Here is a 144179-nt window from a genome sequence, read left to right on the forward strand (position 1 = left end):
TTCTGTAATGTAAATGAATGTGATTCTTTATTGATCCCACAAGGAATTTCTCTTCATTTGCACTCCTTAAGGCAGCTGATAGGGTTTCAGTGTCTACTTTTTGCAGATGAGAAGCCACTTTTTATGTCATTCAACTAATGTTGATGTTTGCATGTTTCTCCATGCTGCAATGAAAACAACAGGCTTATTTCAGTGAGATGCAACAATGACTGCCAGTAGCCGGCAGGCAGTTTAGACTTTGTTCTTTGCAGTAAAAAGTGGTCACACGGTAGGCTACATCTTGCAGAGTGGCATTTCTCCTCCACAGGTGTTGCCTTCACTGCGCCTCCTGTAGGGAAACCTTTCAGCATCAAGCCGTAAACATGGCTGCTTCTGTTAGGAGGACGTACAACTGTCCGACCACAATAGTTTTCTGTCCATGGGTAATTCAGATCCTGTCAGCAGTTTTATTAAGCAACATGAATGTGGTTATAGCAGCACCGGAGACGGGGATGTGGAGCATTACAATTGTAAATGTGAGTAACGTACTGAAAACACTTGATATTTAACAGCAGCTCGGCTTAGCCCGGCACGTTAGCTAGCTAACCTAGTTATGCAAGCTGGCTATCAGCTATGTTGTTGTTAAGGATCTGACTCTGTCCTGTAATGTTAGCCCTATCTGGCAACAATTGTAGGAATGCGCCAACTGCCTGTAAGAGACCTGGCTAACAAAAGGTGTGCCCTACGATAGAGCAGTATGTTGTTGGTTAGCCCTTACAGGTTAGCCGTGCTATGCCTGATGCGCTAATTCAGACAAGGTTAGCAGTTGGCTAACTAGCTAAAGTTAGCCAGAAAGCCTTTGCCAGGTTATATTAGCTTGATACGTTGCTATGCAGCTGGAACCTCAGTGTGCACCCATGTCCCTAATAACCTTAAGATCAGCTCTCTACATTGAAGACCCCCCATCCCGTTTACAAGATTAATGCAGGTCTACTTCATCTCCTTGATAAACGTTAGGTTACGTGTCACCAAGCTCGGAAGGTGGGAATTCCAACACATCATCACTGTTCAGTTCATGAATACATTACATAGCTGAAGCAGGAAAGTTGGCCCACAGTCAGTAAATACGATGAAGCCCCTCCACTGTGTGTTGTTCATCGTTATTAACATTAGGCATACACCTGGACTTGGTTAAAGGAGAAGTAGGTAACATTTATCAATAATTTAAGAAAAGGTTCAGTTTCCTACTGTGATTGTCCCCTCCTCCATATCCAGTTGCAGTGTAAGGTGAGCTGCCTGGGTCTAAGGGTTTGGTTTTCATGTCCCCCCCTCCCTTTACTCACATACATGATTTGTTTTGACTCTTCCACAGACCTCAAGACCATTGCTTTTAAGGAAATCGATGTATAAAGACACTGACATTAAATTGGAAGGTAGGACATGGAAAACTTCACAGTGTGTGGACTGGTTTGAAGTGAGATCCAAGCCAGGCCTATCATATGAAATGCGCCCATTTTTCTCATGTTTATCATCACTTTCATCTTCATCTTTCAGTCAGCTCCTTTAAATGTCCTGAAGAGATTGCGTTCACCATTCACTGGTATTTAAAATTCTACCCCTGTCACAACGAATTCAATAACATTGAGGTAAGTACAGCAGCACACATTCATACTAGTAATCATAAGGCCTGTCTGTCTAGGCTTGGTTCTATATGAATCAAAGCCTGTTGACATGGAGAGATGGTCTGAATCGTGGCTGTTATTGTCCTTAGGAAATGTATGAGAGAACACCTTTGAGTCGTGGGGAGAGCCTGGATCCCAACCCACTCGGACACGGAGAGTACATTGAACACAAGCACAAGCCCTTACTTTGTCACAGTGACATGAGCACGTTTGCCATGCTCAATGTAAGAGTTTATTTTGTTACATTACTCTCTTCAACATTGTCACCCATTCAGCTTCATGGTATTTTATACCTGTCTGCGTTTGACAACTGTGCGTGTTTTTCAGAAAGCCAAGGCAGATCCACGTCCAGTTACTCCACCTGTGGAGGGCGCAGTGCCAGTAAGAAAAGATAAATGGCCTTCGATTTTGATAGCTTGGTTTGAAGTGGTAGTGAGTTAAGAGAAAGCCTCCAGAGAAATAACAGAACAGCCATAATCAGCCAGTACTGGATGTCTTTAACTTGCTTGCAAAATAGGGTTAATCTTCTGAAATAGACTTATCTGCAATGTGTAGGTGTATATGTGCCCATGATTAATCCTGAACTGTGTGCTATAACCGATAACTGCACTTCAAGGCATTTACTTTTACAATATTACAATTGCAGCTTGATATCAGTAGTGGCAGGTTCTCACTACGTGATTTTAACTTGATTTTTAGGTCTGATTTTGCCACCCCGATTTCAAATTTAGGCTGAGTCTTTGCTGACTCAGCAGATATGAGAGAGTTGACACAGTCGGCATAGCTTAGGGGGTTAAAGGGTTAATTGGGTTAATTTCCCAGTCTCTTGTAGTGTAAGAGGGGTTAAGGACTTTTCACCTCCCAATCAAGTTGCAGACCAGTCAGCATTGCTAAAATTCTTTCAAACTCACTTCATTTCCAAGACTTGAATCTAGACAAATCTGGATGAGGTCCTATAGTGTGAGATGGACGGCACAAATCTCTGACAAACTGGAGATAGCCAATGACATTTGAGCTCGAGACAAAAAATAAATACAAACACGAACTAAGCAAGTTTCTTTCTGTCCTTGTTTGGTGTTATGCAATCTTGAAACGCAAGTGCTTGTGTTTCTGTGAGGTGTCAGTGTTTTGGGCTCTGTCTGAACCCCATCACAGACAGTTTGTGTACGCTCCTCATTGTCAAGTGTGTGATCCAGTCCCTAACTCATTTTCAAGTTTGTGTACCTGTACGACAGAAAGACTAGTAATGTGCTAAAGTGTGTTGTTAACATTAAATGCTTTCTGTTTTCGTAGTCCTTCAAGGAATTTAAAAGTCTGTAGATGGCATTAGATAGAATGCAAGTTTGTAAACACTATATTTTTGTGATACTGCAGGATGAAAATTTTACCAGATGGATTTCCGAGGAGTATAAGAGTGACAGCGGTGCCATAAAGAACAGTAGTGTGAAGCTCAAAGACCATGTTATAGCCACCACATGGAAGGACGGGCCTTACCTGCTCGTTGTTAAGATCGTGTCCAATAAACAAGAGGCCAACTGGAATTTAACAGGTGGGGTCGTTATAACTAATGTTATAACTGACATGGAGGGACATTTACAGCCTTTATTATTTTGCTCCGTTCATATTGTTAATATTTGGCTAATCTCTGATTTTTTTTTTCAGTTGATGTCATAATGAAAGGCAGCCATGGCTTCATTTCTGTCACAGAATGGCCTCTCATGATTGTAAGTAGATTCATTAATGTTTTATCCACTGTATTTTGCTGTGCTGAAAAAGAAAACAGTCATTTGCATGCTATAGCTTTAAAAAGAAGGTTAAGTCATCTAGGCGAACAAGGCTAGAATCCGTCTTTCTGATTTATGTCAGAAACAATCAGCCATTTGTTTTGTGAAATATTTATTCATCAACCGTATGCCCCCATGATTCCTTATTATTCCTTTATTATTCCTTATTCCTTTATGCAGTATTTAATCCCTTATTCCCTGTCTCCAGTTCTACATGGTGATGTGCATAGTGTACATCCTGTATGCCCTGCTGTGGTTTATCTGGGCCGCCTGCTACTGGAAAGATCTGCTGAGGATCCAGTTCTGGATAGCAGGAGTCATCTTCCTGGGTATGGTGGAGAAGGCCGTCTTCTGCGCCGAGTATGAAAACACCAATAGTGTTGGCTCTGCCTGTGAGTGTTTCTACGCCTACCCATTAGCCCTCAGCGTCATAAAAATGCTTTTTGTCCGCCTCATGTGAGATGGGAAGATATTTGTGGTTTTTAAGTGTAATTTTCCTCCTGTTTCTGTTGTCTTTAGCTCCTGGCTTGTTGATCTTTGCTGAGCTGGTCTCTGCCCTCAAGAGAACCTTGGCTCGATTGCTTGTCATCATCGTCAGCCTGGGCTACGGCATTGTAAAGTACGTCAACACGCCTCATCTGTATATACGCCTACTTGTTTGTTAATGGCATTATGAAAAGCCTTCAAATAGACTATAATCTCAAGATCAGGCAATCGACGGTTTCATTTTCTTTGCGTCCATCTTTCCTTCCAGGCCTCGACTAGGGACAGTGATGCACAGAGTGGTGGGGCTTGGTGTCCTCTACTTTGCCTTCGCTAGTATTGAAGGTGTCCTGAGGATTACTGGGGTGAGAAGTGGTTTACATCTCCTATTAAATGCATTATTGTCAGTCAAAAACGTCATATAGTTTATTTTAACCTTTTAAAGATTCATCATAACCTGATATGTGATATAATCCAGAGTTTGAGTATGGAAAAAGTCCTGCGGTTTGGAGTGACCTTTTTTTTATGTTTTTTATTTGAAATCAAGCTGAGCGGCAATGTACTTCCAGATTATGATTTGTATGTTTTCTTGATGTGGGTGTCCGTTCACTGAAGGGTCGGGACAATGGCCCGGCTCTCATTACAGCCATTGCTCTGGCTGTGATTGACTCCTGTTCCATCTGGTTCATATCCTTCCAGTATACTTTTCAACGTCACACCAAAAGCCAAAAGAAATTTCCCACTGTCTGTGATTATTCTAATTTCATAATAACAAATCAGACACGTTTGTTATTTAACTGAGCTCAGTGATTGTAAGAACTGGAGCTGTGTTCTTGCCTTTTGCTTTGGGTGATCTTTTTTTAGTTTCCTCTTTGCTCTCTGGTGAAAGGTTCTGTATCTCTCTCACTCCTGACCTTTTTCTCTCTCTTTCTCTTTGTGATTTCTCTACATCTCATCTTGTCCTGTTTGTTGTATCCTCCGGTCCTGCTCTGTCCTCACTTCTCAGGCGAAAGACTCTGACTTGGCCCTGCTAGCCAACATTCCCCTGGCTCTGCTTGACTCCTCTCTATGCTGGTGGATATCCTTTGGTGTACCTGTTACCTTTCCCTGTGTGGGTCTCCTCTGCCCCTCACCTCCTTCAGTCACGCCCAAAGTAGACCAAGAGAAGCCGTTTGCTTTTCTCCCCAAAACATTAGCAGTCATAGGGCGCTTAAAATGCAGGTTGGCAGATAAGACATGAGGAACTACCATGTATGAAACAGTAATCTGACAAATACATTTCATGTAGCATTCAAAAACCATCACTAAGTTTGTCACATAGTGGTGGTTTTTAAATCTTGTTACTTTGTCGCTGATGAGCGCTCTTGGTCTGAATTGGGTGTAGTGGATTGATTCCTATAGAGGCTGTGCAGTGTGCATGCCAACCCACCACCTTTTACAGGTGCTCCTGCTAAAAGGCTTAAAGTAGAGCGATTTTATACCTAATGATTTTTAACCTTTTTTGATTTGATACATGTACAAATGCAGTTATCCACTTTATTAGGTACACCTAGCTAGGGCTGGGTAGATCTTTTTCAGCAGCATGTTCTTTCTGTGAACATCCCGTTCCACCTCATCCCAGAGGTGTGCTGACGGATTGTGATCTGGGGACTGTGCAGGTCATCGGAGTAAACTGAAGCCACTGTCCTCACTGTCTCTCCATCTTGAGACGACGGTGCGTTATCCTGCTGGAAATATCTCTTTGACAATAGTTAGACTGGACATGAAGGGATGCACCTGCTCAGCAGCAATGTTTAGATACACCGTGTTCAAGTGATGCTCAATTGGTAAGCGACCTAATGTCCGGCAAGAAAACGTTCCCTACACCATTACACTACCATCACCAGCCTGTATTGTTACGCCAAATTCTGACCCTGACATCAGCATGTCAGAAACCGGGATACGTTGAACCAGGCTACATTTTTCCACTCGTTTCCACAGATTATGTGGCCACTTTAGCTTCATGCCCTTCTTTTCTGACTTCTCTCATCAACAAGGTGTTTTCACCCATAGGACTGCCAGTGTTTTTTGTGAACCACACCTTTTTCAGTAAACTTAGTAGCCACTGTAGTACCATTTGGAATCGGCACACCAGACACCAATATTCATACCACGTTCAAAATCTAAATTAGATCAGGCATCTTACCCATTCAAATGTTTAGTTGAACAATAACTGAATGGATTGCTTTATATGTATGCCTCATTTATTTGAGACTCTGAGAGGTGTACCTAATAAAGTGGATTGTGTAGAATTGTATGATTGTAAAGAAATAATGTAATATATTGATATTATGTATACACACACGTATACACACTGTATGTTATAAGGGCTGTTTGTTACGTTGTATAATGGTTATTATGTATTGCCTGCCATGTGTTTACCTTGACTGCTACTAACATATTTGTCAGCCTGGCACAAACCATTAAGACACTGAAGCTGAGGAGAAACCCTGTCAAGTTATCTCTCTACAGGCATTTCACCAACACACTAATATTTGCTGTCCTGGGTGAGTGGTATGACTACTCTTGCAATTAGATTAGAATTTAAGAGCTGTGCCGATGGTCGAGATTTGTCATTATTTCTATTTAAAACCAGTAAGAAGAGAAGGACCAGTTATGTTTGACATCCTTAAGACAAGAACACTTTTGTTTGTCTTCCTCAGCTTCCATCATTTTCATGGGGTGGACGGCAAAAAAATTCCGGCTAGCAGATTGCCAGTCTGTGAGTATCGATTGGCACAATCACTGGTCTTAGATGTTTTTAAAAATACGAATTAGGTCTGCATTTCCAAGGTCATTATTGTTGAGTCTTAATTTCGGACCTTTTTGTCGCTCCCTGTGGAAAGGATTGGATTGAGCTGTGGGTGGACGATGCTTTCTGGAGGTTCTTGTTCTCCATCATACTGTTTGTCATAATGTTTTTATGGCGACCATCTGCAAACAACCAAAGGCAAGTACAGACCCAGGCTTATCAATTTCCCAAACTAATAAGTACTGGACTCAATGCTCTTTACTTTTTTCTAGCAGTGGTTTGTGGCTCACTCACTGTTGCTGTCCCCAGGTATGCTTTCACACCGCTCATGGATGACTCCGATGATGAGGAGATTGAGGAATTCCTTGCCTCTGCAAATCTAGGTATGGCAACATCATGGAAATGTTACACCGTTATCCAAAATGTAACAAGTGCTTTTGAGGGTTTTGAGGGTTTAATAGTTTTTGCTTCATTTATTCACAGCTGACGGCATAAAGTTGAGAGCAGCTAAAAATGAGACAAATGGCACCGTGAAGCCTGCAGCAAACCCAGTCAGTGTCCAACTGCATCACAGTTCTACTGTAGCTTTACATCACATACTTGTGCTCTATTTGCTTTCTTAACTCTTTTGCATTTATAATATAGTAGTCCAAGTTGAGGAAATGCAACTATACACAAGTTGACATATTTCAACAGATGGCAGTATTTAGTCATTTTTCTCTTTTTCCACCTGTCCAGGATGAAGACTTGAAGTGGGTGGAGGATAACATTCCTAGCTCTCTTACAGATGTGTAAGCATCACATATTTATTGATCCAGCAAAGTGTTTCCTTACACGGCATGAGACACTGTAATGTTCTAATATCCCACTCCTTTTGGTCCTGTCTGTCACTGCAGAGCTCTACCAGTCCTGCTAGACTCAGATGAGGTATGGATTGTGTTACTTATGTATAATACTATTACTTAATCTACAAAACAGGATTTACCTATGTTGTTCGTTTGACCTTAGACGGGTCAGTTTAGATTTGTGGACATGAGTAAGTCTCTCCCAAAGCTAGAAACAAAATAATTATGACTGGCTTAATGATGCCAAGGGACAAATCCTAGAGCTGCACCATTGACAGTGACATGAGAACCTGGTAAATAATATACTATATATTATGCCTATCATTTTCCAGGAAATCATGACTACAAAGTATGAGATGTCAAAGATGGAGTGACACAGAAACGTTTCCAGCCATGGGTGGGCACAGAGGGAGATTCCAGCGGCTATCCCCGACTCCGCTGTGCTCAGCGGGGTTTTCTCCAGGGTTTTCCGGCAAGGTGGTGCTGGGGTGCCATTCAGTTTTTCAGGGGATCCTCCTGTTGTGCTGCAAATTCACATGTTTAATGCAGGCAAGTGTCAAACCATTTTGGGAGACCCGCTGCTCATCTCCCCGACCCGTCAAGAATGCTGGACTGTGCAAACATAGTCAGCTTGCCTCTTGTTCTCCACAAGAGGAAGGCGATATGTCTTGTCACCAACCAAACATTTCCCTGATATTATCAGTTTTGAGCCTTCCTTTCCAAAGAGATTGTTTCATTTTGTATTCAATGCTGTATTTATTTGTTTTGGGGTTTTTTTTCATGTGAAATTATTTTATCTAAGCATTAAGAACAGTGGGCCTCATGGATGAACATGGATGTTAAATTTATTTTAAGTGTCTTTCGGCATCCAGTAATTATTTTACAGTGCGCTACTTTATGAAGTGATAATGAAACGCTGATCAGCAGCATCAGTTGCAAACTGCACACATTGGTTGGTTGTAATAAAATAAGGAGATGATTATGAGAGAGGGATGAGTTGGGAATTGAGAATTGAAATAACCTTTTTCAGCATTAATGAATAATGATTTATCCAAGCCAACATTGCATTTTGTGCAGAGGTAAGACAGAGAATTTGACACCATTGAGGTCAGTGGTTAATGATTTACTTCAAACAGGATCTTTTTTTCATACTAAGCGATGTTCATTAAAGACGTTGTGCACCTGGGAAAGCAACTGCATTAAGTGATGCATGTCCATGTGGCTGTGAGTGGTCTGAAGCACACTTTTTTATGTTTTGTTTTTGATACCAGCGCACAAATCTGAAACTTAAATAAAAAAATGCTCTTATGCACCTTCCAAGATCAAAGCTGTGCCTGGCTCTGGTATGAGGCCTAATCTGTTACCGTAATTGGGTACAACATGTATGAAAGTGTTGTTTAGCCTCTTCAGAGGTGAAATAGTATTAAGTCTCAGAGTGAAACTACTCAGCATCCTCATTATTGGTGTGTGAGTGAGTGGGGAGAGAGAGAGACTATGCAGTTTAGTGTTTAGTGTTTGCAGTAGTGTCGAATTGGGGGTTTGCAGTCAGTTGAGGCAGTCATGCTCATGTTGTGAATCTACTGTATGTGTGTGGGTGGGTGAGGGAGGGGGACTTCTGACATAAAGAGCAATATATATCTGTTGATATTGAGGGTTGCCCTCCCACCCTCTTCTACCTGTTCTTTCATTATTTATTTGTGTTCAAAGTGTACTTACAAATTGTAAAAGTCTTTGTTCACTCATGTTTACTCTGAGTATGTGTATAATAATGTATGCTTCCTTTTTACTCTGACTTGGACCCTCAACAGACTCTCAATGTTTTAAGCAAATTCTGGCTTGTTTGTTATTTTCATGCAGGTTTTACTTTCTTTGCCGATGAAATCATTGTGATGGTTTCACAAACACTTTTATAGCAGTTATGTTAGCTCATATTAGTCTTAATATATTTATTTTTTTTGAATTGTCTTTGAAGATAGCTGGCCTGGTGCTGGTGCCAGCCTGTATGGAGTTTGAAAACTGTTGTCTTCAGGTGTGTTGTCTTCAGTTCATGTGGTGGCAGGACTTGTAATCTCATCTGTCTGGCCCATCCTGCACTTTGAAGCACTAGAGAATCAAAGTTATGAGTTGCAGCACAAGCTCCTCACCTGAATGGGTTTATAATGTCATTATTAAGATTTTCCCCCAGTTTTGTATAGGTCTAGATACTCTGTGTGTCAGAGAAACCTGGAAATCTTTGTGCTTATGATGGCAAGTCATTTTTCTGTTATGTAAAACTATTGCCACCTGCCTTGGACCTTGATTATTTGTACAGATGGGCTTTGGCTGACTCCTGTTATTTCATAATTCCACAGGTGGAGAGGTGGCTGGATAATATGACTTGCCTTTTTTTTCAGGGGTTCAACTTCGGAAGTGGGCTTGAACTTTTCATACCAGCAATTTTTCTGTCTCTCTTCCTTCTGATGAAGTGTGTACACCCAGATTAAACATAAATTGGACACAGAGGTATTTGTTCTCTGATCTATGATTTCAGTATTAAGTGGAAATAAAAAAATATATTTTACCAAGATACTTTTAGTGATCTTGCCACATCAGTTAAAATCTGTTTCTTTATAAAGCTGACTTGCAAGCAGGTTCCAATAGGAAAGTTACCATAAGAAACCACAGAATGAGTTGTGGATCGGCTACTCTGTTAAAAAATATAAGGATGAATTTTAATGAAACACAGCAAATTGGGTTGGAATAATGAGTGGAAAACTTGAAGGAAGCATGTTTTTTCAGCCAGTGACTGAATGAAAATATAAACCTCAGGTCTCAGTCAGGCCATTAGCTGTTAATAGGCTTTTAACTAAGGGCTGAAACATGTGAAATCTAAAAACTCCACATATTTGTCATGTCACGATTACAAGTTATTTTACAAATATCAGTTATTACACACTGCTTTCTCTTTTAATTATACCATTTAAAAACCAAGGGCAAGTGTACATTTACATTTTTGCTCAGTGTTGACATCACTTCATGCCAGGTGCAGGGCTAAAACAGACCAGCTTGAGAGTCTGTACCCTTCTCCTTTATTGAAGATTGTGCTGCAGCCTCTGCTGCAGTCTTATGGGCTTCAAAGACCTACGTTAACTGTGTTTTGGAAAGCCTGCATACTTCAATTCCAAGTACAGGGTTATGAAGTCACCATAAAACCAACAGGATCTCTCTGTGGACACAAACAGGAAAACAAGCCCTCATTAGGAGAAAAGCATTGTGGGGACCAGAGCCAGAGAGCCCGATGCAGCCCAGGTTCCCCTTAACTGAGATTTTTACATGAGAAATTTCTCAGATGTAGAGAAAATTCTGAGATCATACCAGTCAGCCCCCGACGAACGGTCAGAGTTTTGGTCCCATTTATCTATCATGCAAATGCTTTCTTTCCCAGCTTGTCAGTAAGGTTGAGCCTGGTCTTGTGTTTCAAGCATGAGGTTTCATTGTGTGACCTGTTATGCCAGACAAAAGGCCACTTTGACGCAAGCAGAGATCTTCATTCTCCTCTCCTTCACTCTCACACACTTCTGGATTCTTTCCAAACATTTATCCCACATGAAAGATGATCCACAGGCGACCTCTCCCCTTTCCTGCATAATAAAAGTAGAGGAAAATGCCTCTACTATGCCTTTCATTCTGAACGGACCCACTGACAACACGTGCCTCTTTTCTGTTTTCCTAGGGATTCATAGAGTGAGAGAGAGTATCTACTGTTTCATTTCAAAATGACTTATGGTTTTATGTATGGCATTGTTTGAATGGGCAAAGCGGAGAGATGTTGTTTCAGGAGGATACAGTATATAGCTCATGGTTTAGCAATTCCCTTGGAATCTCAGGAATTTGAAATTATTGTTTTTTCTCCCTGTTTTTTGTGAAAAGCTACAGTATGTGCATTTTATAGGTGTCATATGACCAAGAATATTTCTTTGTCAAACTATGGACTCTGAGCCCCAAAATCACCATCTTTCTTACACTTGGAAATAAAATATAGGCTTACATCAGTGGAAAAAAAACAACTTTGTGCTTTTGCCTCGAGGCCCTTAGTGTGAGGAATGTATTTTTATCATTACTCCCAAGCAAATGGCTTGTGTTATGTCGCTGAGCGCTCTCCAATTGTCCCCAGCAATATCCTTCTGCCTCAGAAATGGCTGAAACATGTGAACATCAAACAGCCTGAGCACGAGCTTGGAACAAAAGCTGCAGTGTGAGCTAGTGGCATGATTACTGAAGGAAGTGAGGCAGCACACATTGTCACACATTTTCATTGTCATGTGTTTCGCTCCTCACCACCCGCTCCCTCCTAGTAGCATGCAGCTCTTTTGATCTTTTATTACAATCTAAACCCCTGGATGGAGACGTGAGAGGAGCAGGACAGAGCAGAGGATGACAGGAGAGCACATGTGGTGAACATTAACCATCCTTTAACCACTCATCTGAATGTGCTCCAGTGTTTGATTATAATTTCAAATGGGAGCTATTAATTAGTTTGCCATTCAGTCATTAAAATGCATTCGTAATGGATGTATAATGTAGAATGAAAACAACTATTATCACAAAGATATTTGATAGCACACTGTTTAACATCAAGTAAGACAGTTCTAACAAACACTGAAATATTAGACTGACTTTATTTCACTTAAGGAAAAGCAGTTATGCAGAGACTAATTAAAATACCAGATATATTGTGTAGTGCATTGGCTTGCTTGCCAAATCATTTTTGATTCGAGTATAATTACACAATGTATTGATAACATACAGAATATGAGTAATAGAAGAAAAATGCCCAGGTGCAGTACTGCATCTACTGTTACAAAACCCTCCCTTAGCTGGTATGATAAATGGTTCCTTTAACAAAGCAAGCCAGTAAAAAACAAATATACAGTATATAAAGGAAGATAAACACACTGCATATATTACAATGTAAAAACCAGCCACAATACTTCCAATAAATTAGAGCCACAGAAGCACTAATGTCTTATAGGGATTCATGACTCTCATCATTAAAGCTAGGGCAGTGCATCAGCCCCAGGGCCCATTCCTGAGCTACACAGAGAATCTAAGATGGGACCAAAAAACAGACATACAAGCAACAACAAAACAAAATGGTATCAATCCCAACTCGCTGTTTTGCTTTCGTTTGGCTAGTAAATCTTATTCACACATTCAATCACTCACTCAATCAAACTCTCAGTCACATCATCAGCTCGTACTGTCTCAGCTTCAAACACCATGTATAACTGCTCTTGTTTTATTGCCATATCTTGTTATATTCATAATATAACTGTTACAGATTGGCTCCTCCCTCCCTCACTCTTTTACTGATTTTCAGACCTCAAAGCATGTTTGGCCATTGGGGAAACGCACGCCAGCGACTGGCTGCCCAGACGAATGTATTTGTGATAGGGGAAGATGTTACAGTATCATTAAACTCAGTGCCCATTATACACTCTTCCTCATTCCTCGTTGTCCTTCTGTCTCAAGTCTTCCTCCTTCGGAAGAGCGTCCTCAGAAGTTATGAGGTGAAACCAGAACGCGGACCTTGGCCACGTGCTTGGCCTGAAAGGTGCGGTCGGCGTACTCGGACATGTCCACGTCGACGCTGATGTCCTGCGGCCCGCGCAGCTGCTGAACCAGTATCAGCTCACCGGTCTGTCTGTCCGAACGCTGCATGACGAACATGCCCCGCGAGTTGCCCCCCACGATGCCGAAGCGCAGGCTGTCTGGCCCGGTGCGTCCGGGGGCGGAGGCGGTAGCCATGCGGAAAAGGGTGGCCGGAGTCTGCAGGTTGGAGGGCAGAGACAGGTAGTGGAAGGACACGGTCTTAGGGGCCAGGTGGCAGGAGCGGCTGTCCATGGGGCAGGGGTTTCTCTCACATTGACTGCGGGACAGAAAAACAGCAAACATGAGAGCCGCAATGCAGACCAAAGTGGGAAAATGTTTGCCATTCTTGGTGTATTTGTCCAGACAGCTAGTCATCACACAGCGTGGCCATTTTGTTACAGAGAAACCTGGTACATGAATCGGTTACATAATTATCCCCGTGGGAAAATAAATACAGAGCTAAAGTATTCAGAATTCTTTCCTTGTGACTTGCACACACATGCATACACACACCAATCAGTCAAGTGCCCTACATTCTTGCATCATAGCAGGCTGTGAACTTTTTTCTGCTTTGCAGGACGGCACACTTCAGGACAGGAAACATGGGGCAAACAGAGAGAGAAGATGACATTTGTGCCAACATGTTGTGAACTTGCCCTCCGTCTCCTCTGCATACTCTCAGACCCTGCAGCTCACTATCTTGCTTCCCCTCTCACATAAACTGTCTAACTCGATTCCCCGCTTTATTTCCTCTTTCAAGTTTTCGCCATAACATTTGTTCATCCACTGCTGGCAGCGGAGCAGTATTTTACCACATTGATGGTTCAGTAGGGGCAGACAGAGCTACATTTCATGCCCTTAAATGAGGCAGTTTGCCGATGACTGGCAAATATACTGTTAGAATGAGGCCAAGAGTGCTTGGAAGTTGTAATGTCTCTGATCGTTTGGCAGGGACAGAAAGGCTGTAGAAAGTCCAGTTTTAAAAGAGAAAAACATCATCCAGGGAGGTTTTGTTGAGCGTGCATGCTCGTAGTCAGGAACGCCTTGCTTCACTACAGTTACACACAGTTGTACTATTAGCCATTAAGTTGCTCCACTGGAGAAATTGGGGCTTTAGTGCCTTGCTCAAGGGCATCTCTCCAATGATACGTCTGTCCAGCCCTTAGGCTCCGCCACCGTCAAAGTTGTGTCTATGATTTGCAATGCAAAGGGAAACTTAAAGCTGATGACAATGAAGATATGATCCTGATTTATTTTTACAGAGAGATGAACCCAGGTACGCACAGACAGACAAACGGGACAAACTGGGGTATATCCACTCACAAGGGAGACGTCTTGACGTAGCTAATGTTGCCGTGAGAACGGGGGCACTCCGGGTTGACACACTGGAAGCCTCCCCCCATGTTGATACAAGTTGTCCCTCGACTGCAGTTGTGCTGCTGGCTTAAACATTCATCCACATCTGGAAGACAAAACAGCGAAGGCATGTAAGAATAAGCAGAGAGAGAGAGAGAGAGTGGAAAGGAGAAAAGACAGTTTTCTACCCGCCTGGCTGTCTCCCTGCTTCCTGGTTACCACAGTCTGAGCAGGGGGTGCTATGCTGTGATTGTTTATTTGGTTCTTCAGTTTAGTCTCCCCCAAACGCCTCATGTCCTAGAGATCCCTTCTGCTGGGAAAGGGTGAGCTCATTCATTCCACTGGCAAGCATTGTAAGCTTCAGGGGTGCAAATGAAAGCAGGAGCGATGTCTGGGGCTGACAGACACCTCTGCAGGAACTAAGGACTCCATTGCTCCAAGCCTCTCCCCATCCTCCTAAATGTGGTGACCTAATGGATCGTGCAGAGTAAACCGTAGGTATTCCTCTCTGGAGCTACAGACCCAGCCTGATCCGTGGCCAGGGCCCTGTGAATGAGCCTTTGTCCTCAGCTCCCTGCTGCCACTCACCCTCGCAGCTCCGCCCATCTGGGAGCAACTTGTAGCCGCTGGGGCAAGAGCAGTGGTAGGAGCCCGGGATGTTCACACACTCATGGACACACAGCTTCCCTCCTTGGTCCAGCCGGTAAACTTCACACTCATTCACATCTGTCAAGGGAGAGAAAAAGAAGTGTACATGTCCATGTGTGCCTTACACACTCATCACATGACCATGCACGTGGCAAACACTGGATGTGCATAAAAAAGTAAGAGGGAGGGAGGAAATGTGTAGGATACAGGAAACAATAGAGATATATGTCTCTATCTGGTTTTCTTTGCAGTTTTATGGACAATCCAAAGGTGTCCAGTGTCATGGACATCTTTGGAACAGTTCTGGTGTCAAAATGTTACTGAACCAATTGTCTCTTAAAAGCAACTTAACTGTGACCTAAATGGATACTAATCAGCTTGTGAGCTCTCGAGAGGATTAATTTGTTTGTGACAGATTGCTTCACAGATTACCCTCATTTGAAACCTCAGATCTTGTAATTCACTAGACGAGGGAGAGATTCATGTATTTAGGCCCACGTCATTTCAGCAGCAGGTGGTGTAGTGAGTAGGGAGGCCACCCATCAACCAGAGAACCCCTGTGCGAACCCCCATAACAGCAGGTATCTGCCCTGATGAAATGTCTTTGAACAAGAAACTGAATCTCTGCCAGCTCCAGGTCCGCTGATCTGTAGCTGAGCCTGACCTCCCAGTGGAGGGGAGCAAGCAAAAGGAGAATTTCCCTACTGGGATCAATTAAGTATCACATGATTATGGCTCACCCTGGCAGATGCTGTTGTCGGAGGTGCCACTCATGTGAAAGCCTGCGTCACAGCTACAGTGTTGGGCTCGGTCCACTTTGGCACAGCGGGGCCTGCGGCTGAATGCGGGGTCATTCATTACACTCCACTCAGGTGGTGCTGTACACAAGAGGAAATGTGAAAGATAGAGCTTAGCCTTCAACTTGTGATAACCTAATGAGGACATGTGCAACACGTGCACAGCTGCAAACTTAACAATGATAACAAGACAAAAGGCAACAGTGAACACGTTGTCCCCCAATAACCACGAATGATGTGGTCCCCCTTCACTTCCAATCAGTAACAAATACATCACCTTCTAGTCTAATTTTGTGGTACTGACCTGTCTGGGTTTGGTGCTGGCAGTGAGAGCCGCTCCAGTTCTGGGGGCAGGTGCATTTGTACTGGTTAACGCCTTCCACACAGGTACCTCCATTTTGGCAGGGGTTACTGGCACACTCACTCACATCTGTGGGTATGGGAGAGAGTTCCCATAACAACTGTGGTGTACTGGTTGAGAACTTGAAGCATAACTCCATTTTCAATCTGGATCCTATTTTCCCATCATTTTCCATCATACCGATTGATTCTGACCAAAATCGCATCAGTTGCTTCACTATCAAGCTGCTTACATCTTGCTTGCCTGGGTGTGCGGCTCTCCAATACAGTCCTATAGGGACAACAGACACTCCAAAAATCAACCCCTCTCTGTAATCTCTGTAATCAACACCTCTGTAATGAGACATCTTGGTAAAAAAAATGAAATTGAAAATGATAGTCCTGCCTTTCTCAGACAGTTTTGATGCTACTTTGGCCATTACTTTACTTAAGCACTTCCTTGTGTACTCTTTACCGGCCAGCTGCAGCTGCCGATCTACATGCACTGCTGTGTAAAGTCCTGCAAAAGAAATAGTGAATGTTGGACAGCTAATAATATGATGAACCCAGTGTGCTTCTGCCAAGCTTGAAAAATAAAGAGGTCCAGGTGCTCAACTCTAGACTGAGAATGTAGAATATTTCTTAGCCAGAACAATTCAAAATTGACTCATAGGCTCTGAGGAAAGCTTACCGCCAAAACATCAGTCTGTCTGTGGTCCCAAAGTGCAGACTTACGAGTGCTCTTGTGTTTTCTTTTTTCACGGACAGTGAATATTGAAATGTCCTGGCTAAGAAGTATTCTAAATAGTGAAAGTTGCCATGGAGAAACTGAAGATTGAATGTATACATGTCTCTTTACAGTGTGAGTGTCAATATGTTGACAAAGACATGCTTTGAGCCTTGGCCTTATAGGACTGTGTTGGAGAGCTGTGCACCCAGGCAAGAAAGACATAAGTAGCTCTATAGTGAAGCACTTGATGAGATTTTGGTCAGAATCAATCAGTATAATGGAAAATGATGGGAAGGTAGGGTCATCGGCGAAAATGTCCGATTGAGAGACTATTCAGAGAGTCTCATTTGGCTCTCCAAACAGAGTTCAGGACCATCAGACAGACTGGTATGTGTGAAGGTCCTTTAGATTCCACTGAAAAACATTGGAGGACAGTGTGTCACTTGTAATAAAATACAGAAATAGTGAATCAGCCTCTGTAAGCCCTTCCTGTCTCCTATCCACCTGGGGCTGCGATGACAGTTGGTCTGCCCAGGCTTGATAACTGATACTTCAGAATGAGAGACTGCTACTGTCATTTATGGACACAGTTAGTCAACAGTAAGTCAATATTTCCCTTTTATTTGTACTGTATTGACATTTGTGGACCCCAGGAAGATGGTCACCTTGATGGCAGCTAATGGGGATCTTAATAAAAGTATAATAAAATAAAATCCATCACCCTGTTGACAGTGAAATGAAATCCAAATGTTTTAATCAGTGTTGTTACAGTATATGGATGCAGACGCTGTTTTTTATTCACACACTTCTAGCAATGTAACGCCACCTGGGGCAGTGGCACAGAGGAAAGAGAATACAACCATACAAACATCTTTATTGGAAGATCACTGTGAGCGCTGTTTTCCATTAGCAGAATAGGCAAAGTGGTTTGCTGTCAACACCTTCACCATCCTTTCCTTTTAAAATGGCTCAGGTTTATAGCGATTCCACTCAGGTTCTCACACTAACTTCACTCGTACTACTTTACAAGAGCTGTTATGGCCTCCACCCTCAACCCGTGGAAATTCATTGGTATTACTGTAAATGCCTTTGATTGTGAGAGCAATAAGAGGAGAGCAGTATGGGGCAAAAGGAGCTGGGTAAAATATTTCCCACATGGCAGAACAGAGACATCTCAGCATGCTTAGAGCACAGATCCATTCATTCATCTGCAAATGTTTAGCTTTTAATCATAAACATTACCCTGTTCTGCACCATTTAAACCTTGAACATTTTCCATTAATTGTGGTCAAACAGTGGCTGTAAAGAAAGATGTGATGTAATTATGGACTCTAACCCCGTACGAAACCTACTCATTAAAAAGAGATGCAGAACTATTGCAAACTGTTGACCAACAACAGAAAGCAAGACGGTACTACAGATTTGGGAGACAATCCTTTCACTGCTCTAAACCTGTTCTGTCTGCTGAGTTTAGGGAAAAAATGGACAAATAGCACAACATGCCCTGTCATCATTGTTTGTGTAGTCAGCTCTCCGAGGTCGGCAGATGTGCAAAAAGTTATGAAGCACCCACCACTGCCTGAGCTTCAGGTCTGAGGCCACTGTATATTGCATGACCACCAATCCCACTGCTGTTTATTTGGCTTCCCCGGGGGCCGCCACAGGAGTATAACATGTAAAGGCCCACTTCACTCTCCTGGATATTTTTAAACTCTATTTGACATCAAAGTTTTTCACACTCTATCAATAGTGCTTTTTAAGCAAGACTAAATTTAGACCTTTTGGCTTAAAAAGAAGCACAGAGATAATACTGTGCAGGGTTGAGCCTTTTCGTGTTGTTTTTACCCGTGAACATCAACAAACTTATGCACATTTGAGGCACAACTGAGTGTGCCGCTTGGAATTTCTGGAAGAGTGCCACTGGTGAAGGCTGAAGGAGCTATCAATAGCATGCTTAGCATACTTGTGTGCTATCGGACCATGGTCTCGGTATAATGTGTGGACCTAACCCCGTCCAGCGGGACCCCTGTCAAAGAACCAGGGAAACATGAGCAAGGGGGGGGATTATCTTACAGTAGCCCAACCACCTCTGTTCATGAGCAGCAGAAACACAGAGGGGAAGGCACCCCACAGTGGAATGCAGTACAGGTGTTTTTCTGTGTTCCAAGACATTTAATGCCATTTTAACGAGGGCTTCATTCAGTGTGGCTAGGAGCTCCAGCCACCCTAAAGAATGGCCCTTTTCTTTGCCTGTCTTATCTGTTTGTGCGAGGAGCCCCTCTGGGCTCACGGGCTGCTGTCTCTTTCAGCCTGGCATTCAGGGGCTGCTGAGCCAAGGTCATCCTGAATGGCTGTGGGGATTTTTCCTCAACAGGCTGAATAATGCGCAGACATAGCAGTCCTGGCCCGAGGCATTCCACCAATTCATAGAGAGGTGGCAATGGATACAAGCTGAGTGGATGAGCGTGTGTGTGTATTGGGGGGGGGTAAACAGTTCTTAATCCTATGATAGAAACACAACTGAAGTGAGACTGCATTCCTCTCCTTATTCAGTTGTTACTAATACTAACAAGTCCCTCCTCTCGCACAATAGTTAAAAGTGAGGGTTTGTGGCATGTTGTTTTTCAACTATAGCTGGTAAATTGCACAAAACTTTAATGACCATCAATCATCGCCTGTCTTTAATGTGCATGACATTGCTCCATTTTGCTATACAAACTTTGAAGTGAATTAGAGACAAACACAGTAGGGCCTACCTTTACAGATGACACTGACGCCACTCCAGCTGCCATTGTCCTGGCAAACACGTGTCCCAGGACCGACAAGGTGGTAGCCCTGGGAACAAGTGAAATGGACCTCATGTCCCACAAAATACTTAGAGCCAAACTTCCTTCCATGGGTAGGGGCTTCCAGGGAGGGGCAGGTGGTAGGAGCTGTGGGAGAGAGAAAAGGGAGGGAGGTCGGTCACATGCGGAGTAAGCCTCCCTACATCCTCTGGCATTCTCTGCCTGGGGATATACACGTGTCACTGGGCAATGGAGAGCCTTCATGGGAAATGACGGTCCAAATGCTTCATTTAATCCAGCAGAGAACTGGCCATTTTCATGAGGCAGAATAATACCCGCACGGAGCAGTCAAATGTTATGCTATGGTTAATCCAAGACATCATATTGCATGCTTTGGAATTCCATTCTTATATTATAATGTTGTTTGTCTTTGAGGAAAGCGAATGCCTTAGCCAACTAGGAGGATGTTAAAAAACCCTTTCCTGCCTCTTTGACTACAAGTGAATACAACCATCAGTACACTTGACATGCTGGTTGATAAGTCAACATGCCAACTTGTCATTATGTGTAATATGTCATTATGTCATTATGCACAATATCTCAGTATAGTGTAAGCAGTGTTAACCGGGGCAATATCCTAACTGAACAATCAACATACGGTATGTCAATATGTGGATATGGATTTGTGCAATATCTTTCTTGTATATATTGTATATGGGGGAGGACATAGAATTTATATTTATTGGTTATGCTAAATTGTTAATTTGCATGGGGATGGGGTAATGGGACAAAATGCTTTTTTGAGAATGAACAATGCATCATTTAGATAATATTCGCCTCGTGCAAATACTGACCATTTAAATGGGTGGGTGGAATATTTTCACTCTTGTCTATTTCATTTTGTTGAGCCTTTATTGCTGTGGATGAAGAATATCAGCTTCTTCCTTTCCTGCCAAGAACTGTCCACAGAGCTATGGACTGCACTGGTCCATCCCCAACAAATGTCCATTGGCCTCGGTGCCTGCTGCCAAACGACACATTTCCACTTCCTCTTAAGTTGCCTGTCAAGTGCTGAGCTCTGTAACTGAGAGGGCCCTGCTCTGTTGGATGAGCATATGATCCCATAATAGCAGAAGCCTCTGGCTTTCCAAATCTAAATACTGCTGTCATTGAGCAAAAACCATAAGATCAAACAACTGAATGTTCTAAACATGCTATAAATTTGATATTTTGGAATCTTCTATAACTTCAACTTTGCAGTCATTCACTGAACTAAACACCACCCACCTCAAAGAATCATGGTGTCATATCATGCATGAACGTGTAAGGAACCTGTTCTACCATGAAGATCAGCAAAGTACGGGATGCTATAATATCAGTCAACATTGAGATTTATTTACATACTAAATAAATGCTACACGAAGATGTTGATGGCTTGATCAGATGAACAATTCATCGCCTATAATTGAAAAGTTAATTTCGTAATGCTATACAGTACAGTATATCCACTTTGGACATAAATCAAGTTTAACACACCATATCTCTAAAACATACTGGATCCAGACTGTCACAATGCCATACTGTAATTTGTGTCAGTTTTGTGCCATCAGTCATTTTGCGAGAATATGTGTCACTTTTTTAAAATGGAGGATATCTTAACATATCGTGGGCTGGGAATTATAAGCTTCTATCTGGGTGGAGTGCAGTTCTGAGATACTGAGCATCAAAGATTTGGTACACTGTACCATCTGGCAAAACTGACATGTACTTTCTATCTTTTTAAATATTTAACCCCACACCGCACAGCCATAAAATAACATTCAAAGATCATGAATACGTCAATAACTCAATTTTATTAAAAATATGTCAGATAGAAGCTTACAGTTCCAAGCTCACGATATATCATATTTTGACAAGAAGAAGAGAAGCTGATGATGATGATGATAATGGTGATGGTGGTGCATCATATGTGTCGTCCTTTTATTACTCACCAGCTGATTGGTCTGCTTGTGGCAGCTTTGAGACGGAGTTCTGAAGAGCCGCCAGCTTGGACTTCATGATGCGGATACCTTCTGTGAATCGCATCTCTTGGCCCTTCAGAAATTTCTCCATTTGACGGAGCACCCCAACCACCTGGTGCTTATCCATGCAGTTCTGTGAATATAAGCAGTATATTATGCAAACAGTTAAAAAGACTCTTGGCAAAACCATTTAAAATGCAGCGATTTGCCAGCATGAAAACGAGCATAGGACCAAAAATTACCTCAGTTCAACAGTCATAAAATATGGAACATGGGAGGTGAAATACATTAAAGTGCAGCTGCGGAGTCTGATGTAATCAAAGCTAAATCCAGCTTACTGGTGGGTACATGGTGGTTATGGTTACAAAGCTGACATTCCTTCAGCTTTCCTCCACATTAAAGTAGTTTCATTCCCAACCCGGACAACATTTCTATACCTTCATTATACAATGATCCACCCTGATTTCTTTCACAACCCAATTATCCTTTGCATTGCTTTCTACCACTCCCCCCTAGACCTCGTGGCATTCACATGTGAGACGTTACACCATGCACCTCTCTCTTTCTGCTGTCCCCACTCCCACTCCCACCCACACCTCCCCTTCACTTACTACCCCAACTCCAGTGGCAGACACAGCTGGACAAAAGCTGTCTGGCAGATGTCAGTGGGACCTAAGTCCAAAATGCTGGTCCTCTGTATATTTTGCATGGCAGTAGGAAGGCACAGGCTCATTGGATAACAAATCCTGAATGGACAGGCTTTGTATTCAAAATAGCATGGGTGCCGTGAGCAGTTACTTGAGCGCAAAGGCTCGATAAGCCATTACAAAGTTCCTCAGAGAAAGAGCCTCTAATCCCTTCAGAAAAGTTTATTAATCACATGCTCATTGGAAAAAATATCTCAAAAGCAGCATACCTTAAATTCTTGCCCTGGCGTTAAGGGGGATTTGTACAATAACAACTAGCTTCAAGATGTGAGAAATGAAAATTCATTGTGCACATAGTTGAGACCTGTCCACTAGTCAGAACAGTGCTCTGCTCCCTCTACACGCCCCAGGCAAAGGGGAAATGCCACCAGCTGACAAGACAAGAGGAGACTCATATCCAGATGCTACAATAAAACTTTTTTTGCAAATGCCAAAAGGTATCCTATAATTTCTACAGTGGAAAGTGTACAGGCTGCTGTGTTCATCACACACCTTTCAAAGTTTACAGTTACAGTTTACGCTGACAACTTTTTCATACAGATTATTCATACAGCCAGTAGGCTATTAGATGAAGTCTGCATAATGAGCTATATCTGCCAAAAATAATTCACAATGTGTGTGTGTGTGTGTGTGTGTGTGTGTGTGTGTGTGTGTGTGGCATTCTTTATATCAGTGTATCATTTGGCTATTAACTTTGCACAGAATATGTGAATAACTCCAAATCATAGGCTACAATATATTCAGCTTGGCCAGATTTTTCAGTCTGGCAGAGTGACATATAAACACTTCAGTGGGCCTGTTTTCCACATGTTATTGCGGACGTCGGACAAGTCAATTGTTAGTCAAACTGATGTAAAGGCTACTTACCTGAACAACAGCCTGACTATTGTGGATTGTTGCCACACACAGCAAAAGCAAACAGCTGCGTTGAAGAGACAGTGCCATCTCTGAAAGTCCAGTGATAATAATGTAATAGTGTTCCTTATTAGTTTTCTTTCCTCCAAGATTTAGTTCTTCTTCTGTTTCGATGACAATCCAAGAGAACTGCAGATCTCGTGTGAGTTTCCGTCCGCTGGATCCCGGAGGGAGAGGATGCTCATCAGGTGCCTGTGATACAGAGATGCGGCCCCTTATCTGTATCTGACTGCGCCGTTGGATGGTCTAGCCTTCAAGGTCTGCACGCCACCTAGGCTTCCTAAAGCAATAATCCCTCCCACCGACTCAGCGATACTCCCAAAAAGTTAAATTATTCATTCCTCTGTAACAGTTGCCTATCCCAGGCTGCTACGAGTTAGTCACAATATAAAGTCGGCTCTTTGGAAAAATAACCTAGGCTATAATTTCAGTGCAGATTACTTTTTAGAATGTATTTAGACTATTTATGTGTTTGTTTATACTGACACACAGCCATACCCCGGACATAGCGCTTAGTCTATACTATTGTGTCCTTTTATAGTTCCCTCACCTTACAGTCTAACATGTCCGGGTCTCTTTAGGATATGGTATCTTTCTCAAATGTATTTAATAATGACGTAGGATGATGTATTATGAAATGGGTAGCTCCAGTGACTTGTTCTGATTGGCTGAAGCCGATAAACTCACACCTGGGACGCAATTGCCTTGTAGCCTATACAATAAATTAAAATAAAAAATGAAATTAACTACTACTCATACCTAGGCCTATACTATGTCGCTTAGCAACCACGTTGTTTAGCTACTGTTCAATACCTACATTGCTTGGCAGAAGAGGAAAAAATAACACTTTTTTAAAATGATAATCTATGAAAACAAAAACAAGAAAGATAGCCTGTATAAAATGTTTTAGGCTATAAAACATGTTGCCTATTTGCATTCTTACTTTTTTAATCCTTTTTTCCAAGCAATGTATTGCTCAAATAAACAATAGTCTTTTGAAAGTGAGGCTTTCATTTTTAGAGTCGGGGCTACATCTGGTGGTGAATAGCAGAACTGACTTGAAAACTAAACGAGCGCGCGATCCCTAGATGGTCTGGCGGCAGTCCGTGCGCGCGGATGCGCGCGTACATGCGTATGTACGTTTGAGAGGAAAAATCAGAAAAATACTGTACTGCAGGGGAAGCGAATCACGAATGTCTTCTCTTTTATTATATTGTAAATATAGGGCCTTAATAACGGTGTTATGTACGTGGCCATAAATAATAATAATGTAATAACGTTCACAAAGGACACATTGAGCGTCTCATACACTTCATTGTTGCAGATGTTGAAAATAACTGACAGTACTTTTAGCCAATAGGCTTTGCCGTTTGCTTCCATGGGAGAAACCCGATACGATGTTCGACCAATTGCTGGCGAGGTTTTGTTGTATCCATGTTAGATAGATCCTGATAGGGCAATATATACGAGGACGAATACATTAGCAAGGAATGTTCTACAGACCTCAGAAGCCATTTTGAGATGATGTCCCTGTTGAGAAAGCCTAGGAAGATGCTGAAATCAACGAAAATGGTTACATTTCTGTCTGTTTCTCCCTCCGTATCCTCTATTTCACCATGGCAGCTGTCAACCGACGGGACATTAGCAAAGCGGGGTATCAAGCTGTGCTCACTGAGTTAAAACGTCATTGAAATGAAAGAGGAGAATGTCTGTTTACTGTCTCTGTCGAGACATGTAACACCGTGAGTTTTTTCCAGTCTGAAATCTTCCAGCATCTCTCACAACCCAACGTCTCCTTGAGTGATTGAGTAATTCACTCTTGTACCGGAGAAGGGAGGCAGATCCGTTTTCCAATGGCTTCTGTGAGCCTTGTTTCCAGTCCCCCAGCCCCTGTTCTTGACAAAAACATGACAGACTCTGAGCTTGCAGGGGATGAAAGGTCGAGTAACTATCTTATGCAATTCTTAATACGCTCATCTGTGCGTTTCAGTGCTGTGGGTCTACATGCTTGTGTTATTGTTTTCTTTTTTAATCATGAATTGTAGGGCAGAAACATTTCCAGAGTTTTTTCCCCCCTCACAAAATCTTTGCATGCCTTTTGGTGCAATGGATTAACGCTGTCCAAAATAGCCTAGATTTCACATCACCGTGTTGATAAGAGTCATTCATGATCATTTCCATGCGACATAGGAGACCTCATCGTTTGTGTTGTTGTCATACTGGGACGAATTCACGGCTTCATTGTTGCCATCTGCAGGAGGCTATGCAAATGACTAAAATGTAGTATGCCACGCCCATCCTTTGCTCTTTACTCCCCCTATCGGGCACCTCGTGGTACTGAGGCTTGTGATAATGTGCTGCTGCTGCTGGGTTTTAGCTGAGCTGCAAGTAAAGGCCATGCCTGTGCCCTTGTGATTGGTTTACACAGGGGTCTCAAACCATGGGCCATGGAGGACCGAGGGTCTGCAGGTTTTCATTCCAACCAAACACTACACCAGGTAATTTCAGTGATTAGCATGCCTTCAACCAGAGAGGAGGAACTATCAGTGAAATCACCTGTTGATGTCTTAGGTTGGAACAAAAACCTGCATACTCTTGGCCTTCCATTGCACATGGTTGCCAGTCCCTGGTCTACACCTTCCATGGCACATTCTGGTCATGCTAACACTATTTTCTACCTCTTACAGGGGTACAGCACTGATTGAAGTGTTAAAAATGATTCAGCGTATCCCTAACGAAAGGTCACTTCAATACTGGGATTTATAGTGTGACAGTGGTTACTCAATAGTGAGTTTATTGTGACCGCATTGTAGTTTATGCTATTTTTGTTTATCTCTTATGGCATCACTGGACAGCGACTTACAGTTTTGTGATATTATCATCCCTATAAAAATAGTATACGTTTACTGTAATTGTTTTTCCAAAGGGATTTGCTTTTGTGTATCATTAAGCTTCAGTTTGGTCCATGATTATCACACAGAGGCCAGAGTTTCTTAATGTAAATGCAATATATTGGAGTTGGCAAACTTTTTGTATTTAATCTTGATATGTCTGTTGCTTAACTGAACTAACAGTGCAGTGAGCCAGGTCTCAGGTTGATCTGCACTGGGTACTGCTGTGGTGTCAGGATCCTAACGGATAGCCAGTATCTGTGAGACAGACATGTGGGTCTGTTGGAGGACATACTTTCCCATTTCATGGTGTTTCTATTTCACTTTGCTACCTGCCCCATATTTTTTTTAAAGCAGCTGTCATTACTTTTTATAAAGAAAATGCCAACACTGAAAGCGTAATTTATTATACTGTCATATTGACGGGAAGTGATTTTACATGGAGTGTTGTTTCTTTGGATAAAATTTCAAGCGTATACTTTTGCATGAAATACTTAATTTTAATTTATCTTACAGCTGTTCTGAATTGACCATCTGCTATGATCTATGTTGATCCCAGTTTTAGATAATCACACCCATTCTATGCATGATTTGGACCAACTGCTATAAAAGCATGCCTTTACATGCCTTTAACCACCAAGCTTTGCTGTTATAATCAACACTTAACCACCTGCTAAATAATTTCATGGATATACCACCCCATCCCTGTTTTAAATATGACAGTTTTTAAAAGCAGCATGTGTTTAAAGTACTCACTCCACCTGCTCAGTTATATTTTGACTCCTCAGCAGACATTGTGGCATAGAACAGTTATGGCAGCTTCAGTAAGCAATTTAAAAGAAAGTCCCAGTTCTTCCAGATTATGATTGCTGTGTCCCAGACTGTAATGATCCCCTAATTATCTCAATAACAGATGCTTGTGTCTATTACCTATAATTGCACTGTACCCTAGCCTCCAGTAGGCTACTGGACAATCCAACAAAGATTTTCTGGTCACCAAATCAAACACTTATTCTCATTTTGTGTTATAATTTCTTTGGCCAGGTCCTTCAGGAACTGTAGTACTGAGGCCTTGAGCCAGATGGCTGTAAGTAGGTTTGACTAACTTTAAAGGAGAGCCAAAATATGCCCTTCTTATTGAAATTAATTTAAAACGTATTTTGCTACTTTACTCATAATAGTCCTGATAGTAACTATGATCTTTTGGCACATTGTAGAGCCTATTAAAACCTTTGACTTGGCAACATGTATTTGCCTAAATCACACCTAAGCCCCCTCTGACTCCAATCCATCATTATGTAAAGTAACTGGATAGCCTGGAAATATTTTTGCTTTTCCAATAAATTTTCATAGATTTTAGTCAACTTGAGGGTGAATCTAATTTGATTTCCATAAAATAACCACATTGGTTCACAGGAAATAAAAACTTAGCCTTGAATAATTGACAGTGGTTTTAGCACAGGAAAGGCCTCCGGTGTTTAGGAAACTGCCTGGCATGATTTTCTCTATTTTGTTCCAAATGAAGAGAAGGAAATTATGAAAGTTAATTTTAGTATAATTTGATATGTTGGTTCTTATCTTAGCGTGGCAGCAAGTAATTCTGGGTTATTTTGACCACTAGCTGTTTTGCTTATGTAGTGAGAAACCATTTTAATTGCAACTGAAGCAGACAAAATATATATTCCTCTAGACTGATACTCACCATTTCCCTCTTTTTATAGAGAGGATGGCGAATTGGAAGATGGAGAAATAGATGATGAAGGGATTGGAATTGAAGAAGAAAACAAAGAAGCTAAGGAGGTGAATGAAGACAAAGAAAAGGAGAAAGAGAAGGAAAAGGAGAGGGAAAAGGATAAAGGCAAAGAGAAAGAGGACAAGGCCCACAGGCACTCCAGAAAAAGATACAAAAAGACAAGAGAGAAGAGGAGGTCCAAAAGGAGGAGACGTGACAGACAGAAAGTAAGCCTGGTTCCATCATTCAGCTTGTTATTACAAATTAATATCACTGTGACTGTAATGAGGGTATGCATGTGAACTATTTAGACTAATAGTAAATTCACTTCAATGTTTTGATGAAGCCGTTTTACAGCCCTCTGTTCCCTCTGTCCTCCTGTCAGCACCACTCCCCCTCCAGCAGCTCCAGCTCTGACAGCTACGACTCCGACTACGACCGCCCAGAAAGGCCCAAAAACAGGAAGCAGGGATCCAGCCGAGAGTCCGATGGCCAGTCTTCTCAGGTGAGTTCCTCTCCACCGACATGTTGGATCTTAATACTCACGCACGTAAATGAGACATTATTGTGTGACATTACTCTCTCTTTTGGATTGACTGTCGACTTGCCAGCATGGACGGGATTCAAAGGGGGGCCACAGCAATTCGCAGAAGTCCCCGCAGCACAAGAGTGGCGACTTTGACAAGTACAGCGACTACAGCGATGACAAGTACGACTATGAAGGAGAGGAGGACGACTACACAGATGAGATGTCAGAGTATCAGCAGTCGAAAGACTCAAGCTCCATGGGTCAGGGAAAGGGACGCCATGCAAAGGACCAGATGAAGAGAGGCAATATGAGGGGGCTGCAGAAACAACACCAGTGTATGAATGCATTTTCAAATTATTTGTTTTTCACATAACTAATCGATTGAAATGATCAACCTTTGTGTTTTATGTGATAAGAAGAGCCATAACCAATGCCTTAATACATTTAGTAAACAAAATGTTCTGTAATACAAAGACAAAAGCTACACTGAAATTGATCACTTCCACCAAAATGTTTTCTTCAGTTGGACAGAGGGGGAGGGGCAGAGGGGGCGGACCAGGCAGAGGACGCGGGATGCTCAACAAGAACAAGAAGCTAAAGGGCAAGAGCTGGGGCGGACGTGGACGAGGCCGAGGAGGAGACCAGTGCATGGAGGACATAACAACAGTAAGAAGCACTACTGCCTCCCCATATATAGTCAAAAGTGTTAGTAATGGGACAGTTAGCTAGTGTGTCTTTTTAGTTGCTGACTCAACCACAATGTAATAAGGGTTTCATATCACACATTTTCACTGCTGCAGTGCTTAAGCTTTTGACTGGACTGTTTAGTTTTAGACTACTGTGTATTAATCCATCAGTTAGGTGAAAAGACATAAGAATAAAACCTATTTTTTCTTTGGTGTCCATAGGAAGGAAAAAATTCTTCTGGTTTTCAGAAGAAACGGCCAATCATGAGCAAGGAGTTTATCAATCAACACACGGTTGAACACAATGGTAGATACATCTGCAAATATTTCCTCGAGGGTCGATGCATCAAGGTACAATAGCACTAATGCAGTTGAGCTTGGTATAATAACATAAGCCTATTTATGCTAAAATAATACAAAAAATGATTCATTTCTTTACTGAAAATGACTAATTGACTTAATTTTGTCTCTATTCAGGGGGAACAGTGTAAGTTTGAACATGAGCTTGTCGTACCAGATAAGAAAAAGGAGCTTTGTAAATTCTACCTCCAAGGATACTGCAGTAAAGGAGACAATTGCATTTACATGCACAATATCCTTCATTAATGGCAAGCAAGTGATTGTGAGTTGTCTAATCGCATCATAGAAAAACATCATAATTAACTGAAATGGCTAAATGCCATTTTGATCTCATTATACCTGAATTCATTCTGTTCCTTAACCTGTGATTGCACATGAATATCCGTGCAAGTTCTTTCATACAGGAGCCAAATGTTATCAGGGGGACAACTGCAAGTTCTCGCACGAGGCTTTGACTGATGTGACCAAAGAGTTGCTTGATAAGGTAAGACAAAATGTTTCATAGAGTTGGATTAGGATCTTTAACACCTCTATGCCAAGAAACCCTTGGCTCTAAGATCAACAGTTGTCATATTTTGCTTTCTGACACCTTTCAGATAATTAACACTGAGGAGGAGAATGCCCATGAGGATGAGTTGGAGCTGGAGGACCTGAGGAAGCAGGGCATCGCCCCGCTTCCAAAGCCTCCTCCTGGGGTGGGTTTGCTGCCTACCCCGGGACACAGCAGCCCTCCGGATGCAGCCTCTGGCCAAGCGGGGAAGAAGATCCCCTCTCTGTTTGAAATCAAGGTTCAACCTACTGTAGATCTGGCACAAAAAATTGCTCTGAGGTAACTGAAATAATTTGTGATCAAACTCTAATCAAAGTCTTAAAGAATGCTTGGAGCTTAGCTTCATCTCTACATTATCTGATTGGGTACTGTATTTTTCCAGTGGAACCAACTTCTCTTCTGGAGCCCAGAGTCAGGGGGAAGGCCCCAACCAATTTAGTGGAGGCACAGAGGACACACAGAGCGGAGCTGTGATGCCTTCAGGCACCAGTGCTCCTCCTGTTCCTCCACCTGGGTCACCTGGTCCTATGGGTCACCCTACAGGGCCACCCATGCCACAGAGTCCCCCGGGACAGCACCCACCTCATGGATTTCCAATGCAGCCCCCACCCCCCCCTGGACAACCCCCCCCCTTCCATGGGAACCGACCCAATATCAACCCTCAGATGAGTATGCAGAGGCCCCCATTCCCACCTATGCCAGATCTGCAGATGCTACAGAGCCTCTTCCCATTTCCATCTTTAGGCCAGAACCCAGTAGAGTTTTTCAGCAATTTCCTCCGAAACCAGGCCATGGGTCAAGGAGGTTAGTATCACATTAATATGGTGTAGAAGTTAAAATTAATAATATCCATTAGTCTTATTTCCTAGGATTCTTTTTGTTTATTAAAATTGCTATAGATTAATGTGTAATTTGTTTTCGTACCTCTCCATGTCTTCTCAATGTAGTAGACCCCAGTCTGGCCTTCATACAGAACCTCCAGCAGCAGATGGGTGCTGAGTCGCAGGTGCAGTCTTTACCACCTGCAGTACAGAAAGCCCTCTTTTTACACCTGACCCAGCAGCAGCAGCAGCAACAGTCACAACCGCAGGGGACTGAGCCGCAGAGGGTGGAGGGCCAGGATGATAACAGTGCAAACAGAGGTGAGTGTCCAAGTGTGACAAGGCACTGACACACAGATGATACCTTGCAAAAGTGCTCCGATAGGACATTTACATATGATTAACCTTTTTTTACAGATGAAACTACAAACTGGTACTCAAGCGATGAGGAGGATGGGAGCTGTGTTTCATCTATTCTTAAATCTCTGAAGAAACAGAATGAGATGCACCAGGGACAACAGTCCCAGCCCAAGCCCCTGCAGCCTGCCCATGCAGCTCCAGCAATGGGTGACCCTCGGCTACTGAAGGAGAGGGCCCCACCCAGTGACCCGCGTATGAAGACAGACCCACGCCAGCAACTCCCAGACATGAAAAAGGAGCCAGATGGAGCTGTGGACCCACGTCTCGCTAGGGACCCCAGGAAGGTGAGACCTGTGGAACCAAGCTCCTATCGCCAGCAAAACCACCCAGTTTCTCATAAGCCCCCTACTGGAGAGGAGGATGAGGAAGGAGAGAGGGAGCTAAGGGACAGAGCTGCCCTCATCCCGTTAGATGCCAGCCCCGGGGTGGTGCTGCGGGACCCCCGTTGCCAGCTAAAGCAGTTCAGTCACATTCGGGTGGACATTATACTCCAACGGCCAGCCTTTGCTCAAACAGTGGTATGGGCCCCCGAGGATCTCATCCCCTCCTTGGTGCCCAAACAAGAGCACTCCATCAACTTGCCCCTCCCCCCCCTAATTGCTGATGCTCAGATGAACCGCACAAGTCTGCCTGACCATCCCCCTGTCACCACCCCTCCACCCATCGACCCCAGAATGGCAGCTGCCCGTTTGAAGGAAGGCGTGTGTCGAATGCCCTCCAGGACCCTGGAGTCTCGATCCTCCACAGAGAGACCTGTAGATCCACGCCAGCATAAGGCTCTAGACCCTAGAATCAAACGCACGGGAAGTCTGGACTCCAAGCTGCCGGTGCAGAAGGAGGCCTCCTCTGGAGGAGGAGGAGGAGTTGTTGACCCCAGGCTGCAGAGAACCAGCGCTGGCTCCTCCCCTCATACTGCTCGAACCAAGCCTGAACCTGAGAAGCTGCCTCCATATGCCCCTCGCCTGGCTTCCTCTGGTGGAGGGCTGGAGAGTCCCACTACAATATTGGGGGGCATCAGTCTGTACGATCCCCGTAATCAGACTGAGCAGGCTCAGAAGAACCAGACAGAGCCTCCTAAAAAGACAGGGATTCTGAAACACCCTGCTAAGAAAGATAATTCTCCTCCATCATCGCTCTCGCCAACTCAACGAAGAGGCTCATTAGAAGAGGCTAAAAGTGCAGACAATGCCTCAGATGGCTCCCCCCATCAGCCTCCACTCACCAGTACACCCACAGTGCCTCCTGCCTCACCAGTCAAACCCCCTGCAGTACATAACCTTCCCATCCAGGCACTGGCAGGGCTGATCCGACCCCAGTACACTGACCCTAGGCAGGCCAAACTAGGAGGACAGGGCTCTGCTGGGCTACAGGAAGAGGCAGAGGAGAAGAAGGAGCAGGAGAAGAAGGAGCAGGAGAAGGAGGAAGCCATGGAGGAGGAACCAAAACAGGAGGAACCTGAGGAGGAGGCAGATGACAGGACATTGAAGGATGTGTTCAAGACTTTTGATCCCACTGCCTCCCCTTTCTGTCAGTAAACACTCCAGTGTGGAAATATAGAAAGGTTGTATATGATGTGTATATTAATAAGACATGTCTACAAATCTTTAGTTAGGTTTACATACATCTATTTATTTCTGTATATAAAACTGTATATAAAATTACCTTCAGTAGAATCACATACTATCCAGCACATGACACATTTGTAACATTGCATACTGCAGTTAGTTTCACAGTATGGAGATGCTGGATATATGCACAGACACAATGTATAGTTCCTTTCAACATTATGATATTAATGCGGAAATACATGTTTTGAAACTGTGCTAAGGCCTTGTTGTTAATTTCCATAAATGTATGGTATGTACTAAATATTCAGAAAATTTGAATGATCAGATTAACTTGTACAGTTTTCAGTATGGACTGACCCAGATGTTATTTACTAAACTCTGGGTTAATTCCAGGCATTAAAACTAAACTCTGTAGAATAGATCATTCATTCATTTGACATGCAGAGAGATACTGCTTAGTAATAGATCAGAAACATGTAAGAATTCCCTTGAAAATTTTGTATTTGAATATTTATTTGAAGACACTTTTTATATTATGAGGTCTTTTATGTTTATGCTCACTTTTATGATAAGGGATTTCACAATGGGTTAAAGGAAGTTTTGAACATTTACATTTTCTACCACACACACCCTGATATGAGTTTGTGATTTTCAACCTCTGACATGAACTGCCCAGAGAAACAAAAGAGAATCACTACAGGTGTTATTTATGCTTGCCAGAAGGGCAACCAGCTACATGTGCTGATGTTACTAAGAGACTGTAGTGTTTTCATTAGGTCCTTGTCTGAAAAGCCTGTAGCACTGGGTACAAGATTGCTTTTTCCGTTTCACAATTCAAATTGCTTGTGTAAGTGTTTCACTAGCTATTTAGAAGGTTCATTTCAAGTTTCCTGCTTACCTGAGATGGTATGTTGTCTCATTTTACATCATGACTGTTTGAGTTTTGTACTGTTTGTTGGACCTCTTTGTTCTAAGTGGGCTTAATTCTTTGTTGAGGATGTAAAGTTACTATAGTAGGCCTTGCTAACTGAAGTTGTAGTTATGGGTTATTGGTGATTTGATTTATTTTTCATTGTTATATTTTCATTTACCAAGACGCCCACTGCATGTAACTAGCACTAAGCTAACTTAAACTTTTTTTTTCCACTTAATAATTACAAACAAGCAAATAACCTTTTGAAAAAGTCCAGCGTCTTACACGAAGAAAGGTAATATTATCTGATTCACATTGCCATAGTTGGTATACATATGTGTGACTATGTTTTCAGTGATTTGTTGGAGCAGCTTATATTGACAGTTGACTGTTGAAGAACTCATATGGGTTAATGTGTGCTACAAAGGGTAAATGTTCTAGGTCTACTAAGAAGAAATATTGCTTCATTTGGCCATTTCTGTATCTATCAATGTGTGGTGCTACCCTTGTTTAAGAGAGACTAAGCTATATACTTTTTTATTGTGCTCATAAGTCACATTTTAAATGCTTATTTTGTATCATGTATGCAGTGTTTTTGAATGTTGTATTGGATTATTGCTTTCTTTTGTCTGTCAGTATGGTGGTTATGGTTGTCAAATACTGTATAAGAACATTTTAAGAACACTAATATGCCCATCACATCTTAAATAAAAAGATGAAATATCAACCATTTTGTCAAAGAAGAAGAAATGAATGAACTCTAAAACTAAATTTTACATGTCATCCACCCTACTGAAGTGTCCTTGAGCAAGACATTCAGCTCCAGGGCTGCTGTTGTGTTGCTGACCCTGCACTCTGATCTCCCTGTGGTGGGGTGGGGAGCAAATTAAAAGAATTGCCTTACGAGGGCCAATGAAGTACCACATTAATACTATTATGTCAGATGAAAAAACAGAAAATTAGGCTACTTGTTTCTTGAGACATGGATAATAGTGCTTGTGTCCAAGGGGGAAGCGATCACTTGTAGCCCTCTTGTATGTGGATTGGTGGGGCGAGGCTGGGTGCTACAGGGTGGGATGAGGTCTTCCTCAGACCCAGGTCGTCAGTCTCTTGGTTGGAGTTCTGCTGGGCTCGATGGATCTGGAGGTTCCTCTTCCATTGGAAACACAGGGCTGCAGCCTCTGCGCCATCTGAATTTGGCTCAGGCTGCCTTAAACCCTGGCACAAGAGAAGAATTATGCCCTTAAAATGGCTGAGGAGGCACTCCACAGAACATCAAATAACAGATTATTTGAATGCCCATAAGCTTTGTACACACAGTAGATGGGGAAGATCTCATAATATTATAGATTTGTTAGGTTTGTTGTGTTAGATTTACCGTAATGCAGGCAGTCTCTGCAGCGTGGACTCCACGCAGAACTGTCTGGAGTAGATTCTGTGCATTCTTCACTAGGATCTCATCAGATGATTTGCACCCAGGCGTCACAGCATTGACACTGAATACACAGTAACAAAAAATGTCTTATTTTCTTCCTTAAAACTGTCTAGTTTGTACTAATTTAAGCATATTATTGTTCATAAAGCCTTGCAGACCTGGAGATAATGTTGAGCTGGTTGGTGACAGTGAGAATCTGCTCCACTATGAGGGAGAGTTCCACTGTACACTGTTTATCCAGGCAATGGTTGGCAATGCCTCTGATGAAGTGAGTTACTGACTGGCAGTTTGAGATCACATCTTTGGCTGTGTTGACAAATGCCTCTTTATTCTGAAAAAGAAGAAGAAATGATTGTGTTTAGAGGTAGCTTACACTGACTGCAAATAAAAAGATGATCCTTTGGGAAGGCACAGGTCATACAGCACAATGACATCTGGTGGTCATCACCGGTATTGGGCCTTTCTTCCTCAAGTACTGAGTCATGTAATATATCTTGTCAGCCATCGTCCTGGTCACCTGGACAATCCGGTTGTCCTTGGGGTCCCAGCAATCAGTTTCTTGCTTTAGAAACAGGGAGGTGTAGGTGAGGGAAGAGGCTTCTTTGCATGCAGCAGAAGTGGCACCACCCTACAGAGAAAGATGTGGAAATGATTTGTTAGGAAGTTCAAATAATGCAAAGAATTGAACTATAAAACTTCATCAACTGTGAGGTACCTACATGTTTTCCCAGGGCAGGTTCATATTTGGCCACTGCTGACATGTTCACATTTGTCACTGCAGCATCTACATTTTCTGTATGGCTTTTCTGCCAGGATATCAATGTTGTGTCAGGAGGAAATTCCACTTCTTTCAGATTAGTGGGGATTGTAGTCAGCACTTCTTGGATATCTTCAGGTGTTCTGCCCTGTAAACCAATCTTGATGTGCTCTTTAGCTTCTTGGTGAATCCCATCTAGTTTATTGATCTCTTCTACCAAATAGTGAGCTTTTGCTGACCAGCACTGAATCTGAACATCCAGACTGAGGGTGTCACAAATGCAGCGTGTCTCCACCATAAGCCTAGCTCTGCTTACTATATCAGAGATCTGAAAGGACAGGTGGTCGTTAATAGACCTCAGGTTAGAACGGGCACGTGGGTCGCGGATGTAGTTTAAGCAGTCTTCAACACATTTGGTAGTAGCTTTGACATTTTCAAAAAGTAACTGTGCTGCATTTTGAAATGTTTGCTCTGCATCTTCTGTCTTGTCCTCCCGGAAGTGTTCAGCTGACAAATAGGCAATGTTGACAATATTTTCAATTGCAGTAACATAGTCCTTATTTGCTTTGCTTAAATGTCCAGATAGCACTCTTATTTTGATCAAAAGTTTTCTTTGTAAGAATTCTGACTTTGCGAGCTGCAGAACACTTGCCGATATGCTAAGATCCTCTGCAACCTGAAGGTAGGCCTCAGTGAGTGTTTTTAGTTCATCCCGGAATTCTGTTAATTGTTTTACCTTGTAAGCACTTTTACAATTTAGACTGGTTAGCCTTGCTGCCTCTTGGATTCGCAGTGAGTTTTCAGACAATGCTGATAGCCGTTTTTGAGGGCTCAACAGGCTCACTTCAGTTGATGTGCCCAAAATCTTATCCAGAGAATTTAACAAAATCTGAATAGACAGAGCCCACAGAATACATGGCCCCTCTAGTTGATCTACCTGACCCTCCAGCGTGTTGGAGATCTCTGCCAGATGCCTCGTACTGTTCTGGGCTTTGTTCAACTTGTTGTGTAAAACAGTAAAACTTTCTTGATTGTCACTTTGTGTGGTTAAATCAGACAATGTCAAGAGCTGGACCACGTCAGCACACAAAGTCATTATTTCGCCAAGTTGCTGTGCAACAGTGGCTGTCGTATTTGGTGGATTGCCTTGAAGCATTGTACAAACAGCATGGTACCAGGTTCCAGCCACTGGCAGCAGAACTTTCCGTATGTTGTTGATTAGGTCAGAAAACAGTGCACTGTGCTTGTAGATGCTCTCTGTGCTCATCCCTGAGCTCATAGCAGTCTCTTGAGCTGTCTGGACAAGCAGTGGAGTCAGTGACACTAGTTCTGCCCTAAAGTTATCCAGTGTCTGACAATCAACAGCATCAACAATAGTCGAGGCTTCCTTCGCAGCTTGAGCGTAACAGTTTGACAGCTCAAGAACACCAGTACAAGCTTGGTTGAGGACTGTCACATCTTTCCCTTTAGTCACAGTCACAACTTCATATAAGAGGGGTAAAAGGTCAAAGTCAAGAGGCTTGTGGATCGGATTGGGCTGTTCAAAGACAGCTGGTATCTCTAAATCATCACTGTCATATTTATGAGCCAGCTCCGCTTCTACAGTTTCTCCATCTGTGTGCTCCTCCTCATGTTCTGTTTGGAAATATCTCTCTGTAACCTCCAGACAAAGATAATCAGTGCCTCTAACTCTATGATCCAGGTCCAGTTCGTCAGTGTCACTGACTGGTAAAGGTGAATGTGAGTCCACAGGCTGGCGTGCGTCCTCTCGCAGCGGGCTGAGGAGATGTGGATGCTGTTGGCCATCCAGTCCCTCTCTAAGCACTTTAAAGTGTTGGATTGCCATGGAAACACTGTCAGAAAAGGTAGAATATACCTCCACATTTAGACTGGAACCAAACAGCATGTCTCTGACTGACCCGACCACTGTGGTTAGAGATGATTGAACCTGTTTCATCAGAACCAGGAGGCCATTCCTGTAGATGGGGTTATCACTCTTGTCCAAGTGTCTCCTCACTGAATGAATCACTAGTCTCATGTGACAAATAAGGTAATTTGCATGCTCATTAAACAGTTTATTGCTCTGCTCTCTGTATGCTGCATCACATCCATGGCGGTCATTGACCATCTCATGAATAGCAATACTGGTGAACTCCCTAACATCCATGACATCACTCAAAGCATCCTGTAGCTGACTAGTCTCCTCCTCCCATCTCTGACATGCCTCATGGAGTTTTTGAACAGTTTGCAATGAATTATCACCCAGCTCCAGTGATAGAGGTGCAATCCCAGCCCTGAGTCTTGTGAGGCACGTTCGTGAGTTTTCCACATTCTCCAGACTCTTTGCATCAATAGCCACAGCTGAGATAAAATTTGCAACTTGTATAATTCTGTCAGTACAAAATATGAAATCCTCGAGCAGTGGCTGAACAAAGTCCAGATCAAACTTTGTAGAGGATTCCACGTCTAGGATCTGTCTCGTCACACTCACCAGTTCTTCAAATGTGGACGATGCTATAAGAAATGTGTCCAAGACTTGATAGAGAACAGTGGTCATCAAAGCTCTGTCAAGCATTTGTATTTGCTGCACTAATGAAGTACAGATATTCTCTAGATACTGCTTGGGACTATCAGGATCCTCTGAGGACTTTAAAATCCTCGTTATGTCTGACCAGAACTGTAGGATATGTCGACAATGACCCACCACTCTTTGCTGAAACTCTCTGCGGGAAGAGTTCGCCACCACCATGCAGTGGAACACAAGATCTCTCACCATGCTGTCAAAGCCACTGCCTCTGATTGAGGTGATTGAAGAACTAGTAAGAAGTTGTAATAGACTATTCCGCCTCCCGGTATAATACCCACAAGGACCCAGGGATCCTCTGTGGCTTTCACTCTTGAGGGTATCGATGATGTCATTCACTGTGCTCTCCACCTTGTCCAGAATGTACCTCTTGGCTTCTTGGGCCTGCTTGCTAGCAGGGTGTTTGATGGTTGTGCACATAGAAGTGTGCAGCATGGAGATGCACTTCTTCAGGGTCTCCAGAGAGTCAAGTAGACGTTTTGTTTGTCTGGGATCTTGTAAGGAATTTGCTCTCTCCACTGTCAGGTTGTTGAGGAGAAGCAGAGCATCAGAAAACACCTGGAAGGACTTGAGCAGGGACTTGATGTCCAGGGAGGAACCCAGCTCAGAGAGGCACTCCAAAACCCAGTCAGCAGCAGATAATATCTTCCTAACAGTAGCATCATCATCCACTAATAGGACCTATGGGGCATAGAGACAGAGAAGATCACCATGCTACTGTTGCCAGACATTTTCTTGTGCTTTTTCCACATTGTTGTGTACTGAATATTGCATAGTTATTGAACCAATTATATAACTGGATGCAGAACTTAAAAATCTAGGTGTGTATGCATATTAAATGGTTATCTATGTATTAAAACATATTCATGCAGTAGTTATTTATTTATTTACATTACTAGTTATATAATTTCTATTGCAATATAAGCACATAATATAATACAAATACATAATCATAATCATAATCTTTATGGGTTTAAACTGAGGTCACAAGCTTCTCCCCAAAGCTGGAACAGCGATGGGAAAGAAAGCTTTGATGCAATCTGTCTGCTCTGAATGGAATAGCTATTGCCTGCAGAAAGATTTAAATGAGAATTACACTAGATTACAGTATTCAAATATGATACTTCTATGCCTTAAGACAGTTTTGGCAGATTTAGTGAATATTTTCCATAACCAGAAGCAAGAAAGAAGAGTTTGTCACACATCTGTGATGTTGTACCACTGTAGAGCTCCTTGTAAAAGTTGTAAAAGAAATGACTGTGTCAGTACCTAAGGTAATTTTCTGGGTCCTATTTCTAGTTTAGAACTGATAATTGATGTAATCCCCCATCATGAATTACAGATATGTTGCATGTAATAGTTCAGACATATATTCTGCATGTCCACAGTCTCATTTGTTGTCAATGGTGCAACTCCAGGCTGTACATGATCATGTCACATATATATATATATCATTAAATCATGACATTACAGATTTGAGTTCTACTTAGCTAGCATTGGAGAGAAATGTTCATCTTCACAAATACTTATTGAATCCTAGACCACAGGGATAACATACTGTATGTGAACTCATTAAGTGCTATTCCCATTTAAGGAAATCATTCCTTTCTTTAAGTAAAAAGGAGTTGTTACAGCTGTGGATGATGAATATATTGGAATTTTTCAGTGCTTTAAATCAGTTACTACCTGGACAGCAACACTATTTCTCCCTGTCTTTGTTTATCTTTTTTTCATGTATAATATTTTATATTGTATGACACTGTTTGTAACACATTTGCAGCTACCTCTTTGACCAGGAGAAAAAAAAAATCATACTGTACTTTGACTACTCCCAGCAAGACGTTTTGTGTAGCAGTGAAAAGTTCCTCTCTGTGCTCAGTCAGACTGGGCTGGATGCTTAGCTTCTGGGCTGCCAGCAACACATGCTGTCCAGACACAGTCACTGACTCTAACAGGGAGGACATCTCCATGAGCATAACTTCATCCTCTGTCTCGCTTACTTGCCTGGAAATAAATAAGAGTCTGGTGTTCATCTGATAATGTATTACACGTCATTCGGTTAAATAAATTAAATCAGCACATTGAAACGTGAGGTAGCAACCTTTATATACAGTTTTGTGCAGTACGTGATAAATGTTAATTCTGCTTTCCCTCAGCAAACCCCACAGCACATACCTGGAGGCCACTGCTGCCATGTTCCTGGTTGCTTTAGCCACAGCCTGTGCTGCCCCCTCCAGCTGGGCAAACTGCTCAGGCTCCTCTGCATTCTCACACAGCAGAACCAAGTGGCATAAATGACCTGCAATTGGCGCTACCACCTGCTCCACTGCCGCAGTCCTTATCAAACCATGATCCAGTAGAGAAGACATTATTGGCAGAGTAATTCTCTGCTGTCAACAGAACAGCTCTCTGTATTGTAGTGGTCTTGCTGTATTCACTGTGGTAGTTTGTCTATTTGTATTAATAATTCATTGTACTCTAGGGAGAAGCCACATGCTTGATGTCAGTGTTTCATGGCAACCGGTGTCAGATGACCCACACACATAATCCACATTGTTGTACAGAGTCATTAGCTGGCTTTCTCCTCCTAGTCATATTCATGTGCATGCAAACCTACAGTGGCAGTGTCCCTGCAGAGAGAATATATGTAAAGAATGGAAAGATGCAGCCTTAAAATTAAAGTGTTTGTGCATTGATGTCAGGTACACTACCCATCAGTATATAGATTTGTGCAATTATGCCCTAAAGAGTGATGCAGGATCTTTGAATATGTAGTTTTGAGTTTTCCATGTCCTTCCACGTGTTTTTGCCTGTACCGACAGCAAGAGGAGAGCAAGCCAACCAGCAGAGTGCGCCGCACACCTCAAAAAGACGAGGAAGACAGCCACACTGGAAGTTTCTTGATAAAAACAGCATACAACACCAGAAATTTCATTCTAAAATTTATCAACAGATAAATATACAGCTTGAACATGAGTTTAAACATCAAACATATAGCACACTCTAATGCAAATGATATTCAGTGACAGTAGTATATTCAGAACAAATCCCCAAATACCTAAGTGTGATACCGGTGATGACATACATACAAACAAAAATATAACCATCACAGTTAAAATTTACCAAAAATGTCAAGTGTTGGTTTCTCTGCATACATCTATAGCATAACGTTTACAGGTGCAGAGGGAAGATGTGAATGTGTACAGTATATGCCATGCCAGTGAAATTAATTGGTGAAATAAAGTGTGTCTGATCAATAAAAGATTCATACAGCATGATAGAGAGCCAAGCAATCATAGTGAGCCATAAAGTGTCTTAGCACTGAAGTCTTACATCTTTTTGTTGTTCCAAGAGAAACTGAGAAACACATTAAGAACACTTAAAATATACTGTAGTTCTTGTTCTTTGGCATTGCACATTCAAATCTGACGCCGGTCCATTTCAAAAGAAAGTAAGTGAAGGGTTTCATCCCAAAATGCTCTATATCCATTTTTCAAAATTTTTGAAACTGAACTGTCAGCTGATGGTCATTGCTAAATGCTTCAAAAACTATACCTCATCTAAATTTTTTACTATTGACACACAGTCTTTAGTTAGCATATAATTTCAACAATAAGTTCTATTGAGTTTTATTTCCATGTTAGCAATCATCTCATTGGATATCTCATTTTGGAATGAAACTCTTCAAATGCATATAACAGCTTCAGGGGCATTTTATATGAAATTTCATACACTGCATTTAAAAGTCTAATCAAAGCGAGCATTTGAAAAGAAACATAAGAACATTTAGGGTCAAAACTGATTGAGTTCTTTGCTGAGGAGCTTGCATGTACTTTAATGGTGGCAGATTTTCAGGGCGCAAAACATTCCTACATGTTGACTTAAAATGGGCTTTTCCCATGAGCCCCAAAGAGCTAGTTTATGTGTAGTGATTGAGTGCAGCACATTCCCACCTATTTTTAGGGCATTACTCATGCCATGGGCCCCTGTAAATGGCTGTAGGTAGACTCCCATCGCAGACTTTCATCTGGCCGTGGAGAGTAAAGCTCATATTTCCTTCTAAAACTTACTGCCTAATAACATAATAAAATTAAAGATGGATGATTTAGGTGAAGGCTATGGAAAAGAAATAGATCATGATCAGATATTAGAATGATTACGGATAGAAAATCATGTCCCATATCACGAGGATTAACACCAAAGTCCACTAAAACATCTAGACTGCTGTGGAACCTGGTAAGTTTCTGGAGCCCATCTAAAAAAAACAACAGGTTTGTCACTGAAGTCAGCTGTATACCTGAGCAATAGCTCCTCGCAAAAGCAGCTTTTGACAATTTGATCCACCTGCACATTGCACTTTTAAATCATTTCTTGATTCAAAGCATTTTAAGATACTGGGAAAACTAAAATTCAAATTCGTCCAATCCGATGATGTTATATCCACTTACGTCACCTACAAACAACTAGGGTAAAAGCTAAACCATAACAAATGGAATGCTTATGTTGGAAAGTCACAAAGCTTAGAAGAGTGAATGGTGGCTTACAGACCAATTTACTACCTGCCCTCTGCATAAGTTTCAGGCGTGGATAATAAAGGAAACACGGCACATAAAGTGTAAATAGATTACTCTGCAGCGCTGTTGACAACCACATCCTGAACTAAGTCCTCATGACCTCGCAGAGCGCTTTTGCTGGGTCCTGAGACCATTTTGACAATACTAGTGGATGACATAAGGGCACAGCTTTTAATTCAGTGTGTGTGTGGGTGTCAAAGAATTTTCTCTGGCCTATTATCTGTGAGAGGGAGGGGCAGATGTGTAAAAGAGATATTCATAAGCCGGAAATAGGACAGAAAAGATATAATCTTTCACTCCCAGGAAGAACTGAATATACAAACTGACTCCAATCATATACTATACATGACATATCTTTGGACTAAAAGTAAAGCAACGGAGCCAAGGCATTCATTCTTATCAAACATCAGTGCTTTTAGGAAAACATACTGTAGATACAGTATTTTTATAATGGCCTTCAATAACCCAACTCCTCTCGAAGCCCAGATTTATACAATATGGCTTATACTGTATGTATAAAAATAAATTTGCTATCTAACACAGCCCTGAGGGTTTTGTTGTCCGCTAGTATTCATGCCGTTTCCACATCCCCATACGGATGTCAGTCTCCATCAACAGTTCCACTCCGCTGGCTGGGAGTTACCTCCGTTGAGATTGATTGAATTCCACAGCAAGTGTCCTCTGGCAAGCCACGTTGTCACCTCAGAAGTCTGTTTCCTAGACCCCCACCCACAAAAAAATATCAAGTCTCCAAAAAATATGGAGAATATTCTTCTCTTCCACATATGGAAGACCGAAGGGCCCGGTCCCGCTGGGGTGGCTGGGCCGCGAGACCCCGCGCCATTGGATCCTTCCTGACCCAATCCCTAATCTCACCGGCTCCTCTGGGGCCCCGCCGCAAACTCTCAGTGGTTCTTTTCCACCCAATCCCAGCTTTCATCGCTGTCCTTCCTGTTCTTCTCAGCCTCAATGATCTCTCTGTAGCGCCGACGGAAGAAACCCATCTGTAAAGGAGAGAGAGGAACAACGCTTGTACTCAGGGTCAGGGGTTTGTAAACTATACCTGGGGTCAGCAGTATGAGCTGCATTCAGTAAGGGATGGATGAACAACAGCAGTTTTACCCTAAAGAAATGTGTTGTTTCTTTTTGGAGTAAAGAGTAGGTAATCTTGTGTTAAAGATTTACATTTCACTGAGTTATGACGTGTATTTAGAGGGGATCATAGGTGAAATAAATAGAGAAGGAGACAGATGGAGAGGGCAGAAGATCCATGGTGTGTATCTAAACAAAGAGCGCACTACTGTGAGAAAGCAGCGAGTGTCAGCAAAACTGAGATGATACCTCTCTCCCTGTGACTCCATTCATTTATCTGCATTTGACTACTATAGTTTATTGATACAGACCTCTGCTCTCCTCAGGCATTTCCTGAAAAGAGCAATACAGGACATGTGCTGCTCTTGTAAGTGGGGTTTATTTTGGCAAGATCCAAGGACTTGGGGAAAGGGGGGAAACGTATCCCAGGACCAACATTCCAAGGTTTAGTTGTGGTATTCCCAGTGGAAAATGAAGTGAGTGAAAAAGAAAAGGAGTTCTGTGCGAACAGGGCCTCTGGACATCAGCATAATTGCCGTTTCCCTTAATGATTCTGCTTTCATGTGAGTGGTATGGTGTGAATTATTGTCCAGTCTTTGATTTGTCCTTTGCATGGGCTGTTAAAGGCTGGTCTAAAGTACTGAGGTCTAACCAGAGCTTGATCTTGGTGATTCTGGCAACGACATGAGTCCATGAGAATTGCCCAATGGCATTTGTTTACTGCCATTGCTTCAGCATAACAGCATTTTTCTAACAAAACTCTATTGCGACAAACCATGAAATAAGCTTTGTGAGCCAGTGAGGGGAGGGGATGTTGGCTAACATTAATAGAGACTGACATGACCACAGGGTTCACAATAGATTACAGTGTATAAATGTGTCTGTATGCTTGCACACAGGTGTACATGTGCAGGTTTACCTTCCAGAGTAGCACAGCTAACAGCAGAAAGATGAGGATTCCCACCAGTAGACTGATGGCGATGATCCAGCCAACTACGTAACCCCTCGGCTCCTGACTGTGGAGAGCCTCGAAGACCAGCTGAAACACAGAAACACTCTGTCAGTCAGACAGTCACACTCAAAGATACACACAGACACACACACACGTCATATCCAAGGCTACTGACGCAGTGCAATGAAACTGAAACAACACAGGCTCATACTATTGAAGTCTACTTTAGCTATTATCAAAACACTCAAGATTTGATACAAGGTGTGTTGCATCAGACCCTTAAACACCACCAGGCTTTACCCACTGCCAGAAGAATATGTTTTTTGATAATAATGATGCAAAATGTATATCTTTAATAGTCTTAGGCTAATTTTCCAAACAAAATGACTAGGCTTCTAGGCAAAAAGTCATTGAATGAATTAACTCCTGTTTTTCAGTTACAAAGATAAATTTTTTCTCATCACTGCATCAGACTGTTTGACAAGAACAGCTATTTATTTGCTAAAGCTGTCTTATGATGTTTCCATCATTCCTATCAATAACTTCATAGAACTACAGTCAGTAAGTTTGAACACTAGTTTCTGATGCATTGCTCTTTAAATCTATGGTTTAGGTGTATAACAACAGCAGGTATTTATTTATTATAGATCAGTGCAGTTTAAATATATCATCCACTCCCTTTTTGAGTTTGGAGACATATCTCTTGGAATTGATGTCTTGCAGCTCGGCAAAGAGGCTGATTCAGAGAGTATCTCGCCCAGCCTGGGAGGCTTGGCGAGAGGCTCTGACAATAAATAACCGCTTTAGACTCTTCCCATGACATGGGTGAACAGTGACCTGCTGAATAATTTGTCACTGACAGCAAACTAAGTTGACTTAACCCAAAACATACTGGAAAGCAAAACTACAGAGGTGGGTAGTAGTATACTTTTACAAATATACTATTTATTGTACTTCGGTAAACAACACTATTGTGTTGATTAATTTCCAGCATCAGTACTTTGATTTTTTTTGGAGTTTTTGCTGTTCACAATTACTTTTATTTGACATTGAGTACAGCATCAGTCATTCACAGTGAAACAGTGGCTTTGACCTTCCACATTTGATACTAACACTGCTAACATGAGCCAAATGGCCCTGGCTGCGTTGATAATGTGTTAATAATGATCAATCAGAGGGGCGTACTTAGAAATAGTTATTTGAAGTTCTTTGATTCTTCTACATGAGTAATTTCCAAAACTACTTTCATCTCTTCACTGAATCAACAGTGGTTTTACTTGAGCTGCACCACAGCTCAACCGGCTTAAATGTCAGCATTCAGGCCTTAAATGGAGAACAAATACTGCATTATGAAAAGTTCAGCCCCAGTTGTCTATTTGTTCATATTTAACAACGGGATGGTGGAGAGGTTGTATCTTTTCCCCTTCTTTTTACCTATATGTAATGTTCAATTGAAAGGATGCCTTTCACAGTTTGTGTTTGTTGTAACACAACCTCTCCATGCAGCTAGATGGGCATGTTTGTGTACACAATCAAATAAGAATTATATGATGAATAAGTAATGTGTTTGATCTTTAAATCCTGACGAGCAATAAGCCAAATAATGCACAAATAATGTATTCTCCCAAATAACACATGCACATACATACTCCTCATACTAGATAATCCTGAATAATGCATTATTGCAAACAGGAGTGCTAACCTTTGACAAAGGCAGAATTGAATCAAGAATTTAACTGCTTCATTGTACAACAGCTCATGGGCCTTGAATACAAAGCTGTGGCATGAGACACCAACTGCAAACCAAGACAAAACCAAGGGGACAACTGAAGATTAATCTCTCTCAAATACTTTCCCACATTTACACCTCCTCCCTACCCCCAAGCCCTGGAATCTAACTGTTGTTATGCATGCCAAGCCGCTGACGTGTACAGTAAAGATGAAAGCTCTGCTGGTCCTTGCTCTCTGAGCTCAGTTTATGTTGTGTTAATTAATTATTATGGGTTATAGAATTGAAAGCTTCATTCAACTTAGCCCTACATTGCTGAACTTGTAACTTGCATACTTATAACACAGTCCTACAGATTTATGTGGGTTTGTTTACATGACACGGGTAATAAACTGAGCTTGATGTTCGTCTGACAGCCAGTAGGCTTGCTGTGAGGAATACAACCGGGGACCACAAATTATATTTCCCAATGTGTACTCTAGTCAGTCGGGGTCCTGAGGGACAAGGTAACTGTGTTTACTAAAACCTAGGGGGTATAGCTGTTGGAATCAGCACACTCGCTAAGTGCTGAGAGAGCGGCATGGGATGGACATATTCATGGCGGCTCTGAATTTTTCAGAGTTCTTCTGGAGCCCGGGGTCAGGAGGCTGTGGCCTGGTCAGCAACCTCATCAGTTGAGAGATCCCTGAGCGGGGATGCTGGGTGCTCAGTGTAATCATCGCCACCCATCTGGTGGTCCATTCAATCAGTCAGCGCTAAGGGGGGGACTTGCCGTCTCAGAGGAGAGCCTGTCCTTGAGCACAGCTGAGGACCCCAAAAAACAGCCAATAGAACTGCCGCCATACAGCCACAGCTCCCAGCTGTTCCCTGGGCTTACATCCCCCTACACACTCCACACTGCAGCACATCAATGGGCTCCAAGAATGTCTAACCAGATCATGGTGATATGACTTTCAGTCGTGCTGCACTGTACATCTAAAGATAGAAATATATATTTTTATTGGTATGTTTTTTTGCAGCAGGGTGATATAGTGAGTAGGTAGACCATCTTTCAGCCGGAACGCCTGGGTTCAAGCCTCAGCAAGCATCTGCCTTGCTGAAGTGTCCTTGAGCAAGACACTGAAGCCTTACCAGCTCCAGCTCCTATGTTTCCCAGAATTCCCTTTAACAACCCTCAGAGAAGGAGTGTGAAGTTGTTGCACTCAATCAAAAGTGGGCTGATGAGCATATCTAGCTAGCTCGCCAACTAGTTCGTGAACAATGGGGTGTGTCTATGATCATGGCTGCGCCCCTTACTCAACATGCAACGTGTCTTGTGGCTGCATTGCATTCTGGTCTACTGAGGCTACTGTTGGTGGAGAAATTGGTCTATCTGCCTCTTCTATGATTAATTTCTCCCTGTATGATTGTTGAACATTGGTGCAAAATGGTGAGTCTAGAAAGATTGGTTTTCGCTCTTGGTTTTTGATTTTGAGGGATTGACACTAAAACCTGACATGACGTGACATTGTCTGCCACTTATTCATGAGAGTGACAAAAATACACAATCAAACAAAATCAATCAAAATGGGTCCAGAAATGCCATGAATGCGGTGCATAAACTGTGTGCATATGGTGTACTCACAGAAATGTCCTCTGGCAGGCCATTTGGCACCTCCATGGCCCTGTCATCTACTTGCATGTTGCCCCTCGTCACAAACTGGATCACAGAGGAACTATCCTGTGGGCAGATAGTTGTTTTTAAGAGAGGGGGCTATTGTTACTCTTGGGATCATAATAACCTGTAAGCGACTTCAGTGATCAAAGTTATGAGATGTTTCTTACCCTTTTCAGAATTTCAGTGTTGAGGAGAAGTTTTATATCTATACTCAAAGCTTCCTCTTTTAACTGTGGGCCCAGACTGCAGGTGATCATTAGGCATGCTCTCCCTGGCCGGTCACAGTCCTGTTGAAAAAGACAGGAAGAAGAAAGAGAGAGTGAGAAAGAGTGAGAGGGAAAGAGCAAGAGAGGGAGAGAGTGCGAGACGTGTGATAAACAGATGTTGCTCTGACTAAAAAAGAAAAGAATCTCCACAGGGAGCGACTGTCGGTGACCCCTGACATGCCACAGTGTATTTACCAAGACTCTGCGTCCTGATTTGGTGAAGAAGGCAAATATGGTGTGGAAGATGCTCTCTCTGTCCTGGGGGATGGTGCAGGGTGTCGGGTTCCTGTGGGGGGTGCAGTTCCCTCGGCCGTCGGCCACCTGAAGCAGGACAGAGTTGGAGCGTGTTGACTTGCGTTGACTCAAAAAATCCTATCTACCAAACACAAATGGTGTCATCACAGAAATAGAGTTGAGAACACTGGGTTATGTGGCGTGAGTGATGAGGGAAATAGGAGTTTAGTCTGTAACTTTGGCGTGTTTATATAGTAGGATCTGTGGCGTTTGGGTTTGACAGTGTAAATGTGGAGACAATCAGGCCTACTGTCACCAAAAACCAGCCCCACTATTGTTCTGTGTCTCCAGGGTTGACAGGAAGCTCTCCCCCAGCAAGAGGCTGGTGCCCCTCCCAGACAGATTTCCCATATGGAGTGATTTAGAGGTGGCTGGTTTACTGCCCTGCCCCCAGGGAACACTTCCCCTTTTCCCCTCTCTTCAGCCAGACCTGCGGCTCTGGAGGTGGAAATATCCTATGGCCGTCCTCATTGTCTGTTCTCCCACCACCCAGCATGTCTGGCCGCACAGAGCTTTTATCACCTGGCTTTCTCGCGTCCTGTTGTTTTTGCTGCAGTTGCTGCTACGAAGATTCATAGGCCGCGCTAACTTTAACCTGGCGAAATCCCCCACGAGAACCCAATTTTCACAGTAAATAAAGAAGATTGAGGGATTTTGCGCAGCAAAATTAGAACATATGGAGCTACAGCGAGGAACTTGTATATCATGTGTGAACAAATGGAGGTCTGTATAAAATGTAAGAATATCTCGCTATAAAATATATATGTGCAACTGTCCACTGTGGCACAGGCTACAGACGGTGTTAACAGCAGTTATGATATGTGGTTACAGGATGGGGATGGTACGGGGCAGTAGCCAGCTCTGCAGGTGTCCCATTCCCGTTTCGTGCAAACTGTCTGATCCCCTGAAAGTGATTCCAGATGGGCTCTAGGAGGGTGGGATACAGTCAGCCCAGGCCCACCATTCACAGTAAATACAATTAACAGGTTGAGCTCCCCCATGATCTACCTATGAAAGGAGCAATGCAAGGGTTAAGAAAACATTTTACCCCAGTGGGAGTATTGTGTTTCTTTATCTAAATGCAAAATGTTGTGAAACAAAATGGTTGGCTAGCTTTGGTAGCTATATCATCACTTTCGCTTTGACTTTTCTTGGCTTAATGGTGCCTCACACTATGCTAATTGCCTATGCCAATACCACAGTTTAAGTTAAGTACCATTATAGTTGCTTAAAAAGGTATCTTACTAGGTGGATACAGGCAGCTGTGCCATGAAGACAAACAAGACCCACAGGCGTGGGCTGGATAAATGAACAAAGAATGTGGACTGCCTGCAGGTGAATAAACTAATAAATAATGATGCTGGGCAGATAAATGATGTGGATAGACTGCTGCTGGCATCCACCTGTGTGTCAATGATGTGGAACATATCAGCCCCGTTGCCAGCCAGGCGGTTGGGTATCCTGATGTCCACTGTGGAGCCAGGAAGACTGCTGGGCCCGTTGTTTATTGCCTGGAACCACATCACACACAGACAGAGAGAGATGGAGAGAGAGAAAGACAGAAGTGAATACACAGGGAAACTTATATAAATACTGAAAGTCCTATATACTCTGTGCTAATAGTACCTGGAAAGTGAGATTAAGAGGCTGGAAGTTGCATTCCATGTCTTCCAGCTGGATGAAGCGGGAGGCGTCAATGGAGTTTCCATACACAAAGGAGGTAGGTGTCACCACACTGTGGACAGAGGCCACAGCATATGGGTCAAATGATGACAGATCCAAACAGTTTATTTACACTTCAAAAGACTGTTTAATTTAAATGCACGCAGAAATAATATTAAACAAGCTACATAAAAGAATCTGGCCCAAGTCATGTTGTTAGTTAGTCTGAGGAGTTTTCCTTAGTAGTTGTGATATGAGTCAGATCTGTCCAGCTTTGCCCTAAAGCCTCCCTTCAGATTAAAGACACCAGACATAGCAGCTTTATCAGATGTCAGAGTTCTGGCAGAACTGGGCTGTTTTACATTGCTCTCCCTTCTCTCTGAACTGGTGCTATGATAAAGTGTTGGGAGATAAGGCTTTTCAAGCTGATATGTTCCAAACAGCCCTCCCTCTCCTCCAAAAGGCAAACAGCTGGCGAACAAATCCAAGTCTCTCTATATGAGACATAAACACATGAATGCAGCATTAAGTTTGTGTAATAGTAAACCTATACCGCTGTAGATGTTCATGTATGTCTTGTTCTTTGTCTTACCCAGTGATGGTCGTGTCAATCTCATGGACCAGAGGGATGGAGAGATCCAAACTGTTGTCCATGAGTTTGTGTTCAGGGTTGGCACTATAACCAAGGAACAAGAACATCATTCAATAACAACAACGTCAAGAATAGAGGATTCCATTCTACAAAAAAAATCATAAGAAAGACACGTCATGTTTTTTTCAAAATTGGCAAAATCCTCATGGAGATGTTTTGCCAGACGGTTATATACTCTATGGGGCATTAAGAATGGTTAGACAATGATGTCATTAGTATACATACTGAGACAGTCTAAGGGAAATATAACTACAGTCATGACAAGTGCCAAACATGCACTGCAAGAGTTCCTGCATGCATGCTGTTCTTTGACATTGGCTACTTGGTGTGTAACAGCACACTACATCAGTAAAATGTAGGATCTTTGGCATTATTGTGGGGCTGTAACAATTACTGCATTACCACAGTAGAGTAATTGGAGGCATACCATGACGTTGAGCACATTTATGGGGATAATCCTCTTTTACCATTATACTTAAACTCCCTTTATAGGCATCCTTTCACTACAAACAAATGGCTGTTGGCTGTTGTTTGCACTAAAATATGGGACTTTTCATGCTTACCTTTTTGCTTGAATTAAGAACTGCAACGTGTCATTTTCCCCAGAGAGTCGACTCGTGTCAAAAATCACTGCAAAATGATACTGGAGAGAAAGAGAGAGGTTGCAGCAGGGTGTCATTCAGAGTATTATGAACATGAAATAGCTGTCAACATTATTTGTTTGATTTTAGATTAAGGTGCTGCATAATTCATACCATTCAAAAATGCAGTCAGCAGGAGGGTTCTGCACCCCAATGAGCTGTGCTTGCATAGGATTACAACAACTATAAATACTCTGTGGCCTGAATGGACATACCACAGTGTGAAGTATGGTCCATGTACAGTAAGCCTCCTACATTGTGCATTTAGTTCTACTTTGGTCTGAGCTACCTTGGTCTGTGCTCTCATGAACGGAAATCCCACGCTGCATTTGAGGAAGTCCAAATCAACAAGTCCACAGGAAATGCCCTTTTCTTCCTGGAGAAGAAAGACAGACAGAGAGTAAAGAGGGGGCGATGCAGACAGGCAGGCTGGAGACAGAGAGGGAGACACTCATGGAGACAGAAGATACACAGATAGGGAAAACAGGAGACGTATGGTTGGGAAGGACACAGGCGGCGACAAGGAGCTCTCATTTGAGAAGTTAACTTTCAAAAAGAGGAGGAAAAATTAATCCAAATATCAGATGCATATATTATTTTACAGTATATGTATGGCAAGGAAGGAACAATTTATTATAATATGGTGAGAAAACAGCGAAAAAAACTGCAGCAGGATACTCCCTGGTGGATGACAATTTCTCTTACAGCTTATAACACACACACATGGACACACACACATGCGTGCACACACACACGCACGCATTTACAGTATGATCAAAGTATAATGATTATAAACGGGTTCTTATTTATTAAATGAAGCTCTAAATTAAGTTAAAAGAAGAATGGAAAAAGCAGTGATGGCACACACAGATCTCAGCGGGTGGGTAATTGGACAACCTCCAGGCTGTGTGTTTGGAAGCTTGTCTAAACAATATGGAGCTTCACCGGCTGCGCTGTGTAAACATTCGGGCCTTGACCCTATGAGGAGTAAGAATTCTTTTCGAGCGAGTTCACCGAAAGGCTGTCTTCTGAGCGTGTGTGCTGGGAAGCATGAAAGAGGGCAGATACTTCACCGACCTCGACAACTTCTGTGATAAAGGAGACAGACTAGTGCTTCTGGAACATTCAGCAGAGGCTTAAGGTAATGCGTGCAACATTTTTGCACGCATGGACAGCTTCCCAGGTTTAACTCGCGTTTTAATACACTTGTGCACCTCCAAAAACGATAAGAAAAGAGCTGCGCAGGTTGAGTCCGCTGACATATTTAAGAGGCACACATCCATCCACAGTTATCATCCACACTCCTGATCTCCTTATTCAGCAGTTTCCCAGCTTCAGCCCGGGGTGGAGCCATGCCCTCCATCTTCATTAAGTCAGCTTAAATAAGCAGCGCTGCCCTTTGCATGGATACTATGGTGAGCCCAGTCGGGGGGTGGGGACCCCAGCACAACTGGCAATGATGGAATTTCCTCTATTTCCTGTATTCCTCAGCGCTGCTGTGCAAACACCGCCTGTCCCATGGGACTGGGCAGGATTGGGGAAGTCAGCCTGTTTACCCATCACCCACCTGGCAGCCCTTGAGAGAGAACAGAGCGCTCAGACATATGGCGTGTCGTGCCTCCATGGGGAGAAAAGCGACCTTAGTCTGTTTGTTCAGCACTCCTTCACTTTCTCGCTCTCGCTTGCTTTCTCTGGTCTTTCTCCATCAGGAACAAATACATGTTGGGATTTGCACAAATGGCAGGCCCATTAAATATCACCGGGTTTGTTTACCCTGCTTTAGTGTCAGCAGAAGCCTCCAGTGGAGAAGCACAGTGGGAATGACAATACACAGGAGGTTTTCTACATGTGCTGTGTGTCTCTTAACGTCTCTATCTACTCCAGTGTTTGTACATTTGGCTTGACTTTAGTCTACCTTTTCAAACCAGCGTCAGCCTCTACTTTCAACTGCCTCCAAAAGTATGAAGGAGGAGATCTAGCTCTGACTTTTCACAGCATGTGCAAGGACGTACTTCACGGCCATGAAAATCAGTGATTCATAGATTCTTAGGTTTAAGTACCACAGAAATTCACAGGTTCACACTTTTCTCTCTCACATTCCAAATTTTTGGACTTTTCACCACAACACTCAGCTGTTCCAACTGCTGAACCATCACAAATGCAATGGGGAAAAAAATAATGTCTGCCATAGCTCTGGCCCCTCAGGAGAAGTAACTACAACTGACTCCTTCAATGTTTCATAGGGGTAAAAAAACACGAAACAAAAAAAAAACAGAAGCCAGTGCAGCGGTCTCTGACTCCCATGGGAGTGCAGAGGGAGCTCCTGAAACCAATTCACCTCCACAGCTTTCAGACAGCTTGTGTTGCAAGAACAACAAGGAGATAACAGACCTCGCTCTTAAACACGCGGGGAGCACAAGTTCAAGCTTCCTTCGCTGGAGAAAGAGCCTCGGGGGAGGATTAGGAGCTGACCTTAACTTTGCAAAAAAGCGGGTCATATCAACACCTTGGGCTTCTCTAGGAGTAAAGGTAATTAGAAACGTCTCGCACAGCATCCAGTAGCAAGGCCGCTCGGTGGCTCCTTTGTCACGTTTTAATATTGCTCGCTTCCGGTTCCCTTTGTGCAGCTGGCCACCCTGACTCATCTGGTTACCAAACAATAGGAGGCTCTGTGGCTACCGGTAAACCGATACTTAATGTCAACCTAGCTCATTAGATTAGTCGTGAAACTGAAACTGAAACACTATTTTTGTAATATTTGCCCAAAACACAGATTCTATTTAAATTCAATATCACATATGTTGGGACCCTAACCCTAAACCTAACCCTTTTAAATCAAGCCATAGGGTGTGTGCTTCACAGAGATGGTCTTATCAACCACAGAGGCACAAAACACTGTGGAAGGATAAACATAAAGGTCCATTATGAGGGAAAAAGTCTTCCTGATACATGCTGTCCCTTCTACTTTATTTGTCAGGGTGCTGTGTCTGACGTGGCGTCTCTCTCTCTCTCTCTCTCTCTCCCTCTCTCTTTCTCTCTCTCTCTCTCTGTCAGGTATGACTGGATCTGCTGGTCTCTTCACTACTACAATTGAGCGAGCAGACACAGAGCAGAGGCAGAGCTGGCCACTTCACTCCCAGCCAACGTAACCATCCTCTGTGAAATCCATCCACGCACAGCCTCAAGGAAAATCTCTGATGTTCAATGTGGGCCGGCAGTAGGAAGATACTGTATTTCCTTAACAGTAAGAGTAGGGGGAAATCATTTTCTGTTAGAGACTGTGATTAGGTGAGGAGTAGGTGCAAGCCGTGCCTGAGCCAAGCTCAGTCAATATCCTCACTTCACAAACCTGTATTCCCGCTTTTAAGTGTGGCCCTGTACGTTTTTTATTTTATTACCCAGCGTATAATGGGGATTTGAATGGTATATAGGTCAAGGGGTGTGGGAATATGAGATATGTGCGATTTGATTTATTCTCATGCATGCACACTTTGCACACAGTTCCTATCCTGACGCTGACATGTGGGTCTGTGTTGAATGAGTCAGAAAAGCATGTGACAGGTCAGCCAGAGGAGCGCTCCTCTGAGACGGGACAGCTGTTGCCGCCGCTGCTAGGGCTCTCCTCCTCTTCCTCGCCTTTAACCTTTCATCTGTTGAGCTGCCTACACAGCGCAGGGAAAGTTAAGTCTATCTGTCTGTAAGCAGGTCTGCCTTTTCCGATGCTTCATTGTTTAGACTGCTCTCCTGACACGCTGTTAGAAGCTATTTCACCAGTCTGTCTTTTCAGTGATTGACTTGTACGCGATCCACATCTTTACTGCATCAAAACAACAACAACTGAACTGACTTTAGAAATAAACATGAGCACCAGAGTAAATAAACAGATACTTGAACAGACCTTCTGCCAGAAGTTGATGTAGAACACTTCCCTGGAGAAGTTAAAGTAGATGTTGGTGTCATAGGCGTCATCTCCAGCGTTAGAGATAGTCAGGTTCAAAGAGATGTTCTTCACCCCTCCAAGGGCCAAGTGGGGCTTACTGTACAATCTGATGGGAACATGCAGCACACAATGTATTTCAGTGAATGAACACACTGCTTAGAACATCTGTATGCTGCCACAGGAGAAGCAGTAAGCAAGGATTTACAGTAAAGACACATCAGAGTTTGTTTTATTTTGAAATTTAAAGTTAACATTTGGGACCTATACAGGAGTGGCCACTCAAAAAATTATTTGTTTCTTTTCATAGAAAAAAATATATAATAGATGACTGCTGCTTATCGTGACAGACATAAACTGTATACTTTTGTTAGCAAATGTAGACAGCCAAAGATATACAACAAAAAGAGAAGGAACTCCCTAAATATGGAAAATATATGGACATCCTCCAGGTCTTTGGAGCCAAACATGCGTCATGGTTCCACTGTCCACACCCACATGGCCTAATGCCTATGACGTCAGCTTACTTCCTCAGAGTGGGGAGCAATGGCCAAGACAGAGAAGTAATGGCAATATAAACGAATGAACTAGCCAAACTGTGAAGGAGAGAGATTTACCCAGAAAGCAACAGCTTCCCATGAAGCCGCAGGTCTGCAGCACAGTCGTCTGACAGGCAGTTCTTCTCAAACCATGTCTGGGAGAGGAAACAGTACAGCACACAGTTCATACGACCTCATGGTGTCCATGGACCTGAACACAATACTCAGCCTAGGGGGCAGCGTTGTGTCGTTGTTGGAATGATGGACTGGATCCAGTAGACATTTATCCAGGAAGGCCGGGGTCTTTACTATATCTGATCTCTTTCTGATCTCTCTTTTAATCAGACCAAGGATGGTCTTTGGTTTGAGGCTAAATCATGAAAGGAAGCTTAAGTCTAGTGGTCAAGTCGCAAGTAACGTTGTTGAATTTCAGATAAATGGATTCGGGAAGTGCTGAAAGATGCTAATCCCCCACTTCTCAAGAAGCGCATGCATTGGGGAAACACATGTGGGGCAGGTTAGAGGTGGGTGCAAAGAAAACAAATGAATCAGTCTTCTGGATTCCACTCAAGAAAAGCTAACACAGCCAATACCAAGCTGGTAACCAACACCAAATCATTATAACCTCAATTTGGGCTATTTCCTACATTCCTTCCCTGGTACAGGGGAAGACATGACTTTGCTTACATATATCAGGTCTGTGGTGAATTTCATTTTCACCCCAATCAATTCAGGAAATGAACTATATGAAGACCTGAATTTGTTGAAAATGGCCAATTGTTATGTTAGACTAGTCATCTTCAAACTATGGGGCACGATCCATTAGTGGGTCCTGGGAGGATAGGAGGAGTGTGAGATTAATGTGAAAGAAAAAATGTTGAAGCTTGCCAACACGGGAGTACTTCCTAATACAAGTGCAGGATGATATGTGTATAATTCAGACAGGTAATGACAGATTATTTTTCAATAAACATAAATAATGAACTAAATGAACTCAAGGCATATGGGAGTAGATTTGAGCAAGTTGATATTGAGAATGTCAATCACTGTGCTTTTGCAATCAATGACACTGTATCGCCTGAACAGTGACTGATCCTCTCTGTCAATGTCTTGCTCAAAACAGAGTAGACTGCTTAATTTTGGGGGCTAGAATAATATTTTTTTTCAGTGGCTAAAAGCGTGAATCATCTATTTTGTATAAAGGTCCAACCACTGGAAAGTAAATTTCTAAGTGAAAATGTAATCAGATAAGATTAACTTCAACAATAAATACTGGAAATGGTGAAAGGTTATTCGTGGGCTTACATTTACTTGGCTGCCAAATCCAACTACTGTGAAATAATTCTCCAAGTAATGATTTTATTAAATTTCACCAAATGTTTGAGATAGCGATAGGAATATGGGCATTGGCAATGGGCCTTTCATGGTACATTTGAAATAATCTCTCAGTACAATATTCTTTCACCGCACAAAATCAGCCAATGTGAAGCCCTGAAAATATTACAAAGCCCTGCCTTTGAGGATTTCACATCCATCAGCCTTATTAATCCCTTTCATCACATACTTTCATCACATCAGGGCTGGTAGCGTGTCTTACCTCATTCCTCGCTGCAACCTTGTTTCCTTTCTTCCATCGTAACACCGGGGAGAGGGCAGGCAGGTCTCGGTCCTGGTGTCCACTCAGCACATGCTTCCCCAAGCTGTAAGCCACCTCAAATGTGATGGGTGTGAACACCTCCTTCACATCCTTCTGCAGAGAGCACAAACAACAGGGCCATTGCTATACCATGGACACATATCTATTAAAATTCAGGATAAAAAACACTGTTTACATTGCCGGTTGATCAGTGAAACATCATACAGCCTTGATATTTTCACTGTAACCTGCTGGCAAAGAGCCTAATGTTGAAACAGAAGGCTGTATACAGATGTAAGTATTGTCTGTGTTGTGGCAGCTTGGCTTCGCTGGACAGGTGAAATAAAACTCTCTCATCTGTCATAAACATCTTTTTTTTTTCTTTTCATTTTGTTTGTTGAAAGAATTAAAAGCCTAGGCCACCACTGGAAGTTTTCAGTAAACTGGACCTCCAAAAGACTTGGTAATCAGTTTTGTAATAACCTGCTGGCATTGCCTCTAAGAGATATATTTTTGTTTCTGGCTATACAATCTAAAACCGCAAAAGAACTGTTTCATTTGGCACCAGACTTGGAAACAATGAAGACTGAATGAAAACAGAGAGCTAAATGTGATCAAATCCCATGTCTTCATTAGAGGATAGTGCTGGAAGGCGTACATGGGAAAAGCAGATATTAATGTTGCTTTTTCATCTCTCCTGTCCATTAAAGTACATTCAGCTCTTTGAAGGCGGCTTGGTCGGTCTGATCTCAGTGTCTCCAAACCCGCAGCAAAAACACGCACAAGCTCCAGAGGCAACTAGTGTCTCTCTCCCCAACTGATTTCTGCCAACATGGAGCCAAACCCATAATGTAAACACAGGGGCTTCTCTGTGTTTTCCGGTGGTCACTTAGGCCACTCTTTCTTTTGCACTTTCTCTCTTTGCCCATTATCACAAAGTTTTCCGACGTCCACCCACCCATCCCCTTCCCTCCAGCAGGCGTATAGAGCCGGTCTGGGGTTTGAACACATCAGGCCTCTCCCTACCTAGCAGCAGTGAGAGAGTTATAGCAGGAAAGGGGAAAAGTTAGGTTATGTGCAGGACATGAATAGACAAAAACACAGACGGTTTGCGACTCCTTTGGGAAACAGTGCCGCACACCCATAAACAAATGGGTTTACTGGCCAGATCAGTAGATTTTCAGTGATTTTCCGTCATTATTTTAAGAAGACCTTTACTCCTGTCCATTGGAGCTACCACAATTGAAAATGACAAAGTTAAAGTGCAAGTTCCCACACTACAATTGGCCAATGATAAGGCTCAGTAGCACAGACACAGCAGAGGTCAACCTCCCATCCATCATTGGACTGCAATCCATGCCTCATTGGTCTTATAGAGACTGTGTTGTTCTAGTAATGCGTCTGTTCAGCTGGGAGGTAACATGAACAATGTTGTGCTCAGTGCGTGACAAGTGGTGGTATACCATGTAAGGGGCTGGCAAAATCCTCAGTTGCCATTAAAGCAGAATGCTTCAAATGGCCCCTGTCCAGCGCCCTCTGAGTGAACCGACCCCCTGGGACCCCTCACTGCTGGGGTCTGCACAGCGAGCCTCGGCCCCGCACTCCCTCTATTTATCTCACATTTTCCACATGAGCCACGTGAGAATTTGGGGACACAATGACCTGTTCTTAAAATGAAATGTTGTTTTTGCAGAATTTCATGCTTAAAAACAACCTTTAAGTAAAAGTGAATAGGCATAGTCATGAGAATTTCCATTAAACTAGTGTGTGGAGGAAGTATTTCCAAATCCTCTTAAACAGTGCCTGTATTATTGTGCAGACACAGGATCACTTCCCGTTTGAAACACAGGACTACAGACAGGCTAACTAACTGGAGGACTCCCAAGACTCACACAGCCAGCTCAGAAGTGCCGGAGGTCATTGGTAACACTTGGCCTAATCTTTTATTAGCCTGTTATTAATGCTCCCAATCGCCCCACCCCAGTCCCAGTCCCCGCCCCTGGCCCAGTCACCTACTCCCTCCCCAGGCCTGTTATTAATTCCTGTATTTATGGAACAGAAGAGTTCCTGAGCTCCAGCTGAGTTGGACACCCGCTAGTGTTAATTGCCTGTTACCTATAACTTTGCGAGTGGAATGAACCCTGACAACTGTTCCTTACATGCCGGTCAAACTCACAAGAGAGAGCTTGTGACAGGTCACTCTCTCCACTCAAAGGCTGCCATTGTGTTAATCCTCATTTGAACACAAAAGCCTCAGGGTGGGTCTGTGCTCTCAGATCACACAGGACATTTCTGGGAATGGAATTTATGTTATTTAAAACTCATTATAATGAAAGCTGTGGACGCAACACATGTTTATGTCATGCAAATAGTTTTAAAACAGAACAACTTAATGGCATAGGTTCTTTCTTTCTTCTTCATGGGTACTTACCCATAGAGAGGAGAATACTGCCAATAAAGAAAGGTCTATTTCCCTCACCAAACATATGAAGTTGAAGGAGGATGCCTGGTACCTCACAAGTGCTCTAAACCCTCTCATCATCCCATGGACAGATTTAGCTATTAATGGTTGGAGTCATACTGTAAAGCCTAAAAACCCTGTGGAGAGCAGCCGTCTTCCAGCAGCTCCCACCATACCTTATAAATTGTGAATTGTCAAATATCTGACTAACAGTTCTGCATTTAACAGCAGTTGCAAACTTTAATGGTACACTCAATATAAGCACTTCCTCCCTATAAACATATTGAAACGGGCAACTTACAGAATGCAGGACAGCTTGTCATTCTCCGTATTTTGAGAGAAAACAGCTGGGAACCGAGCCTTCACCTACAACACCTCCTCCCATTGGAACAAGGCTACTGCCAACATATTATCTCAGTGTTTATGTCCAGATTCAAGACCCATTTATTTAGTGCGGCTTACGATCGACCGCAACTCCCACCTTACCAGCCATTCTTTCCCCTTCTTTTCCTTCTCTGCAGTCATTTACTGTCTGCTCTGGTGGACTATCTTGCTGTTTCTCACACACATCCACCCAAACCACACCATGCATGCACAAACTAAAATGTATGCATACACACACCCACAAGCTCTGTGATGTGTTTGTTATCTTGTGTTCTTTGTTGCTCTGTGAAACAAGTAGTAACAAACCTAAAGTACTCTATGGGTGAATTAGATTTGACAAGGCATGCTTGCATACTGTAATTTAGTTTAACTTTATTTTATAGATTGCACCCTGAACTATGCCTAAGAGCTCAACTACAGTGCAAGCTCTGATCTCACATGCTCACATGTTAATCTGTTCAACAAGATGGCAACGCACCAAGCTGCCCCTCCGTGCTCCATCATAGTGGGTGCGGGGAGGATGATGTCAGCTCCACAGGCTCTGATCCTGACTTTAAATGCCTCATGCTTGGCTGAGATGCACAAGCAGCTCACCAGAGCTCCTCTCTCCATCTTCCCAGCCAAACCACTCCCTCAAATGTAAAATGCACATGCATATGGCTTATGACTGGTCATGGGAAATCTTTATTAACTACAGTGAGGGCAACACACACACTCCTCCTTTTTAGGACAATGGCTGTTTGGATGACTTGCAGGTTGAGGCTATTTCACTCAATGGCTAAACGCCAGGGAATCTTAGGTTAAATGGAAAAAGGCTTTTTAGTTGAGTGATGGATGGATTTAACCTGTGAAGTGCCAGGGTTCGGGTTAAGGCTATGTGTGTACAGTGTGACATACACAGAGACTACTTGAAATATCCTGAAAGTATTTACACTAATGTCTCCAGCATATGGGATCCATGCACTTAAGCAGCTTATCTCGCCTTCTCGTTGAATCCTAACAGAGAAGGGGATAGTGAGACCATTTCTGAAATTTTTAGCGCTGAACTCTTTGCCAGATAGACTACTAGTCAGGGCAAACTATAGCTGCTGCTTTCCTCAAATGGAACCAGTCACGGCCCTTCAGAAGAGGGGAGGAGAAACACCAGATGTTGAGAAGCCAATAGACTAAGCTTGAGTGACAGACTGTGTAGTGGGAGTCGGAGATGGTAGCAGATAGTATCTTCCAACCATTTTGGCTGGAAAACCTTTTTAACAATCAAAGTATAAACAGCTCTTTCTTCATTCCATCTGACTGATCCTCATTCTCCTACATCATCCTCACCGCAGTGACATGATAGACAGATCAAAGGAGATAAGGGTGCCTGTGAGCGTCAGATGCTCCGCACCGCCGACATCCAGTTTGTCAACACAGCTTCTTACAAGACACCACTGCAATCTCTATTCTTAAACTAGAAAAGATTACATAGCTGCTGACAAATCCATTGGCTCATACTCATTCACAGGATTCCTCTTGGTTTGACTCCCCTTTACTCCCCTTTACTTATCTGCTACGAGCCTCATCCATAACTTACAACGTCCCATATACCCATTGCATCCTGTTAAAATCCCTAAAGGACCTCTTCATATCAGTTTGCTGTTGCCAGTGACAGTATTTTATCTAGATAACATCTGTCAAGGTCTTTGTCAAGGATCGCTGAGTGAGAATGAGTGCAGTTGCTTCCGGACGCAGCAATATCCCTCATTTGTGTGCCTCCATCCCTCTTGTTCTGTCATTTTAACTATGTGTTGATTGCTCTTTACCTGTGCATGTGTGTTTATACCTGTAAATAATAGTCTATACCTATGTTGTGTCCTTGTTGTCTTATGGCTTGTCATGCCAAATGAGAAGTGGTTCTGCCTTTTGTCAAGTCTGTTGTTTCATAATTTTTGCTTTGTTGCAGTTATCTGTTGTTGTCTCTACTGTAAGTTCTTAAATGTATTGTATGTAATTACAATTCTCTTGTCTGCCTGCAAAAGGGCTTCAGGCTTTATTCAGACCACCACTCTAAATAAAACATGTGCTTAATTGGCTTGTCTGGGTAAAAGAAAAAGTTACAAAAAGTCAAGAAAACAATGAAGTTGGGCTTTGATACTTTCAGCCTGTTCGAAACCACATCATTCTTAGTAATGTGAAGATGCCAGACAACCAATCATACCAAATGTATGAAGCATGCCTTTGAAAGCCTTTCCCATTCAACATGAGCCATGTTTACTCCGGGCAGTGGAGAAGAGTTGAGTCTGCCTGATGTTAGTAATAGAGGTAGAGATTCTCAGATGTCTGTCCAGGTTCAGGCACCAACCTGAATGCTTAATAAATCACAGTCTTCAACTCCAGAACCTGTTGTGCATCAAAACACATTGTTTCCAGAAACAAATCAAACTGACAAAGCTTTCTAAAAAAAAAAAAGATGCAGCTGGCAGGCAATTTACTGTACATTGTGTGACAGTGCAAAAGGTAAAAATTATTTCTGAGAGCTTACAGTTCCAGGAATAGTTTTGTAGTCAAGCTAATTTAGTTAGATATGTATCTAGTGGTCAGTCAGGTCCAGTGAGAGTTTACAGGGTTCTGAACTGATTGTAACTGGGAGTAATTGGCAGACTAATTGATAGACCTTGCTGTGGGACAAGGAGAAAGAACGAGGAGAGGACAATATTGTCACAGCCCATCAGAATTGCAAGTACAATGTGTGAGTCTGTCACATTTCACCCATGACAGACTGTACATTCCCCAAGCACTGTGCATGTGTCTTACCCCCAATTCTGACTTGCCAAAAAGCGCTAAAGTCAACATCACATCCTGTAAAATATTAATAGACTCCGACACTGCAAAAAGTCATTTAGTCTATTATTGAGTCATAAAATCCAAATTTTCTTAAAATAAGTGAAAAAATCTGCCAATGGGGTTAGATTTTCAAGAAGAATTTGACTTCTTGCCAATGCAAATCAAGTTGTTTCAAGGATTTTGTACAATCAAGTGTCATTTTCTTGATACTAGTGCAGTGATCTGCCTTATTCTGACTTTCAAGATATTGACACTCATTTCTAGAAAATTCCTGAAACAAGTGAAACTGCACTGGAAACTATATCACCTCATTGGCAGAATTTTTCTCTTAAGATTTGAAGGCTGAATCTGAGACTAAATGACTTGTTTTTGCAGTGAATGACTATGATGTTTCTCTATAAGTTTCAAAAACTGCCTGAAACAAAACTGTGATCTAACCCTGTAAAAAGCTGTGACTAATGCCTGATCAGAATGAGCCATTCATTAAGAATCCCCCTGAACTGAACTCAAAAAACCAATAGAACACAATAGAATGTACTGCTGTACTTTACTCAAAGACAGAACATTGTGAACCATATAAATCCTGTGTACTATCTGGGTTGATGTTTCCTTTAAACAGATAAATCAAACAAACCCTAACCTTCAGCAGTACTGAGTGCTGCTGCATGTGGCAGAGTGTTGTAATGTCTCCCATGAGCAAACACGCGCTGCATATTTCCCCCTGGTGAAAAGAGAAAATCTGTCCTTTAGGGGAAAGAGCACTTTATAGCGGACTATCACTTAACTGACAGGAAACGTAAACCATCTGTACTGTCATGCATGAGGCTATTTCATGAATAAACACCAATAAATACCCTGTTGCCCTGTTGACAAAAACACATATCACACTCTCATCAAAATATTAACTTCCTGAAGTAGGTCTCTCTCTCTCTCTCACACACACACACACACACACACACACACACACACCTCTTTACTTTAGACATACAATAAGCTTGCAGCCAATAAAGAGCCCAGGGGTGCAGATAAGGAGATACACATCGCTTATGCCTATGAGAATCCGAGCAGAATGAATTTATTGCTTTCTGAAACAATGTTCACGTAAACACAAATTACAGGAAACTTTTATGGTCGCGCATGCATCATGAAGAAGGCATTCAACATTTGACCCTTGAACAGTTAAAACCACAGCTGGGATTTATAAAGGAGGAGAGAAAGGCACCTCGCTTCCCTGCTGGAAACTGGCAGATAGGATAGGTTTTCTGCTAAAAACATACCAAAATCATCAACCTGTTATTAATAGGACATTCTATCAACAACTACTTGATTTCATGCCAGTGCTGACATGTAACTGTGCTATAATACTGAGCTGAAATCCAACTGTCCACCTAAATATACACAGCTGTATTCCCTCACATCCCAGTTTCTCACATAACCCCCTCGCATTTTGAAATTCTCAACACATCTCTGGCTTCGGAGCTATTTTCGGAATCATTATGTCATCTAATTTGAGAGCGTTACTTCCTACAAGCTTTGAATCTCTTGAAACGGGCCTAGCGTGTGTGTGCACAGCGATAGAGCTGACCTCTGGACACTCCACAGCGCCACAGCAGAACCCGGAGGGAAAATAAGTGCGCAAAGTCCTCTATTACTGCCGCTTCATTCCCAGAATTCCAGACCTGCAGGACTCCCATCATCATGTCTGTCTACCTTCACTCCCTCGCTGATCTCTACTGTAACTGAACCAGGCTGAGGAGTGTGGAGTCACCACAAGGACACAAGGCCCTCCAACAAAGCAAAACAAACCTAGTGCTGAAAAAAAAAAAAAAGAAAACCTTGCAGAATCCAGATGAGATCCTTTTAAGGAAGCAGCTTTGGGTCTTGAGAACTGAGAAGCATATAGAGGTTAAAACAGTGTGATTTCAGTCACTACATTAGCCTCTATTATTGTTGTTGTTGTTGTTTTTACCTGTGGTGGTGGTGTTAATAATAATAACAACAACTCAACAATAACAGCAACAACAACGACAATAATATGAATACTAGTAATAATAGTAATACTAGTAATACTACTACTACTACTACTACTACTACTACTACTACTACTACTAATAATAATAATAATAATAATACTAAATAGGATATTGTGTCCAAACTGTCCAGTTCATGCATCTAGTGAACTGAGGTAATGTTTCACTGGGTGCGGTTTGGTTGCATACTTACAAACTAACTTACATCATCAGAATTCTATTACAGAGGCTGTTGCTGTTTTGACCCGACAACAACAACAACAAGCGTCTGAGGACTTCCTCTCTTTGAGAGATGAAGTTCCTTCAGCATCTTGATAATCTTTCTGGCTGCATAAACAGGAAGCTTTTTTATTTGCACTCTTATGCATTTAATTTGAGAAATGCAATGTTTCCAAAAAACATAATTACATAAAATGGAATTATTACATTTACAATTGCAGATTCTGTGCCATGACAGTTCAGATGGACCTGTATTCACATGCTTTTGTAGAAAACTTCTGGTGTGATCTCAGGAGAAAACAACGCTCTGATAGATTAGATACCAGCAGGGAAGATCTGCTCTAAACTGTGCAGTTTTATCTGTGTGTTTGAGGTTGTTCCATCCTGGTGATAGAGGAGGCCTCCAGATGCTTCCTGTAGCTGATTTGGTCACTATGCACGAAATCTGGGGCACTTTTTTGCCTCATTGTTATTCTTGGGGCCATTGTTTTTAGACGACGCCCAGATAAAACTGCAGCACACAAATACAAATCTGTCAAATTCACCTTATGAAGCCAGGTTACAGGCTCAGCTGCACATAAACAAATGTCTCAGATGTGTATATATGCCTCACTTCCACTGTGGCAGACCCAGCCCGTACACAGGAAGCTGAATAATGATGCTGACGCCACAATAGCAGAAATACACGCTTTCATTAACAAATGGGTCAAGTAGTGGGAGGAGATAAGAGGGGTCATCGACAGGTTCTCAAAAGGAAGCATCATGAGGAAGAACGAGTGATGAAGTAACTGCAGCCCAGGACCTGCGCTTCTTATTCAACATCTATCCTTTCTTCAACACACACACACACACACACGCATATACATTTCCTCTGCAGTGGAAGTGGGAAACATGGCTTGGGAAACTCTTTCATTTTGGTCAGAGTTGGCCACCCATTGCGGTGCTTTGTGGTGGCATCGTGTGGCAGTAACGTGGCCAGCAGACTGAGGAAACATTTTGCCCAGCGTGCTGAGCTGCCAAAATCAACAAATCATAAAAAACAGCTCAACATTTGGTTGGTCTTGATATGAGTAACAACAATGGATTTACTATAGCAACAACACCAAGTCACTCTAATGAGAAGCCACACCAAAAATATTGCGGCAATTACATCTTTAATGTACAGGAGTGAGAAGCAACTTCATGTGAAATATGCCTCATTTTGAACAGTAAAACAAGTCTATTAGCTGTTTCTCCCAAAACAAGCCTGGAAAAGAACTGAGTAATGTTCACTCTGGCACAACCATCTAGGGAAATCCTGACCAGAATACAACCCTGTGCTAAAATTAGTATGAATAATCTATTTTTTTCTGGATCCAGCTATTGCCATTAAGACTAATACTTACAGACAAAGCATTTAACTGACATTATTTATATGACAGCGTCTATGCCATTTTTCCACTCGATTTATTCTTGTACCTACTCTAGTATATTTTAATTTTTTTCCGTCCTATTCTTTATAAATAGGTGCTTGACTTGCTGCCGTGTGTAATAGAAGACAGCTGGATATGATTACCTTCCTGCTATATACTTTCATTGTATCAGCTTTCTTGGCCTGGGGTAAATGAAACCAGTGGAATGGCATCAAGGGAATTGCACATTTCTGTCGAACTGTAAAGAGGCAAACAAAGCAGGCAGTGTGGCAGCCAGGCTCCAAGTTTCCACGTGCCAGTGCTGCGTCTCTGGGACTCTCTGGGATGCAGCTAACTCCTGGTTTACTCTCCAAGTTTCCCTGTGTCTCTTTATGGAGAGCAGACCTCGGTCAAACAGTAACTGTAAGTCATTTTTGATATATGTTTTGACCCACTTGGAGTAGCTGATTGGTGGGTTTCACCGCTTCACGCAATTCAAATACTGACAGGTAACTTGTCAATCACAGAAATGTGTTCTACATTGACTTTCAAATACTTTCATGTGATTGTCTAGACTTTCTGGCACTGGTTACTGTGTCCTATGTGGCATACTCTATCTGGCACCAAGGTAAGCTGAAATAAACTACAAAAAGTATTTGATCCAAGTCTTGTGGAGATTGGAAATTCAATGGCCAGTCTCAGTGTCAATATTGTTCATGTAGTGTCAGTGATAACTGTCCAGAGGATGCTGATCTGGTTCCATCGATCAAAACTGTACATCAGAATCACTTTATCAAAATACAGTATCATAATGTATCTGTCATGCCGGTGTCTATTCTATTTCTGTTACGTTTCTTTTACACTGTTGTTGCTCCTTTTGTTTTGTGAGGTGCTTTGCAGCCCTGGTTTTGAAAAGTACAAAAAAATAAAGATTTACATACGTACATATAACAGGGACAACTACCAAAGTAACACAAAAAGATTGAAGCACACATGGTACCAGGATTTCACACTCAGTGCAAGCGGACAGTGCAAGATATAAACAGTCAACTATGCATATCACTCCATACAGTATATATACATTCAGCATTCTGCCACTTTTGTATACATTCACTCAGCATGTCCTACATTGCAGGAGTCGACCTGAAGCTGTATATTAATGAACTAGAAGGCACTCAGTAGAGTACAAACGTCCGCCAATGCTGAATAACACTCCAACTCGCAAAGCTCCATGAAGGTTTATGTGTGGTTATCGTTTTTCTTCCGCGTTTGACTTTCAACCAAAATAGCATGTGTATGCAATGCTGTTTAGCAGCCGACTTGGAAGTCCTGGATGTTGGACTTTCCTACCAGCACCTGAATGCAGCATAATAGTTATGGCTTAAAAAACAAAAATTGTCTAATGGTGGAAATCCCAGATCGGGATCACCACCAAAATCTAATCAACTGACCCTCGGGCCAAGGGCTTTCTGTCCACCAAATTTCAGCCAAATCTGATTTTGAGATAGCTTGCTATAAAAAGACAAACAGACAAACAACTTTGTTGGCAGAGGTAGTGAGAAAAGTTCTTTCTGTGACTTAATAGACCATAATCAGCTCATCTATCCAGTATGAACAGCTTCTCTCATGAAAAAGCAGATCTCATAAGTTGTGTCATAAAAGCCCAACATGTCGGCCTCATCTAGTTCTCTCTAATCAGACATATGAGACTGGAGATGGCTCCAGTACATTTAGCTCCGACAGATTGATGTCCACCCTGGAGATGCCCCACTAGCAGCAGCAGCCATCAGAATAGGGTTTGATGGACCTTTAAATACCCCCATGGTGCCAGGGAAATGTTATGGGGACATGAGATATAGGGCACACACCGAGTGGAATATAGGTTAGAGAACAGGGGCACCAAGAGGAGTATACTTTACGAGCTAAATTAAACAGACAACTGTTACAGGCAGGGCTTCAGCTGCCTATTTTAGCTCTTCCTTGGAGACTGTGATGCATCTACAGAGCCACACAATACCACTCACCACCACAAATGCACTGGCCCTTGGCACGATTTCAAGGCTCACGTGCATGACACAGTGATGGCACTGCTGAAATATAAACACATATACGACGCCGAATAAATTGCCAAGGCTGTAAACACGCCATGTGATGTGATCACAGAAATAGTTTGGAAGCAGTGCTGAACATATCACAAAGCAATACTTAAAATGTCATGTTTACTAAGACGTACAATAAGTCAAAACTAAGGGAACACTAAAAGATACTCTATAGCCAAATGGTACTTCACGCATTGAATAATGAATGCACTGTATCTTGCAGCAAGACATATATTGCACGGTAATTTTATCATTACACCCGCTGCATCATATAGCTATGGGCACTGAGGTAATCCATTCAGCATATAGCTGCACACTAGGGCTGGGCGATATATCAATATTATATCGATATCGTGATATGAGACTAGATATCGTCTTAGATTTTGGATATCGTAATATCGTGATATGGCATAAGTGTTGTCTTTTCCTGGTTTTAAAGGCTGCATTACAATAAAGTGATGTAATTTTCTGAACTTACCAGACTGTTCTAAAACAGGGAAGGAAACCCTGTTTTTGCATTTTATTTTGATCAAAGTCTTGTTTTAATGAAAGTGCTTGTGACATCTCACATGTGGCTTTGACTTACAACTGAACATTTAGCCCACTTCGTAGAAAATACTGAGATATATATCGTGTATCGCCATTCAGCCTAAAAATACCGAGATATGATTTTTGGTCCATATCGCCCAGCCCTACTGCACACATAGCTAAACCACTGAATACAGAATCTGATGTGAATATTTATCTGGTATGGAGAACTGAACTGCCTTCATGGCAGCCTTGGTGACCCTTCTTTGACTTGGGGTTCCTGTAACTAGTGTGTTCCTCATCACACTCCATTTTACATACAGTGTGGCACATGTTCAACACACTATAGGAATTAAGTATGTGTGTTTATTAAAAGTTGGCTGCCAAGGTCAGAGGTGTTTGCACAGTTCTGTCCTTGGGGGTGTTACAAAAATCAAACTGGTGAGGCATCCAGCGGCAGATGAATAATGCTCCAAACCTGCAAGCTATTCCACTGGAAGCGGTCTGTCTGGCACAGTAAGTTGAGAAACAACAAATAAAAAGATAATGTGCCAATTGCACAAAATTACTTAACATAATACATCCAACTGAAGAATTTACCAATAAGTAGGTGTTGTGCTTTTGTTAAATTACTCCTTCCCGTCTCACGCACAGCCCTCCTGGTCATCTGAGCCCTAATCATGCAGCAGTCATCATCGCGGGGAACTGTTTTCCCTCCCTAAATGTGAGGTACAACTGAAGTAAAAGGCTGTGTGTAGTTTATTTAGCTAAAAATAACCAAACAAAGACCATCTGGAGGTCTGGTATGCGGTTAGTTCTTGCCAATGAAAACATGTTTAAAATGATCAACATGAAAGACTTGCATAATTTCAGGAGGAATTACTTTCGAAAAAAATGTTATGATTGAACTATTAACTTCTGTACTCTGTGCTCTCTGTGTTGTGATGTGCCCTAGTGTTCTGTAAAACTATGTGATTTACTGAGTGGCCATTCCAGCTTTTTACTAGATTTCAGCCAGTGAAAATTGAGCCTGTCTTTTCCAGTGCTGTTGCTAAATTTACATTATGCAGAACAAATCGAACTTTAACCGCATGCGATTAAGTTCTGCTGCTAACATTAATGGCAAGTCAAAGGTCTTTTAAACGTGTTTAAATTATATGGTCGGCAAGTGGGGTCGACAAATGGTCAGTGTATGAGCAGTTACGAACGTGAGAGCGGCTCAGAATAGCTCCTGGACTGCTTCCACCGGCCCTCATGCATCAGGGGCTGAGCAATCAACCCTGACGCGCGGGTTTTCCATCACCAGTGCCAGCGTGGAGCTCCAGTTGACACAACACCAGCCCGGCACCCTGCTGTGACGCTAGCCTCTATCCTGTGTTTTCACTGTATGTTTTAGAAGGGGGTGGGGTGGGGGGGGTGCCGGCTCCCCCTGACGATGCAGTCGGGCAACCAGCTGGTTTCCATTAGCATACCTCTTCTAGGGAATGGGAGGACTGGCTCATGTGGGCAGACACATGAGCAAGATAAATGATGAGATCGGCCAAACAGACTAGACCCTCTCCCAGAGTGGAGCCAGATCACTTCTGATTATGGTGATTCTCCGGCTCTTCCCTGAGGCTCTGGACAAACACATATGATGATAAACCCAAAGAGTCAACGGCAGACCGTTATCAAGCCGGGCCATAATCTTTGTTCCCTTTACTTTTCCTCTATCATACATATCTAAGGTCCTTCGGCTCATAAACAGTGTGGTAAGGCTGTGGTCAACTGGATTTTGGGCTCTATGCCTTTACCTTGCTGTGTGGCTTGCCATTGTTAGTCTTTGGTAACCGTGAACCTCTCATCTCTGCTTTTTGCTGTTGAGCAGGTGGACTTCATGGCCACATAGATTGATAGGATAATAATCCACACAATGAACAGGGGAAAATATATCAATCAACAAACTATGGCTGCTTGGCTAGACTAAACAGCTACGGTGGCAGACATGCCACGCTCACTCCATACAAACCAGCCAATCCAAATTCAAATTTACGGACAACAGATGTAATGGTGTATGCTTGAAGTAGGCATCTGTATAGTACAACCGTTACTCATCTCATAACAACATTGCCAAAGTGTGATTACACCCAGTAACATTAGTGATTGAACTAACTACCAGAACTGCAAAATACAGCTCGTCTCTACAGTAATATGTAGTTCTGGTCTGATGGATGGCTGTCATAGTATTACTTAAAATGAAGTGTGTTTATCTCACAGCTAGAGAGATGCCACATATACAGTATGTGGCAGCTAGGGACCATGTCTAAGTGGTAATTCACTTGCCCACCCACAAACCTGAAGATGTTTGGTTAAAGTGTTGAAATGTCAGATTTACTTTAGGCAGAAACACTACTTACATGGCTTATCCTGCTGTTAATGTCAGGTGTAGTGAAACGTAGGCGAGCAGAAAATTAAATGTGAAATGTTAGATTTACAAACGAGTTAAGCTCGGCAAAATGATCCAGGTTTATTGAAGAGACTGGATAAACACATGCCAGGCTTCACGGCGGACGCCTCTATAACTATGATGTGTGTATTGTGACGAATGAAGGAGTTTATTGCTACAACTGTTCTGTGTGATATACACTTATCGCAGTCCGCACGGTCGAACGAGGAGAGGCAGGCGCGGTAATGACAGCCCCCCTCACTCCACAGCTCTGCCTCCCACGGAGAAAGTGCCTGGAGTGCACAGTTACGAATGCCAGTGAAATTTACAGGCCTAATGCGGGCCTCCGTATTAGAGGAGGTGAAACATGGACGGTGCCCTCAGGACGCGGACCCTCTGTGTGGCTGCACGGTTAAATGGCTGCCGAACACAATAGAGTGACTATGGGGCGACAAAGGAGACTCTGTTTCCTGTTTCTGTCAATTTCTGCAGGGACACACTTGAGGCTGGTAACACACACTCCCAGTGTAACGTGCTTTCACGAACCATCAAGCGCCTGACTGTTACCTTTGCCCTAACCCAGCAGGGTGACACAAATAGCTTTCCAGCAGATGCCTGTTGATCTGCTGCGAGGCAAACCAACAGTGTTCAGTTACGGCAGTCAACGCTCTTACAGCACTATAGCCTATATGATGACCCTTCCTCTCTTCGTCTTCAGTTTTGATTTTCCTTTTTTTTTTTTTTGGCTGTCCAAACTTATTAGCTAGAATAATATGGAAACTGCACTTTGGCTCTCCAACAAAAACACAAAAAAAACATCAACCACATAACCAAATAACTCATATCGCAGAACAACATGGCAGGGTGAGTGCACTCTAGGTCATGAGAAAGCAACCGAGAGATCAGCTGAGGACATGAGTACACAGCGGCACATGGACAACGCAACACACAAACACAAACACACACACACACACACACACACACACACACTACCGACTATTCGAACTTACCTTAACGTAGGCAGTGTAGCGCTGGCACTCCTCCTTGTTGATGTCCAGGCTGAGCTGGTGGCTCAGGAGGCTGATCTGAGCTCCGTTCTGAGAGAAGTAGACCCGGGAAGGCTGGCTCTTCTGTCTCTTATCCACGTCAGCTGTCAGGTTGTACAGCAGCTCTGAGGAGAGACAGAAGCGCCATTACACAAAAGATCAACTGACAGTGATGGCTCTTTGACCAGAGATTATCTTGAGAACCACTTGCAGAATGCAGGCTTTGGTTTCATGGTAATAAGCCACAAAAACATCAGAAAAAATAAATTATCTACTATCGCTGTCAAATAAATGTGAGTCAGAGGGGAAATTGTGACCTAAATTACTAAACAACAATCCTTTAATTCATGCTATATGAGGATGAACAAAGTTGTGTTGTTAATTTAAGTTGATTTAAGGTAATTTCACCATCTGCTGCTCCTATGACGCACGCTGACTCAGCATGAGCAATACATTTTCCTCATGATTGTATTGATATTACCAGAAAACCAAACCAAGCATGCATTCCAATTCCAACACCAAACTCAGGCCAAAGAATCATTTGAATCTCTCATAAAAACAACAGTACTGCACACAGCCCCAAGCCAAAAAAGAAGAAAAGAAAAAGATGAGGTATACAGTATAACTTTTTATGAGGTTAACTCTTTTGACGTGAAGTTATGCTGAAATAACTACTGAAAAACACTGTACTTATATACAAAGACAGCCTTTTTGTACAGACATTACAGCAGCTTAAGGTGAGCAGACCAGGATTTACAAACAAAGGAAATGAATTTTCCAACTGGCAGAAAAGTTCTAATATTGCTAACTGTGAAAGAAAACTTTGCAATAACAACACTCCCTTTGGTTCCACCCCTGGCCTGGGTGGTGGTTAGAAACAAACTACTTCAAATCTATTTTGAATTGAGAAATCATGAGCATGAAGTCAAACATTACGAATGTTTCAGAGTTTCCGAGAAATCCATATATGGGCCTCTGGCCATTTAAACTCCGTTCAGCTGTATGAATCAGCCTCAGTCTGTAGTAATTGCTTCAAGAGGGTGTCATACTGGTAAAACAGTGGGAGGGGTGGCAAACACACCCCAGTCAAACCAAAGCCTACTGTTTGCTGCGTCCAACAGAGGGAATACCATGACCTCACTCCAAGGGAGGCAAAGGAGGGTTTGATTCTGGGAGTCACCAAACATGAGGTGCTGCACTTTCCACGGTGTACGCCAGATAGCCAAACAGAGACGCTTTATTCCTGCTGGCCAGGTCTTACTCATTATGTAACGCCAGTCTGGTACTCCTGCTCCCCTGGGGGTGTGTGTATGGCCACACCCAAACACTGGAGCAGGACCACACCCACACGCTCAACACACACCGCACCCAAAGGCCAGATAGTAAGCATGGACCGAAGGGTAACCATCGGCCAAATACAATGACTGTTCTCCACTGGCCAAACGCTAACCATACTGACCATGCAGAGCAACTTGCTCAGTGTAATCCTATTTACAAGTTCCCGAGTTTGAATGACCATTAAAGGGGCAGAGAGTGAGATTTTTACTGCTCCAGAACACAAAATGACCATAATATAGTATCTGCGAGGGGTTGATAATGTTGATCAATACGCCAGGTGCTGAGATTTGTGGCTGTCAAAACTTCCGGCTCATACTTTCAGTTTTGGAACAAAAGCTTCCTGCCTGTTGCCATTTAAAGACACTCCATGTCTCCTCCCCCAATCTACTTGCATTTTCAGCTGCTTGATGGAGGACAGTGCAATGAGTGTCACCAGACATTTTGTCTCAAGCCAAAAAAAAACCAAAAACACTATTATTATTGCAGTATTTGCATCAGGATATATTACCTCTTCAGTATACATTTCTGATTGATCTCTACTCTAATTAGCTAGCTTACCTGTGACTTGTTTGTGTCAATTACAAGCCTCCATAATTCAAGGAGATGGAAGGGGTGAGAGGTGTTGGCCTGTCCCAGAAACCTATCAATGTTCAGTTCCTTCTGGCCATAGATAGAGGTCAATAGAAATCATAGATAACTTTTTCGATGTTTCCCTTAGTAGGAGCAGTCCTTACCTATCTGTCCGGGTAGCTGTCTTCCACGGAAGCGCATGCAGACAGTGACGTTGAAGCAGTTGAGGTTCTGTTGGCTCTCATGGCACTGAGGCACAGAGATGTTGATGGAGACGGGCAGGAAGATGGAGACGTCCACGGTAATGACAGGCCGGGACCTGCAGCCACATCAGCCAACACAGCAACACATTGTGGGCGAGACTGGACATTAAAATATCTCTCAAGTAGCAACAAGTAGTGCTTTGCCTTTCAAGAATACTGCAGTCTCACACAGAATAAGCCAGACGCAGCTACTCACCTCAACAGCACTACACTGTCTGCCATAAAAGCTCCAATAGTGACATCTGCAATGAAAACATAAGCATGACTGGTGTGGAAAGCCAAAAAGATATAGATATAGATAGATGTAGATATTAGAGCAGGATCTAGAACTAAAACTGTGTGTCTGACATTGCTCTTCACACTTGTGATGCCTAAACAATACACAGAGGTCTTTCACATTAGAGCCCCACTTGTTTCTTGTTAATGCTGACCAAGTCTGAGTGTCGACTGTGGAATTCAGTAAACAAGATGCCTCTGTATCACAAGTCTGTCTCTCTGCCATTGCAGGAGAAAGAGGGGAAAACTGGAAACCAACGTTTTAATTGTCTCCTGTTCCTATTTGATGTCTTCATTATATTTTCCAGATGTGCCTGTGCCTTGGTATGGAAATTAATTCAAGCCTTAATTCTGTGTGGTGAGACCATACCTGTGTACCCATTGCCATCCATGTCCACATTGCCGGAGATTGACTGGCCAAACATCTGCAGACCAGGGTTTATACTCCGTCCAGACAGCCTCTGTAACAGATGATATCATATGGAAAAACAGGCACTTTGTGGGGGATAGTTTTTTTGTTCTTCATGGATTAATGGTAAACTTACATAGTTAATTACATAGTTAATTAATGGTAAATTACACAGTGGGGGTAAAAAAAATATTATTATAATATTATATATTAATTATTTAATCAAAAAAATGAATTTTGATCAAAATTTTTCTAATGAAAAAATTGGTTAAATAAGCCTTTGGTTCATGGTTTTTGTTCCCATACGCCACTTGGTGAACGCTTTTATCCAAAGAGCCTCGAGGAACCATGGAGAGCATACATTAAACGTGGGAGGCCCATTTGGGAATCAGCATTAACTCTGGCAGATGCTCTACCCACTGAGAAACAGAGGACCACACAACTGAAAATGAAAAAGTGGTCTTTGTCTTTGATTAATACCACACTGTGTATTATTAATCAAAGGCAATCTGTCACTGCCCTACCAGGGAACACACAACAGCAACTTACTAGCAGCAGCTACTGAAACACACCACTGTCTGTGCCTTAATCTTGCAGAAACAGTGAGGTTATTGCTTCAAAAAGGGAGACTATTGCATTTTAGCGTAGAATATCTCAGTAGTGATGATGGACTACTGTATGTGGGAGTTTAAGGGCTAATTTTCAGCATGGAAATGCTTTGTACTTGCTAATGAAAACAAGCTCCTGCTAGCGCCTAATACAGAGTTATGTGGGTGGAAAATGTATTCCCATGGCTGCATTACCACCTGGGTCTTTACCGCACATTAGTCAGTGACTTCAACATCTGCTGCATCAACACACATGCAAAAAAGGCCATATTGTTGTTGAACAAAACTCTGCATGTGTTGGTGAAGCCATGCGGTATCTAATAAATTGGGAAATGAGAAAAGAAGAGGATCATATTTCTGTGATATTGTTTCATCTCACACAGAATTCAATCATCTCAATACATGAATTCTGTTTGAGTCTATATCCTATGCTGTGGTTGTTTTTGAATGACCTAAGAGTAAAGTATGGGTCCTTGTCATGTTGTGTCTGACACTAGGAAGTGTCTTTACCATGGAGTATTTGTTGATAATTCCTGTGGCGTCCCCATGGTAGATATACACTGCTCCTCCATAGTCGTCCTCCTCAGGAGCTCCTATGGCTACATCTAGCGAGACAAACAGATGACAAAACTGTTAAGTTTTCTGTAAAAAGTCTGCATAGCAATGAATGAGCACAGATATGACTGTGTGTCAGTAAAGATTTTCATTAACCCTCTGTTTACTTTAAGCTGGCCAGTGCCTGGGAAACACGTTGTTACAGTAAGTCTCTTAATAGACACTTAAGTGTTGTCAGCGGCCATAAAAGCTGGTGAAACCTCTGAGAGAGTGGAAACAAGACTATAAAGTGCCGGCAACAGGATTGAAACAAAGTCCCCTTATCCCATCTCCAGAGAAAGGCCATATATGCACTTTCCTTTTAGAAACCACAACACTTCCTTGCCATGTAGTGCGGCATACCAAAGCAGATGGCAGTGAGCAAAAAGGGGTCAATAGCACTCTTTTACTGAATATTACACTATAATCAACTAGCTAGATAGAGATAGCATTAATCAAGCCACTTTGAGTCAAACCGAATGTGTATTCTGATTCCTACAGTAGTTCTTTCAAATGAAATTGTAGCAGCTGTTGTAATGATGGATTAGTGTCAGTTATGGAGCTAGTCCGAATCTTTCTGCACTCCGTAAGGCCTGATGAGTTATAATTCCCAGTTGCCATCATTCTCCACACACATTGTGCCAGGCTGCAGGCCTTGGAGCATATCTAAGACAAAGATGAAGCCGGGGAACAGCTTCCAGCCTCGAGTGTGAGAGCTCACGCCAAGATGAGCCCTCAGAGCCAAGCCGGCGAGCGCCAGGAAAACAGAGTAAATGTATGTCTGGTTGTGTGGATAACTTGGTTTGTGTCTGGATAATTATGCACACACACGGGTGATAGAGGGCAATATTTTCTGAAGATCCCCCCCCTCGCCACAGGATAATCAAAATAAAATGTCTGTGAGAATGTTTGGGTTTTGCAGCACCTACCGAGCATCTCAACCAGCCAGCGTTTGCTTGTGGGCCGATGTTCAAGATAGTGAAGAACATAAACTGCATGACCTTATTACATTTCAGATGACAGAGGAAACAGCTTTGTTACTTGGCTACAGAACTATGTTACCCTAATGGCACTGAATATTATTACACAGCGGTTGCCAGTGCCAGGATTATCAGTTCACAGACCACTGGAGGGCTATTACAGGGCTTATAACAGAAAACACAAACCCTATCTGTGTTCTGACCTCTGACCAGTGGCTAGTAATCACCCTCAAGTGTTACAAAATGTTAACGTGCCCAGAGATAGTTGAGTGGTTACGTCTCTTGCCTATGGAAACACATGTGTGCCTGCACTTTCCTGGGATCCTGTGTTCACTCTCTTTTTTTTTTAGAAAAACCTGTTAAATCATTCAAACAGGCAGTTCATCATACATTATAAGGCATTATTACTTTGCACTGACCTTGATAACCGTCGTCATCAATGTCTCCAATTGCGGCGATGCATTCTCCAAAGTGTGCGTTGTAGGCATTGTCCCCATTCAAGAGCCCCGCCTCCTCCATCACACCCTGAAAACAGAACCAGGCAACATAACAGTTTAGACATTGGCTTGGCAAAAGAAAAATGAAACGTCCAATACCGCTACGCTGAGGAACATGTGAAATTACTCCAGTGTTTCTCTGATAAAATTCCTTGGCCTTCCTTATTTGGCTTTCACCCAAACAACTGAACAACCAAACAGTTACAACTTTCTTGCAATAACTCACAGATATAAAAGGTACAAACAGAAGCCCTAATCTTAGCTGGTTAAATAATCTCACTGCTGAATCAAATAATGTTCCAGTGTTTCGTTCTAATAACATGATAACAACTACGGTCTGAAACGAATCAAGCATGAACACAGCTGAAAGGTCAACATCGTATATAATAATAATAATAATGGTGCAGAAAACCACTTTCTGTATAGGTCACAGAGCGATTGGTCATACTGTACTACGGGACAATAAACCTGCAAGTTATGATATCATGTTCCCTCCGACCCCCTAGATCCCACTCACGTTGCCCTTGCTGAGGTACACAGACACCTGGCCCTCGTCCCGGAGCTGGCTGTGCATGGGTGCCCCCACCAGCAGGTCCGACAGGCCGTCCTGGTTCAGATCAACTGCACACAATGAGGAGCCAAAGTAAGAGCCCATCTGGAACCAAGCCGAGCCACAGAGCAATGGGTCAGATCACATCGCCAAAGAGGTCCACTTTCCCCGTCCCCTCCAGACACTTCTCCTCAGTTCATCCCATTCACAATCTGACTGGATTTATTGTCTCTTTCAAATCTATACTGATATTAAAGGAATATTTGGACAACTTAGGTCTAAGATCTACCCCGATTTTCTTTTATTTACTCTGAGCGGAAAGCATTAGCTACCTCCCTGGCTCTAGTTTCTGGCAAGAGCTCTTCTATTTCGAACCGCTGTTGCTCTCTAAACACTTAACGCAGACATAAACAGTGTGGTTCCTACACAAAGCGATTATGGGAGCGTGTCTGCTGTGCATCACAAGCATCAACTACATGATGTCAGAGAGAGAGTAGGTTAAATAAATGCTGTTGTATTCCCTCTAATAGAGATGATAGAAACACAAAAGCCTCAACTCAAAATATGTATAGAGATTAGAAACAGGGCTGAGACCTTCTGAATAACATAAGACCACGTCCAAGCTCATACCATTGTCCCTGAGGCTTGAAAACTCTTCACCAAAGACACACCATCAATTTTGAAAATGTAAACCTGAGCAAGAGAAAAGGAAAAAAAAAAGGAAATCAATGTAGCGAGCGAAATAGAGACCTTTGATTTCATATGTAGAAATAATACGAAGTGCCTACTTTTCCACTACCACTGTGTTGAGGTGCCCCTGCAGCAATGTCTATTACATTAGGAGAAGAGAAATGCCCAGCAGTCACAGCGTAGCCTAGAAACACAGACATGAACAGTTAGAGTTCCCTTGTGTGTTTGAAATCGTGATTTGAGCAAAAGCAACACAGTCGTCCTCGTTAACTGGCTCTCACCCAGGTAGCTGTATCTGTGGGAGTCCACTTCTTCTTTGTTGGGATTGTAGAAGATGCCAGAAGTCAGGTTGTACACCTTGATTGTCCCGGTCCAGTAGTACGACCCTGGTGCCCCCATCACCACCAGCTCCTGAAAATGAAACCCCCCAAATTCAGATAATGACCTGTGAGCATGGCTCATAATACTATCTGCACTTCCATAGCCGGTTGAAGAAAAATAGAAGAAAAAACATGCTGCTGGGTGAAGTTCTGGTTAACCAATGGCCACAGACTGCTTTGTGCTATCTGGTCTAAACCACACCACCAGACAACATGCCAGCTGTAGCTGCCTCCTTTGATGTTATGAGGAATTCGGAGCCCAAGCAAAATTGATAGCTGTAAAATGTGTTGCTCACAGCTTTGTGTTGTCACGGCTCGCAGCAATTAAGAGGCCCAGAACATAACAATTAGGAAAATGGAGAAGTAGAATACAAACATGTTCAGCTCCATCGACTACAAAAAAAACAGAATATTGATCACCTGAGTCCTCATTTTAACCAAAGCAGAAACTAGGCAATCTCTCTCACAGCAGCTGATTGCAGCTGATAAGAGTAAGTGACTGCTGGCCGCTCCACATCCTCCACACAAACACACTAAACAACACAATGAGGACCTTATTGAGCACTCCCTGTGCTGTGGTGTCAAACATCTGCACACAAGGCATATGGACCATGGTTCAGACAGGGATAAGGTTTAACAGCTGGCCATCCTTTCTTTAAATTCCTTACATTCTCTGAGGAGAATTTGTCCAAAGGCTTTAACAGATCAACACTGACTTTCCCAGTGTGTGGAAAAAGTGTGTTTGATTCGTTTCTCTTTGGTTCATTATGAAATCCAGCTTTACTGGCCTGAGGTAGCATGCAATCAAATCAAAGCCTCCTCTTTCCCGAAGCCAAAAGCCTTTTTTATTTTTTAATCACAGGCTCCACATGACAGGCGATAGACCATCTTATGTAATGTACTTCCACTGCTTATGTTTAGTGTTATTTTAGTTTAGTTTAGTATTATTTTATCATGTTTGATGTGATAAATAAACAAAACTAAACACTCAGTCACTGTGTGTGGGGAGAGGCAGCGATGTGGTAGGTATTCTGTTCTGATAGATGGAGATAGATTCTACTGATTAGGTGTTAGATCCAAACCCTTCATCCAAACACTGCTCTAAGCCTTCAGAGTATGCTGAGTGTTCATAACGGCCCTGGGCAAGACATTAAAAGGCTCTTTGACACTGTATTTTAACACATCAGAGCATGTGTAGTAAAACGCTCAACAAGTTGGCATGCAGATCATGTGAGCTGACCGCATTTAACTATATAGACTGGAAAAGAAAAACCTCTTTTCATGTATGCATGTTTGTGAGTGTGCTCTTTAGTTTGTGGTGTGTGTGTGTGTGTGTGTGTGTGTGTGTGTGTGTGTGTGTGTGTGTGTGCGTGCGCGCATGTGCACTCCAACTTCTATATGGATCTCTGTGGAGATAAAATAAACTAAAAGTGCTTTAACTTAGCAAAAGACCTGCAAGGAAGTTTGAAAATGATGTTTAGCAGAAGTAAAATGAAGAGAAAAAGCATGGATGACATGACCACATTTTATAATTGGACTCTTCATTATTAAAGGCTAGGATCCTCGCCTAGTCAGACTCCTTCCACCTTAAGAGCACTCATGTGCCCCAAGGACACATTTTACATTAAGTTACTGTGCACTAAACTGTACTGTACTGTATGTCCTTAATTGAGCATAACAGTAATTTGAGACTTGAGAAGGGCCCTTATTGAACATGTTGCCCGTAAGGAAAATATTATATTACCGATGTATAGAAAACAAAATGTCTAAAACTGATCAAATACACATTTTTCAAATTCAAAGTTTTCCCATATGTACATTTTACCTGTCATGTATGAAATGTTAAATATATTTGACCTTCCTCTCACCACCTCTGCTCACTATTCTAACCACTATTGTTGATATAAAAAAGGTATTTTGCATCTGTGGGCGACACAATACGTGAAGAAAAAAAGATAGTGTGCCTGACGTGTATCTATGCTGCAGAGGGAAGGAAACTTTTATTTCCTTAAACACAGTATCTAGTGGAAAGAGACCAGAGGTCAAGTGAGGCCGCTGTAGACTTTCCTATCCGCCTATGGAAACAAGGGCTTAGGAGTTAGAAGTCTTTGCTGCTTTGGTACAAATACATACAGTATGTACATGTTAGGATTTTGACTTTACAGAACTGTAGACATCTTAAACAGCTTGGGGAATCTTACAAATAAGGGGGAAAATGCCATTTCCCCTATAACTTCATATGTAAAGTCTTGGGTCTTCAGAGGCAACTATCTTCAGGATCCCGGAGAAAGTCAATGAAAAGTAAGGAAACTATTACTTTGGGACTCAGGAAGGTGGGTGGGCTGCTGGTAGTGTTAATTTTAATCATACTTTAGACTGAGCAAATGCATAAAAAAACAAAATTTACTGATAAAATATTGTTTCTAACACAAAAACGTCAGCAAACAGCGGACTGGCTGATCTCTGGAAGCTGATGTTGAGGAACTGTGAGCAGCCAGACAACAAAACAGAGTCTGGACAAAGAGCAGACAACTAACAGTATGACTACACTAACAGAAACAGGGTATCACATGGATTAAAAAGATGAACATGCACTGTTACTGACCTCCGTAAAAACACCCGCTATCCCTGCTTGGCACGAGCCATGCTCTTCCCCATACTTCTGCTTATAGTCTGTAAGAAAAAACAAACCACAAATTATTTCACTGTGTGCCTGAGCCAGCATTTACTGGAGTTCTTCCTGCATTCCATATGGAGCTAGTCAAAGTAGCAGTCCCATCCAAGAGGAATCTGGGGGCAGAGAGCAGACTGAGAAAAAGGGTGCAACACCACATTCAACAAGAACTCTCACTTGGGGGGGGGACACACTGCTCTCATGTTACAAAAAATATTGAGCTTGGATCAGTGCAAAATGCACTGTACACACGGCCCCATGCAAAGGGCCTGGCCTCTCCAGAAATCATCGGCAACAAGAGGAACGGAAGGAAGTGAAATCCTGACCTGAGAGCACAATTAAGGTATAAAATGGCCTTTGCTAAATAGCTCTAAGTCACAAATCAAAACATACTTGCATGAGTCAGCTAAATATTTTACACAGTATATTATTTTTCAAGTGAAATTTGATTTTTAGTGTTGCAAAGGTCCGAATCAGGCCACCAAGGGTAGAGTGCAATATAAATTGACTTGATTTATTACAATCATAAATGACCAAATTGTACAGCAGGAAGCCATTTCTCCTACCTTGCATGCAAACCCATCTCTAACACAACCGACGTTTTGGAAAACCAGCCAACGTCTGTTTTTCAACAAAGCCTGCATCACAATTATACCTTTATGTAAATGTTTTTCTTTGCAAAGAGGTGCAGAGGGAATACAAATTCTACATCTCCATTGGCTGAATGCTCAATGTGTCGGATATTTAATCCTCAGCCTAACCAACTGTGTGGCCTTCAAAATCCAAGGTGCTGGGTCTTGCCAAAGTACTTGTGTTGGACTGAGAAAAAGAGAGAGCGCACTTCAAGCCTCTCCTGCTACTAGTCCTCAGTGCCAAAACACCAGTCAGAGGCCAGAGGCAGGGGAAGGGCTCCATAACTCATGGTGATGGCTGCGGAGATCATGTGCCATGACAAAGTCTATCCACTCCCCATCCACAGACGAGGGTACAAGCCCTCTCCCCCTAAATACAGTCTCAGCAATGTGTCCCGTCTCGTGTATGTGTTGCATTAAAGCTTGTTTGGCTTGAAGGAAAAAATTATGTTTGACCCGTGCTTGAACCACCATGGTGTCTATACTGTACCTTCATAACAAGGGATGAGCGGCTGCGTCCTTCCCTGGAGCGTTGGAGGGATGATGGAGCAATACCCATGGGGGAGGATATGCTGTGAATTGTAGTAGACGTTTTTCCAACGGTGAGCGCAAGCCTGCACCAGAAGCATGAGAAAAAAGAAAGTCAAACACATGCTCACTCTGTACACAAACACTTTATGCTGCAGTCTTTCCTCTAACATGCTGACTGTTTAAGCTCACACATGCAGTAGAGCAGACATGGGAGCCCCTCTCTCTCTCTGGGCTGGAGTCACTGTGTCTCTGTGGCTGTCAAATGAGCGTCAATGAGAGGGGAATTAAAGCCCATCCAATTCTGACCATAACAGCCTTGGTCTGTGGTGTGAATATCTCAGCTACAGCTTAACGTCCGTGTTTCCCAAACATGCATTTTATATGCAGCGAGAAGAGAGTCCTCATGGCATCTTCACATTAACGTTTCAGATCCTAAAAGTTCTCATTTCAAACCAGCTCCTGAAAGGCTTTACAGGCAACTAGACCAAAGTGCACAAGGTTTAACAGCCATTTGGGAGACATTAGGGGCTACAGTAAAAAAAAGTAAGTGGATCAAAAGACAGAGAACAAACAAACTCCTACTTTATTATGTTGCAGCTGAAACAGAGAGTACATTTCTTTGTCAAAAATCCGTTGAGTAACGCTCAAAACAATATTTTGCCGCCATGTTTTTCAAAACAAAACATTCCACAGATCGGTAAGCAAATAGGAAATCACAGAGTAGATTTCAGACTTTGCACAAATCGTGCCACATAAATGTGTAAATGTGGTAATAATTTAGTACCCCGGGGAGGGCGGTCAGGCTCCTGTGGCTCTGGGGACAGTTCTGGATGCTTTTCTACAGGCAAAGTTCAGCTCATTTCCCCTCGCACCGTAGAACTCCCCAGTCCCTGCACACAGCCAATCTAAATGAATATAAGAGCTCTGCAGATTGTGGGCACACACAGGGCGTCAGATGACTTTCTGGGAGCAAGATGCTGTGTTGAGAAATACTCGTGTTTCAAAGGACAGCTTGGCCGACAGCACCAGCAATACTAGCAAAAAGTCCCCCTGCTTGAGTATATATTACTCTCACTTGCGTCAATTATGATAATAGAAGCAGTTCCCTTGAAAAAAAAATCAATCAGCTGGCATGAATATAGCAAGAAAGGGCTTAGGCTTGCATGCAACTCAGACAAGCAGACAAGTTCTGTGAGGGAGGCTGTTATGGGTTTGTTTCTCTGACAGAAGCAGACCATGTATGGAGTTGTGCTGTTGTCATGTTCCTGTTCAGCAGGAGAGCTGATTGGTCGCGAACGAGGCCTTCAGTGAGAGCACAGATGAAATCACCACGGCTCACATCTGCCAAGCAGCCGTTTCCCTCCTCTCGCACAGAAACGTGAGTCCATTCAGATGAGATAAAAAACAAGCATCCGTGCTCCCCGGAGAGGCCCGCCAACACGTGGCTCCAGAAAGTCACTACCTTTCCCTTATCACAGGCCCGCAGGAGAGCCAAAACGTCTGGAACCGAACGCTTGTTGTTATACAATTCGACACTCAAAAATCATCCAAAACCGACAACTCCAAGAAGTCTTCAAATTTTGACTGACGAGTAAAGCCAAGAGTAATGGTTTGGAAATCGCGCCAATAGATTCCACCAAGATAAAAAAGAAAAACAGGACCAAAAGAGAGACTTATTCAAGATAAAATAGCTTTGATTGGCCGTACACTGATCTGGACCTCTTCAGACAGAGGAATTCTTGTGATTTTTCATAACTCCCTAAGGAGGAAGTCAATTAACAACAGGTATTCAAGCACATTCACACCTGCCAGGGGTGTTTACAGTACATCCGCGTGGCTGAGAAGGACTTCAAGAGTTCCCCAGCCCACCAGTCGCCTCCAGACTGTCCTGCGAGGCTGCTGGGTCTCCCTCTGGGGCCAGAGAGAAATCCTTCACTACCCGCCGCAGGAGACGGGGGTTAACGTTTAATGAAAAGGCCGCCCTTGGACGGGCCCACCGCAGAGAGGCTGAAGCCTAAGCAAACTTAGCCAGCTGCCCTATGATCTCTGTGCAAACACCCAGCCAAGCACCTCTGGGATTAGCACCACCAGGCAGTCTGCTGATTTCTCCAAATCTATCTCTCATTTTTTTATAAACAAGATCTACTTTTGACAAACCCGTTTCCACTGACTATTCCAGCACCAAAAACTAGGTACATGTTTCACAACATTATGTAACCGCACAACCATGTCCAAATCTTTCTTACTTCTGTTGTTACTGCAGCTTTGTGTATGCAAAAAATCATTCATATTCATTATTTTGAACTCCGTCTTGTTAGCCTCGGTAATTCAAAACATTCAGATTCACTAGAGCTTACGCATGTAACATTGGCCGCTCCTTGAAGACGGAGGATTGGAGAGAAAAGGCCTTGCTAGGGGAGGGTTTTGATGTTGGGACCAGCTGTGGTTTAACAATGCGGTTCATGGTAAGACATTTGTAACAATGATGGTGGTATAATCGAGTCTGTTTTTACGGGTGTTCATGGTTCGCATTAAAGAATTTGCTGAAGTGACTAGAGCGTTCTGTCCCTGAACTCACCAATATTTTGCCGTTGGCTCTGTCCTGGCGGGCCAGACTGACCCCCATCCACTCATCATCCCTGTCTCCCTGGCACGTCTTCCCACACGACTCTCTCGGCTTGTTTCCTGAAAGACAATGAGAGCAGTTTTCAGACGCTGAGTCATCAGGTCAGAGGATGTCTTGGAGCAGGTTACTTAAGCAACTTTTGGTATTCTTTATCTTCGCTGAATGCACAAGTGATGTTGACACAATTGACGGTTTGACACCCTGTACAGCATAAAAATCTACGAAATAGCACATCTGACTAATCTGCTGTATTTCACAACAACTGTGTGATTTGTGGTTAACCATACAGCTCAATTATGTTCAATACTGTAAACCACCTTTTCTCAGATAAGTTATCTAACCTGAATTGCTGTCATTTCTATCATGCAAGAACAGAGATTTCTGCTCACAAAGCAGTTTGCTATCAGGTTATATATCAAGATATAGTCTGTATCACAGGCATTCAAACTATGAGGGAAAGGCACAGTTTAGGAGAGAATGACTACATATAATATAGTAATTGTTGCTCATTTATTGGTGTGTATCTCATATTGCCTTGTAAGTCCTTTTAAACCCTTGTGAGGATCTGAAAGACACTTAATTGGGAAAAGAATAATAAAAAGTTACCAGAAAAACATAAATCCAGAAGAAGTCAAATAACAGAAATGTGCATAATTAGGAGAATAATGGAAATAAAACAGACAAAGATCTGTTGGCATAAGAGAATGAGCAGGGATCAGCACTGTGGCTCCTCTTCTTAGAGTCCGAATATCAAATTAAAAGCGCTTGACTTCAATAAGCTGTGCCCATCCACATTTTATTCTCTTTCTCCCTCAAGACAATTGATTCAGTATATTGGTATGCAGTTGGAAGTGCTGTTATTTCTATGACCATCTGTTCTAGGTTCTGCTGGGCCCACCAGAGTGCAGCTCCTCCGGCCCATGTGGTTCAGCGAGTGCAGCTCAGACAGAGGGGCTGCACGTCTGTCCTGATGCTCACTGTGATAATGTATGTTTTCTTGGTGACACATTGACTGAGCAGGGTGGTTAATATTAAAGCCATGTATACACCCCGGCTTTCTTGACCACAAGAACAGAGCTGGGGGGGGAAACTCTACAACTCAAGTTTTTGGCTCAAGCGCTTGGAAAATATTAGCAGAAGCATTAATCATATTTATCAAAATATTTCTGGACTTCTGCACACAGAATTTCCTTCTATTTTGCATGTCTGCCTCATAGCAGGTCCAATAATGAAAGAACAACTGTCACACTGTTAAGGCTAGTATAAGGCTGTATTATTCCGATAAAACAAAACAGATGCTTGGGGAGTTTATGCGGAGCCTGTACAAGAAAAGGCTGGAGGAAGGAACACTCCTGGCATTTTTTTGAACACAGGTCTTGTCAGTGGGACTGCATCAATGTGTGCAGTGAATGGTTCTGGCTGTTTCTGAGGAGTGGAGACTACCAGGGAAACTCTTCCAGGGTCCAGAGAATGAACTAAAGCCAGGGAATGAACTCCCATGTGAGATGAGTTCATTTCTGCAAGGTGTGTCTTGTGTGTGAGTACACTGTATAGACCTGAGGCTGTGTGTTACTGTGTCACTAAACTCTTGTACTGAGGCTACAGGTTGTGGTGACTGACCTCTTCCCAGGTCCATCTCTGTGCAGCGGCGTTCTGGGTTGCTGTGAACTCGACACTTGTACACAGCTCCAGGACTGCGCACAGAGCTACTGTAGGTAGAGTTTGCCCTCGGAGCCCCTACTAACACCCTGCAGACATTAACAGAAGGAAGACAATAGGACACAATATGATCGTCACTTGCCAGGCACCTCTGATTTTTAATCTGTATCACAGACCTAATGCCTGGCAAATGAAAAAGTAAATCTTATTTAATACTGATGGTCAAAATAACAGCAAAGTCTCTTCAGTGATAAACGGTTAGGTATGTGACAGCATGTGGGAACAAATAGGCTAGCTTAGCAGTAAAAAATGCCCGCAGCAAAGTGAACAAAGCATTACTCTAAGTTAATACAGATGAAAAGTGCTTTTTTTGCAAGCATTCTTTTCTTGCAGAATACTATGCATGCATATTGGGATGCAGCCTGTGCTCACAAACATGAATGGTCACAACACTTCAGAAACATTTGCAACAACAAAAGTTAAACTGCGTATAAACCAGAGTGGCAGTCACTTAAAAGTACAACTTCACAGCATCCTTGAGAGTGAATAACAGTATAAGTATCATCACAGTACAGTATGGGACTCACCAGCGTGTATTGTCATGATAATGCTCCAGCACGGAATAGCCAAAGAAACTAGAATCTGGTCCACGGAACACTAAAGGATGTTCTAAGTCAATGTTATAAGAATAAGCCATTGAAATAGAAAGATACACGTAAAAAACATTTTGTACTCCCGTTTTTCGTCTCAGAAGAGGAGCCATCCCTTTGCGCATCACGCGTAATAACGCCGTGAAAGTGTCCAAAAAAGAAAAATAAGGAGGATTTGTCAGCGCGTCAGTGGTCAAAGTTACAAAAACTGCCGTCCAACTAGTTTTTTAAGGTCAAGCACTGGCACACCATGTAGGCTGTGATGACATGGGTAAAGGCTTGAGGATAAAACTTAACGGTCCGGTAAATAACGGTGCGTCAGCTTCTCTCCATTCTGTGTCAATCTAAAAAGTTGTTGCTCGCAGGCTCCCTGTGCTGGAGATAAATGCGGTCAGATGCGTCAAGTCGGCCAGAGGTAGCCACAATAAGACCGGATGAAAGGGGATTTTATTTTTCAAAATAAAAGCACCACTGTTAGTCAAAAGGCTGCTGAAACGCATCTATGTAAAAAAAAAAAAAAAGGATTTTATTATGAAAGTTGTAACCGGAAGACAAATTGTTATTGTGGCTGACTTGACACTGGTAATGCGGTCATGGTGAGACGCGAATGGTTTTGAGGCGCAAGCATCACATTTCACCCGTGGGCTTTGGGGGCTCAATCTACCAAGATGAGGGCGCACTGCTGCCATCTAACGTTTCTCAGAGACGACCAGCAATGTTACAGCTTCATTTTCACAATCAAAAAATATCCTTTGTCTTCATTTAGACATATTTGTTTTCCTTTATTCCAACTCAGTGGTTCCCAAAGTGGAAACCAGGGGCCACCAGGATTCATTGAGGGCATCCCCAGCAAAATGTGGAATAGTGTAATTTCACTAGAGTATGGGTGTTTTGTTCATAGGTTTCACTGCCCCCTCCCCTCCCCTCCCCTCCCCTCCCACCACACAGTATAGATGCAAATCTTTACTCAAGCATAAGCAACTACAAAATGCTTCTCAGAGTTTAGGGTTCCTTGGTGGTAAATCTCATCAAATGAGGCATCCATGATCTAATATGCGTCTGTGGGTCCTTGATATGGAAAATTTAGGAGTCTGTTCCAGATTAGACTCCTGTGGTGGGAAGAAAGGCCACCCCTGATGAGGTATGTGAAAATGTGCTTCATCTACTAACAGCATTTTCAACATCCAGAGATTTTCTGAGATGCCTGTATTCCATGTGTCTATTTCAACATGTTATCATAATTACCCGTTGTTGAGCAGGCTAAACACTGTAAAACCAAATAATGAGATTATTAGATTTAGAGCACAAAACACAATAATCAAGGATAAAAGAGGGACAAAAAGTGTACTGTAAATAAGATTTAATTAGTTTGAAAATGTATAGCAACAGTCATATTGTGCCCTATTGTACAGTTTTAATTATCATAGTACAATTTACATTGTGTTTTTTGGGTTTCTATTTGTCAGTGTCCACAAAATATAAAGTATAGAAAAGCTGTGGTAAACAAACAAGGTCCTAGAGGCCAGTATCTTAATGTGGTGCGAGTGCACAGTTAAAGGGTCGTTTACAGTTTTACAGAGGAAGTGATGCAGACAGCACAACACACAAACCTACAAATCAACTGACCATCAGCATCAATACATGATGATATAATTTATTGCACAAGCCAATCTTTATAAACACATTCTAAATAAAAAGGAAACCATTTATCCTCATCTAAAACATAACGTATAAATTAACAGCCCTAATTTCAAAGTAAAACTAGATTCGTGGAAGAATTTTTTTTCTGGCATATTATCTAATTCCCTCATACCTTAAACTATACTCACACATACTATAGCATACACACAGCACACACTCATGCCCCACTGTGGGCACACACAAACACACACACACACACACACACACACATTAATTGACAAGAAATGCAGACAGGAAAAGGGCCTGATCAAATCCATGGCCGTCTTGCCCTTCAGCAGCAGCGTATTTCCATCCCAAAGCACCCGACCCATTCAAACACTCATCGTAACCAAGGCTGTGGAAGGACAGACATGAAATTAATTCAGATTGACACAATAACACTTTGACACAATGTTTTGAGTTGCAGGTAAGCTACATGACTTTCATATTCTTTCACGTATCTGAAGCATTCAAATAGGTGGTGTAATTTTTCCATGTTACCTACAATATAATATATACTTTCTTTGCCAGTGCTTTGTCGATTCGGGTAATGTTCACATTAGTGCTAAGATATGAACAGTTGGAGTTTCCTTTACTTGGCCTTATCTATTCACATATCAATGGAGAATTGTTCTCATACAATAAATGTTTAAGAGCAAGAGGACTTTGAGAGCTGAGATGAGTTGGTGGTGGTGAATGAGCTCATGAAAGTCTCCTCAGTGGGGAAACAGATGCTTACAATTGCTTTTGAGTCCTCTTTGTCCAGAACCTTCTGCGCTTGGTCTGGAGGGAACTTGAGCATGGAGGTTATGACTTTGGCCATCGTCTGTGGGCGAAGAGCGAAACAAAGGAAAATAAAGATATGAGCTACTATTACAGAAAGTAAGGATGCATCAAAAGGCCTTGAACTTCATCTTAAAAGGTGGGGTTTCATCACTGTGGTCTGTGTGGTCAGTGTACAGTTTTGTTTTTAATGCATGTTACATGAGTGCTGCTTGTTGTACAGATTTCCAATATTCCGCTCACATGAACACCAGATGCACTGTGAACCCCTACCCTTGACACCAGCACCCAATCAAATCAAGCTTGTTCTGAGACAATTAAAGCCCAACAAGACAAAAAACCTTATTATCTGCATAATCAATTCCAGGCCCATCTGCCAGGGCGCATGCATTTCCCCATAAATACAGGGATAATCAGAAACAGGGCTGCTGTTTAGGGAACCTAACCGCTCGACTAACACTAAACAAGGCCAGTAAGTCTTAAAATGGCAAGTCTGCGTCATGCGAGATGTATGTGCTAGCAGGCGGCCTGGGGGACATCCTCTCACACAGGGAGGCCTGCCATGTTGCCATAAAGCCTAACTGTTTACTGAGGAGCTGGGAAAATCCCGCTGACTTTAGGACCATGTCAACAGCACTGTTAATTAGGGACAGCACTGTTAATTGGACTCCACTAAACTGGACACAATATGACTTTTGTATGGCTGGAGATGCAGTTCAATGGCCTGAGCTTAAAAAAACAAAATGGACTTAGATTGAGGGCTGGTGGGAGGTAAATCACTCTATATTATCAGATCAATGTGATGTTTTGAATGGGTATAATAATGCAAGAAATAAAACATACCTTTGTTTCCCGTCCCATCATGTACTCAAACAACACCTTCCTCAGGTACTCAAACTCAGTGGGTTCTGACAGAGCATCAGGGCTGTTGTATCCAGGGTCTGGAAAAAACAACCACAACTCAATCTTAAATAATTCGAGAACCAGTCAGTCACACTATAATGCATACTTGGTCAATACTGTAACAACCATTGTCATTTCACATGATTTATTGCACGATGCAATCATTTGTTGCGGCATGTCGAATATCCATTATTACACACAATAATGTGCTTACAAAATGCCTTGTTATACCACTCCCTTGGCCAAATAAAAAAGGAAGATTCAAATCAGGATGCAGATCTAAAAAAAAAAAAATGATCAAAATTTGGTTTGTAAATGGTTTGTTTAATTTACTTGTCCAGATTTAAAACAACAACAGCATTCAGGAAGCTCTCAAACATTCCAGCTGAATTCTGGCACTTGTTTTGTTACATAGCATCATGTTTGTATTAGCAACCAAACACCAAAACACTTCCAGCACAGGCATGGCTTCAAATTAAGCGCCAACTACAAGCTCAGGAAAGAATGGCAAGGCTCAGCATGAGCACTCTAATATTGCAAGAGGCTAAGAAACAACATTTTAATATGTCGCCCCCCAGCTATATTATACCATTATCCGCCCAAAAAAACAAACAAAAAAACTATGAATGGGAAACTATGTTACAATGTGCATAAGGCTGGTAACACTTAGGCTACTGATTCTACAAATTAATCATCCAGCCCTTACTATGGAAGAGCCAGCACAGACTACTGAACACCCGCTTGCCCCCTGCCTCTCTGGAATAGCCATTTAGATGACACCAAATGTCCCTGGGTGTGCCAACAGAGACAGCGAGATGAGCGGATAGGTAGAGGTGATAGGGGAGCGCAAACAACACTTTGATCACCAGGCGTGAAGAAATGGGCCGCCAATAAATCCCCTAGCCTTTGTCCTCCTGACCCCATGTCGCCCCAGCTGAGCCTACCACCCCACCCAGGAGGGAGCTACAGACCTGAAACCAGAAATCAACAGCTTTCCCATCAGCCCCTCTACCTGGAACCACAACTATTGCAGTGGGTAGATAATCCAACCAGGGAGGAGGTGGATTAAAGAGGCTGAACTGACTCATGATGAGAGGACCACACTTTAGTAGGCTTGTATTAGGTCTGAGATATGTGCATTTGAAATAGAATGGGGAAGATTCGGTGGAGAGGGAAAACTGTGTGTGCTGCGTGGTTTTGTGTGGGAAACGTTAAGACCGCAATCTGCAAAACCCATTAAATCCGAGGATGACTTTTTCACAGCCCCCCTTCTGACAGCAGATTCTCTTTATTACACCAGCAGGGAAGGTCTAAGACGAGGCTAGAATTCAGTCAAGCTCCCCCACCACACACACATGTATACACACACACACATAAACACATACACACACACAGTTCTCTTGTCCCATATTTCTGATGCGTGTACAGCAATGCGTGTGCAGCAGACTAGGCTGATTGATGGTGGTGTGCTAAAACACCAATCTCCCAGAACCTGCAGAGCAGCTGGGCTTTAGGGACATGCATGTTAAACTACACTTCACAGACATCACATAATAACATGAAATCTATAGTCTATGAAATCAGTGGCCTCAATGCACTTTTTCTGCCCTATGACAATGAGTTAGGTGTCCTATCTTACACATGTACAGTATGTATGTGCATGTTCCATTCACTCATAATGTGGTAAAGGCTCATGCGTTACGTACAGCATCTTTGTTGTACACAAACGGAAATTAAATTGTCTGTAAATGCAGGACTAAGTCATTTGTGGTGTTTACATTACCTTTGAATGTGCTCCCAAGGTGAGTTACAACAGAGTTTTTGTGGAAACATCTAATCTTGTCCTCAAGCGAATGGATCTACCGTGGAGAGACACACATGAATGCACACGTTAATTAAAAAAAAGCAATTTCACTCCAGTGGTTTTATTCTATGAATTAGCCTAATTGTTGCGTGGGATATGAACAGTGCATTTTGATGGTCATCCATGGGGGATATTTGTGAGAATGACGATGTGTGTGAGAAAAACAGTGGGAGGGGGTACTCTAATTGTTTATAAGGTTAAGCCAAATGTAAACAGATGTGCTGTGTAATTAACTTGATGCAGCAGGAAAGCAGTAGCTATTATTGCTGGAGGGCAACAGAATCCTGGGAATACAGTGAAAGGGATTTGCTGTACACGCCATGTCCACTTGTCCCCGAGCAGAGCACACAGAGGGCCCGACACTTACTCTGTCAACAAACCCTTGCTCCTTCAGCCTTGCCTCGCTCAGCAAAGTCGTCTTCTCAGCAAGCTGAGCCTGTGGTAGAGAGGATGAGCAGGACAGAACATAAAAGACTGTGAGAATCGGAAAGGTTGGAGGGAAAATGGCTTGAAATTGATGTGTACAAGGCAAATATGTGTTGTTACAAACAGTGGGCCTATTAATGATACATGATTCTTTAGAAAAAACGATTGTTCTTTGAATCATATAGACATCAACAGTGAAAACAATGGGATCAGAACCAACAAACTTACCTGAAGTTCTTCTGCGCCCATCTAAAAAAAGTAAAAAAAAGAAAAAAGAAAAATGTTAAATATTTTACATCTCTAGTCTGCTGTTGGCATTATTTATGTAAAGTTTTATTGGATTGGTAATATATAATACTATATAATATATATTTATATTTGTTTACATTTGTAATAATGGTAAGCACAGTAAGATGCAAGTATACCCCAATTTTAAATAGTTAAATAAACTGCCAATTTTACTTTTAATTGAAGAGTCTAATTAATAGTTGGTAAATGGTAGAATAGCAAATATTTGACATGTGTTGTGTAGGCAGACTAAACTGGACTCTAACTTCTGTAGAGAGCGTTGGCCTCCTGTCTCTCTCACAGAGGATATTGAACAGAGAGACACAGTGACCCACTGTCTACATGAAGAATGGTTTGTGAGGCCCTTAGCGAGGAACGGCCTTCCTGAGCATAAACCAATACAATCCCCCCATAAAGTTATTACCTCACCAGGGAAAAATGCAGCAAAGAGAAGCAGAGGAGAGCAGTGTATTTCTTCGCGTTTGTGTATATCTGGACTCGTGTGTGAAGGTAGAATAATCTATGCGGGGGTCTCATGGCACCCCAACACCTGGGTAAAACTTCTCCCCTGAGTAGTTTTCTCCTATCTGGCTCATTTCCAGTATGCAGAGCTTGCCTGAGAGTATTGCTATAGTATAAATCTAAGGCCCAGGATCACCTCTTACAATGATAATTGGGAACAGGGATTGAGGCTGACTGCTGCCTCACAATCTGGGTTTTCCAGGAAGAACATTCCAGACTGATTCAAACGAGCTTCACAGCATCCGGCGTGCTTTGGAGAGCAGCCACACCATTGAAGAAATGTCAGATCAGAGCAAAGTATGTAAGCAAACTGTCCCTGAGCTCTTACACAGAATCCTTCAATTACAAAGTGGGACAAAGGAGGAGATAACTGATAACTGTTAAGTCTGTTAAACTTCTTTCTAACTTCCAAATAATGAGGTATCTTAAAGGACCTAGGGGTATGGAGGAAAAAAATGCTTCTGGAAAAGAATGTCTTTCCGAACTAGTAATGCTTCCATCAGACTTCCATGATTCAAAATCTGCCTTCCCCAGAGGAGATTTGACAGAACTGCATTTTCATCTTCATGTGGCCGTTGTTGAGGTGAAAGGCTTATGACTTCAACAGAATCACAATCTAAACCTCTAGGGCTGTATATAACCTTTGTCACTGTAATAGCTATGCATTTCTATATCTGCTTGGAGTCAATAGAAAATTCCTGCGATATGGCAACTGCTTGTGACATCCTGCATACAGTAGATACTTGATGACCCAGTGAACTGAACTGTCGGAAATACTGTACCTCAGGATCGCCAGAATTGCTCCTAGCTTGCAAGTCCTCCAGCTCCTTCTGAACCTGCCACACTCTGTCTCCCATCTCCTCCTCTCGACTCTGAAGAAAAGAACAATGGCTGAGTCATTTCCTATGTTTCATCTCAGCATCACAGCTCAAGTATGTCGGTCAAATTGCCCACGGCCGTATTTCAGACCTCCCAACTTTAATTATGTTTGGAGTCAGTGAGGAGAGGGAGACAGCTTTACTTTAAACTAGCCGACAGTCTTGCACCGTTCATTTGCCCAGGTTCAAAATGTAAATCATTCAGCAGGTATACAGTATATGTTTCAGTAAAGTTCGCTAGAGACTAAGGGACGGTGGTTGCCAGCTGGTACTGTGACTTCCAAGTGACTTCTGAGGAAGTGCTACAAGTAACTATATCATGTACTGCTGATAATTTGATACCATGCACTACTAACAGTTTTATAGAAACAGTTAAATAGCCCAAGTATAGTTTATTTCATATTTTAGGAAGGATGTCAACACTCATTTTGTCATTTTTGCAGCATCTTCATACAGTACCTGCAAAATCTGTTCATATTTCTGAACAGTCCTGTGCAAGTCGTCCTCCTTCTGGGTAATCACCCTCTGAAACTCACTGACTTCTTCACGATGGCTACTGATGAGCTCTGTTTCGACGCTCTGGGCCTTGCCTGTGCCGAGGAAAGGGAAAGTAGCCAGAGTTAGCACATAAAAGCTCCAAATTCATATTCCAAACCACTCACTCACATCCCATTTGGAATGCGACATGATTTAACCACTGAGAAAACATATGGCAATTCAGACACACAGTTTCCCAATTCAATGATCCCTTAATTTTGTTCCACCCATTGTTGAAGATTAAAAAGTCCTTCATATTTCTTTTCAATCAATTTCCATGTATTTGTTCCATCCTACTGCTCAATCAAATTTACTCTGATTTTCCATTTTTAAGGCAGTTATTTGTGTGGTTAAAAGCACATAACAAGATTATAATATGTTAAGATGTTTTCACCATAACAAAGGGGAAATATTTCAGACTCATTGTTCATGCTTCACAGACAACATAACAGTGAATCTTGTCAGTTTCATTCCATGAACACTATTTTATTATTTTGTTCCACCTCACCAATAGTCTCCTTCACTGCTGTATCAAGCTCCCTCTCTTTCAAAGCCATTTGTGTGTTGAACTCCCTCATTAGCTGCTTCAGACCAGAATTGTGCTTCATTTCCATATCTTCCAACTCAAGCCTATGGGGATAGATGGCAAAGGGGATATAAAAATAGCATGGATACCCCAAACACAATTTTAAATGTTCATGCACAAAGAATCATCACAACCTCTTGTAAATACATGTAGGTTTGCATTTTTAAAAAATTGTAAATTACATTTATTTCTATTTACTCAAAATCTTAAACTTACTTTATCTTTTTCTCATTCTCCTCTGCCAACTCTTTCTTCATATATTCTAGGTCCTGCTCATGCTCTTTCCTCAATGATCGGATGTCTTTCTGCAACCTGGTGAAGTCTTTCTGGATCCTCTGTTTCTCATTCTTCACCTCAGTCAATTTCTTCTTCAGGGACTCCAGAGAATCACTGTCTACTTCTTGCGTCAGAATGCTACGCTCCATCTTAACCCCGTCCTCTGGTTCTAATGGATTCTGGCCCTGCTTGTCTAGGCAAGAAATGGTTGCCTGATGTTGATCAAGCTGTGCGGCCTTCTCAAGTAGCTCTTCTTTCAGACGACTAATTTCAGCAAGAAGGTTTCCATTCTGCTCTTCTGCTTCTTTAAGCATTGCCTTAACTTCCTGTAGCACTGATTCGGTTTCAGCTGCTTTGGACTCCTGGTGTCCTGGATCTCTTTGAGGTGAGGATAGCTTCTCTTCATACATGTTTTTCAATTCCTCTAAAGACTTTTCTTTCTCAAGCTTCTCATTGCTCTGAATCTGTTCAAGTTGTTTCTCCTGCTGTTCTTTAAGCGTGACCATAGCTTCTTCAAGTGTCCTTGCTTTCTCTTCTAAGTTTTCTATATGCTCTTTGCTGGATGCTTCATCCCTCTTGATTTCCTCCAAGCTATTCTGAAGAGTCTTGATGGCCTGATCTTTTTCCTCAAGCTGTGAGGTTAGTTGTTTTTTAATCTGACCAATTTTCTGCTCAGCTTTCTTCTTGAGTTCTGATACTTTCTTAGCACTCTCTGTAGATAACCTCTCCTCAGTTTCCTTCAGACTCTCCTCCTTGCTCTTGAGAACCTCATTTTTTATCTTTTCAAATTCTTCCTTTTGATTCTCAAGCTCTAGTTTACACGTTTGGTTTTCTTTCTCCAAGGAGTGTAGTTTTTCTACTGTCTCCCGGTCCAGATTACCGTTCTGAGTGAACTGTGCCTGGGCTTGCTGCAGCCGTTCGGTGAACTCTCTCATTTCATTCTCCCTGATACTGTGTTGCTGTTTGAGGTCAGCTATGAGTTGTTCACACTCCTTTGTCTTTAAGGCCAACTGCTCCTGAAGCTCACCAATTCTACAGTTGCAGTTCTCAAGCTCCAAGGTAAGTGCATTGACCCTCTGCTCTTTCTCACTCAATGCCTGGTCCATCTCAGACTTGCTGATGGACTGATTGTCAATACTCGCTGTCAGCCTCTGCAAAGCTTCATTCTTTTCAGAGATTTCTCGCTCCATGTCTTCAAGCCTGGTCTGCAGAGACATAACAATATTGTGGTTCTGAGTGAACTTAGACTCTGCCTTATTCTCAAACTCAGAGAGGCTGTTCCTGAGTGTGTCAGCCTGCTCCATTGCAGACTTTCTCTCCTGCTCCAATCTCTCAACGGTCTCCTCCATTTGAGCAACAACCTGTTGCCTCTCCTCCTTATACTGCTGGTTCAACAGTGTTATGGCTTCCTCCTTCTCCATTTTGCTACCTGCTAACTGAGTTTTCAAGTCATTGATGATGCTTTCCAAGTTATTGATATGCAACTCATTTGTTTTCACACTTTCCAATATCGTTTTGTGTTTTTCACTGAGCTCCTCAATTACAAGAACTTTTTCAGAGATAGATTGAGAGTGATTCTCAGCATCCCTTTGTAGACTTTCCCTCTCATTTGTTAAGGCTTTGATATGCTCTGTATGAGCGTTTATCTGAGCATTCATCTGCTCTAGTGAGCTGCATAGATTCTTATTCTCCTCTGTCTGCTGCCGGAGGCTCTCCTCTAAAGTGCAAATTCTATCTACTTTAGTAAGGATAACGTTTTTAAGATATCCTACCTTTTTCTGATTACACAATACTCTGTCTGTCAGCTCTCTCATCCTACACTCAACTCTTTCACAGAGTTCATTAGTACCACACTCCACCTTAGAGTGAACCTGCTCAATTTGGTTGCTGAGTGTAACTAAATGCTTCTGGAATTCTGCGTCCTTGTCTTGCAGCTGAATGGCACTTTCCTCAAATTTCTTCTGCAAGTCCTCACCTTCCTTACATCTGGAAGCTTCCAGTGCTTTAAGATGTTTCTCTGTTTCCTCAAACTTATCTGACAAAGCCTTTAACTTCTCTCTGTTCTCTTCCTCAGTTTTGCTCAGCTGATCTTGGAGGGAGTTTCTCTCATTCAGAGCCTGGTTAAGGTTCCTCTCCACTGACTCCATTTGCTCTTTGAGCAATACCTCACCCTGAGATAAACTTTCAAGCTTAACTGCAGCTTCCCTAAGCTCTGCTTGCAGTTTCTGTACAGTGGTCTCTCGAATTGCCAACTCTTCCTTCAAATCTTTCATCTCACGTAATACTTGCTCATTCTCCTCTCTGCTCTTACTGAGCTGCAGAGAAATTTCCTCCAGTTCGTGTGCCTTCTCCTGTAGTATGTGTGAATGTTTCTCCATTATATCTTCTTCCTGTTGTCCTAACTTCTCCTGCCAACGATGCTCCAGCTGCTCAGTCTCATGCTTATGGGTATCATGTAGTTTCTCCAGTTCATCCTTATGGTTGGCCTGCAATTCTGACATTGCACTGCTGAGGCCTTGTGAACTTTTTTGGGCCATCTCTAGAATTTTCTCTTGAACTTGTTTCTCTTTTTGCTGGAGCTCTGTCTCCTTCTTTGCAAGTTCCTTCTTTGTATTTTCTTCATTCTCCTGAAGCTTTTTCTTGAATTTCTCCTGCATTTCTTTGGCCTTCTGTTTAAACTTGTCCATCTTTGTTTCCTGTGCCTTCAGCTTCCCTTCCATCTCCTTTGTAGTCTTTTCAATCTTCTTCTCATGGGCAGCTGTTTCATCTTCCAGCTGCTTCTTCAGGTGTTTTTCTTCTTCCTGCTTAGCATTCAGTTCTTCACCATATGATTTAACCTGCTCAGAGAGTTCCTTCTTGGTTTGTTGTAGTTGCTGCTCTAGTTCTTGAAGCTCCTTTATCCTTTGTTGAAGTGCCTCCTCTTTGTGTTTGTAATCAGCCTTTGCTACCTCCAACTGATCCTCCAAGTCACTCTTACACTGAACAAGATCCGCTGTGATCTTACTCAACTCTGCATTAGCCTCTTTCAGGCTCTCATTTTCAGACTGGGCTTGCGATAAACTGTGGTTCAGCCCCTCCAATTCCTTACCCTTGATATTTAGGTCCTGTATAACAGAATCTGATTCCTCTTTCAGTGTTTTTTCTCTAAGCATGAGTTCTCTTTCTTTCTCCTTCAGAACAATCTGCAACGCGTTAAGTTCCTCCTTTAGAGTTTTCTCCATACCTCCAAGTGACTGTTCATGCTCCTGTTTAATATTTGCAATCTCTGCATTGTGCTTTGCCACCTGATCTTGCAGCCTCTGCTCGAGTGCCTGCTGAGCTACACTATCAGCATCTTCAACTGCCTTCAACTTCTCCTCCAGAAGCTGTTTACTCTTCAATGCCTCAGAGAGTTCAGAGGAAAGTGCCTCTAGCTCTGTCTGCTTTACAGACAATGTATCCAACGTTTTCTGGTTCATGTCTTCAACATGTGCTTGCAAGTGCTGCTCTTTATTTTTCAGGATGGTCTCCGCTTCCACTCTATGTTTTTCCTTGATCTCTACAAGAGCAGTGTTATGCTGCTGGGTTAGGGTGTCCTTGTGCTTTTCCAGCTGCTCTTGGTGCTTTTCCTCTAATGCAGACATTTGCTCTTTGTGTTTAGCCTTGAGTTCCTCCAACTGACTGGAGAATTCATGGGACAGAATTGATCCATCTTGGGAGCTCTTTTCCAGAGAGCTCTCAAGCTCTAGTATTCTCTGCAATCAGAGACATTTAGGTTATTACACTATACTATAAAGTCACTACAGTTAATAATTTCATACACTTCTGAGACAACAAAAAACAAATTGTACATAATAACGGATTACTTTTCTTAACAGGTTCATCTTATCCATGTAAATACATTTCACAAAATCTATTCGATGGTATAAAACTCACGGTTCTCGTAGCTTCCAGCTCTAGTTGTATCTCTTGAACCTTGTTCTCAGATTCTGCCCTCAGAGCAGTCTTCTGTAATTCTGCATCCTCCAGAGCCAGAGCAGACTGTTGTTCTCGGTCCTTGGCTGTTTGGGCAAATTGCTCTTTGCATTGCTCCTAAAGCAATACAAACAAACAACAGCTTGTCAATTAAATTTAAAAAAATGTTGGTTACCGTAAAACTTCAATTAGCCTGGGCTTTTATTTGCTTCAAAACTTAACCGGCCCATATTTGGGACAGGCGTCTATGTGAGACAGGCCTTTAATTCCTTTCGCACAAAACTCTTGCTCAGCAAAGATGGGAAATACTATCAAATTGTTTATTTAAACCAGTATGAATATTACTTGTAATATTCATATATTTCTAGAGAGAGAGAGAGAGAGAAAGAGCCTACCTTAGAAAGGATGAAAGCCAAAAAAAGTTTATGGCAGCAAGAGGTTGTACTTTTCAATGGAGAAATGTCTTGCTGCTGCTTCTCCTGAGTTTTGTTCAGCAAATTTGACAACTGACAGCTTGAATTTCAGGTCGTACTTTTTTCTCTGTGCCGCCATGGTGAGCAACAAATGTGACTGACGTTTGAATGCAAGTAAAAAAAAAATAAACTGGGCGCCCCGGTGGCTCACCGAGTAGAGCGTGTACCATATAAGGCTCAGTCCTTCCCGCAGCAACCCGGGTTCGAATCCAGTCCGCGGTCATTTGCTGCATGTCCTCCCCTCTCTCTCTCCCATACCTTCCTGTCTCTCTCTCACACTATCTCTGTCAATAAAGCATAAAATGCCTAAAATAAATCTTTAAAAAATAAAAAAAATAAACTGCTTCGCAGCGTCAATGGCAACTGGCTTCTAATTGAGACCGGCCTTTATTTGTCAAAACGTGTAGCCACACCCGGCCAGTAAAAGGGACTCTGCGTTTAATTGGGACTCTGCTTTTAATTGAAGTTTTACGGTATTCATCTGTTTTATGTGATTATGTGGTAAAATTAAATGAACAAAAATCATCAGCACTCACCACAGCTTGGTTGATTCTGGCATTTAGTTCCTCTTCTTTAGCGGCCAGTGCTTCATTGTGGAGTCTCTCCATATTGGCCACAGTTTCCTCAGATGATTTCTATAATGTTAATATCGGTAAAGTACATAAAAAATAAAATTAAATAAATTAAAATGCATTAACAATATTTGCATTGCTTGGCCCACCATGGCCAGTATTGGAATAGTTTCAACTGGTAATTTTTATTGACTGTTACCATTTATTAGTCATATTATTGCTCACTGGTGGTGAAAATGTATATTTATCAAGACAATTCATAGAATGGGACTATGAAGTAACAGAAATGATTACTGTTATACTGACAAAAAGCCAATTAAATCAGAGCAACTGAGGGATATTCATATAGTATGCAATAACAGTAATTAAGACACCTTTCAAGTCAAAATCCGGATGTCAAAACCTGTCCATAAGACCTCTGTAATAATGAAGAAACAAGTAATAATGAATGTAACTGCAGCTGGAGGGGAAACTATCCCTGGACCTAGACTAAATTGTGTTTATACCTCCGGATGTTATTGCCAAAGAAGCAGAAGCAAACAGCAAACTCATGGGACGAGGAGAAAAAAAGTGATTGAACAAATGTCCTGTTTGAAACGGAAATAAATGGAGAGGGAGTATTCTGTCAGTTCCTGACCTTCATGATGGTAACAACCTCCTGTTTGACTCGTGTGAGCTCCTGCTGCAAACTCTTCCTCTCTTCCTCATTAGCCTTTTCCACCTCTTTCACCTGCTCCTCCAGCTGAACCTGCAGCTGCTTTCGGGCCTCCTCTGCCCTCTGGGCTACCCCCAAAGCCCGTTCAAGTTCTTCAAATGCTATGAAGGAAAACACACCGTTAATAAACCTATGGACACGTTTTCACTGTACATTCGGAGTAGGGGTGGATTTCACTCACCTGATTTCTCAGACTTTTCTTTCTGCTCCTGCAACTCTTCTCTCTGGGCAGTAGCCAGCTGGAGCCTGGAGCGTAGCTGAGCAATCTCCTCCTCTTTCATCTCCAGAGTTTCGTGCATCTGACGCTTTGTCTCTGCAATGACCATACCCTAAAAGCAAACCACCCATAGCAGAAAAACAACCTTTTAGCTGCAGGGGCTGTATAAATACAAATACACTCAAACTGAATTTGATTTGACAAGCACTGTCTTTGTATTTTACACTCTGAATCAAGCTCTAGGTCTATAATTGTTTTGGACATTTTTTTGGTGCTCCCAGCATTCCTCAAAGAGATCTTATGAGCTGCCATCTATCCTGCAGAGCTGGGGTCAAAGTTTAAGAGCAACAACCTGGGACTGCAAGGTTTCTGACCTCTTTACTCAGTGGCAAAGTAAAAACATGTCTGTATTTCATATACAAGAGGTTCTGCAGGACATTCAGTCAAGATGTGACCAAAGCCTAAAAAAACCCTCCTCACTCACCTTGTCCTGCTCCAGCTGTTCAATGAGGTTCTTGGCATCGCGCAGCTGAGTGATCAGCTTTGTCTTTTCTGTCGTGTGTAATTCCTATGAACAACCAAAACATTTAAAAGATTTACCATTAGGCCATTCTAAAATGTCAGGACACATATACTGCAGGTTAATCAAACTAATGGTACCTGTAATGCATTACCAATGGTTGTCTTTAGTGGACTATATATGCTTTAACAGCCAGTTAGACAACTTCAATATGAGATGCTTGTTACACCACCCAGGAGGCCTCACCCACAAGGCAAGCAACCAGAGAGTCTACACAAGCCCAGCTAAACCAAAATGCCGACCCAAATTATAGCCCAGGTTAGCAGCAGTGGCCTGTAGTAGCTATGTCTCTGTGCCACTGCTGTTTAACTGGTGGTTACTAAAGAGGAAATGCTGGGCTCACTCCGTTTCCCAGTTGTTTGATGTGTGCTATGGAGCTTGAGTGTCTACTCAACCCACTGATCTACACAGCACTGACATACAACATTATACTGACGTATAATGTTCAAAAATTTTGAAAATAACACATTTGTTATTATCTATAATTTTACTATCAATATCCAAAAAGACAAATCTATAGCACTGATCTAGCATTGATGCCAGTGCACTGTATACTATGAGTATGGTTCTGGCATATATAATACATTCTCTAAAATCCCTGAGGTGAAGGACTGGAACTGTAGACAGCTGGCTTGTTTTACTGGGTATTTGTCTGAGGCAGGGGATGAGCAGAGCCCAGCCCAACAGCTCCAGGATGCCGCCACGCTGCTTAGGAGGGCTAAGCGGCTGTTAACCTCTGCTCTTCCTGACACAGGAAAGGCCCTATTCCCAAACAGTGTGCAGACTCAATACACAAAAATATGCCAAAACATAAAAGTATGCCAATCAAACATACAGACACAGACAAACTGTGTATTATCACAACGTCTTTCTACCAACAAGCATTGGTTAACTATGGCCAAGCTAAACTAACCTACCATACCACTAAAGCAAAATGTTTTTAAATAAAAAATAAAATAATGCTTCCAGTCATGGAAGCTGACACGACATGAACCCTGCTCCTGGAGCTGAGCCAGAGCATTTGGAGGTTCGGACTCAGAGAACCACAGCATTCCACTGTGTCACTAAGATAATGGAGACACATTATCAGTGGACCATGAAGGCTCTGGAAGATGATTTACAGCATAACATTCATTAGCCTAAACACACTGTTCAGTGATTTGTAGCATCTCAGGCCAACCCCGTTTTAATCAAACCTCTTCATAATTATAGTTTACCGCTACATCAATTTCTAGTAACTGGCTGTCGCCAGGGAATTCCTTTGAAATATCTGGGTAACAGTTGTTCTTTTGAAAATATCTTATGGGCAATGTAGGAAGGGTTATAAGGGGATATTATCTAGCGATTAAGAGGATAGTTTGACAGAAAAATGTCCTCATGATTTCCATGGTAATAAACATTTATGAACACAGTATGAACAAGGTCAGCAGTCAGTAGCCTCTAGTCATTGATAAACATAGGCTAGCTACCTTCATCTTCTCCAGCTCCTGCAGTCTCTCCTGCAGCTGCTCCTGCAGAGTTTCGTTCTCGCTGCCCAGCTGGGCACTCCGCTCCTTGTGTGTACGCAGCAGGTCTTTGCACTTCTGCAGCAGGTTTTCCTGCCTCTTCACTCTCTTCTGCAGTGCCTCCATCACTTTGGCTGGATCACTGTTGCCCTCTTCTGCTCAGAAGACAAAGTGCACCAGTTACAAAATAACTACAGAATAACTAGATAGATGCTGAATAGTAACTCAACAGAATAATCTCACATTATACCCAAGAGCCTTCAAGTTGTCATGTGGACTTTGCAGATACATGCAACCAAATTATGCATGTGTATATAATAAATATACATACTTACCCTCAGTGACTCCAAGCTCTGGTCCTGGCTCCTTAGAGGGGCTCTGAGGGGCTGAGGCAGAGTCCACAGCATCTTCAGAGTGAGGAACCTCACCCTCAGGTGGCACAGCACCATCAGCCACCCCCTTGAATCGCTTCTTCAACAGAGCAACCTATAGAAGCAGCCAAAACCACAGCTAGTAAAGAAGAAGCCTCTTTACTTCTGGGATCAATGATGATGTTTTCTAAATCTGGCATTATTCTATGCATGCATTGGTCTGTGCATTGCCTTTTAGTATATAACTTTTTTCTTCTTTATTGCTTGTTAATGTTATTATTCATATTGCACAGCACCACTGTGCAGCTCTGTTTTAACAAGTGTTCAATAAATAGAGGTTGTTGTCGTCTTTGCTGTTATGCACACAAGTGTTTGTATGCAAGACTCAGACCCCAGTTGTGAGTTATTTAAGTAATATAACTCATCAAGGAGTATGTTTTGTTGTATATAATCATGTCTGTGATTTGATATAAGATGTAAGCAAGTTGATCATGTTAAATAGCCACATTAATTGTGAACCCTAAAAACTATGGGTGTAGCTTTGGCCCCAATCTCCAACACACATATCCACAACCCCACACACCCACCTGGGTCTGGAGGACAGTGATCATCTGGTCTTTCTCTTCCAGGGCGGCATCAAACTCGTCCTGTAGGTGTTTCTTGGCCTGCTGGTCCATTTGAAGCTCCTAGAGATCATCAAATAAGTTAAAGTTCACACATTAAACTATTTTGATTTGCTTTAGGGAATTCACAGACTTAAATCTAAATCTGATGCTGTAATGAAAACAATGTTTTTAGATGAAGAATTTGCTTTATCATGTTGGTGCTACCTGGGATGTGATGAAATCTCAAAAGAAAAATTCAGGAGTGCAAAGTCCTGATAGCCCAAAGGAAAGAGATACACAAGGTAGAGATATTGACCTAGAGAGACAACAATGGTCACACTGTTGCCATACCTCTCTCAGCTCCCCTATCCTGCGGAGAGCTTTATCTTGACTCTGACTAAGGATGACCTGAGGGGGGGGGGAGAACAGAAGCAACATACATCTGATTAGTTTATGACAGGCATTCGTTCTGAAAATGAAAGCTGAAAATGAAGAGAAAGCTCCTGGGTAAAGGACAACCTGTGAACTATCAACATCACAAAAAAATTAGCTGACGCTGCAATTTACCTGGGTTTTCTCTTTATCTCGTTGTACTGTTCGGTATGTAGTAACCAGCTGCATGAAAGAGAAAAGAGAAGTCAGTGAGAGGGAATGAAAAATGGTGAGAATGTTGATGTTTAGAGAGAATCACTGAGAGAGAGAGAGAGAGAGAGAGAGAGAGAGAGAGAGAGAGAGAGAGAGAGAGAACATCATAGTAGTTAGGGCTATGTATCATGATGCTGAACAAGCTTACAAATGACACTTCTTACTCCTCAGGTGAGTGTCAGGGTGGAGCCTCACCTCAGAGTATTTCCCTCTGTAGTTTGCCAGGCTCCTCTCCACCCTGTGCAAGCGATGCAACAACTGATCTTTGGAAAGAGACTCTGCATTTCCCGGTGACTCCTCTGCCTCACTCTCAATATCTGAAGGGGGATCGTACGCAGGGGTGGCCAAGGACTCACTTTCGCCCACAGCGGTCAGGGAGTCACGGGATGGGCTGCGGACGAGGCTCTCTTTAGAGGGAGAGCGGAACAGATTTTCTGCCCGACTGGCACCACCACGAATTAGAGACTCCACTGAGGGAACCTTCAGCTGTAGTTTCTGGGCAAACGACTGGGACGCCTCTCTCTGTTTGGAAATTTCATTCAAGAAATGACATAAAACTCTAAAATGTCATTCATTATGACAGACAATGACGCTACATTCAGTTCACTGAGGAGATTGGAGAAGATTGGGTGATAAACTTACCTGAGGAGAAGCACTTCCATCTCCATTAATGCTGCCTCTGGGAGACCTTGTTACTCCTTTAGAGGCACTCTGCAGAAAAATAAGACATTATGTGAGAAAAGAAAACTGTGCCGGGGGCCTTGTCCTGGGCCAGTTAGTCATCCACACCCAGCGTGCCACTCCCTGATTACTCTGGAGGGAGCAATATTAGTATTGCTGGGAGCAATGCAGGGGCAATGGGTACCCTCATGCAACTTGGAAAAAACAGAGGGGTTAAATACACAAAAGAAGGCATCTCTACTGTACATTAAACAAAAAGGGGTTAAAATTATACTCTACTGAACAGCCATGAGGTCAGAACAAACAAACAGTCAAACTCAATTAGAGGAGCCAGTATTTGAATTAAAGATGCTTGGCGGTGCTGTATGCAGCTGTATTACAAGAGCACAGAGTCAAAACTGAAGTGTGTGAACATTAAGCAGCTTGGTTGGTTTAGTTGGCTTGTTAGAAGCAGGGTCAGAGTAAGCAGATTTTCTCCTCCCTTGTCCAGCTCCAAGCTACTCCTTCCTCTGGGTTATTCTACAAAACAATCAAGATTTTAGATGGGGCGGTAGTCACTCCTGGGTCAATTCCAGGATCAGTCTCAGTACATTTATAGTTTAAGAATGGCTCTTATCTGGATACTTAGGTCATAATGTATGGACTGCTATGTGGCAATTGCAACTGTAATAATAATTTTTGGGGGGTATGCTGAGCAATAAGACCAAATGATGGAGTTCATTTACATTTTTCTAGGTTTGGGAGAAAATGTCCAGTTCTGTGTATGTGCATGTGCGTGCGTGCGTGCATGTGTTTGTGTTAGGGTCAACAGCTAAATGAGTGTAAAGTAAACCCTGATTTTACTGTAGAGTGATACCAGCTAAAAGGTTTTGCCTTGATAAGGTCAGAGATTGAGGCAACTCTTTACTAAAGGCAAAAGGCAGTGTGCCAAGGCTCCTTTACACTCTTTGTGCAGTCTCAGAAGATTGTGTGAATGAATAGGAATAATTCATATACAACATAATTTATAACACTCTACATGGCATACTCTCTTCACTAGCATAAGCTTTTCTATCCATGACTTCTTCCATTCACTCCATAGAAAAGTTCTTACCCTTTGTGTTCTCCGAGTAAAAGGCTTGTTACCTTTGTTTGGCTGTTCACCTGCATTTTCATCAAGTCAATAAAAAATAATAAATGACTGACTCATGGAGAACTTCTTAAGGGTGACCAAAACCAAGACTTTAACTTATTGCCTGTCTAAAGAGACTGTACTGCATGGCCAAAACCTCTCCATCTCACTTACACAGCAAATTTGCTCCTCCAAGGTTAAATAGTAAAATGCTTTTACTATGGCATAGTATACTTAAGTGGTTGACACTTCACTTCACAGACAAAAAGTTTACAAATGTGTCTTGTGTCTGAAAATGTATGACATGGCTGACATTTCCCATACTGAGGACAAAAACACTCCAAGCCTTTCTAAAATATGGTAATGATTTGTTAAGATGTAGATGAGACATGATGAAGATGCTGTGTCTAATTTTAGAAGTTTGCAGCTAATCAAAAGTCATGATAATGACACCCATTGTATCTCTGGCTGCTAAACATGCACATTCTCCAGACTATAAAGCAATAACTCACTGATCGTTACAATCTGGGGACTATAAAGAACAACAGGCATTTCAACAGAAGAAAAGGTTTTAGGCTAATTTGGAAAGCGTTTTGTTGCTTTTTTAGATGATATTTAGATGTAATCAGAAGTTAGAGGCAAGACAGATGAATCCTCACAGATAATGATATTGACACCGGACCATTAAGTTACCCACATTACCAGTATGTCCTTATTGGAGTTAGTAAACATCAATGACATTATTCAGATGTGGCCACTAACCTTAGGCAGAACAAGCGAGAATTACCTACAAATAATGTCTGAACTACTTCAACTCCTTTTGCTGATATTATATAAATCAGCATCACCATAAAATTCAAAACTGTACCAGTGCTAAATATAGAGGGCGAGAGTAAACAACCTAAATCAGCATTTTAAATTAGATTTTCATCTCAGAGATAGTGAAGAAGCACCCATATTCTCTTCAGAAGGAACTGTTAGTGAGTTACCAAAATACGATTTTAAATTAAACACTGAAAGAATGCAAGTCTTTATTTTATTACATCTTATGTGATATAGCTACATCTTAGACATTTCCTTCAAATGGTCAAGGCAAAATCATGTTAACAAAGCGGATGCATACATTTAGATTAAATTTGCATACTGTAATGAATGGAATACTGTTTTTCCAAAGCAATTTATGACCAAAAAGACCATGTTCAATTTCTTTCTTGTTTGTAACTATTATGCGATAATTTATTTTAACATTATATTGAAAATGGGTAGTTTGCATTCCATAAATGACAAATGTCAGATTTTCTAGTGTTCCCATTGTTCATTATCTTCCTCCAGCCTGCTTTCTGCCTCACACATGAACACACATTCTGCTTTATGGTATGAGCTCCACAAGGGCATATACCAAGGTGCTCTGATCTGTTTGTTTACTTGGAAAAGTTAGAAGAAAATAAACATTTCCACGGCTTAAAGAGCCCACAGTTATACAATGAAAACTTCAACTCTCCAAATAAACAGACTTGTGGGGAAAAGGGCCATCAGTCAACACAATAGACAGGAGGTTGAGGGTCTAAAAGGCAAGCAGCTAAAAGCTAAAGGATACCTAAAGACAAGGGGGACGACATTCAGTTCTCTGACAGATTAGAATAACTGAAGGGCAGGGTAATAAACCAGCAGAAAGCACACAAGCTTCTATCCCACAATATATACCATCACTCCCATTAGATGCAAGGTTAGCCTACATGTGAGATGCCTTCTTGTTACTAAGTCCAAAGGAAATGGGAAGAGAGAAAGAGAGCAGGGAACAAGCTGTCCCTGCTTGGGCCACAATCCTCTACCTAGTCCCCAAAGGTACTGAGATGCGAGGAAGGAACAGGGCAGGAGGAGGAGGAGGAAGAGGAGAGGGAGGAGGCATGGAGTGAGGACAAACTCACCACACTGGCTACCTGGGCCGTTTTGGGTCGTTTTGAATGGTCCAGAGCAAAGATAGTATACTCAGAGAGAAAAGCGGGCTCTGCTATCATCCCGGCCAGCATCTGACCCCGTCAGTGCAGTAACGGGACGACAGGTAGGGAGAGGAGAGGGAGACAGAGAGCAATGAGAAAACAACACCATGAGTGTGAAATAGCGTTGAGGGGGCCGTCTTGCCAGACTATCCAGAATCTTCTCTAGACAGACTGGCCAGAGAGACTGAGATGGATGGAGAGTCAGAGAGTCAGAGAGAGAGAGAGAGAGAAAAAGAGAGAGGGAAGGAGAGAGGGAGGGAGAGAGGGAAAGAGAGAGTGGGAGAGAGAGTGAGAGGGAAAATACATGAAAGAGGAAGAAAAAGAAGAAAAGGGGGAAAGTGAAACACCCAACATTCAACATCAATGTTATGAATAACCATTTGACATCTCTGTAGGTAGTCTCAAGTCATGACGCTGTCAAAAATAGGTTACATTTGTTTCTGTAGTCTTGTATTAATGAAAATGACCAAACAGACTGTCAGTGATGTCAAAGGGTTAAAGACTGTGAGGTGAAAAATCAAAGGTGCTGTGATGATGAGAAAGCTTCTAAGTTTGAGGCACATGGGCCCAAGCTATGAGAGAGCCTCTGTGCTTCCAAAGGATATGAGAGAAAGAAGACTATTGAAACCTGACCAAAAGGTAGCCTACACCTTCACTATTCCAGTTTGGAGTCTGCTGTGTGGAAATGTAGCAAGTTCTTCATGAATGAATTATGATGAATAAGCCAGGCCCATTTTTGATCTAAAGATCAAACAGCCAAGACCCTACAACACCCATATCTAAGCACTAAAATGCATGTATTAACCATAAGTTGCATCATCCATCTTGGGTCATGTTATGTACTTCATTGCTAGTCCACTTCCATCTAATGAGTCAAAGAAGTCTAGCATAAACCCATATCCATGAACAGAGATCACTGGGGGGGGGGGGGGGGGGACACTGCAACAACTCACTAGAGAAAAAACACTGAAAGGAGGATACATCAATAATTCATTCACATGCTGAAATATGGCCTGCTCTCCACAAACAAAATGCCCTTCCCATTGCCTAGGATGGAGAATCTGGTTTGGGGGGCTGTTTTAGTATAATAATCGAAAATAATTCATCTTCTGTCCTAAACGGGGCTGGGGGGGGTCGGATTTTCATGCTGTTGTAATATCTCATTGTGATATTGTGAAGCCAGGTATTGATTTTTCATTTATAGTGCAAAGCTTTTAACAAAAGACCGCATCAAGATGATCTACCAAATGTTGTTAAAGATGAAAACTCAAAAGGCCTTGAATTTATTCAAAATTTGACATTTTACTGCCCTAATAATTCACCTTTTCCTGCAGTCAACTGAAGGAAAAATGCAATACCAAATCACAATACATCCCAGTATCTAATCACAGTCCTTGGTGTATTACAAAACATTAATTGTCACAATGTGATTCTGGACCATGGACTCTGATAAATGTATTAGGAGCCCCGTGGTGATTCCATCTGTTGTCTTAAACCAAAACACTGAAGTGTGGTAAGTAATGCAACGTCTACAATTCAATGTGAATAATCCGCTTCTATCATCATTATGCAAACCAACTGTAATCAGATTTGGGGGGCAGACGGATAAGAGTATTTAAACTGTTTACATTTAGGTTTGAGGATGGGCATTGAACAGGTTATCACAGCCTGCCCTCTTCGGCAACTTAAGACCCCACATTGACTTATCATAGATTCACTGTTACTTGCTAGCACAGCAGTCAAAGAGGGAGTGATCAAAAATGCTTTATTAAGGGGATGTTAAGAGTAACAAAATGTATCCCACATGACTGAGCTGTATTGATAACTGAAAGATGTCTACTGACAATTATAAATTAGGGTGGGGAGAGAATGCTCCACTTCTGCAGGCAGCCCGGACTATAAGCACAAGCATATTAAACTAGCATCTATCATAAACTCACACCATGCTTACCTCTCTGTCACTCGGGGAGGGTGAGCCATCGTGGTGAAAGGCGGGGGTGTGGCTGCTGCGCCTGTCTCCAGACCCCACCTTTAAAAAAAACATACACAGCAGCTAGAGATTATAAACATGAATCCAAACATGATCATCCTGCCCTTTCCTTACCACCCTCCCTCCGCAAATAACACACAACCATAAAAAATTAACACTGGAATATGTACACAAACTTCTAATTATGGTGGTGGTTTCAGTTTTTAAATCTCTTGGCAGACTAAAATCAGTTTTAATACAGCACTATCATGTAGATCTGAAAGGCTATCTGTCTACACCATTCTTGTAAATGTACTCCACTATTTGTCAGTCTTCTCCTTTGACCTTTTCAGCTCAACAGGCAGATTTTGTAATAAGACAGTGAGTGTCAACTCAAATTACAAAAAAAAAAAAATCAAAATCACTAGCCAAAAAATGTTCCAGGTAGCTAGCATTAACTTGATTTGAAATATGTCCAACTGGTTTGATAGAAAAGCCATGCCTATGGCAATAGGTAAAGTTGAAAACTTGACATGAAAACTAAACCTTCAACTAATGACCACAGAATTGAGCTACTTGTGTTGAAACATTACAAATAGAAAAATCAAAAGACAGCATCAACAAAGGGCATGTCAAGATTAAAGTCAACATATTAACTCCAAAAAAATCAAGATTAGAGTATTTCAACAGAGAGTTCACAACAGTAGATTGTTCTTCAACCCATATGGCTCCACTGTTTCCATTACCCTCTGGCATATTAACAACTGTGAACAACTGTTAATTAACTGGCTGTTTATGCATATGCCTTGCTGCAAAGGCCCAATTTCCCCATTAGGGAAAATCAAGTCTTCTTCACTGGCGTCACCAATTTGCTGATCATTATTAAAGGTCTGTCTAAGGTCTCAGGGATAACTGTAATGATAAACACATTAATATATATTTTTAGCCATAGTCATCCACAAATACAGGCATAATTCAGGGGCCAACTACAGTGCTTCACTCTTGTATATCAATCTATATATATATGTATATCAAAAACTTTGCAAAAACTTTTCCTCACACCTAGTTTTCTAAAAATGTTATTCAATAACAGGTCAATAGTAAATAGGCCTCAAGCTGATTTTCTCCATCATAAAGAGTAGTGTGGAACAGACATACTGTATGTACATGTGGCAAAAAACACATATCCAAATCTTGGTGTTGGAAATCAATGCATATCGTGTCCCAGAACTATGTACTTATGTTCACTGCAGCCTTACTAAACCAAATATGACTACATGTAGTTTTCAAAGTAATGCACACTCATATACACACACTTTCCATCCACACTCTTAGAGTGTGGCCCTCACCAGCATCAAATTTGCCAATACCTGGTGCTTAAACAGCACATACATGGTGCAACAGCCTCTCAACGTGAAGAGGCTGTAGCAGCCCAGACCCCAAACAATGCCCTCCCCCATCCCACCCCCTGTACTATGGGAAACAACAGAGACGCTGAAGTTAGATATAGTCCTGGACGTTAAGTTGAGTAAAAAGCAACGGACACCATGAACAAACATCTGAGGGCAAGAGCCTAGACTTGGAGACCAGCGCAATCGGGGCTAGAATAAAGTCAATGCTACCAGCTGACATCGCATTACAGCCCACCTACAATAATGTAAGCAACATAAATCACAAATGTTGTTTACATGACGATTACGGCATTTCCAGTTTGTTGACTGCACTAGAGTTCCCGGTTGGCTGTTCGTCTTGTTGTGGTATTTTTACAACTTGGCCGAGACTTCCCAGTGTCCTGAACGCACCTTAACAGCAGCTGATGACAGCTAGCCTGATAGTTAGCTAGATAACGTTAGCTTGTTGCTCGCAGTTACAAGCAAGCTAGACAGCCAACTGACTAGATAAGTTCACTAACGTTAAGAGTTTGCCAAGTTATGTCAACGAGTTATACTTCAGTAATCAACGGTGAAGCCTGAATGACTTTTTACAACGATTTTTTACAACGATAGCTTCCTTGGCTAGCACTACAGCCAGTCTAAACAGATGTTAGCTAACTGTTAGCTTCCAACAGCACAACAACCAACCTGGGCCTGTTGTGGTGACTGCGCATTCCTCTGTGGTGACTGCTCCTCGTTTATCTTTTGCTTAAGTTTTTTAAACATGTTTTCACGCCGACGTAGCTATTAACTAACTAGTAGATAACAACTATACGGCGGAATGTGTCTTGTTTTATGTTATCCAGGCATCCAGTCAGTGCTAGACTTCCTCCTTCGCCTCTAATTTCCAGCAGGTGACTGGGATCACTGCGCCTGTGCGGCCAACGTGGAGGAAAAACTGTAACATCAGAGTTAAAGGGCCAATCAGGATTTAAGTAGACTCAGCGCCACCCTTGGAGTTAACCCCATTGAATACATTCGCTTTCATTTTGACTCACCTCCCACTACAAGCTGTGGTTGAATGTGATAGATTTGGGTTCGTTTGCTGACCTCTGTGTAAACTTAGAAATGTAGAGTACAGTATGTGTAGGCTATGGGCAGCCCATGTTGATATGCTCCAAAATCATCGGAGTGGGGCTCTACTTTAAAAGCTAGAGGAAGCAAAGTGGCTACTGTAGATGCTTGATCCATCCAAGTTGCATTTAAGAAAAAATTCCCTCCCCATGGTAGAATCATATGAAATAACCAACAGTCAAAAACAAGACCATCTCAACAAATTTCTCATTATGTGATATATCAAAAAAGAAACAATTTCACATTTATTTTTTTAATTATTGTTTTCTTCTAAATTCTGCATAGATGCTGCATTTATTTAGGCTTTTAACAAACTTCTTGATAGCAATACAACGGTCTTGTTTCTTGATTGCAGAACTGGTCTATCTTCATTAAACAAAATGCCTATTTGGTAAATTAAATATAGCCTACATAAATCCAGTGTGATGAGCTCTGATCCAATCTTATTATTTTGCATAGTAAAATCTAAAATTAAAATCATATTTGAAATAAATAAATAAATAACTAGATAGACATTTTCAGACAACATATGAATACTATATAACTGAATGTAGTTTCCCCCTTCTTTGTCACTTTCCCACAATCTTCTCTCTCTATCCTCTATTCTCTTTTTTTCTCATTGAATTACACAATGCTTCTGTTCTCTTGCATAAGATGTATCTCTCTTGCATAAGATGTATCTCACAACATATGTGCTATGTAAAAAATGATATCTTATGATTGTTCTAATAAAACAAAAAGAAAAAAAATGAAAAAAGTGACTGCAGATGCATACAATAGCATTTCTTGAACAGAAGAGGACACTGTGGCCACTGTTTAGTGTCATTTTGCTGTATAGGCCAGTTCAAAGCAAAACTAACAAGACTTCCATGATGTTTCATCTGTGCCATCATGTTTCAAAGCACTAATGTCTTCTTGAGTGGGCGAGGCTCTGCCATGGGCCGTCCTAGGATAGCATGATAAACATTCATAAACATTCATTGTGGACCCCAATGAAAAATCACTATAACAGTATCCCTATAAATATTCCTATATGGGCTTATAATGTGTCTGTGGCACTCAGTAGTGAGTTTATGACCTTGTGGTATTTTTTTATCTCTTATGGTATTGTTAAGTTATGCCTGTAATATTCCTACAGAACCTTATAATTTTGCTGGAATGCTTTTATTGTATCTCTCTAAAATGTTTTACAGGATTACAATAAGCAGAGAAATGCCCATATTTTGTTAAAACTTGACATTGACATAATGCAGAAGGATTTTTGTGAGATTGCTGGTATGGTCCCCATACGTTAAGGATTCTCACTAAAGCATAATTAGTTTGCTCTTAATTCTTTGCCTCCCCAAAATCAAATGTCTACAATCAAATGTCTGTTCACCACAGGCTGCTGCGATAGCTTTGGCCAGACTCCCAGAAATTGCCAAAGTGACTGTGTGGTAATTTATGCCTCTGCACTACCACACATCACCCAGTGTCAATTAGTAGATGTTTTAACAGTATGGTGCTGTTTCTGTTGATTGAACTGGGCAGACAGTTTTGTACCATGACAGGAACTACAGGTGACCTCTGCTGGTGCAGTAGCTCGTCCTTTCAGTGGGAGTTACAGGGAGCTTTTCAACTCGAGTAGACCTCTTGCAGAGATTCATGTCTTCATTAACATTAACAGACAGGATGCTAGCCTGCTGCTGTATTGGATCTGGGAGCCCACCATCCTTAAAACCCTGGTTGGATCATTTCATCTCCTAGCACCCTTTGAGTTCAGGCTCTTACACCTATAAATAGAAAGTTGCAGAGTGCATCTTTGTATTTAGTTTGTGAAACATATTTGTATTTAGTTTGTGAAACATAGGGATACATTTCATCTGTTCTTTGCTATTATTAATTTTCTGCGGCAGAGGGGATGAAAAATGCATGTGCCGGTGCCAACAGGTATCTTCTATTTGAAACTTGAAACAGTTGTCCTGGGTGACCCCATACTGAGGTCACATCCACTTACCCATCAGCAGGTGGTTGCTGTAAATGTTGGAGGTGTTGAAGAAGTTCTCACATTATGAAGAAGATCTGTGCAGCACATGAACATACAAAAGCCATGAAGTACAAAAAAACAACCAAAAAGACAAAGTATTCTCTTTTATCTTTTGATAGTTTGTGCCGGAGTCACTGCACTGTGTTTTCATCTCAGTATTTATATTCCGTGCTGACTCAGTGTTTATCTGAAAATAGAAAATCAGCTTCTCATCTATGAATGATAATGTCCTAGAGTAATGTAATGAAAACTATCAGAGACAGAGAACTTGATGGAAAAAGATGACACAGTGGGCGTGAATATAATTTTCCTTCCACTGGAAACTGGCAAATGTGCAAATATCCTGAAATAAATTTCTGGGTCAGACTTTTCTGTGTGGCGGCAAAAGATTACAAGAGGTGTCACTTTGGGCCCCAAAGCCATTTGCTGTGTATGGAAATTCCCAGGTCTTTCAAGCCTAAATAGGAAGTAAAATAAAGACTGTGATTTGCATTTTTTCACCATTCGGGCTCTAATGCTCACGACTCAGCGGGGCTTTTTGTCTGCAATGGGTGCCTGGAACGGGGGTGGATGTGAACGATGGGTGGTTAACGGCAGAGCGATGGAGCTCCCCTTTACCCTGCAGCAGTTCGCCTCACCCTGAGTCACACAGGAGAGAGGATGGGCCAGGACAGGAGGAGCAACTGTCTCATGTCTGCTACAGCGGTTTTATTTTGAGCTGCTGGTAAACTGGAGCTTAGCTTGGTAATATGAAGAACCTAAACGGCTTATGGCAAACACTGCTTCATACAGTTTCATGACGGTAGGACAATGGACCTGAATATGATCCTGCACAGTTGAAATTGCAATGCTATGAATATTGTGGATGTTGGCGAGTGTGCTGAGTAAAGGGAAATCATACATCTCTTAAAAAGGTCACTTCCTTTGTGTCCTGACTCCTGCACATGCTGGACCTTATCCTACTGGGATGTTGTACAAAGCTTTATACATATCTGGCTAAGTTGCATTAGCTACCTGTCAGTAGAGGTATAGGAGGGGATGAAGATTAAGTATAGATACTGTAGTTTCGGTATTACGTACCTTGGACTCATGAATTTATTTGCACTTTCACTCATAGTTTTATAGTCATGTGCATTCATGATGTACCTTTTTTATTACCTTTTCTGTGCGTGACTTCCTTGGCATTGTTCCGCCAATTGCTGCTGTGGCACCTTAATATTCCCCAGGGGATCAATAAAGTGCAATCTCATCTCATCTCATCTCATCTCATCTCATCTCATCTCATCTCATCTTATCTTATCTTAGAAATAAAAATTAATATAAATGAAAATAAATGTTTGGTTGTCTCGGATGCACTTATTTTATACACACATCGTTTGGTACACTTGGACAGTCATTAGGGACATAATCTGGAGTCACTGGGTGTTCAGAGTCTTTCAATATCAGTTCACCTTGCGATCAGTCGATCAGTCTTATTTCACAGTAGCATGTGCAGTCCAGTCCAATCGCTCCTCTCCATCCACAGCCATCTTTATTCCCTCTCTGCAGCTTCAGTGGTGGTTCTGACTGCCTTCCCGTCGTGTGTGCCTGTGATGCCCTGCGAAGCCTCTGCAGCTTTCAGCACCTGGTTGTGTTGCCAGTGTTAGCGTCCTTCTCCCAGAGCTCACGGGCAACAGCTGAGGATTTATCATGAATTTGATATGATGAGGCTCAGCCTCCCAGAGCTCGGAACAAGCGATCTTGACTAGATGCCTGAATGGACACTCTGTCCCCCTCAGGGTGCAATCACAGGCCTCGCCCAGGCTTTTGATTGGTTTCTTTGCGATGGATGGAATGGGAGTGGCTCCTTGGGAAAAGCCAAACTGAGATGATACATGTTAGTCACCTTCAGGGACCTGGATTCAGCCAGCATGAAGCATAGCTGTACCGAGGTCATGAACTCATCAAGGCCCTGGATCAAACTGCAACGCAGCGCTGCTGTACTTGGAACAGTTCAGGGCTTATTGTTTCACATGAGGTGTGACAGAACAATTCAGTTTCACTTGGTGCAGCTGTTTGGGGGCTTTGGAACTGATCAGTTCAAGAAATAGGTAGATTTTTACCAAATTACAGTTTCAGTTGTTTCAAAAAGAAACACAAAATAAATCAAATATATTCTTAACTTAAAGTGATTTGGCTTCCTTTTTTTCTTGATTTTTCTAATGAAAACAATGTAGTTAATATCTTCGTTAATGCAATATGTTTTATAGTCAAGTCAATTTTATTTATATAGCACATTTCATGCACAGGTAAGTTCAATGTGCTTCACATAAAAAGGCAAAATAGTAACAATAAACAGATAAGGAGATAGAATATACACATATATAAAATATAAATAAAAATAAAATAACCTTTCAGCCACACATACAACGCACACACACATACATAAAATACAGCTTTTTATAACCCCTGTCCTGTTCATACAACAGCGCTCACACACAGACTACAGCAGACGCACACAAAGGCATATACACACTGACTACCAAAAGCCTGAGAAAAAAGCAATGTTTTAAGACTGCTTTTAAAAGAGGACACAGTTGTAGCAGATCTCAGGTCATCAGGTAGTTTGTTCCAGAGAACAGCACCATAGTGACTAAATGCACCTTCACCTGATTTAGATTTAACTCTAGGTACATTTAGGAGACACATGCCTGATGATCTGAGGGATCTGATTAGTTTATAGCCAGTGAGCAGGTTGGAAATGTATTTAGGAGTTATACCATTTAGGGCCTTGTAAACAAGCAGTAATACTTTGAAATCAATTCTCTACTGTACCGGGAGCCAGTGAAGTGTTCTCAGTACAGGGGTAATGTGTTCTATTTTCTGCAGCATTCTGGATGAGCTGGAGCCTACCTACTGTCTTTTTGGGAAGTCCTGCAAAAAGGGCATTACAGTAATCGAATCTGTTGGAAATGAATGTATGGACCAGTGAGAGACTTGAAGCTCCTAAATTTGGAAATGTTTTTTTAAATGGTAAAAGGCTATCTTCGTAATATTGGTGATGTGATGCTGGAAGTTAAGATTGGCATCCATAATAACCCAGGTTTCTGACATGCTCACTATGCTTTAGAGACAATGATGACAACATGGACAGGATCTCCTGCCTTTGTGTTTTAGGACCTACTACCAGGATCTCAGTCTTTTCTTTGTTAAACTGTAGGAAGCTTTGAGACATCCAGTGGTTGATGTCATCAATGCATCTGACAAGTTCATTTACAGGACTAAGGTTGTCTAGGGAAAGTGAGATGTACAGCTGTGTATCATCAGCATAGATACATTGTGATTCTGTATGCTGGTACCAAGAGGGAGCATGTATAGATTGAACAGCGGTGGACCAAGAACTGACCCTTGAGGCACCCCACAGAAAATGTTGACTTCTTTAGATGTGAAATTGCCAAGAGTTACAGAGAAAGTCCTTCCTTTTAAATATGAGAACCACTGAAGAACAGGCCCAGATAAGCCAATACAGTTTTCAAGTCTATTTAGTAGAATGTCATGATCAACAGTGTCGAAAGCGGCACTCAGGTCTAACAATACTAGAATAGAATATTTGTTTGAATCGCTGTTAATCTTAAGATCATTAATTACTTTGACAAGAGCAGTTTCAGTGCTATGATTAACTCTAAAACCCGACTGGTACACATCATACAGGTTGTGGAGGGACAGATAACTGTGCAGTTGTTTGTAGACAACCTTTTCAAGGATTTTACTAATGACAGGAAGGTTGGAGATTGGTCTATAGCTGCTAGTCATGGATGAGTCTAGATTTTTTTTTTAGTAAGGGAGTGGCAACAGCACGTTTGAGAGAAGTGGGGAAAACACCAGACTGTAGGGAGGCATTAATAATATGCAGTAGATCATCTGATAGGCAGTGAAAGACATATTTAAAGGGTCAAGAGAACAGGTTGAAGACTTAACTGCTGGATCACCTCGTCAAATTAATGGGTGAAAAATTATACATAGTACCCAGGGTGGTATGCTGATGTCAGGGGACAAAAAGGTTAGATTCGCCTTTGCGTAAGATTAAAGTATTATTTCTGATACTGGAGAATTTTTCTTGGAAGTAAGTGGCAAACTCATTACATGTACCTGAAGAGAGGAGTTCAGCAGGAATTGATCTGGTGGGATTTATCAGTTTATCAATTGTAAAGAACAAAAAGCGAGCATTATTTTTATTATCATTTATCATTTGAGAGATGTAATACTGTCTTGCAATTTTCATTTCTTTGTTATAGCAGTTAAGTGTATTTTTTATAGATTTCATAATCTACCTGCAGCTTGGTCTTTCGCCATTTACGTTCTGCCCTTCGGCAGGATCTTTTTAGCATCCTCACTGTTCCCCATTTCTCCAAGGAGCTTTAGGTTTTCCAGTGGTCTGTTTAGTTCTAATGGGAGCAATGCTGTCGATGATCTGACTTACAACAGAGTTGAAGTTGTCCATCATGTCATCACATGACATGGTGGGCAGTGTAGGCTCTGTGTATTCACAAATAAACATATCAGGTGTATTAGCATGGATAAAACCCTTATCTATGAATCTGACTACATAGTCATCTATCTATCATTCATATATCTATTGCTATTATTGACTATGGTTATGATTTCACAGAAAGGGTCCAGATCCTGATGTAACATCATTTGAGATCCACTCACATACAAGTGTGCCAACAGTGGCATTGTAATTGAGACGCAGGGTAGAATCCATTGTTTGTGATAAATGGTAACATAGTGACATGTTTTTCATCTTCACAGTGATAAAACAAGGGGAACTGTGTTACAGAGTGAGGGCAGAAGAGGAAAGTCAGTGAAGATGCACCTGGCTGCAATTTTTATTTTGTTTCAGATTCAGTTTTAGGCATATTTTGCATTATTATATTCAAAATATTCTATATTTTAATATTGAATAGCCTAGTTGGTAGTGAAGAACAAGACAAGTTAATTGTAGTACTTCAAAGGCTAAGAGAGACACTAAATTGTACGAAATTTGATAGGCAATAAGATCACAAGAGAGTTGTGACAAAACAAATTGCAGCTGTAATTTTGCAATTACTTTGCATGTAATAGCTATACATCTGACCAAAATTATATTGTATTATTGATCTTGTGAGTCATACTTTCTCATAATGTTTCACTGAAAACAGAAAACAGAATCCATAGCATGGTTCAAAAAAGATAGATCTTTTCATTAGGGATCGAGAGGAGTTGTATTTGGTTGAGATGTACAGCAGATCCAGGCTCACAGGGAGGGGTATATATTACAATACATGAATATTAAGAGGCTAGATCTCATAAAGAGAATAACATCAGCAGTTGTGCCTCTGGAGATGGAAAATATTGGTCAGATCTAATATTACAGATCAGTTACGGTGACCACTGATCCTGTCATCCTGATGCCGGGCTGCAGTCTTCTCAGCCGGCGCTCTTCACTTCTGAGACTCATCCAACGTCCTGCTGAGACAATTCCAGTATAATCAGGAAGGTGAGTCAGTACTTTTTTGTTTGTTCGATGTAATGAAATTGATTCTTTCTTTACTTAGTAGCTTTCATCTGGCAGGAGAGAGTATGAAAGGTTGCACAACCCATAGGAATCCATTTTTATTTGTACACATCAGTGATTCATGATGACTAAGAGAGAGGGCAACCCATTCCCCCACGTGTTCCTTCTGTATTGAGACAGTATGCAGGTTGAGAGAGATAGTGTAGGGAGACACAGGAGAGGAGGTTGTAGTCTATCCAGAGCCAAGGCGCCAAGACGCATTTGGTTCCAGAGGCAGCGCTCTAGACCATGACACCCTCTCTGAGCACATTGTTAAGATGGAAATGCAGTCGCTGTAGCTCTCTTAACCATCTGCTGTAACCATGGAAGTATGCAATGAAAAGAGCAGACACCCACTGAACCAGTCCTGCAAACCCGGACAGTCTTTGTACTTCCAGTAAAACTGACAACTGTTATTATTTGCGACTATTACCTCAACCTGTTTCTTATGTGTCTTTGTCCTTTTATTGCAATTTGAAGACAATGTTGTTTTTTTTTATCATGCTTCTTATGTGTCTTTTAACTTGAAACTTGAAGCTGGAAACTTGAACTTGACACGATGATACTTTTATTCCCATGTATGTAGGTTCTTCAATGATCACAATTTATTTCATGCATGTCTTTCATTCTATCCACTATAACTTCCTCATTGTACATTAGACTCATGCACTGGTTACTCACCACCCTTCCCTCCAGGTATACAGTCTATATGCCACACTGCTCAAACGTACACAGCTAATGAATATTGAATGTTGAATATATACAGTATGTAGAGTGATGCCTATAATCTGCTGCTCATCATATGTCTTGCTCTGTACCTTTGCACTATGTATGAGGTCCTGTTGTACTTGTTCCATTGTATCAGCATGTATTGTGAAACTACAGTCATTGTCTTTCTGCACCAATGCCACTAAGACAAATATTAATGCATTTATTATACGTGGCATTTAAAGTGGCTCTGATTCTGAGTCTTGTTCTGAACATTTGACCTGTCTCTATATTTAGATAGGGAATTATTTATGCTTACATGCTGAAAAGTCATATCAGAGTGTGATCAAGATAGTGGGAGAGCTGCCACATTGTGGATGTGTTAAACACACGCTGATGACATTTGTTGTATTGTAAGGTGTTGGCTGGAAAAGCAAAGCCACTGCTGTTTACGCGTGTTAATCTTGTTCTCCTTGGACCTGCTCTCAGCATCGCCAGATGGCATTTCACTGTCACAACCACTGAACCACTGTACTGTAATTAGAACTGCTAGGAGTTCACCTCATGCAATCACAAGAGCTGAAACTGTTCTTAGTATGTGGTCCTAAATTTAATTATTGATACAACAGAATTATATAGTGCAGAACATCATGCAAACATCTCTCTCTCTCTCTCGCTCTCTCTCTCTCTCTCTCTCTCTCTGTCTCTCTCTCTCCCTCTCTTTCTCTCTTTCCCTCTCCCCCCCCCTCTGTCTCTCTCTCCCTCTCTCTCCTCTGTCTGTCTGTCTGTCTGTCTGTCTGTCTGTCTGTCGCTCTCTCCCCCTCTCTTTCTCTCTCTCCCTTTCTCTCTCCCTCCCCCCCTCTCTCTCTGTCTGTCTCTCTCTCCCTCTCTCTGTCTCTGTCTCTCTTTCCTATTAAGCTCACACATATCCTTACAAGGACATGCAAAGGACACCACCAAATGCACGTCCATGTACCAGTCAATGCATTTTGTCACTGCGTGTTTAGTTTTGTTTTTTGCCCCTGTCACTCTCAATTGCCGTCTGTCCCCAAATCCTGTCTTTATCTCCTCTTGACATTGTGTCTGGTCTACAGTTACTGTTTCCACAGGCTCACAGTTATGACTCATCATGGCTGGGAGGACGGATGCTGGGTTGGGAGTCTGTGGGCTTGTTCCTCCGAGACCACACTTTGTCTATTTCAGTTTTATTTATTGTTTTCATTTGTCTCCCTCTCTTGCGCCACAGTTTTTACTGTAATGCCCTGCATGCTGGAAATTATAAGGCCACGGTTTTATTGGAAAACGGCCAATTATGTCCTGCTTTTGCAACCATTTTGTACTTCATGCCTGGGTTCACTATTGATGAAGCTGCTTCTCTGAGCCTGTATTTGCAGTATTTGCAAATTATACAAAAAAAACATAATTTGGTTTTGAAATATTTTGTGATTGTATGGTACTATTGTTACATTACATAATGAAAACATCCCAGTTTTTTCCACCTATGTAACAATGAATTATGATCACCAAACCTTTATTCTATTTAATTAAATTTATGTTGGTATTTATGCATTTATTTGATCTGTCTGACCGGGCAAATTTATTAAAGCGAAATAAAGAAAACTTTTTTAATCCTGGTCTGCCAAAAGGCCTTTTGAAGGGACCAGGAGGTTTGGATAAAGAAACACAACTGAGAGACATGACAACCACACAGGGATGAAGTGGAAGATAAATCCACCTAAACTCAGTTTACTCACCTTTTTATCATCTTTTTACCTTTTTAGACTGACATACAGCTTTATGATGTGGTCAGAGTAGGCTACACATTATAGTAAGTAGTATCAAACTGATGTAACATAGAAGAGGACAGGGTCTTTTAAGGGGAAAATGGTAATAAATTGATGCTTTTCTGCAATTGATTTTTGTCATTGTTTACCCACCTTTTTATTTACCACTAAATAACTGAATGACACACACAAATCACTAACGGAAAAGGGCAACAAAGCAACAAATAGCAGGAGTTACGGGCCAAGCACATACATCAGCACTCCTGCGTGTTGAAGGCCATAAGACATCATGGGCACAACTAACATACAAACAATTGTAGTCAATAGCTACATTGTTTATTAACACGCTGGACTGTTACAGCGGTAATTAGATACACAGAGAATGCAAAGGTGAAGCATATTTCCTTTGTCTTCCTTTGAAAGAAGTGTCAAATTATCCACTGTTTGTACATTCTGTGCTGGCGCTGACCTGTACGGCTGCGCTCACTGACTCAACTCCTATCCCATATTCATGTCACCTGTACCCTCGTTGCCCCTTCACACCTAATCTCACCTTCTGTTACCTCTGTCTCCATCTACCTCTGCACCCTACCACACCAGTCTGCCCTGCTCTCTCTTATTAGCTCTCCTCCTGTGTCTCTCCCATTAGTTTCTTCCGCAGTCTCTCCCAGCTTGTTAGTCCCAGAGTCTAGTCATGTCTCTGCGGGACTGACAGGTTGTTGGCTTCACTGTGGCTGCTGGCTGAGACGGGAGCTTCTCCTAATGTACAAGATGGGGGGTGGGGGGGTGAGGAGGGTCCGCTGATTGGCTGAGTTGTGCTGCTGCACTCTAATAGGGAGTCATGTTCTCCATGAAAGCCCATATGCATAATAGACTAATGAATAAATTGGTCCTGTCCTTGTAATGTGAGATTCTTTACAGTAATACCGTAGATTTCAAGTCTCGTTAAAGTTTTTAGCCCTCTATTCTCTTGTGTATGTGTGTGTGTGTGTCTGTGTCTGTTTGTGTTTGTGTGTGTGTGTATGTGTGTGTGTGTGTGTGTGTGTGTGTGTGTGTGTGTGTTTGTGGGTGTATCGATGTTGCTGTGTTTGTTGCGGTGGTGGAGGTTATTGGGTAGAGGCGCAAGAGATCTGAGTATTACCAGTTTTCTCCTGTGGGCCAGAAAGTGCATTAAAGAAACATAACCAACCAGGAAATAACATTACATACATTTGAAGTTCTAAGCTGCCTGATTAACATCACATTGTCAGGCACAGTTCCCGCTGCACACTCATTAAATTTTCTTAAAGCTAATCAACTCTTAATTACGTTAAGACACAAGCCAGACTGGAAACAAATCCTTGGGAATAATGACAAATCTCTTCAGAAGCACCCTGGCCTGTATGCACACACAGTAGACTACATTTCCTCGAGGCATCAAGCATAAATACAGTCTCTCAATAACTTCTGCCTCACTGCAGCTCCATATTGGAGACCTGCAGGGTAATAGAGGACCGCTGCTGCGATGGTTTGTGTGCCTGAACACCCGCTGCCCTCCTTATACACTTGGCAAGCTGGAATCAATCTCCAGTTTCCCCAAAAAAATTCTGGCATGCAATACTATACACACACACATGCAAACAAACACATTTTTTATACATTTACACAACATAAATAAATTTCTTTGGCCATGCTCAGAACAAAAACTGCCCAGAATGTAGGGACAATTGTCTGTGAGAGAAAGACAGTGGCAATGAATCATGTTGTCGCTGATCTTGCAGGAGAAATGGAAATAAGTTCTGGAGAGGTAATCCCTCCTCTTTCCCCTATAGACTCATCTCTGCCACTGCCTGAGAATGTAACCTACACTGTACAGTGCAGTAAGATGAGGAAGAACCACAGAGTGTGAGGTTGTGTATAAGGTTATATGTTCTATTTAGTGCGGTGAAGTATTCTGTTGTTTTCGCTCTCTGCGGAAACACCGTGACGGAGTGATGGATGATGAACACTGTGGCGCATGGAAGACAGCAAACAAGGGAAAATATTGAGATAGTATTTCTTGTCTAATCACCACATTCTGTTTGAACCCTCCCAATGGTATGCAAATGTGTCATCTTTGAATGGATACACAGGGCTTTGGGATGGGATATTGGGGATGATGAGGTACCACCCTGACGTAGGAGGTTAATAATGAAAGGGCCAATAGTGAGACAAGAGTGATTAAGTACTGCTTGCTGTTATTCAGCCTTTTCCCACTACTTTCTATAACCATGCAAATTGGATTTTACCAATTGATTAAGTGTTCAAATCAAAATAGTCACACAGGAGGCTTCGGGGTGTCAGAGAGGTCTCTACACATCTTTACCCTCATCCATCAGGCATGAACATGACATTAGTTTCAATTTCACGATTCTCTTGAGATCTGAAAACAGGTGATCACAAAGCCTTGCATGCAAATCAACAGCCTGTACTTGTCCAATGGCAACACAACAGGATATATACATATATGTAGGGCGGTCAGTGATTGGTCAGAAGATTGGTTGAATTAAATTGCAGATGAATAAGGAAGGAACTGTCGCATATCAGGAATTCATTGTACTCGCTTGTACATGTGAGCAAAATCCTCAGATTTTATATTTGCATTCTGCATCCCTTCATCTGAGGCGCACATCTGGCTGAGATATACATTACCATCATGCTGATGAGGGATGATATCAGGACTGAATATCAAATGAGTAGCTTTTTTTTTTTTTTTTTACAAGAAATTCTCTCAGAAAATATGACACAAGAAATGTTCAGCATAGTCAGGCTTATTGGTTTAGGGAGGAGTTATTGCTCTCTAGGAAATCAAGAGACAAATCTGTTTTTCCCCCCACCCAGTGGATTTGCTTGAGTTAACACAGAAAAGTGGCTATCAAAGCCTTTCAGACCCCTGCTGAGATGTTTCTATCAGTCTCCAGGAGGATGACAGATGCTTTATCAGAAAGTCCTTGTCTGACAATTTTTCCATACCCCGGTGTTACACAGCTTGATCATAGGTACAACAGCAACAAGCGATACATGCAACAAATAAAGCAAAGGTGAGTTTTTAATGGGTACATGTGCATTTTCTCTTTGTTTCAGCAGAAAGCATCACTTGAAATATTACAGTCTTACTGCTGATACTATTCCCTATTGTAATGTGCAAAAAAGCTTTTAAATGCCTGACCACATATATCTACAGTACTTTACTGTCAGAACAGTGTAAAGCACACACACCATGCATAAACACTGAACAAGAGTGTCCTTGAATATTCAACACAACCCAACATCCACCCACATATGACTTTTTGGCATATGGTGTGTGGGTGATAGAAAGCATCTAATTAAGACTGTATTATGAAACCTTACACAGCAGTATTATGGGGAGCTGTTTTAATTCAATGAGACTAGATTTGCCATCACTCGTCAATGAGTAAACATTAGCTACGTTGTTGCATTGTTGAAAGGATGCAGAGGGTGTGTGTCCTACATGTAACAACAGGCTTTTAGCAGAATTCATGCAGTCACTTATGTTTGAGGAACATGGATAATTTAATAGCCTTTCCACCCAGCAAAACACATGGATATTCATTGTTTGTCTATTTCCAAAACAACTTCTATTCTGTCTCTATTCTATTCTGTCAGTGCTTCATTCAACAGTCTGCTAAAATGAAGCAGGATGCGCAAATAAAGCTGATGCAACAGTGTAGTACAACAGCAGATACTATGGTGTCGAGTTTCATTAGATAACACACAATGTTTAACACATTATGGTACACTGCAGTTTTTATGTGTTTTTTTTATTGTGTAAAGTGACTAATGTGTCAGTGTTTCGTCACCTCTCAACCCATTTTAGTGCAGTGCCCTGAACGCAGTATGGCCATGAGCCAGGGGGCAATATACACCAGACTACCACACTCATAAACAATTTATACTCCAGTCGCATGGAATCCTCTCAGCACGCCCCATCTGAATGACAGACATTTCACAAGTGTGTGCTTGTTTGAGCTGTGTTAAGTGTTTCGTGAAATAAAGTGGGCAAGCAGTCAAATCCATCTTGGATAGGGTTATAAAAAGTTACATCTTGCTCCAGCCCAACTGCTGCACGAGATAAGATTATTATGTAAAAAGACTCCCGTCAACTCCACCCCTATACCAGCCACTGAGAAGAGGAGATTTAAAGTCAGAGGAGTTCACAGTTTACTGACATCACATTACGTGATTCCTGGGTAATGAAGTCCTTCAAACTTTCAAAAGTCCAGTTATCTCCTCTGGCCACTCGCTGCTGCCAAAGTGTGAAGTTGTCTAGTGCAGCTTTAAAAAGAAAATACAGATATTTTTCACATTTGAATATTTCTGTCATCACACCTCTATTTTATCCTTAGGCAATTATCAATTGCAGAGACAGCTTTTTATTATAATTTGGGAAACAACCCCAGCATTTTGCATAATTTGAAAGGTCATGTGCTGCTTGGTCAGTATGTTGCAAAAAGACAGGAGATGCAGGCTAACTGAGTGGTATTCGGTTGATAAACACAGAAGCATGTGTAAAATAACATGTTAACAGCTACCACTGGAAATCCAAAATTGTTCCTACTAAGCACCTTATTTCAGACACGGCCAGGAACTCTGACTTTGAAGTATGAATTAAGTGGCACAGCTCAGGTTGCACTGATGTATTATGGCTTTGGTTTGAGAAAGGATGAGGATATCTGTCAAAGTGATATTTGACAGTTTTCAAACTGAGTGAGCGCTGGGATTATGTTTCAGGACGCTCTATCAACAGCTGTCCATGGGTAGGTTTGAAATAGTGAAGAAAGGATAAGAAACGAGCAAAAAAACTCAAGGCCAGTATTTTCCTGAAATGAAACGAACGTCTTTACAGGCTCATTGGGGAATAGAGCAAATGCAATAAAGCTGACAAGAAAACAGAGACTCTCTTTGCTGTGAGACACAACTGTCTCATTCTCATTCCCCTTCCCTTTGATAGCCTCAACCAGCATTGCCTTCCCTGTTTTTCTTATACCTTTGTTATTCCTCCTGGGTGTCTTTTCCTTCTCCAGCCACTCCTGTTGCGGTGCTGTTAGTATGCAAGCTATATGGGACTCCTCTCAGCATAATGAGGAGTGGATTTCAGGCTCCTAACCCTCTCATGTAGTGAGTGCATCCCAGAGCAATGTTAGTACTGTGGAGACAGATAACATGAAATCACACTGCAGCCCTCCCTCCCTCCCTCCCTCCCTCTCATGCTTCCTTTCCTTCCTCACCCCCTGCTGTTTAATCACTGTATACAATGAGCAGATAAACAATAGTTCCTTCTCTGTTGTTCTTTCAAGTTTAGCCCAACATAAAACAGATTTTAATGAGTTTTTTTTCCCACTTTCACATCTTCATAGTAGAAAAATAGAGACCAATTAAACTCCACATGCAAATGACTAATGCCACTCGCCAATTTGCCTCCTCACAGCTATCCGTTCAATGATTTTACGGTCCCTCTCTGACTCTATTCTGCCACTGAGCCTTATTGAAATACCATAAATGCACAAGGGTTCGGTCACACATTAATTCAGTCGCTGCTGGGGGAACTGAAGAGGAGGCATTCACTGATAGTGGGCTCTTAAGTGCAGTCAGCAGATTCTACACGGACGGCAATGTCTGAGAGAGAGAGAGAGAGAGAGAGAGAGAGAGAGAGAGAATGTTGTCCTCTCTACAGTGCTGCACCGTATGAACAATGTAATTGACGATTTAAAATGAATTTAGTCATTGAAGCTTTTCAAATGAGGCTGTCTCTCCAGACAGATAAATTAAGCAAAAATGACCATAAAGGACTAAACAGAAAATGCTGGTGCTATTGAGTTTTCAACTCATATCTATAATTTCTCTGCTTCTTCAACTCCACCAAGGCATTTCAAAGGCCATTAAATCTTCACCAAATATACCTTTGCCATACATCCTGCTCAGTCCAAAGCCATATTCCATTAATATACACTTACTATCCTTCATTTTCTATATATAGCTTTCTTTTTGCTTTTAGACAACATGTTGAGTGTCAGTGATTTTCCAGACAAGAAGAGTTGGAACAATTCAGTCACATGAAAATGATACAATTGCACTGGAATGGATAAATTTATTTTATGCATACTGTATGAACAGAAACAATCAGTTAACCAGTCAGTAATAAATTGGCATCCTTCGACAGACTTCTATGCGTCTTTACACTGCACAGAAATACCCATGTAACATTGACCATTAACTTGAAGTCTTTGAAAACAACAACAACTACTAGTCATAAGCTGGGCAAAAATTCTAACAGCAAAAACAAGATGACAAAACTAGTGCTCAACAGAAGCAAAAACAAAGAATAGAGGCTCAGGAGAACGGCTGTGTCTTCCAGCGAGCAAAACTTCAAGACCAAGCACTGGAAGAGCAGAGAGGTTTTCAACAGGCGGATACACAGGTGCCCCGAATCATCAATAACGAGCCTCAATCACCTGCTCCTCCTAGAGGGGCGGGGCCAGAGCATCTACCCATGACACTAATGACATTAAAGGCAATGAAATGCCATTTGAGACAGATGTTTACGAGAACAATGATCCTGAAAAACAACGTAACTTGGATATAATGAGAGCCCACCATAAATTGACAAAGGATAAAGTAGCTAGAAGTTTATTATGGATGAAACAAACATACTACGATCAGGGCGAAAAAGCAGGTAAATTATTGGCCTGGCAGATTAAGAAAAAACAGATTGAAAGGACAATTAACAGCATAGCAACACCATCCGGAGATTTGACGGTGGACCCACTTGAAATAAATGATACCTTCAGAAACTTTTACAAATCACTATATAAATCAGAATGTACAGAGCACAAACAAGATCAGGAGGTATTTCTCGGCCAGTTACAATTTCAGACCCTGTCAGAAGATGAAAGGAGCGTGTTAGACAGTCCTTTAATAACAGAAGACCTTTCTGAAGCTATAGATAATATAAATAGTGGGAAAGCACCTGGCCCCGATGGGATACCAATAGAGTTTTACAAAAAGTTTAAAGAGAAGCTCGTAAAACCTCTTTTAGACATGTTTGAAGACTCTTATAATAAAGGAATGCTTCCACCGTCGTTAAGATTGGCTATGATAACCCTAATATTAAAACCAAACAAGCCTCCAACTGAATGCTGTTCCTTCAGACCTATTAGTTTAATGGATGTGATATGAAAATACTTTGTAAAGCACTCTCCATAAGATTGGAACAATACCTTCCAAAGCTGATCAGTAATGACCAAAATGGTTTCGTAATTGAAAAGACAAGGTTTTCACAATATTAGAAGGGTTTTAAATGTGCTGTATGAGAAATATAATGCAAAAGATACAGCAATGATATCAATAGATGCCTGTCAGGCATTCAATAGAATAGAATGGAACTATCTTTTTGATGTGCTCCCACAATATGGTTTTGGTGGAACCCAGTGGTGTAGTGCAGGGTATACACAGGTATACGGCGTATACCTACTTATTTTTCAGTCGGCATTGTGTATACCCACTTCTAAATCCCCTCTGATGCGTATCATTCAGTAGTGTGCTGCAAATTTTTGGCTGGACTGCAACAGCAGGGCCAGCCCTCTAAACGCGAATGTCTGTCACTCACTGAGTGACTGAGTGATGAAGTTACACCATTGGTCGGCCGTGGCACGTGGCACATCATAGGATCACAGAGCCAGAAATTTGGGCTGCAGTCGAATTGTCTTTTTTGCTTAGGAAGGTTCCTAACTGAGTGAAATGACCCGGAAGTATCTAAGTGGCAGCCATGATTAGAGCTGTTTGAATTCTCTAAATGCTAAGGAAAGGTGCTTCAATGCTTCCTTACTTAGCTCCTTTAGCATAGGATACACTGCACCATCCTTTACGAAAGGAAAGGAGATAATGCCGTCCCACAATTCCTTACGGCAGCAACATTTAAAGCGATGCACCATTCAGCTGTTCACAAAAACAAACGATCATGACCGACAAGGGACGCAGATCATCATGCAAGTTACCGTTGCTTATTAAGCATGTTCCATCTTATGCCATAACTTGCTAATATGCTTATATGTGTTGAACTTTCTTTTTTTTTTTTTTTTGGTATTTTATATGTGTTGAACTTTCAACAATATGTTAAGTGCATGTAAACGCAGCAACTGACAATACGCTGGTCACATGATTAGCATCCAGTCATAGTCAGTCTCATGCCAGAGTGCTGCCGGGCACACCTCCAATTAGAGTCATTGGTGATTAAAATCATAGATGATAGTAAGCTAAATATTAGACCTGTAGATGCACAGTGCCATTGTTCAATATGTTATTTCTTGCTTTGACATTGCTGTAATGAGATGGCTCCATAATAGTTTGAGAAAAGGCTGAGTATAACTCACCATGTTTGCAGATCCTATGAGGTTAAATTGACTTTGAGGTAATATTTAGTTGAACAGATTATAACTGAATTTTCATTTTGGGGAGAACCATTTCTTGAAATGCTCTGGGCTTAAAAGTACACTCAGTAATCTCTTAGCAGCACTTTGCGGCAATCTTTGCTTCCCTAAAGTTGGTTTGTGAACATGTATTGAGAATTGTCAAATTCAGTTTTGAAATATTTTATTTTGAAAATCGGCTGTGTCATTCTGAATGTTTGTTAAAAATAAACTAATCTCTGATTGAAACACCATGTTTGCCTCATCTTGAATATATCTTGCATTAGGCCTGTGTAGGACCAGTAATATTTGCAAACTGCCCCTTGACAAATAATGTTAATTTTATAATGGTGGCACACTCTGGCCTACACTATCTGTTGCAAATCAGCTGTTCCAAGAGACAGTTTACAAAAGAAACTACTGGCCCATAGACTACTTTCATGGTGAGAGAATAGTTGTAGAATTTTCATGTGTGGATGGACTAAGGAATACGGAATAGTTCACTCAAAATGCATAATTATGTAGTCTCACCCTATAGTCTGTGGGCCAGTATTGATTGCAAAATCTGCACCTCTTCTGTGGCTAATGTTAATTTCATAATGATCCTTACTCCCTTAAGTCAAGCAGCAGAAGTTAAGTGACAATGTGCAAATACTACTGGCCCATTTTTGGGTGAACTAAATATGCAAGAGTTGTCTTACATTACACTGTTTTTAACACAGGGAGTTTATCCTTTGCTGGACAGGCCGCTTTAAAAAAAAAAAATTTGGGGGCATAAATTAAGAGTATACCCACTTCTCCAGGCACCACTTCACCACTGGTGAAAGTGGATTCAGCTACTGTATACAAGCCCAACTGCAGAGATCTTAACTAACAGTAATGTCTCTAGACCTTTTAGTCTACAGCGATCAACTAGACAGGGTTGCCCTTCATCCCAATTACTGTTTACACTAGCAATCGAACCTCTGGCCTTGGCAGTAAGATTACATAATGGTATATCAGGTATCACAATCGGGGGGGTTGAACACTGCGTAGCCTTATATGCGGGTGATGTAATTTTTTTCCAGACAAATTTGAAGACTAATATTCCTAACCTGATTAGATTGGCGGAAACATTTGGTAGCTTCTCCAGTTATAAAATCAACAAATCCAAGTCAGTAGTCCTGTTTCTGAATAAGGAATAGAGACTGAATCCTATAGTAGATACTCCATTTCTGGCCACTAAAGATGGATTTAGTTACTTGGGGGTTAGAATTACCTGTGAATTTAGGGATATAGTTCCTACAAATTATGACCCACTGGTGGACACGGTGACAGAGGCACTGAATCGATGGTCTAACATGCCTGTATCAATGATTCAACGCATAAATCTAATTAAAATGTCTATATTGCCAACATTTTTATATTTTTTTCAATTGGTCCCATTTCCACTACCAAACAGCTTTTTTAGTAATCTTGGCAAAATATTTAGGCAATTTATTTGGAACAATAAAAAAGCAAGACTCCGCCTTAAGCTATTGTACCTACCTTTTGAAAGGGGGGGACTTAAGCTCCCCAACTTGAGATGGTATTATTGGGCGGCCCAATCAGCAATGTTTTATTTTTCTCCATCTGTTCCCCCAGCGTGGATAAGCATTGAACAAAAATCGGTTCCAAATCTCCCTTTAAATCTATATTTATACTCTTCAGATATTAAGACACTGAAAAAACAAACAAAGAACCCCTTTCTTAGAAATACCATATCAGCATGGTATGCAGCACATAAACATGTAGGTGAGGTGGTCACATTATCACAATTTACTCCGATCTGGGGTAATGATCAGTTTAAACCTGGTAAAGCAGACGGAGGATTCAAATTATGGGCTAATAAGAGCATTCAAAAAATCTCTGATCTATATGTAGATGGAAGTTTCCTTTCTTTTGATCATTTACGTCAGAAATATCAGATCCCTAGAAAACATTTCTTCAAATATTTGCAATTGAGAAGCTTTATATCATTAAAATATAATCAGATAATGTCCAAACCACCGCTATCAATTATCGAGGAAATCGTACTTAAGAACTTAGGTGGTAAAGGTCACATATCTAGGTTTTATAATATTCTGGCAACACATTCAGCAGAGTCAACTCTTGTTAGATAAAATGCTTGGAGAACGGACATACAAGAGGACATTGATGAGGAGGATTGGGAAATAGCGTGCTTAAAAGCACAGAAGCAATCGATTAATACAAGGCTGAAATTGCTTCAGTATAAATGGCTAATGAGAGTGTACATAACCCCTGTTAAACTTCACCATATGTCCCCCAACATTCCTGACACTTGTGTTTGGTGCTTAGATGAGAAGGGGAGCCTGTTTCATTGTTTATGGGATTGCCCCAGAATACAGATATTCTGGAAAAGTGTAATCAGATGTCTATCACAGATAATTGGGGAAAAACTTACCTTTTCGTGCCAAACTCTGTGCTCGGGATTTACCTTGATGATTTTGTTAGGACATCAAACCAGACAAAACTATTAGACTTTGGACTTCTTCAAGCAAGGAGAGTGATTGCATTATACTGGAGGAATGTACCCTCCATCACTAAAAATGTGGATGAAAGAACTGTCAAGTTGTCTTGGATTGGAGAGACTGACATACATTGCTAAAGGGAAACAAAAGGACCAAATTATGGACTTTTTAGAAAATACAAATATGGTCTGAATGAGGGAGGGAAAAGGAAGAGTGTATTTGCACAAGCCTTTTTTTTTTAAATATATTTCTTCTATTATTAGTATTATTATTATTATGTTTCTCTCAATTTTCTTTCTTTCTCTGTTATTGTTAGGATTAATATTATTATTATTATAATATGTATTATATATACTCTATATTTCATTATTTATTTATTTATTGATTGATTTATTTATTTTTGACGCGTGTATGAGGAAGGATGTACGTGATGTGTTGTCTATGTTCAATAAACATATTGTAAAAAAAAAAAAAAATTCCATTTGCTGCAGTTTTTTTTTAGCTTCACATTCTCTGTATGAAGAAAGCTTTTGACTGCAATTACTGGATTTTTACATCTTGTGTAACTAAACATCACATTATGTTTTACAGCATAATGTGATTTAAGATTGTCTTGTCCATATTAAAACAACAAAGTCACGCAAAGGCAAATTGCAAATAGGTATAATAAATGAGGTGTGATGAAGGTAATGAGGCAAGAAGTAATGTAGACTTCCATGGCTGCTCACTATACACAAAGCAATCTATGAATGCCTCCAAAGAATCTCTGCAGCTGGCTCTCAAACAGATCAATAGCAACAGCCTTTTGTTGAAGCAACAGCATCAGTTGTTGAAAGTGAAACCAGTTTATTCTTACCTCACACTTTTGTTCTAAAATGGGCTGCAAACTACGGTGGAGTTTGTTGACAGAAAGTAAATCTGTAGGTAGTCAATCTGTCTTGAATGCAGTCTGCCACAACAGCAATGATGAAAAAATATGAAAGTTTCAAAAGGAAAATGTCTGTAACTGTGGGGATTTGCATAAATGCATTATTACACTGTCAGAATTTCTGAGCAGAGACTCAGAGATGCCAGTTTGAATGCCAGTTCAAAAGTCAGGTCTGACTTACCTGTATAGAAAGCTAAATATTAGATCTTTTGAATTATGTTGGCTTAACGATGTAGTGAGCCACACAAAATTCAAGCTTTCCAAGTTCTTGCTTCCATTATCCAAATCAATTTTAGTCTGCGTCTGACATTTATTCTCTTGGCCTGATTCCAATTTGACCATTTAAGATGGTTTACGATGTTTTCAGTGCACAACAGTGTTTTATTCTTTGACGATTGATACACTGGAGTAGCCAACCTGGCAGATACCTGGTGAGCAGATAATGGCAATGAAATCTTTCTTTCAGTCCCCAAAAGGCAGGAGGAATCCCTGTAGAATATGGACCCACTTTATTCACTAAAAGTAGCCTATTGCAAGACCAATTTGAATTTGGTTTATCTCAAGGAATAAAGTCCCTGAGGTGCTTAGTGCTGAAAGGTTTTCCTCTCACTTCCAGTTTGGTCAGTAATAGTCTAACTTCATCTGCTGTGAATAGGCTGATGGTTGCTTGTATTTAGGTTTTAGCTAAGAAACACCCCTATATTCTCAGACTGATCTGATAAAGGCGTCATTTCAAACTTCATTAGCTGTATTTGTGAGTTTCCCTTATCTATTACCCCCTCTCTTCCTCTGTATCTCCCTCTGTAGTAATTGAAAGACCAGATGTTGTAGGGTAATTGCATCATCACTCAGGTTGCTCAAGCCCTCAACATGTAAATGTCCTGTTTCCACAATGACTTTTGATTCACACACTCTACTTTAATTCAGATACGCTCATGACCTCAGATATCATTAGTGTACCAGAGGCTTATTTCAGGAGACTTCCCCATGTACATCCCGAAGAGATAGATGAAATAGCGTTGCCTTTCACAGCACATGAAAGGCATATACCTAAGAAGAGGTTGCTGGGATGAAAGTGATCCTATAATGTGGATAAATGTATCACGCTAAATGTATTGCCCCAGGTTAAGACACGAATATAGAGAGTATAGAGCATGAGGCTGAGGCAATTGAAATGATTTAAACCCATTACAGTGGGTGTTTAAATGTCTAAATTTATACTGAGGACCATTTTGTCCTTCACAGTAGCAGACCTTTGCACTGTCCTGACAATATGCTTCAAGTGTCCTCCATTTACCCTCCCTTTGTTTTAAATAGGTAATCAATGAAAAGAAACAAATTACTGTAGTAATTTGAGACAAAATTCAATATTTCTGGGCATCAGTATGCCTCTGCTCATCTGTAATTTGTTCAGCATGGGGAGCAATGGAGAGCAAACGAATGCACAAAACAGCTAATGTAGGAAAGTCATGGTTTTGTGTTCACGGCTTGATATTTTTCATTTTCTGGTATCTGACTATTAATCTGGATGTACTGGGAAAGTGTTTTAATAATTAGATTTAGTCAAGCACAAACCAAAATGGTAAACCTTTAACTTACAGCTGTATGAATAAAAGACAGGAAAAAACTTGAAGGATGATCATATCTATCTCTGTAAATTTGTTCAAATTATGGCATTTCCTAATGGTTACAAATACACTATAAACATAATTATTACAACCAATTGGTCCTAGATTACGTCATTGATGGTTTAAGACCCTATAATCTTTTTACCACTGTGTTAAGGCCTCTAAAACACTGTCACTGTTCCCCGCTCTCAAGACTGAGCAGACTATGTATTTGTTTCGATGTGCTTTTAAGACGAGCTGACATTGAACAGCTTGCCATCCAAATGACTTGTGACATCTGAAAATGAAGATAAATTACATTTTTTACCAGTGCGTTCAGAAAAGTTGGAGGCTGGAACCCTTTTTTTTTATACTTGTTCAGTTACTCTCTTCCTCTTTTTACAGAAAATAGTTGTGAACAACAGCTGTGATAGGAGTGTTAATATTCTGTTATCACCTGAAAACAAACTGGAGAGAGTTGGGACGGGGAGCGGGGGAGGAGAGGCAGAGAAACGGCGAGAGCAATCCTTGACAAATGGCAGGGAATCAGAGGTTTCTGCCGCAGTGAAGGAATTCAGACACATGGCTCCGACACCAGCTGAGACCCAGAGGAGACGCTCCAGCCTTGTGCCGGGGGTTTAGCTGCAGCACTGTCTCCCTTTGGAATAATCATGCACTTTCACACTGTACTGGTGTGACAGCGAGTTTTGTTTATTTGCTGAGAGGGGGAAAACAAAGCAAAGATTCAGGGATTTGATGGTTTTTTTCCATACTGTAATTGAGTAAATACGGGATCTGTTTTGTGTGGCAAAGCTGAGGCAGATGGGTTTTAATAAATACGGATGGGTTTATTCAAGTTTGATGGTGGGAAACAGTGATAGTTCCTTTACATAATACTTTTGCATGAGCTAAGCAACATACAGACGGTAAAGAAAAATAAAAGCCCTGGTGATCAAAGTGTTAAAGTATACGGCGAAGAAAAATTGCAAACAGTCTAGGATGGTATATAATGTTAATTGATTCAACTGACCAACTCAACAACATATTGTAGGGTTGTGTGCTCTTCCTGTAAATAGTGGAAACCAGGCTTTTGCTAAACAGAAAATAGATCAACTAATGAGCACAGGCTTAGTATCACATTTCCTCTACACAGACTCCTCTTAACCCCATGTGCAGTGCAATAATTTATGCTGTTTTCAAGCAGAATTTGCAGGGATCAGAGTTATTTCAATAATGAATGCAATTACAAGTCCCCCTTAACATCCTGATCAAGCCATTACAAGGCGGCCTCACTGTTTCAAGGTCCTTGCATGCTGTATTTGTTCGAGTTATAATTATAATGTCTGAAAGAAATACTGAGCTCAGCAAAGTCTTACTCATCAGAGCAACATTCCCAGAACCAGTGTTAGCTAACTATCAACAGAGGGTTATAGTGCATTTAATGAAAAGCCAAATGAATCACCTCTTTTATTCTCTCACTTGTAAATGTGATGCTGAGTCACAGCAGGTCAGTAAAAATCACTGATAACATTTGCTATGATGAGAAACTAGTGCATAGTGCTGACAGGACAGTCTGTAGTTCAGCAGAGCAGCAGCAGGTCAGTCAGAAACTAGATGAACTAGATGAAAATACTGAAGTGAAACAAGCCTTTTAGTGGTTAGTGCTTTGTTTGCATTTTCAAGTAGTCTAATTGAAACCATTTAGCGTTTTCATTCTCCCTTTTTGTCATGGGTCTACTCCAACAGATCGTCCGTAAACAGATTTCAATTATAATCACAATCACATTAAAAGAGAATAACAATCAATTAAGAAAGGGGAACCTCAGAGTAAATACCACTGTTTAATGTATCTCCTTTTTGTTTTATATAGGTTTTACTTTTAATTACATAAATATAAAAGTACAATCATTGGTATAAATGTGCAACTTGCAAACAGAATTAACTTGCATACATTAACTCAATGTTACACCACGATGCAAGCAACATGAGACATACACCAAGGTGTAGAATTATGTTGATGTCGATAGAGCAAAAGGTCAACATAACTGTGGATCACAGACACCTGAAGCAGCTTTTAAATCCAGTACAGTGTGTAGTGTAATTATATGATCCAGGGCTTCATAGCCTTAGTCTTCATAAAAACAGACTGGCTAACCATCAACCATCAAGTAATCAAGCTCCAGATCAAAGCCAACAGTTTTAGCCTTGTTAAGGTTCAGAAGCAGCCAAGCAAGGCAGCAATACATCATCCTGTTAGCGAGCCATTCAGCTGTGCACCTGACCAGTGGTAGGTCTCTCACAGCCATTTCAAATGTCCTCAAACCAAATCAATGTAAATAAAACTGTGCACCTAAAACAAGCAGCTTTAACAGTCACAAAATTCACTCTCATTCATGCTATCCTATGCTCACCAAGAAATAATTATGTACTATATCTTTGCCGAATAAATGGCACCATACTCATTATGCTACATAACCAGTGAGCGTTAAATAACCGGCATCTTATTAAGACAAACTGTAAAGATTATTACAAGACCCTGTGAGACTCAACATTGCCAAGACTGTGCAGATGAAACAAACTGTGTCATTATGGGGCTTGTGACTGCCGTCAAACGTATCCTCTCACATTTTAATGGTGCCATTTTACACAGCAAATCTTCCAGTGTTAATGCAGTATGTGTTGATTGGACTCATACAAGCACATTGATTTTGACAGTCTTTCAGAGTTAAATTAACACGGACATTTGTACTGTGTATTATGGATCCAGTATTATGTATCCTGTGATCCAAGTCTGCTATGTTGACCCATTTTATGTACAAATAGTGTGGACTTGAAAATTTTGCATCATTTTGATCTAGTTTAGTTGATGACAACATGAGAGGAACTAATTACACGAAAACAGAAAAATCAATGATTTAACATTTAAGAAGCATTTATGTTGATAACAAATACAAACCTACAGTAATTTCTAAGACCACCTGTCTCCTCTTACAGAAGATACAGAGGACAGCAGGGCAGTTAAAACCATTGCAATCAATGGAGATTAATTTTGCAAAATGCAAAAGGATTGTATAGTACAACACGCAAGCTCTACACACTATATTCTTTTCAATAAGGAATCTTTTTTGTAATATGCAAGGACAAAAGTAAAGCAATTGATTTCAAGCCATGCATGCATTTTAAGTGAGCAAACATTACTCTAAATACTATATTCAATGTCTTAAAAGCTTGATGTGTTTCAGGCGTAAGGAAAATACATTTTAATGTATATTATATTGTATCAAATACCTTCTTGGGGGCTTATATTAGGGGAGGCATTTGAGATAACATATCACAGTCCTTTGACTCTCATTTTCAGTCCTTTACACGTCATACTGTTTCACTTTGGACACATGAACATGCATGCATACACACACACACTTCTTGTCAAAGGAGAGTTAAGGATTTGTTGTTGAAGGATACAATTTCTTTCTACCACTGTAAGTAGCTAGATCCCAAACGGGAAAAAGGGCATTAAGTCGGTAAGCAATACTGAAGCCAATGTGCGGCCCCATAGGGAAAATGAAAGTTCACATACAACATCATTGGGAAATAATAATTTTAGAGAAGTGCCAGCACATACTCCCCCCTTTGGTGACATATTACAGCAAGGGAACGCTATTGAATTGAAAGTATATCATTTGCTACAGCATGCCCGTATTCCTGCTCACATGTCCCCGGGGTTTGGCATTTTCTTTGTGTGACACTAACAGCAGTATGGCAACATATGAAACCCTTGGCATTGCAAGCTTCACATCACCGTCACACGTTCATTTCGCTGGTCATAAACAATCCTGTGGGGAACTGTTTAAGGCTGGACAACCTGGGCTGACTGTGCGACCTTGTTATCCATGAGTGTAGTTCAGTCATGGTTCTGAATACTGCATCTTGCTCAATCAGCAGACTGCTGTGACTGTGTAAGAGACATGTGACAGTGAGACACATTCATATTCAATCATCCTTTGTATTTGTATGTAGATATTTGAAAGCTATGTAGAAAAATATACTTTAAAGAGTCCTCTGTTTTATGTACAGCTATCTTGTATGGCTTTACCATAATGGCATGCAGGAAACTAAGACAAGCCTGAAGTTTCAACTACCTGAGTCATTTTCTCTATTCCTCTTGTCGAGGCTGGGGAGTACAGGAAATATTTCAGATCTATGCACAAAAAGCATGGAAAACAACAAAGGGTAGATCTAGATCTA

The 144179-nt window shown here is 41.7% G+C and overlaps 5 protein-coding genes across 6 annotated transcripts; 2 read left to right on the top strand and 3 right to left on the bottom strand.

Moving 5' to 3' along the window:
- The first annotated feature begins 361 nt into the window (after positions 1–361).
- tmem87b (transmembrane protein 87B) lies at positions 362–10061 on the top strand. Its single transcript, XM_071527400.1, has 19 exons — positions 362–515; positions 1352–1412; positions 1534–1625; positions 1751–1885; positions 1989–2042; positions 3036–3210; positions 3324–3385; positions 3654–3837; positions 3965–4064; positions 4200–4293; positions 4935–5006; positions 6366–6474; positions 6631–6689; positions 6814–6917; positions 7029–7102; positions 7203–7270; positions 7458–7510; positions 7616–7646; positions 7897–10061. Exons 1-19 carry the CDS (start codon positions 363–365, stop codon positions 7936–7938), a joined length of 1722 nt encoding a protein of 573 aa, XP_071383501.1. The 5' UTR covers position 362; the 3' UTR covers positions 7939–10061.
- Positions 10062–12257: 2196 nt separating this feature from the next.
- Positions 12258–23567, bottom strand: LOC139650667 (fibulin-7). Its single transcript, XM_071527408.1, has 8 exons — positions 23447–23567; positions 21843–22005; positions 19822–19998; positions 16301–16426; positions 15940–16077; positions 15140–15277; positions 14519–14657; positions 12258–13472 (listed from the first exon to the last, which is right to left on the bottom strand). The coding sequence occupies exons 1-8, from the start codon at positions 23522–23524 to the stop codon at positions 13100–13102; spliced, it is 1332 nt and encodes a 443-aa protein (XP_071383509.1). The 5' UTR covers positions 23525–23567; the 3' UTR covers positions 12258–13099.
- Positions 23568–25293: 1726 nt separating this feature from the next.
- LOC139650665 (zinc finger CCCH domain-containing protein 6) lies at positions 25294–34630 on the top strand. The gene is made up of 12 exons (XM_071527407.1): positions 25294–25433; positions 28107–28344; positions 28503–28622; positions 28729–28981; positions 29170–29312; positions 29555–29683; positions 29810–29924; positions 30067–30176; positions 30289–30521; positions 30625–31046; positions 31190–31384; positions 31481–34630. Exons 1-12 carry the CDS (start codon positions 25348–25350, stop codon positions 33016–33018), a joined length of 3582 nt encoding a protein of 1193 aa, XP_071383508.1. The 5' UTR covers positions 25294–25347; the 3' UTR covers positions 33019–34630.
- Positions 34631–41710: 7080 nt separating this feature from the next.
- On the bottom strand, positions 41711–90037 carry itga9 (integrin, alpha 9). Of its 2 annotated transcripts, none has more exons than XM_071527401.1 (28): positions 89642–90037; positions 89016–89143; positions 87348–87454; positions 84729–84852; positions 83538–83605; positions 80834–80963; positions 80651–80736; positions 80493–80555; positions 79830–79967; positions 79235–79340; positions 77752–77846; positions 76595–76685; positions 76145–76190; positions 75850–76004; positions 73742–73902; positions 58333–58485; positions 56814–56890; positions 56158–56305; positions 52549–52635; positions 52182–52261; positions 51559–51642; positions 50931–51039; positions 50708–50815; positions 49206–49331; positions 48912–49031; positions 48712–48807; positions 45326–45445; positions 41711–44318 (listed from the first exon to the last, which is right to left on the bottom strand). In XM_071527401.1, exons 1-28 carry the CDS (start codon positions 89827–89829, stop codon positions 44220–44222), a joined length of 3093 nt encoding a protein of 1030 aa, XP_071383502.1. In that variant the 5' UTR covers positions 89830–90037; the 3' UTR covers positions 41711–44219. The 2 variants fall into 2 exon arrangements, with proteins under 2 accessions (XP_071383502.1, XP_071383503.1); XM_071527402.1 differs by having other exon boundaries at positions 87348–87437; positions 88999–89143.
- A 1021-nt stretch (positions 90038–91058) lies between these two features.
- Positions 91059–116118, bottom strand: golga4 (golgin A4). The gene is made up of 25 exons (XM_071527417.1): positions 115927–116118; positions 113828–113905; positions 111805–111906; positions 108727–108795; positions 108280–108606; positions 108007–108054; positions 107791–107847; positions 107422–107520; positions 106799–106949; positions 106428–106618; positions 104863–104946; positions 104343–104490; positions 104084–104262; positions 103411–103509; positions 102363–102518; positions 98388–102181; positions 98094–98215; positions 97508–97638; positions 96953–97042; positions 95589–95609; positions 95302–95370; positions 94854–94929; positions 93011–93108; positions 92124–92210; positions 91059–91739 (listed from the first exon to the last, which is right to left on the bottom strand). Exons 1-25 carry the CDS (start codon positions 116002–116004, stop codon positions 91725–91727), a joined length of 6369 nt encoding a protein of 2122 aa, XP_071383518.1. The 5' UTR covers positions 116005–116118; the 3' UTR covers positions 91059–91724.
- Between the last annotated feature and the right edge of the window lie 28061 nt (positions 116119–144179).

The sequence above is a fragment of the Centroberyx affinis genome, unplaced genomic scaffold, assembly GCF_046629955.1.
Source record: "Centroberyx affinis isolate AG114_WGS23_722 - 3 ecotype Tasmania unplaced genomic scaffold, CSIRO-AGI_Caff_v1 ptg001528l_1, whole genome shotgun sequence".
In the NCBI taxonomy this organism is placed as follows: Eukaryota; Metazoa; Chordata; class Actinopteri; order Beryciformes; family Berycidae; genus Centroberyx; species Centroberyx affinis.

What these genes read in the sequence shown, in the direction of transcription:
- tmem87b (XM_071527400.1), top strand. Translation starts at nt 363, where the DNA reads ATGGCTGCTTCTGTTAGGAGGACGTACAACTGTCCGACCACAATAGTT. An exon ending in ACGAATTCAATAACATTGAG is followed by an intron (nt 1,626 to 1,750) that starts GTAAGTACAGCA and finishes TATTGTCCTTAG; the next exon opens with GAAATGTATGAGAGAACACC. An exon ending in CAATAGTGTTGGCTCTGCCT is followed by an intron (nt 3,838 to 3,964) that starts GTGAGTGTTTCT and finishes TGTTGTCTTTAG; the next exon opens with CTCCTGGCTTGTTGATCTTT.
- LOC139650667 (XM_071527408.1), bottom strand. Translation starts at nt 23,524, where the DNA reads ATGGCACTGTCTCTTCAACGCAGCTGTTTGCTTTTGCTGTGTGTGGCA. An exon ending in ACAAGCAGACCAATCAGCTG is followed by an intron (nt 19,999 to 21,842) that starts GTGAGTAATAAA and finishes TCTCTCCCACAG; the next exon opens with CTCCTACCACCTGCCCCTCC. An exon ending in AGATGGGCGGAGCTGCGAGG is followed by an intron (nt 14,658 to 15,139) that starts GTGAGTGGCAGC and finishes TTTGTCTTCCAG; the next exon opens with ATGTGGATGAATGTTTAAGC.
- LOC139650665 (XM_071527407.1), top strand. Translation starts at nt 25,348, where the DNA reads ATGGCTTCTGTGAGCCTTGTTTCCAGTCCCCCAGCCCCTGTTCTTGAC. An exon ending in CAATTGCATTTACATGCACA is followed by an intron (nt 29,925 to 30,066) that starts ATATCCTTCATT and finishes CTGTGATTGCAC; the next exon opens with ATGAATATCCGTGCAAGTTC. An exon ending in TGATAACAGTGCAAACAGAG is followed by an intron (nt 31,385 to 31,480) that starts GTGAGTGTCCAA and finishes CTTTTTTTACAG; the next exon opens with ATGAAACTACAAACTGGTAC.
- itga9 (XM_071527401.1), bottom strand. Translation starts at nt 89,829, where the DNA reads ATGCGCAAAGGGATGGCTCCTCTTCTGAGACGAAAAACGGGAGTACAA. An exon ending in ATTGACACGACCATCACTGG is followed by an intron (nt 51,040 to 51,558) that starts GTAAGACAAAGA and finishes CTCTGTCCACAG; the next exon opens with TGTGGTGACACCTACCTCCT. An exon ending in CTCTTAATCTCACTTTCCAG is followed by an intron (nt 50,816 to 50,930) that starts GTACTATTAGCA and finishes ATGTGGTTCCAG; the next exon opens with GCAATAAACAACGGGCCCAG.
- golga4 (XM_071527417.1), bottom strand. Translation starts at nt 116,004, where the DNA reads ATGTTTAAAAAACTTAAGCAAAAGATAAACGAGGAGCAGTCACCACAG. An exon ending in CCTCCCCGAGTGACAGAGAG is followed by an intron (nt 111,907 to 113,827) that starts GTAAGCATGGTG and finishes TGACGGGGTCAG; the next exon opens with ATGCTGGCCGGGATGATAGC. An exon ending in AGGAGCTGGAGAAGATGAAG is followed by an intron (nt 104,947 to 106,427) that starts GTAGCTAGCCTA and finishes GGTTGTTCATAG; the next exon opens with GAATTACACACGACAGAAAA.